The sequence below is a fragment of the Corvus cornix genome, chromosome 12 (assembly GCF_000738735.6).
Source record: "Corvus cornix cornix isolate S_Up_H32 chromosome 12, ASM73873v5, whole genome shotgun sequence".
NCBI lineage: Eukaryota > Metazoa > Chordata > Aves > Passeriformes > Corvidae > Corvus > Corvus cornix.
In genome coordinates this window covers 8,858,855-8,996,446 of record NC_046342.1, presented here as the reverse complement: position 1 = coordinate 8,996,446, position 137,592 = coordinate 8,858,855, and the positions used below count along the sequence as shown (strand labels likewise).

The 137,592-nt window shown below is 54.2% G+C and overlaps 7 protein-coding genes and 1 long non-coding RNA gene across 9 annotated transcripts; 3 read left to right on the top strand and 5 right to left on the bottom strand.

The window, feature by feature from the left end:
* Positions 1-23,140: 23,140 nt before the first annotated feature.
* Positions 23,141-30,893, bottom strand: RPN1 (ribophorin I). Its single transcript, XM_039559138.1, has 10 exons — positions 30,621-30,893; positions 29,677-29,741; positions 28,168-28,474; positions 27,701-27,910; positions 26,541-26,733; positions 26,115-26,214; positions 25,707-25,845; positions 25,416-25,535; positions 24,771-25,016; positions 23,141-23,741 (listed from the first exon to the last, which is right to left on the bottom strand). Exons 1-10 carry the CDS (start codon positions 30,846-30,848, stop codon positions 23,559-23,561), a joined length of 1,791 nt encoding a protein of 596 aa, XP_039415072.1. The 5' UTR covers positions 30,849-30,893; the 3' UTR covers positions 23,141-23,558.
* Positions 30,894-31,313: 420 nt separating this feature from the next.
* LOC109143359 lies at positions 31,314-41,473 on the top strand. 2 transcript variants are annotated; one of them, XR_002043478.2, is made up of 4 exons: positions 31,314-31,587; positions 34,576-34,704; positions 35,397-35,496; positions 40,305-41,473. It is a non-coding gene; the product is annotated as an uncharacterized LOC109143359 (long non-coding RNA). The 2 variants fall into 2 exon arrangements; XR_002043477.3 differs by having other exon boundaries at positions 37,713-41,473.
* Positions 41,474-42,764: 1,291 nt separating this feature from the next.
* RAB7A (RAB7A, member RAS oncogene family) lies at positions 42,765-61,855 on the top strand. The gene is made up of 6 exons (XM_039558769.1): positions 42,765-42,876; positions 57,429-57,489; positions 58,578-58,704; positions 59,502-59,720; positions 60,228-60,356; positions 60,504-61,855. The coding sequence occupies exons 2-6, from the start codon at positions 57,437-57,439 to the stop codon at positions 60,597-60,599; spliced, it is 624 nt and encodes a 207-aa protein (XP_039414703.1). The 5' UTR covers positions 42,765-42,876; positions 57,429-57,436; the 3' UTR covers positions 60,600-61,855.
* An 8,524-nt stretch (positions 61,856-70,379) lies between these two features.
* Positions 70,380-71,986, top strand: LOC120410648 (histone H1.10). Its single transcript, XM_039558768.1, has one exon. It carries the CDS (start codon positions 70,587-70,589, stop codon positions 71,241-71,243), a length of 657 nt encoding a protein of 218 aa, XP_039414702.1. The 5' UTR covers positions 70,380-70,586; the 3' UTR covers positions 71,244-71,986.
* A 2,783-nt stretch (positions 71,987-74,769) lies between these two features.
* Positions 74,770-77,182, bottom strand: LOC120410649 (histone H2A type 2-B-like). Its single transcript, XM_039558770.1, is given in 3 exon segments — positions 74,770-76,948; positions 76,950-77,066; positions 77,139-77,182. Coding segments are annotated over 2 exon segments (381 nt in total). The 5' UTR covers positions 77,001-77,066; positions 77,139-77,182; the 3' UTR covers positions 74,770-76,618.
* A 1,541-nt stretch (positions 77,183-78,723) lies between these two features.
* On the bottom strand, positions 78,724-84,270 carry HMCES (5-hydroxymethylcytosine binding, ES cell specific). Its single transcript, XM_039559003.1, is given in 7 exon segments — positions 78,724-79,875; positions 80,280-80,472; positions 80,922-81,082; positions 81,655-81,774; positions 82,118-82,261; positions 84,029-84,073; positions 84,075-84,270. Coding segments are annotated over 7 exon segments (1,008 nt in total). The 5' UTR covers positions 84,213-84,270; the 3' UTR covers positions 78,724-79,668.
* A 73-nt stretch (positions 84,271-84,343) lies between these two features.
* COPG1 (COPI coat complex subunit gamma 1) lies at positions 84,344-103,506 on the bottom strand. The gene is made up of 24 exons (XM_010390077.2): positions 103,310-103,506; positions 100,742-100,794; positions 99,876-99,956; positions 99,707-99,778; positions 98,830-98,909; positions 97,881-97,956; positions 97,632-97,724; positions 97,221-97,307; positions 96,920-97,077; positions 96,187-96,320; positions 95,547-95,614; positions 94,636-94,824; positions 94,086-94,181; positions 92,486-92,729; positions 92,039-92,114; positions 91,636-91,739; positions 91,398-91,523; positions 90,952-91,020; positions 90,452-90,594; positions 88,836-89,007; positions 87,785-87,882; positions 86,335-86,473; positions 85,309-85,407; positions 84,344-84,726 (listed from the first exon to the last, which is right to left on the bottom strand). Exons 1-24 carry the CDS (start codon positions 103,344-103,346, stop codon positions 84,596-84,598), a joined length of 2,625 nt encoding a protein of 874 aa, XP_010388379.1. The 5' UTR covers positions 103,347-103,506; the 3' UTR covers positions 84,344-84,595.
* Positions 103,507-108,023: 4,517 nt separating this feature from the next.
* COL7A1 (collagen type VII alpha 1 chain) lies at positions 108,024-137,329 on the bottom strand. Its single transcript, XM_039558993.1, is given in 123 exon segments — positions 108,024-109,082; positions 109,223-109,402; positions 109,604-109,723; positions 109,816-109,899; positions 110,251-110,340; positions 110,774-110,809; positions 110,888-110,936; positions 111,138-111,191; positions 111,271-111,348; positions 111,701-111,817; positions 112,105-112,167; positions 112,270-112,332; positions 112,408-112,461; positions 112,680-112,733; positions 112,823-112,903; positions 112,986-113,021; positions 113,109-113,180; positions 113,441-113,512; positions 113,746-113,802; positions 113,895-113,930; positions 114,044-114,079; positions 114,153-114,197; positions 114,364-114,423; positions 114,675-114,710; positions 114,917-114,988; positions 115,124-115,249; positions 115,389-115,448; positions 115,573-115,608; positions 115,731-115,775; positions 115,908-115,952; positions 116,110-116,151; positions 116,247-116,282; positions 116,383-116,451; positions 116,551-116,631; positions 116,738-116,773; positions 116,862-116,924; positions 117,065-117,097; positions 117,333-117,377; positions 117,562-117,597; positions 117,878-117,913; positions 118,197-118,241; positions 118,329-118,391; positions 118,543-118,587; positions 118,722-118,793; positions 118,943-118,987; positions 119,167-119,202; positions 119,296-119,505; positions 119,670-119,711; positions 119,714-119,800; positions 119,976-120,011; positions 120,140-120,187; positions 120,348-120,383; positions 120,555-120,590; positions 120,745-120,786; positions 120,789-120,848; positions 120,956-120,991; positions 121,148-121,183; positions 121,366-121,410; positions 121,596-121,667; positions 121,899-121,934; positions 122,114-122,164; positions 122,166-122,195; positions 122,280-122,315; positions 122,417-122,452; positions 122,606-122,686; positions 123,311-123,352; positions 123,435-123,461; positions 123,568-123,612; positions 123,784-123,855; positions 123,954-123,998; positions 124,098-124,133; positions 124,260-124,340; positions 124,492-124,527; positions 124,636-124,695; positions 124,800-124,871; positions 125,052-125,084; positions 125,185-125,211; positions 125,290-125,325; positions 125,426-125,470; positions 125,592-125,627; positions 125,841-125,885; positions 126,013-126,048; positions 126,198-126,257; positions 126,380-126,442; positions 126,555-126,608; positions 126,753-126,779; positions 127,101-127,214; positions 127,305-127,373; positions 127,560-127,613; positions 127,687-127,722; positions 128,015-128,086; positions 128,416-128,508; positions 128,718-128,762; positions 128,878-128,904; positions 129,052-129,093; positions 129,197-129,354; positions 129,426-129,569; positions 129,648-129,774; positions 129,853-129,989; positions 130,067-130,213; positions 130,298-130,417; positions 130,582-130,728; positions 130,807-130,935; positions 131,016-131,162; positions 131,237-131,362; positions 131,444-131,587; positions 131,659-131,784; positions 131,949-132,095; positions 132,183-132,311; positions 132,515-132,664; positions 132,739-132,855; positions 132,995-133,141; positions 133,264-133,383; positions 134,077-134,226; positions 134,773-134,895; positions 134,994-135,123; positions 135,222-135,385; positions 135,590-135,748; positions 135,831-135,924; positions 136,018-136,177; positions 136,254-136,434; positions 136,543-136,633; positions 137,269-137,329. Coding segments are annotated over 122 exon segments (9,081 nt in total). The 5' UTR covers positions 136,625-136,633; positions 137,269-137,329; the 3' UTR covers positions 108,024-109,032.
* Positions 137,330-137,592: the final 263 nt, after the last annotated feature.

Sequence of the window (137,592 nt, the reverse complement as noted above, 5' to 3'; positions counted from 1 at the left end):
GCTTGGCTGGTGGGAGGAGAGCAAAGCCCTGTCTCACCTCTGGTCTATCCCTCTCCCTCCCCCCAACGCCAGGAAGCCACGTTTGGGACCACCCCAGCAACAAGTCATGCGGAGGCACCAGAGACTAAAATTAAAAAAATTATTAAAAAAAAAAAAATTCCACATGTTTCTAAAGAAAACTCCAAAGTGAGCTTTCCCAGCTGGAGGGTAGGGGACGGTTGCTTTGTAATCACTCCCAGCTTACTGTTGAAAACATCTTGGTCAGATTTTTATCAGTGCCTGAACAGGAACAGCCTTGGAGGACTGTCTCTGGGGAGATTAGGTGGTTGCCTAGTGCATAGTGAGACGCTCCTGCCCAGCTGAGGCACATTTTAGATGACACTGATTTGATGTGTGGCTGGGGTCCAGCATCCCTGGTGTCCCATGGCAGAGCCAGGTGCCTGCTGTCTGGCCTGGGAAAGGCCTTTAGCTGTCAGGTGATGCCCACAGTGGGGTGTAAGCATGTAGTTAACCTCTGTTCATGGTGTGAAGGAAGGGCTGGGAATACCCAGAGTTTATCCATCCTCAGAGTGTTGTGAAAGGACAAAAGGGCAAGAAGGCTCAGGGCTGCCTTGTAGGAAGAAAAGTGATACTGGGGATGCGACCTGAGCTGTACAGAGAGAACCCTGCAAAACACCTGACAGGGAGATGTTTGTGCTGCAGAAACAAGGTCAAGGTGAGACCAAATGGTGTGAGGAGGGCTGGGCTGGAAGTGGTGAGATTTGATCTGTGGTGTTGCTAAGTAGCTTTGGGGCTAAGGTGGGTCTCAAGAAGGTTGTAGCATGTGACAGCAACCAGGGCTGGGAGAGGAATCTGCACAAGAGGAGATGGATTTGAAGAGCAAGAAAGCCTGCTGGTGCAGGCTGGGATAGATGCATGATGGGCAGAGAGGAGGTGAAGCCAGCTCCCTGGAGGGCAGGCTGGGTGTGGGTCTTGGGTGATGAGAGGGAGTGTGGGTGGGAAGGCAAGGAATGAAGAGCCGTGTTCCCATCAGGCAGCACAGCTCTGTGAGCCCAAACCCTGCAGCCATGAACCCTCTGCCTGGGTGATGCTCCTGCAGACTGGGAGAGCCTGCTAGAGGCTCTCCATGGAGAGTGACTGCCCCATGAGCCCAGGCACCAAGTGGGGACAGATTAGCTGACACTCCCCGTGGCCCCAGTGCCAGTGTCATCTCCCACAGCCAGGGTTTGTGCCATTCCTCCCCTCTGCTTTCACTGTCCCATCCTCTTCCATATCCCCATGGAAAGAGCACAAGCACTTTGCTCCAGCAGCAGCACAGAGTAGAGGGGAAGGGTGAGAGCAAGGCCATGGCTCGCACCAGCCCATGGCCACCTGGGCAGCGCCGGTGACAGGGCTGGGAACACTGAGCAGCACTCAGGGTTTCCAGTAAGGCTGAGGCTGTGGCGGGGGGCAGGGGCAGGGGCAGGAAACATGCAGCAGGAAGCTGGCTGCTCCTGCCCGGCATTCCTTCGCGCTGGAAACCCGAGTCATGCTTCCTGTGGCGTGCCGGGACAGCCTCCACCCCAAGCAGCGCCTGCCACCGGGCTGGATGCCACAGGAGACAGCACATGTGTGTTTTAGACCCCTTTGGTGTGGAAACGGGCAGTGCCCCATGGCAATGAGCTCCAGACAGAGCCCTGTGACCCCGGGGCAGTGCCCTGTTGCTCCTGTCCTATCTCAGACTCTCACAGCATGTCTGCTCCATGCCAGGCATATCCACGCTGCCCACAGAGATCCCCTTTTCATGTGCACCTCTGCTCTGCACCTCCTGGGCTTTGGCCCTGGAGAAACCCAAGCTGTTGTGTTTTACAGCAGTTGGCAACAGACCCAGCCCTAAGGGATGGTGTTGTTTCCTTTCCTCCACTCATGTGTGGCCTGGAGCTAGGCCATGGCCAAGAGTGGGGCTTGTTACCATGTTCCCTCCAGCTTTCCCCATTTCCTCCTGTCTGTCCTGCTGCCTGCAATCCAGGCAGGAGGATGAGGCTTTGGGCTTTTCTCCCAAAACTTCTTCCACACTTATGCTTTGGGTTATTTCCAGTGTTAAGGTGCATGTGTTTTAGCCAGAAAGACCTCAACTGATCAATAATTATCTTGATTCCTTTTGCTTTCCTCCTGGACCCCTGTGATTCCCCCTTACTTTTGTTCACAGATGCTTCCATTGATCCATCTGCCGATTAAGCAAGCTTGGGCTCTGTGCTGGCACATCAGCATGTCTCCAAGAGGGCTACCAGCTTTGTTCTCCTCTGCCAGCCCACTGGGTGAATTCAGTCCTCAACAAGGGGCTAATATCTGAGTTTACTCGTGCTCCAGAAAGTCCATGCAGTGGCCATGTCCTGGCTCATTTCTTCTGGCATCCTGCAGTCATGCAAAGCCACTGCTGCACCTACTTGCAGCGTTGCTGCTCTGTTGCCCTGTCCTTTCTTTCAGCGTGCAGGTGAGAGTTGTGTCTCGGTGTTGGTCTCCGTTCTGGATGGACTGTCTGTGGAAGTGTGAGCAGTGGGATGGCTGCAGGAGCCTCTGCTTCAGAGTTGGACTGGCGCAGCTGGCAAAGTGGGAAAGCAGATGGGCACAGGTGATAAGGAAAGTCTCATCGGGCAACTTTTTGGATAGAGAGTTGTGGTGTATGTATTTGAAGCTGACACATACCAACATGGGTTAAGGGTGCAAACTGGAGCTATCGAAACCCCACAGTTCACAGCAGGGGAAAATACAGTATTCCCAGCCACTGCAGCTGAGACCAGTGCCATGATTCTCTAGGCCCACAAAGCCAATTTTTCTGGTTTTTTCCCATTACAATATAACTCTACCTAGTCTGGAGTATAGGACAAGTGTCTTCACTGCAGAGTTTTTCCAGCACAGCTCTGCCTTGGAGAGGGTCAGTGCTTTAGCCTGCAAACCCCCAGAATGTTTTCCTTGGCAGTCCTCGTTCTGGCAGCATAAGCCTGGCCCACCAGTGACCTCTGCTACCTTGGCTGCCTTTCACAGCACACCTGGAAGCAGACTGATCCCTGTTGGAAGGCCAAGCTCCACCTGTGACCTTCACCAAGCCCCCCCCGAGTGCGACCCAGCCTGCGGGCTTTGATGGCTCCGAAGAGACTCGCAGCAATCCACAGTGAGCGTGGTCCCCGTGGCCCTGCCACCTCCATCCAGCAGCAAGCCCCACTGGATAAGAAAACTCCCCAAACTACCTCCCCCATCCCCCCCCCCAGCTTTCCCTTGGCCAGTTTCCCCCTGCAGAGGGATCAGCCCTCTGCCAACCTGCCGCTGTAGGAAGCGGGAGCGCGGCTGGTGGCTGCGGTTTCCCACGCGGCTGCTTTCCCAGCCGAGATTGCAGGGCTGGAGTAATGAGTTACCCAGCCCTCCGAGGAGAGCAGAGCAGAGAGCACCGTGGAGCCAGCGGGGTTTCCAGGGGAGGAAATCCCAGCGCTTCGTGAGCTCCACATAATCACAGGCAGCAAGGAGCAGGAAGCACTTGTTAGGAAGGAGCAAGGAAACAGAGCTGCTGCCTCGACCCAAGCACACTTTTTAGGACCGGAAAGTGGGAGTAGGAAGGCATAAAAGTGCTTTGAGCTTTCGCAGAGGATTGCAAAGGGCAAAGGGTGAGGGGAGAGGGAACAAACACCGGCAGGGCTCTCGAGGAGGGGGCAGCCAGTGTGTGCGTGCTGTGAAGGGGACTTCACGGTGGAGCTGCTAATTAAATAAGAAAGGCTCGTCTCCATGCTTGTTAGGTTAACTCAGCAGGGATATTGCAAAAGCAAATTCTTCCCAGCAAGTGTAATTAGGGGGCCGGAATTCCTCTGGTTCCTTGTCCTCCCTTCGAATCCTGCTAAAGCCATCAGGTGAGGACACCGGGTGAGGGGGGAACATGCAAGTCCTGTGCAATAACAACCCCCCTCCCAGCATGGCAAGGATTTCAAATCAAGGCTTGACTTTTTACTCTCTCATTATTCCAGGGTGGAAAATACACATTCAACAAAACAGGCCCTGTCTCCGGGCTGGGTCGTAGGGCTGCTTCCCCCAGGACTGCATGCTCATGTTGAAGATGGAAAGAGGACTGTGAGGGGTCTGGGCAGGGCACCGGCAGCTCCCAGCCCACAGGATTTGGGAGGTGTCTGCTCACAGCACGGTTGTCCTGGATGGTGCTGCTGACCCGCTTCATCTCCCTTGCCCACAGCTCCACCCCAGCACAGCGGGACATCTCAGGGTTTGCCTGGCACTTTGTGGCATGTGTTGCTGTGCTTGTGCCAGTGCTGCCTGTGCAGGCAAAGGAGGATGCTCGTGGGAGACAACACATGAAGATGTGCCCTGCCTGGCACTAGGGGACACCAGGTATGTCTGGGAACACAGGGGCAGTGGGTGTTATGTGGCGTGGATGGAAGGGGAGAGCTGGCTGGAGGGGATGGAGGGCATGGATGGAGGGTGAGGGGTTGGGAGAGGAAATGTGGGGGGAGGAGAAAGGGTGAGCCTGGGACCTTAAAGAGCAATTAGTCAAAGCTGAATTGTTTTCCTAAACTCTTAATGAAAACAAAGAGTAGGGCATGGCCCAGATGGTGCCAGGGGATCAAATAAATGTCGCACTCAGGAAGCAGCTGCTACTGGGAATGTTTCCTGCCAGCCCTGCTGCTGCTCACAGCCACTTTTATTATTTGTTATTTTTCAGGACTGCAGCTGGGGTTTCCCTCCAGCTGTGTGGAAATATGCTTGAGGCTGGTCCATGTAAAGGGCCTGCTAGGGCTGGTCCCTAGCCCTTGGCAGCCCTGGGCATGCCACCTCCCTGCCTGGCATCTGCCACCACCCTTTCTCCATGGCAAAGCCTCTGATGGAGGAATTTCATCCTCCATCTCCTACCCAGCCTGATCCAGCACCATCCTTGTCTCATACCTTGTGTGCCTTTATCTTGTGTAGGGTTTTACCTTTTTTGTCCCGTTTCCCTGCTGAACCCAAGCATCTGCCAGTGGGAGTTCAACATCTCTCTGTTCCATGTCGGTGTGAATGACCAGAATCAAGAAATTTGACCAAAATGAACATTTTGGATGTTGTTTTTATCTGTCTGCTGGGTTTTGGAGAGAGAGAGAGAGGGTTTTTGTTCCCCGTTGTAATTCCAAGTGCTAAAATTGCCCGTGTTTTTAGGTCAAAAATATGGATCACAACCGAACCAATGTTCTCCTGACTCTAGCAGCTGAGATTTAAGAAAAACACCAAAACCAGGCAAATGAGCTCTCTGGCCATGAGCTGGCAGCCATGTGAGCTGGCAAAAGGTAGCTGAGAGAGGACTTGTGCCCCAAGCGAATTGTGGAGGCTGGTGTCCCTTTGATGGAGAGGAGGGTGGCTGACTGGAGGGGGACTGTGTTCTGTCTCCCATGATGGCTGGTCTCATCCAGTCCACCAGCAGACCCTCTGCTCCCTTTTTTTGGAGCACAAAAGCCAGTACTATCCCACATGCTCTGTTTTGTGCACATCAGTTATGTAAGCTCAGTGTGCCTTTCTCACTGTTTTTCTGGGTTTTTCAAGGCCCCTGAAAGTGTGAGTGCAAAGAGCTGAACTGGTAGAGAAAAGGGCTTGTTAGTGCTACCACAGACGTGAAAGAGCATGACGTGCACTCAACCCTTTATTAGCCAGCAGAGATTCTACATGGGCTGCGCTTTTGTGGCACCAAATGGTTGGACATTGCTTTGTAGGGAAGCTGCTCCCAGACCAACACACTTCTAAGACATATGGAACATGGTGGTTTGTGTATATCCAAGTATTTTATTGGGAGATGAGGTGTAGGGACCAACTCAGGTCCCTCCTGAGGAACTGTGTGCTCAGCTCCTGTCCCTTGCTTATTATATGTGGAAAAAATATGTCAAACACGTAAAGTTGTGGTAAGCCTGATCTTTGAGAATCTAATTTTCCACCCAAGCCCTTCTTTGTGTGCCCAGGATGATGAGCATGGACACTTAACTGAGGCTGCCTTTCATCCAGGTTGGGGTCAGATACCACCGAGCTGGCTCTGCTGCTCAGGGATGGGGATTGCCCCATACAGCAGGTATGAGGGCTGTTTGAGTTCCCAAAGACGGGGAAGGAGCTGGGCAAAAGGAAGCAGCCGTGGAGCAGTCAGTACTGACTGGGATGGTGAGAAAACCCTCCGTGTGCCTGGGGCTCGGCAGCGCAGCGCCAGCGCTGTGGCCCAGCGTGCTGGCAGGGCAGGAGTGTTTCCCTGCTGAGCCTTGTCCCAGGAGCTTTGCTCCAGCCAGACCGTCGGCTGTGGCCATTGTGGCAACCTGGAGATGCCCACTGGGGGTTTTGGGCTGGGTCAGGGTGGGGGGCTGTTTCCTGGCTGTGATGGCCAAGGCTTTGCCAGCTCATGCTGGAGACACCGCTTCCCTGCCCGTCATAGCATGTCCTGGGATTTGTGGTTACGTCCTCAGAGCTGTTTGATCCACTCAAATCACAGCTGATCAAAGGGGCAGTTTACGAGAACAAAACACTGGGTGACTTCCTCTGGTGGTGCCAGAGGCAGCCCTTTGGAGGCGAGATATAAGAAAATAAGAAATCTTTTAACTACTGAGTGTCTTGGCTCCTCAGAATAGCAGCTTCTGTGGGACAGCCCTGCCGCATGGCCCAGGCAAGACCCCAGTGAGGGAGGTCAAAAAAATATAAATGAGATATGTATATTCTGACGGATGAGCTTGGATTTCTCTTCTACACATACACATTTAAAAAACTCTGAATTCCTGTATTTCCAGGTTTGTGAGCCAGCTTGGCTGCTGTAGTAACTTAAAAGTGAAAGCCCTCAATTGCTCATCTACTGGACGGGTGCAGAGCAAAAGTCCAGTGGGCCCATTAGATTTGGGGTTTGCACATCAGCTGGGAAAGGAAAATGACAGAAAAAGCAGGGGCACCTGCCAGCCAACCGTGATCACCCCATTCCCTCTATTTTGATGAATGCTTTGCTTGTTAATATAGGACAGTGGTCTCAGGCACATGGTGGGATTCTTGGGGTTGTCCTGTGCAGAGCCAGGAGCTGGACTTGATGATCCTTGTGGATGACTTCCAACTCAGGATATTCTCTGACTTTATGATTTAATTATTTTTTTGGTCAGCAGAAGAAAGAGGTAGGTAGTGATGGCTTTCTTGCAGCAAATAAGCATGCAGTGGTGACCACACATTGCCATCCTGCCTGAGACTTTGGGAGTGTCACCAGGTGGGAAGAAGCCTGTCCCAGGTAGGTGCTGCCAGGCTGGATCTCAGCTGTAGACTCCCCTCTGGTCCCTGTGCTGGGTGACCCTCCGAAGCTTCGTGACTCTCTTTTTGACCTGTCCAGTGAATTGGGAGGTTTGCTGATGAACAGAGATCGTGTTGATCATCATTTCTGGAAGCTGGAACATCCTCTGGGATGGTCGCACTGACCCTGATGGTCAGGAGTAAATGGAATAAATGGACTTTTCAGTGGAATTTTGTAGGAGTGACCACCGCTCCAAAGGGAGCTCAGGTAGAGCTTAGGAACCTTTCTATGCTGGTCCAAGTGTTACCAGAACATCAAAGGCTGAAAACTGAATTTCTTGTTGCATGGGAGTGGGAGGAGATGGGCAGAGAGTGGAAAGTCACCCGGTGGTGGGAAGCATTAAAGAGGGCTGGGCAGAGGGGTGCTCCCCACCCACCCCCCATGCTCTGGAAAAAGCCTGCTCCCCAGGTGGAGGAGGAAACTGGTGGTGATGATGTGCTCCGGATGTCACTGTGCAATCAGGGAGGCTATTTATAGGTCACTAATTGATTAGGGCAGCCACAGCAGGAGGAAATGACTTTCAGGAGAGACAGAAAACCACACTGCCCAGCCAGCTTTGGAGAGGTCTCAGGGAGAGTAGAAAGTCCTGAAACAATCAAAATGCTTTGGAAAGAGTCATTTCTCTTTGTGCCATGGTGTCTGACTCAGGATATGGCCTGGAGAGAAGGTGCACACCTCCCTGTGCTGTTTTTGGGGACCCTGGGGTACAGCAGAGCTGTTGGTCTGGGAAGCCCCATGGAGATGCTGGTGGCTGTACTTGGTGGTGCTGGGGCATGAGATGGAGCTTTTGACTCTCCCTGTAGCCATCCCTCAAGGGACTTTTTATCTCTTCTGAGCTCAGTCTAAGAGACTTTGTCCCCAGGAGGGGCTGTCAGGATTAATTAATTAAAAGCTGATAAGTAGAATGGACACCAGAGAATGCCTTAAATGCCAGTTGATGTCCTCCAAGGCAGGATGCTTTTTTTTGCTTGATTCCTTGAGACACACATATTCCCCTCCAGTCAGAGGCTGACCTCAGAGTTGGCCGTTGGGCACTCAAGCCAGAGCATCTCAGAGCAAGTAGAAGATGCCAAGCTGATCTCAAAAATAAACTTGGGCACTGTCCTGTGCTGTGACAAGGGAAGAGTAGGTTTCCTGGAGGTCCTGAAGGGAGATCCCAGCCTGCAGGGATGAGTAGTGGGGAACTGGTCCCTACATGCTGGAGCTGCCCGAATCGAGTGTGCTGAGCTGGTGAGAGTTGCAGGAATGCACTGTCTCCGAGTCTGCTTGTTTGGAAATGGTGCTCTTTTCAACGGTTCTGTTATCAGATGGAGCATTTCCTTCATCAGTGTTAATATCCATGTAGTGAAACAATGAAAGGGCTTCCTATCAGTTCCAAATAGGACGTGAAAAGCTCTCAGCGTTAAGAGTAGAGGATGCTGGAATAGGGCAATGGGAAACGCCTGAGTCACTGAAATGCCTCTTTGATTCCATGAAGCTGATATGTTCAAAAGGGAAGAAGAAAAAAATAAAAAGAGAGAGAGCAGAGCTAGTTAATGATCTGCGGGACAGAGAACAGGAAGGGCCAGCAATTGCAGCGTGGGCTCTGCAGAGGAGGGGAGTCACAGGGGGATGTCTGGCAAAGGCTTTGGAAAGTGGAGAGTGCAGCAGGGAACTGAGCACAGTGAGCTGCCTAGTTTGTTTTTGGAAAGGGGGAAGGCATGATAGAGAAATCCTCTCCCTGTGCCCCATGTGCTGCTGCCTCTTGGCCAGTGTGAGCCAGCTCAATGTGGGAATCAATGAACTGCAAAACAAACTTTCAAATCACTGTGATTTAATGGTGCCCAAAGCACTGCAGATTTGGAGTAGGGGAAGGGAAATACTGCTTTGCAGAGCACCCAAGGCCACCAGCCCACTGCTCAGAGGAACTGATCCTTTCCATCATCTGTTGTCCCAACTGGGGGACATGCACGGCTGCTTGTGCCAGAGCTGTACCTGCAGGCAGGAGAGAGGGATTTGCTGAGGTTGGGCAGCACCTGCTATCCTGGGGCAGAAGGAGCAGGATATCCTGAGCCCACAGAAATCCCTGGCCTGGAGTGCAGCAGGCAGCCAGGCCAACACAGACACTTTCTGCTCTTTGCTGGGACTGAAGGTCTCCCTGCCTGTCCCCACTGGCCAGGTGTGAATCTCAAGGCCACCAAACAAACACAGGGGCTGTGATCTGTGCCAGGTCAGAGGCTGCGGGCAGATTCTTTGCTGTTACAGGAAGAGCTGCAAATATTTCAAACATAACCTGTTTTCTCTCTCTGTTTTGCAAACCAACCCCAGTTGCCTGCAGGCAAACAGCCCGCTGGTCTTAATGGCAACTGCCTCACTGCTCTCCCTGGGGAAATTCCTCAGTGGAATGAGTTGGAAACTGTGAAGAGGAGGAGGTCAGACTTGCTCCTTCATGGTGGTAGGAACCCTTGGCACTACAAAGCTCAGTAAAGAGCAAACCACACAGAAGCAGTTTTCTCCCCTCCCGGAGAGACACCACGGTGGGCTGTATCCAAGGCTGCTCCCTGTGCAGGGTGATGGAGCAGTGCACACCCAAAATCACTCCTCTCCTGGCTTCATGGCCACAGGTGGGACGTGTAGAGGTGTGCAGGAGTCAATGTGAGCCTACTTTTCAGGGCTGTGTCCCGTGCCCCATCCTGGCTTGCCCAGGAGATTCACCTGCCTCCCTGTTTCCCTCCCTCCGTGGGGAGCCCAGCCCCAGGGACACCCATCTCGGGGCAATGTGCAGCACACGCCATCCCACCACAGCTCCCATTCCCACACAGGACAGGGCTGCCCTTTGTGACAGGAGAGAGGGGAGGAGAGAGGAGATGAAAAGCCGGGGGGAGACATGCCAGGCTGGAGGGAGCCCAGCGCCAGGGGCGGGGGCAGCTGGGGAAGGCTCGCACACAAAGGGCCGTCCTGTCTTCACACCTGCGGGGCGGCCGGGCGCTGACAGGGGGAACGACACCACTGACAGGGGCTCGTCGCTGGCACGCAGTGGCGAGGCGCTTCAAATAAAGGCAAGCGGCGCGGTGACAGGAGACAGGGGCTTGGCTGCAGAGGGGAAGGCAGCTGCTGTGGGCATGGGCTGGGGACAGGGACGGGTGGAGGTTGGGCACTTGTCTCTCCTCCTCTGTCTCTGCATGTTCAAGCCTGGAGAGTAATTTGGTGTGAATCCACAGCCACGCTGTGCCCTTGGCTTTCTGCGTCATATCCAGGGCACGTTTACACCCAGGACTGCAGGTGGGGCTGGGGTCCTGTGGGAATGAGTGTGCAGAGTTCAGGTGGGTGCTCAGCAATGTTTTGTCCCTACCACACTCGGGTGAGTTTCAGCATGGGGCTGTGCTGAGCACCCATCACCAGAGGGGGATAAACCCGGGCTACCCAGCCCTTTCCTTACAGCGTGCCCCAAACCTCACCACTTCTAACCCCGAAGTACCAGTGTGGCCCAGCACTGTGAGACTTCTCTCACTCCACAGGAGCTGGGGGTCTGGTGCTGTGGGATTGCTGCCTCTCACTAGGGGCAACATCTCTTGGGTCCTGCTCCCTTCTGCCCCTTGTCTCCAGTGCGGGGATGCCTGTGACCGCTTATCACGCATTCCCCCGTGCCTGGGGTTGGGCAGAGATTAGGGGTGCTGGAGAAGGAGGGTCCGTGCATTAGAGAGCAGGTTGTAGATGTGAACAGCTTTCGTGTACCTTTGAACAGCTTGGCGTCCCGGCTGCTCTGGGGACAGCCGGGCCGGGGCTGGTCCTCGGGAGCTCCAGGCAGCCGGGGAAAGCGGGCGGATGGTGCCCTCCGGTGGCCCCGGGGCCGGGCTCGCCGCCAGCCCGGAGCGCAGCCGCTGCTGGCGACCCCCAGGCTCTAGGCCAGCGAACTGGGATGCCACTTCTGTTCTTTTAGTCTGTAGGTATGCTTTCCCTCCTCTGGGCTCTGCTTTTCCCTGGCTTCCCTTCGCTGGACTCCCCTCCCTGTCCCTCAGCCCGGGGAGATGCTGTGCGGGCATCAAGCTGCTCCTGTGCTGTGGGGCCAGACGCCTCCCTGGAGAGGAGCCGTGGGGTCCCTGCAGCCCCAGCCTCTGGATCGCCCCCAGGATCCCGAGCCTGGCCGGCTCCCACTGGAGGGGTGGTAACAGAGCCTTGTCCTTAGGTTCAGGAAATCTGGGAATTATCTGGTCCTGGGTGGGCACTGAAGGGGTTGTAAAGGTGTGGGGATAATCTGAGAATAATCTGGTGGGATGGGCACCCCGGGGTGGGCTCTGTTTAGTGTTTGGGTGTCCCCATTGTGGCTGCCAGCGCACCCGACTTGGGCCCTGAGTGGGACCCAGAGTGTCTCTTTCCTGTCCCAGCTGGAAAGGGCTGGGTCCCTGAGAGTTTTCCTGTTTGTGTTACACCCCACTGTTCCCCAGCAGCCTGTCCCTCACAGGGTGGGTGGGGAGGGCAGCTCCCCTCCTGCTAGCACCGGTGGCATTCCCCAGACCTACAGCAGGAGGAATGGAGGAATATTTGGGCTGGGCAGATTTAGTCCCTTCTGAGGTCTGAGCAACCTCAGAGCCCCTTGCAAGGCTTCCTGAGCCACTGCCCCTTGGGTCTCTGGGGAAGGCACATCCCAAAGGTGCCTTGGAAGAGCCTTTCCCCTCCAGCTGGATTTGCTGTGGCAGGGGAAAGGGGGGGTGAGGTGCCCAGAGCCCCCTCCAACAGGCTGTGCTGGCTCAGCCACGCGCTCACACCAGGCCAGCGGTGACAGATGTCTCCTGGAGCTGTCACAGGATGACAACAGAGGACGCAGGCTCCCAGCCTTGCCCCACAGATGGGCTGAGGCAGGGCTGCCTTCAAAGCAAAGTGTACATGTTCTCCGGCCTGCTGGGATTACAAAGTTAAGGGCTGGCATTGTTTTCCCAGTCTCAGAGGGGGTGGATACCAGGCAGGATTAGTCTGGCAAAGCTTCCCAATGTGCTCCAAGGGGCACAATAGGACCTTGAAGAGAAGAAGCTGCACCGATGACAGGCAGAGGAGCGTCTCTCAGCAGCCTCTGCCTCCTGACGCAGGCAGGATGCGCTCGGAGCAGGTGCTGCTGCTTTGTGGCTCTGTCCCTTCCAGGACACCCTTCCTGTGTGCCCCGGGACCCCCCAGCACCACTGGTCCTGTGGGCAGGCAAACAGGGCACAGGGCTCTCTGCAGGGCAGAGAGGAGAGGTGAGGGAGCGGTGGTCTGGGCTTCTCTCTGCTGCTGGCAGTCCAGGTCAGCCCTGCGAGCCCCTGGGGTCTGTGCTGCCCACCACTCACTGCACACAGGGGTGAGCCCTTTGCCCCAGCAATGTCTGTTCACTGAAGCTGCCTGTATTGTGGGCCAGATGTTTGTTTTTCCATTTCTTGGTTTTATAAATGATATTTGGCTCAAGAGGAACTAAATTCATTCTTGGACTGGGGGACTCTGACAGTACCTTGGAGCAGGGGGAGCCCACAGTGGCAACCAGCTTTTTCCCAGAGCATCTGTGCTGCACAAGGCCATCACTGCCATCTAGGACCTCTGGAGACCCCTGGGATGATGGGATATGTGTGGAGGTACTAGGAGAGCCTGGGAAAAGGGGGGACATGCAGGTAAACAGCTAACATGTGCATGGGGGTTATTTTCTTTTATTTTTAATCATCTGCGATCAGGAGCAATCAGAAATAAAACCTGGAGAGCCACAAAACCCCTGTCTTCCTGAGCTGCTGCTCCCCAGGGCTTTCCTGCCCAGAGACCCACATCAGCACTGCAAGGGCTGCTCTGTGCTTGGTGCAGCTGTGGAAAGTGTGGTCACTAGGGCACTGGCAGCCTGTGCAGGCAGCCAGCACTGAGGCAGCACCTTCTGCCTGAAAATGGGTCCTCTGTGGGCATGGGTAGGTGGCTAGGCCTCCTCAGGGGGCAGGGGTCAGGCAGACTGGATGCAGCTCCAGGAGCAGGGCTGTAGGGAGGGTGTTACCTGCAGGGTGTTGTCTCCCTGGGGTGACAGGTGACTTCCTGAGCAGGCACTGGGCAGAGAGGAACCTGTGTCCATACAAAGAGTTTCCCCTGGCTGCTCTCCTGCTCCATGCAGGCCCTTTTGTGCCTGCTCAGTCATGTTCCTTCTTATGAGATTTTTGCTGAAGTCTCAGTCCCCAGAAGCCAAATCTAACTGAGTAAAACATGTACCTGAACAGGGGTGCAAAGGTCAGCAAAGCAGTGCCAGGGGCATTTACTGCAGCACAAGGAGCTGCTCCCTCAGTCAGCTGCAGTGATTGCCTGGGCTTCTTGCTGAAACCACAGCCTGCCAGCACCAGCACCAGCTTTTGTTTGTCTGTGATAACCTACTAGCCTTGATAATGCTTTAAGTGGCAGGGAACTTGAGCGTGTGCCATTACCTGCCTGGCCCAGCTCTGCCTGCACAGGTCACACGTGGGCTTGGCACCATCCTGCTCTGCAACAGCCTGTGCCTGCTGGAGGCAGGTGCCGTGGGTGCACCCAAGCTGCCACCGCAGAGCCTCTGCTGTGCTCATAGCCTGCCACGTGCTGAGACACTGCAAACCAGCCTGAGAACCAAAGAAGCTCAACACACCTCAGGCTTCCTATCTACCTCACCTCAGGATGACTAGCCTGGACCAGAGACACCAGACGCAGGCTGGGCTCTCTTTGGGGTGGCTGCAGGGGCTCTTGCTGTCAGCATGGTCTCATGGAGCAGCCGGAGCATCCGTTAGGCTGCATGGGGCTGGCATGCCGTGTTTGTGAAACCCGCCGCACTTGCGGTTGACCAGAGCACTGAAATAAGCCCGTCCGGAATCGGTTGTTTCTGCTCTGTATCCTGATGTGGTGAGCAGCTCCGACTGGTGAGGGTGGGGGCAGCCCCACTGGGGTGACTGGTGGCAGCGGGACTGCGGGAGCTTGGCAGCACCGGCACGAGGACCACACACTGGGCCCCGCCGGCGCCCGGAAAGCTCAGCCTGGCACTAACGGAACTGTGATAAAAATGAACGTGACCAGGACAGCAGCACTGGGGAGATTAATGTCAGATTGTCAGAGGGGAGGAAACTAAGGCAGACAGCACTCAAACAGATACTGGAGCACACTGGGGGGGCAAAGGGGGTAGATGCTGCTTTCCTCAGCATTGCTGCATCTGCAGATCTGCATCCCTCCTACAGCCTTTGAGGAGAGAGGAAGGGACAAAGGGTTTACCTGAAGTGTGTGCATCACCCTTGTCAACCCTGTCCTGCAAATCCTCCCACCTCTGTAAGTGGGGGACCTGCCCCTCTGTACCAGCCTGAACAGGAACCTCAGCAGTGCTCGCTGCCTGAGACATTGCTGCACATCTCTTGTGGATTCCTGCCCAGGCCAGGTCTGCTCTTCTGCCCACCAGCAAAGCTTTGACTCTGATGGGAGCACTCTTGGCTGCAAGAAGGTGCTTCTCCATGGCTTTGTGAGGAACAAAGCTCCCCTTGTCATTGGTATCAGCTGCTCTCGCCTTGCCCATGTTGCCAGAGAAGACTGATTGTTCAGTATCTCCCCCACTGCTTGGTCCCTGGTATCACCACAGCTTCTTCAGGACCCCACAGCTTCCAGCCATGCAGGTACAAGAGCCTCCCAGAGGCCTCTTTTCTCCATCACCTTTGGTGAGGTGGTTTTCTCTCTGCCCTCCTTCCTGCTCTGTCAGGGAACATTCATGTCTGATGGGTCACATGCTCTTTCCCACCCGAATGAGGCACTCCATGTCCTTACCCAGCCTCCAGTGCCTCACCTTCCCTCCCTATTCCTATCTGTGCCCTGGGCACTTTTTGTGTGTCTCCCAAAACGGTATCCAAGCCCCTTAGCACCTGTCCATGGCATCATGCCAAACAAAAGTCTCTCTGAGATAAATCAGAGAAAAAACAGCCCCAAAGCAAGGCTTAAATAAGTAGTTACAGGAGCTGGGGTCCAGTGGGGCCATGTCCACCTCGTTCACATCTTTGCCCTGTGTCCCTCCCTCATCCTTCCTATTTCTGCCCTGCATCCCTTTGCGTGCCTAGTCTGGCGTTCAGCTCCGTGCTGGCCCGGCTGAGCCAGCAAAACCCCTCGGATCGCCAGCCCAGGGTGGGCCGAGGCAGGGGAACCAGGTTGTCCCCGTGGCCCCGTGGCGGGCGAAGCGCGGGCCTGCAGGGACCCCTGGTGGCGGCCGGGAGCCGGGGGACCCTCGGGGGCGGCCCTGCGTCCCGCGGAGCGGGAGAGTGCCGGCATCCTGGGAGCTGCCGCGCTGGAATCTCAGAGCAAGGAGGGGGCTCCTACCCACAGCATCCCCCGAGCAGCCGCAGCTCCTGCTTTTCTGCCGTAAGAAGGGGAACCAGGGACTTCTCTCCCCTGGGCTGGATGAAGAGTCAGGGAGGGACATTTTCCATCTCAGTCCCCTTCTGGTCCAGTTTACTTCTTCCCTCCTCGCAGATCAGCAGGGGAGTGGGCGAAGGGGCCAGCTGCAAGCACATGCTCCTGTGCCGGCCGAGCTATTGCAAAGGTGATGCTTGCTCCTGGCTATGAGGCTGGAGGTGGGCAGTGCCAGAGTGGGAGCTGACAGTCCTGGCCATAGAAAGCAGGGGTGGGTGACAAAATCTTCCGTGAGCAGTCAAGGTAAATCCTGCAGGAGCAAGGGGTGCAGCGCCTGTCTGGGCTGCCTTGTTCTCTCGCTACATGTGTTGGGTATCCAGCGATGCTGAATACACGTGATGAAAATTGAAGTCCACTTTCAAGTCATCAGTAAAGTGTAAGAGTAACAAATTCCGGCACTGCCGTCTGATAGAATTGTTGCCAGTTCATAAAGCTGCCATGCGAAGGCGCCCTGTGGCGCAGCAACTGCTGTCCCAAAGGTAGCAAAAGCTGCTGCCTGTTCTAATTCTCTGGCATTGGAATATCCCAAGGTGGAGGTTACACCAAATCTTGTGGGTAGAGCTGACCTAGGACCCCGCATGGGCCGTGCAAGCGAAGGCAGGGGGCACTGCGGGCGCAGGAATCAGCAGGGACGGAGTGAGGAGGGAGCGCAGGCAGGGTGCGATCCCAGCTCGCTGCCCCTGGGACGAGCATCCTCCTGTGCTCCCGGCTCCTGCGGCTGCTGCCCATGCTCTGCACCCACAGGGTTCTCTCGGACTGTTGGCTGGGATAAAGCCAAGAGGTTTTTGTATCCACCCACCTTCTGGAGAGCTGCAGCCTCGTTCGGAAGCGAGTGTCATTCATTTATCTGGATGATGAGGAATCCTTCAATTCCTGTAGTTTTGTCCCACGAGCTCCTTTTCAAACGAGCCAGGTCTTATATATCCCAAACAGTACCCCCTGATATGAAGGACCAATCGATCAAGGACACTCAGCTAGCATGCTTGCTCTGATGCTCTGGTTGTATTACTCCTTTTTAGCCTTAGCACCTCAGTAATTCACCTGTCCAGAGCTAGTTCTCACTTGATCCTCCATTCCTGAGCTCACACCTTGTCCCTGCTAACGCACATCACGTGGATGTGCTCTTCCATCACCAGCTTCTCTAAATCCTCCTCATCAACCCTCTCTGAATGCCTTGAGCTTGTATAATCTCCCTGGGTGCCAAAGGTTATGCTAGAAGTGTGTTGGCATGTACATTGAGCAGCAGGGAAATGTTGTTTTGGCTGCCTGGGACCCTGAGCAGCTGGATCTGGCTGAGGACACCATCCTGCCTTTTAGTGGCAGCAGCCCTGGGGGCTGGCCCTGAGCTCCTCACTGTCATTTCCTACACCAGTCCCTTTTTCTCTGCACAGCATGTTTACCAGAGAGGTGCCAAGAACTGCCATCACCTTCCCCATCCCTGTTCCGAACCATTGCCACTGTGATGCTGCTCTGTAGGCGATGAGCATGAAAATTTCACCATGGGAGGATATTTGGTTAGCCAGCATCTCTGGTCCTGGACCACTCTAGTCTGGACCAGTTCAAGAGTCAGAGGACAAGACATACCCACGGTCTTTTTGCTTGTGTACCTGGCTGAGAGCAAAATACTGTCCTAATGACAAGGTTGTGCAGAGCCTTGCACAACCACCCACTCGCCTTGTACAGCCAGGAATTGTGAAGGATGGGGAGTGAGCACCAGGCTGTGTCCCCTGCAGCTGGATGTGGCAGAGCGTGATGTTCAGAGGCACAAAGACACGGAGGCAGCCAGCAGAGCCTGCATGCCTGAGCCAACATCTCCCCTCGGTGGGGAGGGACCCAACACAATGTGCAGTGTGGCTCCTGCTTTAGCTGTGAGCTCACAGCTTCTCTGCTTTCTGTCGCTGTGCTCTCCTCTCTTTTGACTGTCCCACGCCGTGCTGAACTCAGAGGTCTCTCGGGTCGCTCTTTGCTGGGGTCGGCTTTCTCCAGCCTGCGCTGTCGGGCTGAGGCAGCTGCATCCCTGCTGGCCAAGCGATGCTCTGCACCTCGCGGCTGTGCCTCGTGAGCCACTGCCATGCTCAGCCCTCGTGTCCCCATGGGAGGAGGATGCTCCCCACTGCCTTTGGAGCTCCTGGCACAGCAGAGGCTTCAGGCTGGGCACTATGGAGAGCCACGCAAGTGACACCAATGGAGGACATCCCCTGACACCAGAGCCATTAAAGTTGGGTCTGCCGTGGCAGGCAAGGCCCACACCAACCCTGTGGTGCTCCTCCAGCTTCAGCGTGCATGTCTGCTGTCCTTGGGAGGAGGAGGCAGCTCAATAGTGCAACTTGGAGCCCTGAACAAGATGGCAGTGGGCCTGGGCAGGGAGGACGAGGGTCCCAGCAAGCCCACCATGGCCCCAGTGGGGTGGGCTGCCTTGGCTGTGCCTCAAGACCCTGGAGCAGCCCCAGAGGAGCTCCCTGTGCCCTGAGGACGTTTCCTGTTTGCTGCCCGTGCTGAAGCATCGGCCCTTCAACCGCCACCAGTCCTCTGCTTCCGGCAGGGGCTCCCGCCCGGAGCCCCCCTGCACTATCAGCTCACCAGATGCCTTTTTCAGGATACTGTGGTAAAACTGTGCCGGGCAGGCGCTGTCATTTGGGGTTTTCTCTCATGTCAGCTTTGAAGACAAATTGGACAAGGAGGAGCAAGAGGGGGGGAAAAAAAAAATAAATTTAAGCAAAAAAAAAAGAAAGAAAGAATGATGCTCGCCGCCATCCTAGGCCAGGGCTGGCCCATGTGCCAGCGTGGCAATGGGTCCCCCAAGCGGTGTGGCCAGCAGTGGCCGGGGACAGAGCAGGTGGGGGTGTCCAGCTTGGCAGTGCCACTCCCCTGGCACTGTCGGCCTCTAGTGGCAGTGGAGGCAGTGAGGTGCCATGGCAGCACCCTGGGCCTCATGGGCCCCACCAGCACCTTGGGGATATTCTCCCATCCCTCTGGGCACTGCCACCCACTGGGACATGGTCCTCATCCCAGTGCTGCTGCCTGGTAGGACATGGTCCCCCTCTGGGACACGGCCCACCCTGTGCTGGTGAGGGAGCGGGTGCTGGCAAAGAGGGTATGGGATACCCTTTACCTTTTGGCCAGAAATAGCTCAAACTGGCCAAACCAGTCTCTGGGTCACTGGTCCACAGCCACCAGATGGTGCTGAGCAGCTGACAGACTGGGTAGACTGGGAGCCAGGCAGCACTACTGAGGATGGAGGGAGGGAAATGGTGAAACAGCATGTGGGAAGTCTGTCTTTCCATCTGTGGAGCCCTGCAGGGAATGTTCACCAGGTCTGCCATGGTGATGGGGTACCCAAGGTTGTGTGCCCCACTGCAGGAATGGTCCATGGACTGATGAAGGGGACAGACCATGGATGCTGTTGAACAGGAGAGCTTGCCAAAACTCCCTGTGCTGGTGCAGGGTGTGCACAGGTGCAGTGAGGGTGTGATCCCTGAGGCTGTAACACAGCAGGCAGCATTAAAGCATGGCTGCTTGCATGGCGCTTGGCATGTGCTCCAGCTCTGCTTCTTGCTGAAGTGGCAGGGTCAGGTCAGCTGGAAGAGACACTGCTAAACCAGGTGTGCTTTGTATGTGCTCCCCAAGGTGTACAGAGACGTGGCACCTTCAGACCCAACCACAGACCCGCAGGATTTGCTCTGAGTTAAGCCCGGTGATTTTCTTCTGTTGGGTGAAAAATAAATAAAGAGGTGGTTGGTCCCTGCAGAGCAGAGGGGAGGTGTCAGCATGGGGAGGGGAGAAAGGGTCAGTGGTATGGAAATAGTACTGGGCTATCCCCACCCACAGAGATGAGAGGCTGGCTAGGGCCAGAGGCTGTGGGTGGGAGTTACCATGCACCTAATATAAAACCTGATTTTCTTTCCAGCCCTTGAGTTTCAGCACCCACTGCAGGATGGGTTGGAGCTCCTGGGCTGGTCTTCAGTTCTACAGTTTCCCTTGGAAGACTGTAAACAAGAAGCCAAAGAGGGAGAAGTTGTTCTCTGGCTGCCCAGGACTCCCAGGAGAAGCTGTGGGTGTGGGTATCACCCTGGTGAGCAGGGGAGGTGTGGGGAGGTGGTGGGAGCAGTGAGATGCCCGTGCAAGGCAGGTGGCTGTGCTGTGCTGGGATCTGAAATCATGGCTGCTCGCTTTTGCCAGCAAATCTTGCATTTGTGTGGTTTCCTTTTCCTTCTGCTATGTACACTTTTTTTTCTTCTCTCTTCACTTTGTTCCTTTTGCTGCAGAGGCAAATTTCAGCCCTTCCAACCTTTTGGTTCCAAACTCTGCACAGGAATAAAACTAAACACGAACTCCCAGCAGGGCTCAGCTTTAATCACACATGAGATGTTAATCTGCTGGAGGGTCTCAAGTGCTCCTAATATTTGAGCCTTTCTTTTCCTTCTGCTGCTCTGCAATTCCCCTAGCAGATGCCTCCCAACTCATAAGAGCCTCCCCAGGCTATTTTTTTTGAGCAAGATCACAAGTGAACTTTCTAGCTCAGAAAAACTTCTGTGAAGAGCAGCAGAGACAGTCCTTCGGCGGCTCCCAGCTCTCTCTTGAAGGCCTGGCTATTTTTGGAGGCAGCAGGAAAATGGAGATGGTCCTCTCCATCAACTTGGGATTCCCCCTGCTCACCGGTCTCAGGTTAGATGGCCACGAGCATGGCTAAAAGGAAGAGGAGCCCTCATGACTGGATTCCCTGGTGGCAGTGCCTACATCCCTGCTTAACATTGGCTGTGATGCATTGGGAAACCTGCTGGCTCCAGCTCCTCACACTTGATGAGCTGCCAAGCCTGGAAGACATAAGGGATATCCTTACAAAGCAGCAGCCTGCTGGAGTTCAGGGAGATCCCAGAGCCAGCCAAAAATGGTGCCTGCAAGGCCACCCCTGGCCAGGGACCTGCTGGAGTAGCCCTGGTGGCAGAAGCCTGCATGGTGACAGTGGCTGGAGGAATAAAGCAAGCCCCACCTGAGCCACATAGATGAGAGACTGAGCTCCCTGACAGCTCCATTTGGGCTGCCCTGCAGCAGCTCCTCCAGTCTTCAGTGGGCACCTCGGGTCACCCATCTGGCAAGGGAGAGTACCTGGGCATATCATGGAGTCTGAGCAGGGAGACCATTTGGAAACCTCCTTGGATGTATTTATAGTTTGTAAAACCCAACCATGGGAGAGAGATTTTGAAGCCAGGCTCCCTTGAGCCCTCAGAGCTGATGGGGAAGACAGCAGATGAGCAGCTAACCACCTTCCTGACCCAGTGACCCTTTTCCCCCACCCCAGGGATTGGGAGCTGCTCCCTTTAAATTTGGCAGACACAAACAGCTACAGCCCTAATTGGTCCATTTGCTGCCATCAGGTGTTGCTGCTCTGTCTCTCCCCTGGCTCCTGGAGATTCTAAGCTCCTGGTAGGTGCTGTGGTTTTTCTTTTTTTCTCATTTATTCTCAGTAGTAAATGTGCAGGAATCCAGAAATGGCTCAGGTTTCTAGGTCACTCTGCTGCTGTGTGTTTGTTAAAAGGTTCCCTGATGTATGTACTGCTGCAGGAGCAGCACTGGGGCAGAAGGAGCTCAGGGAGCGCAGTGTGGGAGGCCGTGTACCCCCAGGGAGGGTGGCAGAAAGGAGCTGTGTGGAGAGGAGTGAGGCATCACTTCAGCACCGGCTGTTTTATTCTCAGCCTCAGGAACTGGGGCAGCTCTCCTTGGGGACAGGAGGCCTTTTTAGCTGGGGCTGCCTGTGTTCATCCTATTTAGAGCTGCTGTCTTTGCAGATGTGGTTTCCATTAACAAGCAGGATCTGAAGCTGTCCAGTAGCTGTGTGGGTTGAGGTGTGTGCTGACTGACCAGATCCCATTGGGATAGAAAAGGAAAGACACAGACACCATCAACCCCTGTTACAGGGCTTTGTAACAGGTGCCACAAGCTCCACTGTACCCTCGGGGGTCTGAGCTGCCTGTCCAGCCAGGCAGAAGTGGTATGTGGGAAGGAAGGGTGGCACTGCTTTTCCTCTGCTGGGGATGTGGAAAGTTAAGGGTGACTTTGGGATCACCCAAGTCTAGTTTGATCCCTTTTTTCATCCTCTGGACCTGCCTGCTTTGGCTGGGTGCAACAGGCAGCCCTTGTTTGGCTTTGGATGCACCTGGTACTCCCTGAGTATGGTGTGTGTTCTGGCTCGATAGATTAATGACCATTTGTTTGATTTTAGCTGGTTGCAGCTGGTCAGGTAGGACTCACTGTCTCAGGGCTCCCCATAGCATCTGCACAGGGAGCAGTGAGGCAAGGATTTAAGCTTGCTCACTCTGCTGCAGGGTGAGGTTAGTGGGCATGGGACAGAGCTGGCACCTGGTGACACTGTGTTGGGTGCCTGGGCTCAGGCCTACTGCAAAAAGCTCCTAACAAACCACTTTGGAAGCTGTGTGGCCAGGGCAGAGGGCTTTCCAACTAAGTGCATCCTCTGTACAAGGATAAAATCATCACAGGAGAGGATAAAGACAACTTTTATCTCAGGTAAGAGGGGCTAGTAAGGAGCAGAGACAAGTGTGTCTGTGACAGATTTGGGCTATGTGGGTCCAGGACAGAGGGACAGCAGTGCGGGTGGCCTGGCAAAGGGCTGGCAAGTGTCCTGCTGCTTGTGCACATCCAAGCACAGAGCTTGCAGGCAGCACTGAGCCACATGGGCTGTGTTTGCCCCAAGCCTGACAGGGGGCCAGTGCAGGTACTGTGGCAAACCTTCACTCCCCAGCACAGCCACGTTTGGCACTGGTTCCTCGTGAGCCACTGCTCTGTGGGGCAGCCCTGTGCTTTGCCGAGTCTGCAGGCAGCCTCCAGACTCTCTGCAGAGTCTGCTTCTGACAGGAAGCTGCAGGTGCCCAGTGGAGAGGCTGCACACACACCCACCCTTGGGTAGCTGCCAACACCTGCAGCTCAGGGCAGACAGAGGGACACACAGCCCCTTCTGGTTTTTGCTGTATGAGGATCTCTAACCACTTTGGCCCAAACAACTGTGCCAGGCAAAGGCAGTTGGGGAGAACCATAGTGCTGTCCCTGCAGCTATGTCTGGGGTATTCAACAGTGAATTGAGGCAGCACCCCCCAAGGTATCCAAGTGTGAGTGAGGACCTACATGGGCAGCACAAGGGATGCAGGGACTTTTGGCACATGCAGCACACAGTAAGAGGCCGGCAGGGGTTCTGTTGTTTCTCTCCCCGTAAGGGTGTAAGTGCATGCACATCCCTGAGGAACAAGGGCTTGGCTTTCGCCCCTGTCTGGGTCAGGGCTTTGCGGGGTGGCAGAGCTCTGACCTCAGGGCACACAGCTGACAGGAGGCAGGAGTGGTCAGGGCTGAACTCTGCTCCACAGGGAACTGCACTGCCTGGCCATGGGCAGGATGGGGCTACCCAGCCCCTCCACCTCCCCCCAGCCCAGCACAACACGTAGAGGCGAGGCAGTGACGGTTTTATTTCAAAGTAGAACAAAGGTATTTTTTATTCTTTCCAGAGCTGCAACATTCAGCTTTGCCATGAGCATGTCTGTGCTCAGACCGGCTCCTTGTGTGCGTTTACTCAGGGCACATCTATACAGGGCAAACCAAAAGCAGGAGACTCTTTCATAACTTGGCTGAGTCTCACCTCTGGTAAAGAAACCCCATTACCCAGCCAAACATGATGGCGTGGTCCCTTGCACAGCACGTGCTGCTGAGCAGACAGGCTCTATAGAAAAATCTAAAAACAAAATGTACTTTCAGACATTCCACATCAACTTTTCCCCTAATTTTGCTGGGAAGGAGTTTTGACTCAAAGTGTATCACTCTCATCTCTCTTCATACCTCTCCCCTCGGCATGGCTGCTAAAGCAGAGTTACAGGGCATCGAGGATGTTGTCGATTTTGGAGACCAGGTCCTGGCGCTTGTTGGAATGCATCTTCTCGTTCTCGATGTACGTGTCCTTCTTGAGCTTGCCTGCCACCAGCCGCTCCGCCTCCACCGACGACTTCAGGACCAGCTCCTTCACTTGGCCATCCAGCTTCTGAATCTCACTTACCTGGCAGGGTGACAAAGCAAGGGAGTATTAGAGGAGACAAAACAAAACAAAAAAATCCCTACAGTGAAGCTGGAATAGAAGAGATGGTAGATGAAGTCAGTGCTAAGTAGAAACATCTCCGATCCCTGAATGTTGCCTCCTGAGCCATCACCTCTCCCTGGCATCACATTATGAAGAATATTCCATGAACGGGTAACTAAGCAGTGCAGATAAGAGGGGCTCCAAGGACCCAGGAGCCATACTGGCAAGAGACTGTTAAAAGAGTATTTAATGACAGATTTTAAAGGCTTCAAGCTAAATCACAGCTCTAACAGCTGGAAGCTGTGTCCCTACACTTAACACTCATGGTGTGTGAGTAGCAGGTCTGCAATGACAGAGCTACTCTTAAGAGTTAATAACAGATTAACCAAGCTGGCTGTTGACTAAATGGACCTTAGAGACTAAAGTGTCCCTCACTTGGGGTTAAGTGGCTGTTTTGGGTAAGTGTTAAAATGTATTTGAAGGGCAGGACAGTGGGTGTACGTTCATTGTGCCATGGCTTTCAACATGGCACAGCAAAACACCCCCCGAGGAGCATCATGTTACCAAAATTCTGTCACCACCAAATGCAAACGTGCAAGAAAATAAGAGATGAGAGAGAAGATTTTGGGTTTACTGGTGTGAGTAGTAAAGTCAGAACTATTAATGTGTGGATAGTTGCCATTTTTGCCTAAATGTCACTGCCATGAGCTCAATGAGAAGCATCAGGATTGTGTTACAAACTCAATAATGTGTACAAATGCAGCTGGTTCAAGGGCTACTTAAGAAACAGCACAAGCAGCTGTTTACCAGCAACACTTACACGGCTGCATAACTGAGATTACTGCAAAAATAACACTTTTCACACCCCCTTGCAGAGATCAAGCCATTTTCAGATAAAAAAAACAACCTAGACTGGCTGCAGAAACTAAACCCCCAGTTAAAACTCATGCAGAATACTTGACAGAGCCAAGAACAGGAGAGCTTATAAAATAAATTTTAATTTCTCACTTTATCACATAAGTCAGAGCCTTCTGTCTTCAGTTTAGACTGCAGAGAGGCTATTTCATTCGTCAGTGCCTTGTGCTCCATCTCCAAAGACTTTTTGCCACTGTTCAGGGTGGAGATGTCCCGCGACTGCTTGTATTTATTCACTGCTTCATCAAAGTGACGGTACAGCCCAAGCCTCTTGTTCACCAGAGTAAGCACCTGCTCTGTGATGCAGGCAACCTTCATCCTGGCTTCAGCAGCTGGATCCTGCAACAGGACAGAAGGGAAGATCAAAGCAGTTGTATCTTTGACCTGCATCAAGCCATGCCTGCAATCTGCCACAGGACTGTTATAGAAACTGTTCCTTTTGCAATTAAGTCAACTGACAGTAATTAGGTGAATGGTGCAAGTGCTGATTAGGGCAAGCACCTTTCAGCACTTAGCCCAGCCCAACAAATAGTTTTAACAGTGAAAACACTGCAGAGGGAGACACCAGATCAGCCCTACATTGGAGTACCAATGCTCAGGCTGAACAAAAACAGGACTTCAAACAAGTAAAACATCTGAACAGCAGGAACATTCAGTGAGAATTACTGGTATGAAAAATCTCCATTCATCAGCTGAGAAATCTGCTTATACTCCCACAGGGCTCTTCATCATACAGACCTTGGTGATGGAGAAATCCAGCCTGACATAGACAATCACAGTGAAGAACAAGATGTAAAAGGCTCCAACCACCAAGAGAGGCTCTTGCAGCATCAGGATTTTGTTGAAGGTGTAATGAACCTACAAGGTAAGTTCCAAACACTGAGCAGAGTCCCATGTTACTGCAGGGGTTAACCCCTCTCCTCAGGCAGCAGCAGAACCACCCATGCAGTCCAGCAAGTGTTCATTTCTTAGGTGTTTTGACCATGCTGCTGAATTCAGAGGAGGCACAACTGCTGAGGCCACACTCACCACAATGTCCTGGATGTGCTGCTCCACCAGGTTGCTCTTGTGTGCCACAATAACAGGACGTCCAAAAGTGTCCAGATATGTGTAGTGAAGCTCGTCTGAGGCACGATTGATTTCATAGGGGCTGTCCACATGGATATTCCTGCAGATAAAACCAGACAGTTCCACATGACCCTATGGTGTTTGAGATGATGTAACCCAGGACTTGTCTGGCCAATTGTGGCCTCTAGCACAAGGTAAATTATGCACTTTAAACAAGGCTCTACAAGGAAGCAAAGCTGTGTTCCAAGATCTCCTCCATATGCACAGTCATGGTTTTGATTCACTGTCCCCAGGCCATTAGAGCAGACTGGAGAACTGCCACCAACACAGCACTGTCTGCAATAACAAGCCAGGAGGAATGACACTTACTTGGCACCTTCTGGCAGGACAATCTTGACAGTCAGAGAGTCTGTAACTTGCTCATCAAACACGTGGTCAACAAACCTCATCTTCAGGGCATACTGATCACCTAAGAGTGCAGAGCAGAGGGTGGTTACAGTTCCTCAGAGAACAAGAGACAACCTTGAAGCTCAGCTCCCACCCAAGGCAGGAGCACAATTTGCATGGATAATTGTGCAGCAGGGGGCACTAGCTCACTCAGATATAGTTTAACCAGATGTCTACAAAGACCTGAGGGAAGCACAAAAAAAGTGGATTTGCATATTCTAGAAAAAATAGCTGGCAACTGTTGTTGTTAAGGTGCAGTGTATCACAGCTTTCAATTCTTTACTGTACAGCAACCACCTTTCAACACACAAGAGGGCAGTTTTTATTCCCTTCCCCTCAGCCACCCACCAAGATTGTAGAGGTATTCGTAGCTTGGCAGGTTATAGCCAATGATGTAATGGGTTTTCCAGCCCCCAAAAAGCGGGAATCGGGGACGGATCTCCATCTCCACAGAGTCATCCAGGACAAGGAGGTGGCTGGTGGAGATGTTCCCAATTTCATCTCTGTAATAGACGTCCTGAGCAGCAGCTGGGAGAATGGTCTGTATGGAGAGAAGCAACAGTGAGTGCACAAGATGGGTGTTACTTTCAGTGAAACTGGCAAAACCAATAAAGGCTGGTAAGCATTGAGAAACTGTGCTCCCACGTGAGACATGACAAAATGGCCATTCAGTTGCACTGAGTGGTAAAATTGTGCTATTACAAGCAATCCCACAAGTGGCTGCCAGCACTAAAATCACTTGGCCTCCAAATGAATGTGCTTTCTCCAGCCCAGTTTCAAACTCCCTAGACAGCAAGGATCTCATCATGCCCACCAGGACAGCAATCCCCTCTTCACTCCAGCCTGCTGCCCTAGCTCATTGGGCTTGCTGGCTTTGCACTCAGCAAAATGAGATTTCTGTTTGGCTGCACCACCCTAGAGAATTACAACAATCAATCTTCGAGGCTTCAAGCAGCAAGAAAGATTTTGGTTCAGATGAGAACACATAATATTTTTTACATCTGGCTAGCAGAGCCACAGCTTTAATTCTTGTTGAGTGCTTTGTGAGCAAGGAATGAATGGGTGAGTTTCCAATTAATACTGTTCAGCAGGAGGAGGATATAACAGAGAGGCAACTCTGAAAACAAGGAGGTGGGGACAGAATAAATGGCCCATGCACAGTGGAAGACCCAAAGCAGACATCTCAATACAGGGGGGTAAGGGGTTTAGAGGGTCCCTGAGATTGGAGGGGTGGGAGCGTGGAGAACACTACATGCCCACTACATGTATGTGCAGTCTGTTGGACCAGCAGATGCAATAAAGTGTATAACCTCCTAATGCTGCTTCTAAAGGCTATTCCTAAGCAGCACAAGCTTTCTCTGAAAATAGACCAGAGTTTTAATATTCCCTTATTATTGGGGTATGGTTACCAAACAAAAGGCAAAGGACAACTGTATCTTTTTTCCTCTGGGGATCTAAAAAAGGGGGAAGCCACAGTTACAAAAAAAATACATGTGCAAAATGTCAACCTTAAAAGACTTGACAGAAGAGATCCCACTGTCTGGCTGTCTCTGGTAGTCGTATCTGGAGAAAGGCCCTTTCAGCACTGCTCCTGTGTGCTTTAAATCAACCGTCTCTTCAACTGCAATGTTACCCCAGTGAGACACCTCAATGACTCGTGTCATGCTGGTGATGGTCAGGAATGGACTGTTATTTTCATAGTGCACCTTCAGAGTGTCCTAATGAGGGGAAAAAAGATAAACTGTCAGACCCAAAGTAAGGAGCAAGCTCCCCTCAAAATGATCCACTCCATGTGCCACAGAGAACCCTCCTTGGCACATACACACGTTCCTGGCCTGCACACAGTCTAACTCGTGTTTGACCTGCAATTTCTACGTGAAAGCCTCTGCTTCCCACTCTCCAGCCTCTGAGACACATCTTCCATGTCTGGAAGATGCTCTCTGCAGAGCCACAACCCCTTTGCACAGACGTTTACCTGGCTGTATGGAGGTATGTCCTTGAAGGGGCCATATTCAATCATGTCCTCAGTGCGGGAAGGGTTGCCCAGCTTGGTGTAACTCTCCACATTCCTGGAGGCCAGTTTGACACGGGTTGTTTGGGTCTTGGTGACGTACGGTGAGTAAAAATAGTGATTTCCTTCAAAGACCACAAACTGCTTCTCACTTTGGGTGATGTGGGTGGGATAGGGCTGCAAGACGTGCGTGAAAACCATTTCAACAGAGACACGGACCTTGGCTCCTGGGGCCAAAGGAGATGGCAGCTTCACGGAGAAGAATTTCCCACTGGAAGGGAGAAGAACAGGTAAGTTATGTGGGATCTCCCTTGAGAGAGCATTCAGATCCACCCACTGCAACATCCCCTGTGGAGGGGTGACCATGTATCACATGTATAATGTGTGATTTGGGCAAGTATTTTACTTGCTCCTCCAAGACATAGAGATGTCTTCTCCCAGGAGGTGTGATTACTCTAGACTGGGGAAGCAGCCCAGGGTGAACTGTGTCCAGGCACAGTTACAGTCTTTGCTTCACAAAAAAACCACTGCGTTCCCTTTTTGGAAGAGGAATGGTGAAACACCACTCCTTAATCCTGCATTTATAAAGCTTCAGCAAGAGTTTTTTCCATTCTTCTCCAGATGACAGGAGTGATCTGCATCAAAGGAAGCATGGGCACAAGTCCAGAAGACTAATCACAAACATCTTAAGCACCTGTTCCCAAAAAGTCTGTTCATTCTCAGATTTTTGCCCACAGGATCTGAAATTAAGGATGGCCAGAATAGGAGCAACGTTTTGGATGGAGGTTCTACAGAATCTTTTACAAATCTGTAAGGATGCACTGGACAGACTGAGGTGATGCCAGAAGTGAACATACTTCATGTCATGCCTGGTGGCCCAAGGGCAGGATCATATGAGACATCCGGGCACGTCAGAAGCCAAGGTCTACCCTGGCAACTTAACTCCACAGCCACTGTACTCTTGAAATGCAGCTGCACCGTGCTTTTGAGCCACTTTACAGGCACCGCTCAGCTCTCATGGCTCAGAAAACACCTGCGCGCCCAGCCTGCAGCACCCACATAATATTCCAAGCTTGGCAGTACAGAGCCTGATGCAAACTGCAGCATCCTCTCTCCCTGCAGCAGGAAGAGCCTGTGCTGGGACATGGTACCCAGCACTCTGTGGTGCCCTCCACACAGGCACAGGGCACTAAGCTCTCTGGAGTCACCCCTGCCAACTATCTGAGAGCTCAAAAGGGAGTGATGGGTAAGAGCATGACCAAATGCTTGTCTCACCTGGTGTCCCTTAATAAGGGGCCAGGGCATTACTCAAAGCCAAAGCACTGAGTACAAGAGACTGAGCACAGCTGAGGAAGAAAACACTCGTGATCTCTAGGTACGTCGAACTGGGGTAGTATCTCTACTTCACTGTGAAGACAATTATGAATCCCCCATGCACAACTCTAGGTGTTGACCTTAGAGGGTGATACTCACGTTTTGCCCTTAACTTTAGTCTCTTTCACTTCCAAGGTGTTCTCCTCCTCTTCCTCACCTTTCACCTGTTCCCAAACAACAGATGGATCAGTGAGCTGCTATTTAATAGACTTAACACATCCAGGGCAAAGTGTACAGTCCCCGTAAGGAGTTTTTAGGAGGGATGTCCCCCGGAAAGTACAAGCTTATATATAATTAATTTATTAAGAAAATTCTTTTTAAAAGGCCCTTTCATAATGTTGTTCACGAATACAAACTGCAGTGTGGTCAGTGTGCAGAAACAGGTACTGGAGGTTTCTGGTAACTCTCATGTTCCCATGTTCTCTCAGCCTGGTTCCCAACCAGGCACAGTCACCATAATTTGCAGAAATGAGAATATTGATCAAATGCTTTTGTGATTTCCCTTGTGACTGGGGAGTGAGCAGGCCGCGGGAATATGGCTTGACCAGTTGAGGTATACTACAGAACCCTGTATATAGATATACTATAGAGCGCTGTTACGTACGTCTCTATGCTGTATGTAAAATTTATATAAAGTGACAATACTTCTGGGGTTAGGACAGAAGTATTGTCCTACTGCTCCTTCGTTCCTCCTGTGGGTAAGGGCCAGGTCCCCCGTCCCGGCGCTGCCTGGGGCTGCCAGCCCTGCTCCGGCCGTGCTAGCGGCGACTCCCGCCCAGCCGTGACGGCGTGAATCGCCCCCCTCATCGCCTGCCAGGCCTCCCACCTCCGCCCTCACACCGCGACAGACAGCCCCATTCCCGGCCGGCTGCGGGATCCGGGAGCGGCGCTGCGGGATCCGGGAGCGGCGCTGAGGGATCCGGGAGCGGCGCTGAGGGCCCGGCAGTGCCGACGTGTCCCTCCGGGCGAGGGGCCGGGCAGCGCCCGCGGCCCCTCCGCGGCCCCCGCGGGAGCGGCGCTCGGTGCCTGCTCCCCACGCTCACCTGCACGCCCAGGTGGGCCAGGCGCGGCTCCAGCCCGGGCTCCAGCGCCAGCAGGAAGGCGGAGGCGGCCGCGCCACCCGGCGCGTTGGCGAGGTTGAGCTCGGCCGAGACCTTGGCCAGGTGCGTGCTGAGGTCCAGCGAGCGCCGCACCTCCTCCAGCACCAGATCGGCGCTGGCTGCAGCGGCCGCCAGGCAGAGGAGCAGGAGGTGGCACAGTAGCCCCGCCATGACCGGCACCCGCGTGGGGAGGGCACAAGATGGCGGCGCCCGCGCTGTACGGGGAGGGCACAAGATGGCGGCGTCCAGTGGGGGAGGAGGCTCGCGATGGCGGCTCCCAGCGGTGCTGGAGGCCCGCCCCCCTCCTCCCCGCCTTCCGCGGTGCCTGAGGGGAGAAGCTGGGCGGGCGGCTCCGGAGTCCCGCGGATGGCTTCGGCTTCGCGCAGCCCCGGCCCTTCCTCGGCGCCCAGGTTCTGTCGGCGAGCTTGGGTGTTTCCGCGGGGAGCTGGGCCCGTGCTCTTGCTGAGCTCTCAGGCCTGGGCAGGCCTTGGGACCGGCCGAGGGCTGCTTGTTGGGCCCTCCTGGGGTCTCCCACTTCTTTTTCTTCCCGAAAAAGAGCGAAAAAACCAACTTTAACAAATATTCCGGGATGCTCAGGGCTTTTACGTGCTCCTCAGCCTCCTCTCCAGCCACGGCACAAAGCAGCTCTGTTTCTCCGTGTTTTTAGCAGTGGCCGGTTCCTGCCAGGGCTTCCAGGGGCCAGAGGTGTCAATCCTTGTGGAAGTGCTGGGCATAGGATGGCCTGGAGGAGCTATTGGTGTGGATGACACTGAGATCACCAAGCACAGCACTGGGAGCACTGCAGAGGGATGGACTTTGGTGCTTTTGATTATGCTGTTGAATTAATGAGCCTCAAATTGGGACAGTTCATCTCACTGGCCTGGCACACAGATCATTGTTGCTCAGGAAGGTGAGGTTTAACACAAATAGAGTTTAAGCTGAACCCAAGTTTTCTGCTAAAAAGCACAGATAATTGACAGCTAGGTGATGCCAGAGTAGAAGTGCTACAGGTAGCCAAGGCATGGTAACCAGCCCTGAACTGACTTAAGGCAGCTGGGGAAAGGAAAATGTTAGTGGTTTAACACATGACTGGGGAAGAGGTGATTGACACTTTATTCCCAAACATCTAAGGCAGATAAAAGCAAGGAACGGATGTTATCTGCTGTGATTGCCGGAGCAGGGCTTTTGCCTGTGAGCCCTGTGGGACAGCAGACCTTTCATGTTTGCATAATGGGATCCAGGACTCAATCTTTCTTTAAGTTCCTAATATGAGTCACAGAGATAATTCTTTGATTTGGCCTGAGATTGCCAAGTATCGGAAGAGGATTTCCTAAATTATGTGTTTGGATATGGAGTCAAATAGCCCCTTGGCAAAGGCTAAATAGAATGGGATGTCTCCTGGTGTGCTATGTTCAAAACAGCATCATTTCTCAACTAGCTTTCTTTTTCTCCCCTTACCATTCCCCCACCCCCCCAAATTCCGATCATGGAAATTTTCTTGGCACATTACTTCACTTTCCCTTTGATTTATGTAGGCACCAGCCCTGTGAATTTGGCAGTTTGCCCTGTAGCATATCCTAGCACAAGCAGGTAGTTTGTCACCGTGTTTCGGGTGACAGTGGTGCTCTCTTCCAGCAGCACAGCAGGAGATGGCTGCAGGGGCGGGTTCCACCTCCTCAGCCTGATGCTTCCAGCCAGGGAGATGTTCCAGGTCCCTCTGCTCTCCAGGAAAAAGCCTGTTTATCTTGGCCTTCTCCAAAGAGCTGGGCTTTGGGGCCTGGAACTGTGTAGGCACGTTCAGAGGGAAGCAACCATGAAACATGAGAGGCTGAGCAGAACAGACGCTTCTAATTTAAGGCTGGCCAGCAGTGCTACATCTGGGAACGCCTTCCAGTTGTCCAGGTTGGGTTTGCAAGTTCCTCTGCTAGGAACGGCTGTCACTGTCCTTCCATGTGTCACAGGGAATAAATGAACTCCAGTCGGCCTCTTTAATAAGACACGCAGCTACAGCTCTTATTTCCCTCTCTCCCTTAGGGCAATTTCTCCTGGTAAATGGAGGGAAAGAAATAAATGCATATGTCCCTTGTGTCTGGAAATGATTTGGCTTCAGTTGTTACATCCTGGGCCAAAGGTTGCTCTCCAAGGAGTTCATCCCATAGGCTGGATTTGAACTCGCTGGCAAATGCCAGTTTCAATATGTGACCCATCCAGACCCTGGTGAGCTCTGAACCATACTGTTGTACACTAACCCTGTGTTTGAATCCATTTCTAATTGTGATAATTGAGTCATGCTAAGCCTGTGCATCATCTCTTTCAAGACTTCAGCCCTACCACATAGACTAAATTTGTCCTTGGGTTGAAAAGCTGCTGCCTTTGGGCTTGTTCAAGGCTACGTTTGGCTCTGCAGGCCCCTCTTGCCACTGCCCTGTGAGCAGTGCCAAGCTGTTCTTCATGCATGGGGTCAGTCACAGCTCCTCGTAGCCCCTGGCTGGGTGTGCTGGTGATGGTGGCTGGGACAGCTCCAGGGACAGCTCAGGGACAGCTTGCAGGCTGTGTTCAAGCAGGGACAGGCTGCGGTGCCCGTGTGCAGATCTGGCCACCCAGGCCTGGTGCCAAGTAACAGAGAGAGCCAGGAGTTCAGAGCTGCTTTTTCTCTCTTTATGTGTTGTTTTTTTAGTTCCCTCATTGCAAGGAATGTCTCCCTCCAGCAGTAACGTCCCAGAGAGCTGCAGGTCAGGAAGCAGCATGAGAGAGGTTACCAGACCCTGCTGCCATCTGGCAGAGTGCCCCAGCTCCCCATGTGCTGTGGAGAGAGCGTGTCACCCTCAGGGCCAAGGAGCAGTGGGAGGGGGACAGCCGCGATGGAGCCGGTGCCAGCCCAGCCGTCTGCCAGAGCTGAGGGACCAGAGTGGTCTAATAAATGCCTCTGGCAGGATAAACCATGGACAGAACCGCACCCCAGGAAAAGCCCTGCGTTCCTCTGTTTTTACAGGGCTGATGCCAAACTCAGAGCTGTGTCATCTGTCAGAGCAATTTGTTCTCAAGGAGGGAAGGAGAAGTTGTTTTCTGGAAGGAGGGGGTTGGCTGTGACCACAGAAGCACACTGAAGCCTGTAGCAGCAGGGAACAGGATTTATTCTGGTGTGATCCTCATACCAGTGGGGAGCTTGCACCAGGAATGTGCAGGGACCATGAAACAGTATGTTGCTCTCTGAGGAGCCCAGGTCAGGGGCAGGAGAGAATAAACAGGGCTATGCATATGTAGCGGAAGTCATCCTGGCAATACCTTGAAGATTTTAATACAAATCTATCGGTGATCCTGAAAAAAACCTCCCTGCTTCAGACTTTATTGGTGTTTCACCATTTAACCTTAATCCAACAGCCTTTTGGCTGCCAGTGGGAGGCACAGGGCACTTCTCTCTCTGTTTTCAATCCTGAGCAAGGTGTTACACTTGCCAGTCATGAGAGCACAGGTGTAAGTTTGCTTAGCCTTGCTAAGGCCCTCAAAAAGCAGCTGGAGAAAAAGAAAAAAAAACACTCTTCCAGTTTCATTATTTTTACAACCTCATTTTTTAGCTCGTCAGCACAACTCACACTGAGCCTCTGCCAAGCAAAGCACACCGTTACTCTTATTTGGGGTTTCCATAGAATGGTGGACTTGGAGGGGGCTGTTTGGAGCTTGGCTCTTTGTTCAGCTACTCTGGAAACACATCCTGCCTTAGCAGAGAGACAGTGGTGATGGGGTACTGTCTGCCTAGGGGCTGCTCCTCTGGGTTTTTTCAAGTTAATTTAGTGATCTGCAGTAGCCCATCCCTCCTCCCTCCTTATAGTGTTCACCTTTCTTTAAAATAATTTCTTCCTGGTTTAAAAAAAAAAATCTGGTTTTGTCTCCTTGTCAGACCACAAGACTCAGAAAAAAAACAATGAAAAAACCTGTCTGTGCACAGCAATTGTCTGAAGCATTGGGAAACACACAGGGAAAACCTCCTGGAAGAATATGGGAGAGCATCTGTGAGTCCTGCAAGGAGGTGAGACCACTGTGTGATGAGTGTTGTTGAAATAAGGAGAAAAAAAAATGTGGAAAAGAGGACACTTCATAACTTTAAAAAGTACTTTTAACTCTTCTTAAAGCTTACTAAAAATGTAACTGAAATAGCCATAGGCAGGCACTGGCAGGCTGTGAATGAAAAAAATCTGCCACACATGTACAGTTGAAATGCAAAACCTGAGCAAGGTATGTGGTCCACACAAGGAGAGCTGCTTTGGGCTGGGAGTGTCTGGATTTTGTCACAGGATCACAGCATGTTTTGGATAGAGGAAACAGTGCTGTTTTAACTATATAAAAAATTGAGGGTGTGATTAGGGCTGCAACTCAAGCACTTCACAGTTCACGTAGGACCTGGGTACCCCACAGCTTGAAAATGCCTTCGGTGGACTGGCATCTGCAAAGCCAGAGGAGGAAGAGAGGAGGACAAAAGTGCGTGTTTTGGAAAAGACAGACGCTGCCTATCACTGAGAACCAAGGAGGCAGGGAAGCTGCTGTGCTTCCCGGCTCCAGAGGAGAAGGCTGGGGGTCCTAGCTGTGGGCAGAGAGGAGACCTGCTGGCTCCTGGGGCAGCAGCTGAATCTCACCCTTGTGCTGCAGATGAGGGCTGTGATCACCAAATCCTTGCAAGGCCTCACACAGAATCACATCTCTCCATCTGCTTGTTTGCCCCAGGGTTACAACCTCCCAAGGCCAGTGGTGGAGGCAAGAGCACCCGCGTTTGGCTGAAATCACGGAGATAAATACAGTGAAAGAGCCCCGCAGTGGAATCAAGGTAGGAACACCTGAGAGGCTGGTGCTGAGATCCCTGACCTGCGCTGGGCGTGCTGCGGTCCTGGCCGGCAGCTGCAGGAAGCGGTGCCACTTCTGCCCCGTCCAGACTGGGCGATGGAGCCGGTTCCCAGCTCTGAGGGGGGACAAAAAGCCTCACCGGCCCCCCGGCCATGTCCCTTCGGCCATGTCCCCCAGCCCGCCATGGCCGCGCGGCGCCGCCAGGGGGCGCGCGGGGCGCGGCGGGGTGGGGAGGGGCGGGGTCACTCCTTAGCCCCGCCCCCGGGCCCGCCCGGCCGCGGCGGCGCCGCCCCGATGGCTGCGGCCTCACCTCGGCAACAGCGATCCCTCCCGCAGCATCCCGGCTGCAGCCCCCGGCGAGGCGGCACCTCCGGGCTGTTTGTGATGGGCAAGAGCCGCTCGGACCTGCGGGGATAGCGGGCACCTGGCGCTGCAGGGATCTGCAGGTTTCACTGTGCCCTCCCGCTGCCTGCCGGGCTCTGGGGCGGGCAGTCCGTCTGCTGGGGTCACTTCAGGAGGTGGTTTGTCCCCGGGGTGAAGGACGGAAGGTGAGGGAAAGGCTGTGCGGTGATGCAGTGCCCCAGTGCCACGGGACTGACGTGGGATTTAGTGCCCATCTCTCTGATAAGTGCTGTTGCATTTTAACTCCTGACCCTTTAAGGTCTGCCAAATGTGATGCCAGGACCCACCTGAGACCAGTACAGTTCTGTGGTCCACGATCCTGTCCTCGGTGAAGTCTGGCGAGGAATTGTCACTGGCCACTCAGCACAATAAGGAAGTTTCCATCTTCACATAGAGCAACTCCTCTTTCTCAGCTTGTTTTTGGAAAGGGAAGCACTTGCTGGTGTATCTATGTAGGAGCCTGTTGCTCATGTAGTGTTTAACCTGGATTTTAAAGCTTCAGTTTTGCAGGATCTGCCACACACAGCAGGAAGCTGAGGATCCCACTGACAGCAACAAGAGGGGGTCATTTACAGATTGGCAGCTCTTTTGCTCTCTCCAGGAGGCCTGAGTTCAAGCAGTGAGATAATGCAGATTTCTCACCAGGTTACTAAATTTTTGAATCCGTCAGCAGGGACTTCCCTGAATCATGCTCTGTGAAGTGCCAGCTGGGATTTACATTTCTCCAGCAAAGGCACCCCTGAGCCCCTGCCTGGCTGAATCAAAATCTCTGACCCAAGCCCAGCTGTTCATGGACCTCAGCATGTGTGGACCTGGCAGTCAGCAGTGGCCCCTTCCCCATAGACAACCTCATCATACCCTGCCAGATGGCTGGTGGTGATTCCTTGCTATCGAAGGTCTCCCAAAGAGAGGGAGCATTAACCCCTTGTGAACAGCATTGGTCTGCAGCAGTGTATGCAGTCACTTTCCTGATAAGAAAAACATCAATGATCAAGGAAAAAAGAAATGTGAGGATCTTGTGATCCTTTGTTCTTATTTCTTTCTCTGAAGGCTTGGGCTCCTCACACGTAGCTCTCCTGCCTGCCTGCTAAGAAATATTTGATAAGATATTTGTGTTGTTTTTCCCTGAGTCAGAGAGCTGATCCACTCCAACAGAAAGGATGGCAGCCAGTGGCTCACTAAACCCCACACAGGTCACCCAGAAAGCAGCTAAAAGACAGCCTTAGCCCCCAGAAGGCCAGCCCCAGCTCTGATGTTGGTGTCTGAAGCAATTGGGCAGAACAGATGTTCCTCAGGCTGGTGTTGTCCTGGGGTAGATGGGATAATGCATCTTCTGTAGCCTCATTGCTCACAGGTTGGTTGAGAACTTCACTGAAGGAGACAAGCCCAGAGAGATCCTGTTTTTCTAAAAAAAGTAAGAGATGCTGATTTCTATTTGCCAGAAATTCCGGCAGCGATATGGAGCCAGTCCTGAATGCTGGAACAGAAAAACTGGGGCTGTAACACCCACTTAGAAGCATTTCAGTTTAGGATCATGCTTTGCGAGGCATACCTTCAATTTGGTGGCTCAGAGATTTGCAAACAGTGAGTCATAACTCCCTGGGGTCAGAAATGCAGCTGCTGAGGCACAAGGCATTGAAAAGTGTTGTCCAAGATAAAAGCAAAGCAAACCTCACTGCCCACACACCCTTATCCTTCAAGGCTGAGTATCTTTGTCACAGTCTTTGAAAATATGCACTCAAAATTATACCAGCTTCTTGTGGTTACCATTGATACGGGATTTGCTTCTCCTTTTAGAGCAGACAAGAGGGGATTGTGAAAATCTGTCACTTGAAAAGAGTTGAAGAGATCTGAAGCTAATATGCAGAACCCCGTGCTTGCAGAGAGGTGCCTGGGGTTTGAGGTGGGAATCCTGCTGTGGGACATGTCTGAGTCCTTCCCATGGAGAGTCCCAGAGGAACTCCCTAGGCCTCTGCATACAACCCCTGTCTCTTAGGATTCAGGATGGACCTGCAGACACCAGAGAGCATGCTGCATTGCAGCCAGTTTGGTTCCTACCCACGGAGAGCTGTCTTTGGGACATCTTTTGGCAATGACTCACTGTTAAGGAAGAGGCAGCATGCAAGTCACCTGTTCCACAAAGTGTCCCACTCACAGAGGTCACGTGGCACCGGGCTCCTGTCCCATGACACATTCTGGGTGCAACAACAGCATGACATGGCCACCTTTGCCACAAAACGCCTGGATGCAGAGCTCATGTGGCTGGTCCACCCCATCGCACAACACCCTGTGCAGAGAGGAGCAGTGGCACCAACTCTGGGTCCTGCTGAGTGTCCCAAGCATTGCCAGCCATCGGCCTGTCCTGCCTGTCCTCATGGCTTCAAAGGCACTAATGGCATGAGCTGACAGCTCTCAGGCTCTCTAGATATTCACTGTGAAGGCTTCAGTGCTTGGTAACAGCTCACAGAACTTGCTGCTTTGGTAACACACTCCTCATGCAAAACCTCGATCCCTGAACAAAGGCCTGTGCAGTTCTGTGCTGGCTGTTCACCTCTCTCTGTACCTATTTTTATGCCACTCCTACGGTTTAAAAAGCCTTTCAGAAATGTCTGTGTTTAGAAGGACACGGATCTGACAAAGTAACTGACTCACTCTGGCCTCAGGGAAGTTACTTCACTCTCTGGATCATCTTCTCCACTTGAGTATGAGAACAATCATATGAAATTACCTGGCATACCTTCAACACAGCTGTAAAAAAGTAATTAGCTGGTATTTAGGACTGGCTGTAAAAGTGGGAAGGTGCTGGTGGTGGTGGTGTTGGAGAACCTCTGTAGCTGGGGACGCAGGACAGCTGTGAGACCTGCAAGAGGCTCAGGTGATTGTCACTATTTGTGTGACAGCTCGTGGGTTTATGGTTATAAATAGTTTGTGGATGCCTCTCTGGCCCTGAGCACAGTCTGGCACATGAAAACACCCCTTCCTCTGTGACACTTGACTCTTCCATGGGCTTTGGTTTCCACCAGTCTAGGCCCAGATAAATACAGTAAGCTCAAGGCCGTGTGGTGCCCAGCTTACACCATGACCAGCAGCATGGGGTTGTTTCTTCCTGCCTGTCTTGCCAAGGCCAGCATAGATACTTGTCCAAGGGTGTCCCCTGTGCTCAGCATGTTGTCCACAGCCTCTGCAGGAGGTTAACTCAAAGGCAGAGCAGGTGTTTGGACCTTCTCATCTCAGGGAGTGAGCTGGCATCTAAGGGAAGATGCCAGCATTGCCACCTCCCAGTATCAAAGAGATGACAACTCTGCAGTAGTCTTGTGGCTGTTGCTATTGAACAGAGGGAAGCTGTCAAAATAGTCCAAAGCCATTTTTTCATGTGTCTCTTGTGTCTGGTGTGAGGGGACTTGGCACAATCAGGCTTTGCAGCGCTGCAGGTCGGCCCCACCCTCCCTGTGGGGCTCAGGCTTCCATGGCTTTAGACCCTGTACTGGTGCTTTGTCTTTAAGATGTTCATCCTCCAGCAGATGCATTTTCTCAGTGAGCACAGACGTAATCCCTGCACTGTGTTCAATGTCCTCTGCACCACAGATTGGAGATCTGCCATGAGATAACGTGATTGCAGTTGCTTCCTACAGTTGGTATCTGGTGATCGAGTCTTGTCCAGAGCTACCTTTTCATTTTCATGTGATGCTGCTCTATGACTTGGAACCTATCAGAGGATTGCAAAGGTGAAAGCATTAGTAGATTACCAGAGCAGTATTTGTACTGCAGGGAGGTATTAGGGGACAGGCCTGTGCTCTTTCAAGTGGAAATGCATAGGTGACCATGCAATAGCAGATTTCTAATGAACAAAATGCCAGCAGAAGCAAGGGGAATCTGCTTTAGACAAGATAAATCAAAGAATGACAAAGCTTGGAGTACCAAAGCAACATTTTGTGTGTTTGCTGCGTTTAAGTTCCCTTTTTTAATTTTCATATGTTGGATCATTATAATGACAGTTTGAGGAAGCTGGTCTGGAAGGCCAAAGGTGACAAGGGAAAGCATTGCACAGCCAGCTGAGAGAAGACAGCTACACACAGGGAGCTCTGGACAGTCAGTTTTCACTGAGGCACAGCCACTGTAGGCTGGTGCTACACCTTTCTGGGCACAGAGGCAAAGAAGGGTCCCAGGGACTGCAGGACTCTGAAGAGCAGAAATGTGCTGGACAAGTACCACGGGAATAAGGGGACCTCTCTTTTAATGTCACAGATGGCCAGGGGTGGGGGTAGCTGTGTGTCCACAGGAGAGGGGGAATACATTAAGCACTGTGGGGAATGTCAGATGCTCTCAGCTCACGTCAAGGATCTGTAGGTGCCACAGCTGAGGTGATGTCCTCCCTGGGCCTCTCTGCAGGTGTTTTTGTACTGCTGTTCACTCCGTCATCTCACGGATGAGAAGGGAAAGGGAGAGGCCCTTTTGGTCCAAGGACAAAAGCAAAGAGGTGGGTGAGACATATAATGTTTTATTGTCTCTAATTGGATCAGGAAGATTAGTAAATAGAGATTAGGTGACACAAAAGGAAGAAAATCAAAGCAGGAGACATTCTCACTTCCTGGTTTAGAGGAATGAGTGCATGAAATAGGTTGAGGTTTCTGCACCAGTAAATGTCTAAAGACCTGTTATTATAACCTCAGAGATCCACTTAGCTGTGTGAAGGCCACTCAAGGATAGAGAATGGATTTCTTCAGAGCAGTGTTACTGATTGGGAACGATTGGCATTGGGTTTCAAACTGATCGGTTTTTATGGGTTTTCATTGGGTTTTGACATTCTACAGTTTCCTTCAGAGGCTGCTAAAACTCAGTGTGCTGGGCTGCTCACTGCAGCACGCTCCGGTGTCCCGCAGGACACGTGTTTATTTTGATTTGGGGGGTGGGGCATGTCAAGAGCCGCAACTCAATACTTCCATTTGCCAGCTCGTTACCACCATTCTTCTACTTTCACTCTGCCTCTGTGAATGTAGCTCCCATCGTGGATAGCAGGGACCTGTCTGCTGCCACTGGTCCTCTGGAGTGCCAGGATCTGTCTGTTCTTACAGGCAAGCAGGATGTCGCCTCATCAGCTTAAGAAAATGCTGTGTTCCCACAGAGAGTTGGAAAACAGCTGTTGGTCACGTCAAGAGCAAGCGGCACAGGAACTTGATGTGAAGTTCTGCATAACAAAAGTCTGTAATAGGTGGTGCCAGGATTGCTTTGCAGTACAGGAGGAAATTTCACTCGCAGATTTTGTTTGCTTTTCATATTGTGTAAAAAGCAAATAAAAAAAGGGAAGCTTTTAAGAGAAGAGAGCTGAGGAACACGCAGTAATTTGCCATTAATGTCTGCCCATAGCAGCCCAGCATGTGGGTCTCCTGTTAAAGGCAATTGGCTGGGACACGCCAGTGCTCTGCTCCACCAGCTGCTGATGTGCTGAGGGCTTTTCCTCTTTTGTCCAGTTTGCATTTTAACTGGTACCAGGTTTTTCTGCAGCTCTTTGCATGCAATGGGGCACCCTAAACGCACTAATAAACTGCTGCTACAAGTTCCTTCTCTGGAGTCTGGAGCATCTCTCTTACGAGGAGAGACAGTGGGAGCTGGGCCTGTTTAGTCTGGAGAAGACTGAGAGGGGATCTCTAATCCGTACAAATATCTCAAAGATAGGTGCCAAAAGGATGGTGCCAGACTCTTCAGTGGTGCCCAGCGACAAGATGAGGAGCGAAGGCCATAAACTAAACCACAAGAAGTTCCTCCTCAACATGAGGGAGAATTTCTTCACGTTGAGGGTGGCAGAGCACTGGAACAGCTGCCCAGGGAGGATATGGAGTCTCAGCAGACACTCAAATCCCACCTGGACGTGTTCCTGTGTCACCTGCTCTGGGTGACCCTGCCTGGGGCTGGGCTGCATGATCTCCAGAGATCCCTTTCAACCCCAGCAGGTCTGTGATTGTGTGATTTTCTTTTTAATGTTGCTGGAAGTAGCCTCGGTCCTTTATTGTTTTTCATTAGCTTTAAAAATACTTTTTTTTCTCCATGGTTGCTTTCCTGACTTCATGAGCTAACTAACCCACAGCAGTCACATGACTTGGATGACCACAGAAGAATATTCAAGAATGCCGAGTAACAAAATGAACTTGCTGTCAACAGAGAGTAGAAAATACAGATTTCTCTTGTATCACTAGGATAATTGTTACCCCATGGAATATGGTCCAGAGACTTCAAAGGGTCCCGTTTTACTTGCCTGCACTATTGATCTTGGTGCTGGCAACTGCCAGGTTAATCAATCTGAATATATATTCAACTGGCATCTTGTATCTTCTTTCCTGACAAGTGCTGTTGCTACTACCCCACTTTCGATTACAGCTGCGAGTAAAAATTCATAAATATTAAATATATGTAATCTAAAATATAGCCTCTTTATTTCTAATAGCAATAACTAAGGTATTTTTTTCCACCTAATTTAACTGTAGACAACTCCCTGCTAGTTCTTCAACACATTTTAGAAGAGACCAAAGAACAGACTTGTGCCTGCGTGTCCCCAGCCTTTATTTCTGAAAACATGAAGGTTTCTCTGGTCCTTTCCTCCTCCCCTCAGCCCAGGGCGCGGTGTTCGCTGCCCTGCTGCGATGGAAGCCCGCGGGGGAGGCAGGTCCCTTCCCACCCCTCCCCTCTGTGCGGGTTCCGGTGGTACCTCAAACATTTCTTTTCCCACAAACACAGAAACGGGGCCCGCACTGGGCCCGCGTCCCGCACACGGCCCGGCCTCGGCGGCCCAACATGGCGGCCGGGCCCTCGCGGTCACGTGAGGCCGGCGCGCGGTGACGTCAGGGCCCCGTGAGCGGAAGTTGTCGGGGAGGCGGGAAGCGGGCGCGGGAGGCGGCGGGGCCCATTAAAGCCGACGAGGCGGGCGGGGGGCGCAGCGATCGGGGTCGGGCCGCGGCGGCAGCACCAGGTGAGCCCGGCGGCACCGCGGGGCCCGCGTGCTGCCGAGGGGGATGGGGGCGGCGGCCTCGCCCCGGGTGAGGGGAGCCGCTTGCGGCCCCTCCCCGGCCACCGGGGGGCCCGCGGTGGGGAGGTGGCGGGGGCGGCGCTGTCTCGGTGCTCCCGGCCGGCTCCGCACCGGGGCCCGGCTCGTTTGCCCGCCCCGAGGCGGGCCCAGGCGGTCGCGCTGCCGGCGCCGAGCTCCCTGGAGCCGGGCCCGGCACTGCCCTCGGGACAATACAGGGGGGGGTCTCCCCAGGAAGGGGCTCCTCCCCGAGGGCCTTTCCCGGGATGCGCGTTTCGCCAGGCCTTTGTGGAGCCTCCTCTGCTGAAAGGCTCGCAGAGGCCCGAGCAATGCCTCCCGGGGAGGGAGCGCATTGTCTGTGGCGTGTGGAGCTGCTGTGTAGCTCCTCACGAAGCCTGAAGAGGCTCCGGGGCAGCCGGTGGCCGAAGGAGGGCCGGGGCCGTGGCGGGGCGCTGGGTCGGGACGGTGAAGCGCTGCTCTGGGGGTCGGTGGGGATTGCTTTTAACATGAACCGGCAGCCTCGGGAGCAATTAATCGGACCAAAGAGGCGGCCGAGGAGACTGGCAGTTATTGCGAAAGTAGCTGTTGGTGTGTGTAAAGCCTGAGTCAGTCCTAAGAAGTATTAGAGTGGATGTTAGAAGTGCTTTTGTCTGTAAGTGTATAATAAGGTAAATTAACTGATAGATGCATTATTAGTTTCCGTATATATATATGTAGATTAACAAATATGGAAATGCTTGATGGTTGTATTTAAGACAATTGCACTCCCTGTAAATAGAGGGGTTATTTTAGTAGTAAAAAGGCGGTTTTAATCTGAAGTAGGATAGGTAACTTCAGCATCAAAATGAGTATGTCTCACCTAGTAACTCCAAGCCTTTTGTTCTCAAAGCTGGAGATTTCAGCATTATCGCCTGGAAAAGTAGACGTGTTTGCTGATAAGCAGAGCTGTTGTGACCTGTGTATGAGGTTTTTATATGTAAACTGAGAACACATGACAGAACGAAGTCTTCCCAGCTATAAGCAAGCTGCTCTTTCTTTGATACTTGCCAGCATGGAACCTTTAAAGTTTCCAGTACTTGTCACCGGCTGGCCTGTGCCTAACACTCTGTGTCCATGTAGAAATTGGGGCTGTGGGAAGTGGTGAATTCTCTTTTTAGGGGAATGGTACTTAAGTACCTATGCTACGGTGTTTGGCTGGCTGTGACTTGAAGGCTGTGGTGGTACCAGTGGTGTGTGAATAGAAGCTGCAGCCTGGCTGTGCTTCCAGTAGAACCAGGCTGCTGGAGTCGGTGTACCCTGCTCTCTCAGGAGCTGAATCTGAGGTTAAAGTGGGTGGAGTCATTTGAATATTCCTTGTTAAATAATCAAGGCTCCGTTGCTGTACTTACTCAGGAAGAACAAGTATACTTGTCTCTCCCCCTCCCCCTTGTGACTCCCGACAGCTGACTGAACACATGACTTGCCCTCCATGCACTAATGAGTGGACCCACCATGCCTGGCCTGAGTCCTCAGAATTAAAGCAGCTCTAATACTGTTAACTTTCAAGCACTGCCTTTTTTAGTTTTGTTTTATTTGTTTTGGGTTTTTTTTCCTTTTTTCTTTGTGCTGTTATATTAATGCTCTACATCTGGTGTAGAAAAGCTGTTAAGATGGGTTAATCTGACCCCTCTAAAAGGAAAACTTCTGAAATCTGATAGCAGTTTCTTGTTCTCCCAATGTGCAGTGCAAAATATAACTGATAAGATGGAAAGGAGTAACTGTGTTAAACGTTCTTCCCTGTGGTGTCATGCGGTGGTCCCTGTCCTCAAACTCAAATACCCTGATAATAGTTCAGCACAGAATCACAGAATATTCCAAGTTGGAAGGGACACACAAGGATCATTGCAGTTCAATTCCTGGCTGTGTACAGGACACCTCCAACAATCCCACCATGTGCCTGAGAGTGTTGCTCAAGTGCTCTTGAGCTCTGTCAGGTGTGGGGCCATGACCACTTCCCTGGGGAGCCTGTTCCAGTGCCCAGCCACCCTTTGGGTAAAGAACTTTTTCCCTATATCCAGCCTAAACCTGCTTCAACAAAGCTTCATGCTGTTCTCTTAGTCCTGTCACTGGTCACCAGAGTGAAGAGGTGGGGAGCAGGACACCCTGAGTTGTACCTTCAAGGTGCCAAGTTAAGAATTTAAATAACTGTGTTGCAGAGTCTGCACTACAGGTATCTTGGCCCTCCTGCTAAAGCCAGGGAATCAGACTCTTTGAGTAGCACAGACATGTCACAACATTGATAAATCCTCAACTGAAGTGGAGAATGTTCAAGCTCTGCTCTGAAGTGACCTGGGGAAGATACAACTTTGCTTGGTTTGCTACTCAGAATGAAAGCTTGTAAGCAGGAGGGTTACCAGATTTATTTTCTGCAGCACCTTCTTAAAGCTCGTGTTTTAAGACAATTGTGTTGGAAGGTTGTGAGAATTACCTGTTGGAGTAAATCTCTGGCAAAGCTTGTCCTTGAGGAAACATGACAATTACAATCAAACCATCTGTGCAAAACTATAAATAGCTCTGTCTCTAACATGTATGGGATTTTGGTCTGACTTCTGTGTGAAAATGAGACTAGTTTATGCAGAACTTAACATTTGGCTGTAAACAAAATTGTCTGTGCTTGATTAGGGTGTGTTTTTAAATGCTGCATCATGAGAGAGGGTTTGCAGGTACCTGGCTTGAGAATAAGGGCTATAAATAGGGCACTTGGATGTTTGCATTCTCTGAAACTGGTAGATGATGTGGGTTCACAGGTACTCACAGGCATGTCCCTGCCTCTAGAATACAGCAATTTTGTTAGTAACTGAAGTAAATTGAGCCTTTGTGAAACAAGTACAGAACCCTCACCTTGTATGTTACCAGTGTTTCCTTATGTCTTCTGGTCTTCTCCTTAGCTATGACCTGACCTACTCTGAAGTCCCTGTTACCAAGGCCTGATGGAGCTAAGATTCTCTTGCAGAGCAGTAGAGTAGTTTAAAGCTTGTTGCTTCCTTAGAAGGGAGTCCAGCTAAGACCTTAGCTAAATGCTGAACTTGGTTGGGCACTAGCATGTGCTACTTGTCTGACAGCAGTCTAGCATCCTTCAGATGCTGAAGTACTTCATTCTTGCACAGCATTATCTTGATAATTGCAGTTTAATTGCCTGATGAGTTAGAGTTGAGTTGGCTTCCTTCTGCAGCTTCCTAAAACTATCTTTTGTAGTTGCTGTGTAACAGTCTGCCTTCAGATATAGCTGTGATCGGAGATTGTGGGGATAAAAGGGTCGCTCTCTGCAGCATCAATCCAAACACATGCTGTGCATCTCAAAATGGAATTAGGTATGGATAATTAATGGAATGACAATAGTTAATATACCGTGCTTAGCTCTGCAGTGAGGGGCTCGATCGAAGGTCCCATTTCTCTTTAAATGCACCTTGAATAAAGCTTGCAAATGAGCGCTCAAGGTCAGGAACTGCACATGTGCTGCTCAGAAATAGCAGGCGGTGAAGGGATACCCCTGTGTCACATGGTTCCCCTCTGGCTCCCGGCTTGTTGCTTTTGCTCTCTGTTGGTGGGGATGCAGCTCTCGAGCCCAGCGTGCTGCTGCATTTTGTGCTGGCGGAGATCTGCTTTGGTGATGTCATCGCTGCTGTGAGCGCTGCTCCTGCGAGGCTGCTCCTCCACTCCGGTGCCAGCAACCAGCGCTCTGTCTGTGGGAGAGCTTTGTCAACACTGCTGTTGCTACCTCATGGTCAATGACCCTGGGGAGGGAAGCAAGCTCATCAAGGCCACTGGAGTGTGTTGATTTGCAGCTGATCTCAAATAGCCTTGACTTCCCTTACCAGGAAACCTGTTATTGGGGCCACGGCTGTCTGCACAGGGCAGTGAAGCTTCAGGAGGGGGTGCACTGCCTTTGAGATGGGATTGAAGTGTAAACCTATGGCACAGATTTCTATCTGTATGATTTAAAGGCACTTGATATAGTGAGTGATTTGCTCTTTCTTCTGTATAACCACTTAAAATGCCAATTTAAGGTGACTAATTGTGTCTCACTATACTTGCATGAGTTTCAAGCAGAAATTGTTAAATGAAATTGAGTAGATCCTCTTAATTTTTCTTGAGTCTGTCCTATATACTCTAACGTCTGTCATTTGACAGACAAGGTGGACTAGTGAAGTGGTGAACAAAAGTGGAGGCCAGCAGCTGGAGCTGCCTTTGGAGCCAACCTGCCTGGAGTACCTGGACCTTGGTTACTGGGGCTACCAGTTTATCTAACAAGTCTGTGCTGAGCCCTTGAACTCTTTCCAGCTGGAAGCAGAATCCTCTTCAAAGTAACCTGCCTGGTGCTTGTCTCCCTCAAGTGGGCTGAGTCACTCGGCTCCCAGACATGGGTAATGATATCTGGAGTCCAAACTGGCACGGTGGTGACAGTGTCTCAAGCATGAGCAGTGAGATGGTTTTAGCTGAAACATGCCTAAGCCTGAACCTTTCCCCCTGCCTAACAAGATGGCATTTGCCCACAGAGTCCTCTTAATCTCACCATGCAAGTGAGGTTTTTATCAGACCTTTGTGGCACTTCATCAAGAGAATAGGTGACATGGCAAAGTATTGATGCAGGATCTATGCAAGAGGTATGAGGGTATGAAGTATGAGTGTGAAACTGAGTATCCGCAGTAGGAATTCCTTGTTAGTCACTGACCCAGCTGTCATGGCAAGCTACATGTTACACTCCCATCCTGGTACTGAAATACTTGTCCTTCCTGCTCTGCAAACCACATTAGCATAGTAAGAGGTATTGAGTGTGTGTAGGATCAAGGGTTCTGCTCACAGATCAAGGTGTAGTTCTTAGATTACAACCTGTCCCTAGAGAAAGCTTCCTCTCTAGAAGACTCTTTACTGAGAACAGGACCTCCTGGAAGGAGGAGTGAGGTTTTTGCCATTAGTGTTGGTCTGGTACTTCACTACATCTGCTAGTCTGCTAGTAGGAGCTCCCATCAGTATTTGTCCTGTCTCCTCTATCAAGCTTCTCATACTGCAGGACACACAATATTCACTCTCAGACCTGAATATCAGGTGTAAGTTACAGGATCTGGCAGACCTCCTAAGGGCTGTCATTTGACTTGGTCAAAGTCTCCTTTCAGTCTCTTGTTTCCTGCCCAGCCTCTAGGAACTGTGGCAGCCAGGAGTGGATAAACAAGGCTTGTTTACCACTGACAAGGTCGAAGATCTGTGGTTTGCTTACTACTGCAAAAGTTATCTATCTGTGTTTCTGAAACCGAAAGCATGACAGGAATGTGTGGAAACTTAGAAAGCTGTAGTCAAAACTAGAAATTAATCTGAGCACTTAAAAATACTGTCAGATATGGTAAAAATCTAACAACTCAACTGTTTGTCAGTGGCCTGGCTAACTTAGAACATTTTGAATTGGGCAGCCTTATCTTCTGGACACACAGATTAAAACTCAGCTGCCTCTGGCACTGTGCTTGTTTTATAGAAAGCAGTTAAGGGAATTGTCACTCAGGGTATAGCCTGATGTGAGAACTGTGCTGGGTTCTTGGTATTCATGTCAGGGTTACTAAAACTGTTGGGTGGCTCCACTAGCTGGGTGGCTACGTGCCAAAAGGCTGACAGACACCGCTGTATAAACTGGACTGTATGAGCACTATAGCTGTGTTCCAGTTAGTTTAAGATTTATTTTACTGATTGGAAAGCTGTCCACCAAGGAGGCCGTTGTGGCAGAGGCATCATGGAAGCTGTGCTGGTGTAGCTGCAGCACTTTGCGTAGGCAAGGCCCTTAGTCAAGACACATGGCTTGTTGCCTAGTGTCTCCCAGCAGCCAGCTATGTGCTCAACTCTCCTCCCACATCCTGAGATTGTCTCCCCCAGGGCAGAATAGGGGAAGTTGAGCTTGCTCTGATAAAGGGGGAGGGGTGTTAAAGCAAGCTTGTCTGTTCCTGTAGCAGCTTCATCCTTGGGGGAAATCTGCTGGGAACTACCTGAAGTCCTGTAGGATTCAACAGGGGAGCTGCTCCTTCCTGGAAGGTCAGGGCACAGCAATACTGATTCTTGAATGACGACATGATTTGAGCCTCCAAGAGAAGGGTAGCAGAAGATGCTTGCTATCAGTCTGTTAGGGTATGTCTGTCCAGTCCTGGGAGAAGGATATTTTGTGGTGTAAGGGCCATTTAGCTGCTGGAGGAAAAGGTGGACTAAAACTTCAGGACTGGAAACATCCAGCTTTCAGTGAAGCTTCTGGGTATGGCTTTCTTGCACAGCTCTCTTCCTATAGCTGAAGCCTTCTACTTCAGCAGCCCTGGCTTTCTTCCTGGGAATCCTGGTCTTGTTAGTGTGTGGCATTAGCTCCAAAAGGATCTTCCTGGACTCCTCTCCTGCCACAGCTACAGTCTCCCATACCTGCTACCTGCTGTGAAGATGATGGAAATCATCCTCAGGTTATCGAGGAGCAAAGTGATCCACCCAAGGTGGCTGCCCAGCATAGCTGGCTGCATCCCTGGGGACATTTCCTTCACTCCCTTCCCTCCACCCCTTTGGCTCAGGGTGCTTATCACCTGGAAGATCCTATGCGTGCTCCTGTGATCTTAGGCTAAGCAGCAGCCTGGGCAAAGCAGTGTTCCTGTAGACAGCAAGAAATGTCTTCCAGACCTTTCCCACTGCTCCTAAGCACACTGTTGGTCTGATTGAACATGGAGAAACATCTGCCATGGTACTGTAAGCAAAGGCATTTTCATGCTTGTTTTGCTCCCACTTGCAAACCATGTAGTCAGATCAACATGATGCCTCCTCGTGAGAAGGTGGCTGTTGTGATGTCTAAACCAGTAGAGATTAGAGATCAGTTTTTGGCACTAGAGGTGAGGTCTAGTCCTATGTAGTTTGGACTTTTCTAGCGTAGAGTCACAATTCATTATGGCAGCTTTACAGCCAAAAATCTTGTTCAGTTCCACAATTGGTATTTAAACTTTGTGCAGCATAGGACAACTCTGATCTGGAGAAATGCCAGGAGGTGTAACAGGGCTGTGAATCAGTGAGGCTTGGACTGAAGAGCTTGGCTTTGAGAACTTGGGCTTTGAGCGTGACTGATCATATGCATCAGTGCCTCTCAGAAATGCAGTGCTCTCCGAATCTCAGCCCTAGGGGAGCTACAGCTGAGCTGAGATCTCAGGCAGGGCAGACCCCTTCTCATGTGCAAGTCCTGTGATTTCATTGCAGACATGGCTCCTACCAGTGGCATTGCTTCTGCCTTCCCTGTGTTGTCTGGACTCTGGCAAGCTGGATGTTGGCATGTCCTCTTCCAGTGAGTTCTGAGTCCTTGCCCACATCAGGGATGTGTGGTAGAGCCTTCAGCTGAGGATTGAGGGGATGTCCTGAGGCATGCTAAAACCTTACTACCACTGATAGGAGTGTCTTACCCAGCACTGTCTCTGGAGCTTCCTTGATCACACCAAGAACCTATTATGTTCAAAACTGTTCTAAAGCTTCTGTTTCCCAGCTGGGTTTTCTGCCTTTTCTCCAAGCTGCATGTTGCCCCATCATTCTCTTCCTTTAGCACAGAACTGTCTTAAGAGCATGTTACCCATGAACAGGATGCAGCAGAATATTTGTGTAGGCCTGGTGTCAGCTCCATCGGGGAGCTACTTCAGACCATGTCAGCTGGCTTTTAGCACTCACGCTGGTTTGGTGCCCATGTTGAAGCAGACAGTGAACAGAGCTTGCAGCCATGTTGCTGAGCTGGTGCTGGTTCCTGAGCTTTGCTCGGTTCTAGAGCAACCGCTCCAGCGCTGGAGGCTGCAACTCCACCCTCAAAAGGAGGTGCAAACTTACTGCAGACAGCTGTAGTCTAAAAAGCCAATTCCTCTGGGATACTGAAACATGTTCTGAGGTTCTATTTTGATCTGAGCCATGTCAGTGTGCTAGCAGGCATCTAAAGCTCTAGGCTGTTCTTCAAGAAGGTGAAGCTTTTGGCATAGAGCTCTCAGATGGGGGTGGGATATACTGGACAGCATATTTACACCTGACAGCTTGCTATATAATGTTTTACACAAGGTATCAAAAATTAATTTGTAGCTGAGGCTTCCAGCTCTGTGAACAGAGGTAATTTCTGCCTCACAGGGCTGTCTGGGAAGGGTACCAACTGGACAGCAGCCTGCTCTTGGTGGAGCTGCAGTAAGTAGCAGGCAGCCGAGCTGCTCCTCTTGAGGAGGGAGTGAGGAGCTGTGCTTGAGCTTTTGGCTGGGTACCCGGAGGAGGGACTATATTGGTTAGAACAGCAACATAAATGTGTTGGGAAGAAGGAGGTGGAAATCAGTTTTGAGATGGTATTGATAGAACAGCAGCTAGAGTGTACCCTTCAGTGAAGCTGTCAGAGGAATATCTTGCCAGCTGATTTTGGTGTGGGCTCTACTTGAACTGACTGCTGCTCTGTGGTGCATCTGTGAGGCCTGAAGGCACCTCTTATTGTATGGACTGTAGGAGCCCATTGCCCTCACAAACAGCCTTTTTACAGACAGCAGTTCTTGCAAGTACTCAGCCTGAATGACAAGATGTTCCTGTTTTCTGTTTTAGACGCAAGTGTCCCCACTAAATGTGAGGCTTTCCTTGATGGTATCTTCCAGTGAGCTGGAGAAGCTGAGCTCCTAGTAGTCCTGTTGTGGGAGTGGAAGGGAGTACTGTCCTGCTTGTGCAGCCTTTGTCAGTGCAAGATTCAACCTACTGTTTAACTTCCTATACTTGTGTTGTAGTCATCAGTGTGAGGATGCTGGATACATGCTCTACCTGTAGAGCACCCAAGTTTGGTAAGGAAAATAGGCAGGCTCTGTAGCAGTCAAAAACATCAAAGGCAGACTTATTTCTAGTTTCTTCCTTGAAGGTAGCTTGGCATCTCTTAAGCCATGTTGATATGAAATTAATAGCCCCTGCTGATTGTCCTCTGGCTACTGCTGTGCTTTTGCCCAGCTGAAAAGATAGGACTTCTGTCCTCCTTGTGGGCTGTTGTGTCACTCTCAGGAGAATGCAAGTGAGACGTTAAAGGTTGGTATCTGTTGGTCTCAGATTTGTGTTGAACTGCTCAGGCAGTTACTTGTAGCTTTGTATTGGCTGGCATCGTGTTAGCAATGTCTGTGTGACTGGCCAGTGGGAACCAAGATGTTGTTGAATTGTAACTGGTAAAGCATGTTCAGCCCAGTCTGGGGCTCTACTGCAGTTGGAGTTTGAGGCTTCAGTACTAAGGGTGTCTGTACCACTTGGACATTTTGCAACCAGGAACTGTGATTCTGGTCAACTAATTGCCATAACAGGCTATGCATTTTCTCAGGATGAGGCCTTGCTTTTTCAGAGTAGCTGAAAAATTGGAGCAAATTCGTGTATCTACTCAAAGCTTTAGCTAAACCATGGCAAGGTACAGTGTGACCAGGGGGCAAGTGGTATGTGCCAGGCTGTTTGGTGTGCTTTGCCCTCTAAAAACAGGATAAACATTTGGTGACCATCTCATTTCAGCAGCTGAAGATCTAAGACGACATAAGCCCTTGAGGGGCCAAATATGCTAGGGAACTTGCTACTTTTGAGAGGGAACTGGTTCAGTCTGACTGAGCTGGTCCTGAATCATATTTCCAGCTTCAGTTTCCTTGAAAAAATGCAGAACCCAGTAAAGGGGGAGGGAGGGAATAAAAATAGCTCTCTGTAGTACAGAGACATAATGGTCTGCAGCCTCCCCCATGCAAGAGAACATTTAGTAGAGGTGCTGTTTCTGTGTCAAAAGTGCACTTAGCTGCATTTTGGGACACTTTTCCTGCATTTCAGGGCAGAAGGTTCTTCCAGTACACAAGGGCAGCTCTTGTCTGGTCACTGTGCTGAGTGTGTGGCAGTGTGTGGTAGCCCATAATGGAGACCTGATCTGTCCACATCAGCTTGTTCATGGTGGGTGTTTCTGCTAAAGGTCCTGTGGTATAGCGGGCTTATCAGCTCTGCTTAGCAGCCACAGCACCCAGAACAGAGCTGCAGTGCTTCTGGTTCAAATACACCTTTTTGTGGGACACCTGCTTACTCTTGTGCTGTATGCTGGGACAGGGGAGCAGAACTAGGCATCCATAAGTGCCACTCTGAGTTTAACTCTGCTCGATGCCTGCTGCCCTACCACTCTGTGCCTTGTTGGAGTGGTGTTAAATATTCCTGGCAGAGAGAGGACACAAGGCAAGAGGTGCTGTTCAACATCCTTATTTCAGTGCTGAGCTGGTTTCTGGTGGAAGGTGCAGGTGGCAGGCTGATAGCTGTAGGAACAGGGAACTCCTGGTCAAACATTCCAGCCTCTATAGACATGTTAGGATTGTGACTCAAACTGTTCAATAGCAAAGCTGAAACAGTAAACACTGCTCAGCAACTTCAAAATTGGTATGGGTATGTTGCTGCTTAGGGAGCTGTGTCTTCCATGGAGGTGAGATTCCCCTGAGGGCTGGATGCTTTCACACTAAAACTGTCCATGAGCAACTTAGAATGTTCCTTTTGCAAGGCCTGCTTCTGTAAAGCATAGCTAATCTGAGGTCTGGTGAGCCATCAATGCAAGCTACTACTGTTCTTTGCTTGTACCAACCCAATTAATATTAAAATGCCTGCATTGTGACTTGACACATGTGAACGTCTCTAAGGAATTCTTAACCATCCACTTCTGCTTTGAGTTAAAGCAGCTGTCTTAATATAGCAAGGGAAAGGATAGTTGTACTCTGAAGCAACAATTAGAGAAACCTAATTAGACTTGGCATAGGCTTTATTTGCTCTTGCATTTGAGCTGTAGTGCTATGAAGCTTCATAGGATGGGTTTTGACTCCTTCAGATCAGCTAAGCCAGTAACACTTGCAGGTCAGGTGTTAGGGATTTTCCCTTGCTGCTCCCACAGGTGAGCCTTAAAGGTAATAACAGTATTGTGGGAGAGAGCGTGCTATACCAGCTTAATTTTCTGAGGGTCAGCATATTTGTAATGGCTTGTTTGCTTAGAGGATAGGCATTAAAAATGGAGTGGAAGGACTCCTCTCCTGTTTTAGAGACAGCTGTGTCATTCCTTTGGCACTAGTTAAGCCAGGAGGAGGAATGATGCTGACTGGTCTCCTGGCTGATGTGGAGTGTCTGGTGGCTCCTGAGCAGGGCTGGCTGGGTGTGCTGCTGTAGGCTGTGTTCTGAGCAGTCATGCAGATGACCTCACTCCAAAAGATTTCATGCAGTGTGAAACAGAGCTGATGTCTTGAATCAAATCTTAACGAACAGGTTTTTCTTCATGATATCTCTGAAAAAGGAGGTGTTGTTCAGAAGTGCTCCCAGAAGTGGACACAAGCCCCATGTGAGCTCTCACACTCACATCTGAAGGATGTGTGCCTCAAGAGGGTGCTGCTCTGGAGTAATTGTGTCAAATACCAGAGAGCAAGACAAGCTGCATTATATAGTGCAAAATAGTGCTGAGTCAGTGGGACCGCAGCCTATCTCAAGTCAACCAGTTTCTACATGACTTGAAGATGTGTTTCCTTGTTGTACTAAGCAGATGTACTGAAGCGTTCATCTCTTTATACCTGCAGTGAGAAGATTATTAAGAGGGCTTTGCCCATCAACTGGCTGGGCTTCAAGGCAGCATCAGTCAGGGCTGGTAGAACATGGGTGTGAGTCTGGTCAGTGTCCACTGCTGGTCCCTGGCAGGGCTGCAGTTCCTCACTGTCTCATGGCCCATACCAAATACGAAGCTGCAGCAGCTCCTCCTGTGCTGTGGCTCACATCCATTGCCTCACCTGGGATGGAAGCCGAGGTTCTCACCTGACTGGTGCTGATGGGGCAGTGACAGCCCTTCACACTGCTGGGTAGCCTGTCAGCTATGACAAGAAGGCAGCGTCAGCTCTGACTCAGCCTGGCTTCCTATGTCTGCAGGTGGCTGCACAGCTGAGTTACTTCCAAGGCAATGAATCTTGACAGAGCAGTTTTCCCTCCCCTCATAGTGGGACTTCAGGCTATGTTGAACTTGGGAGATAAGCATCCAGTGTGATTTAGTGTTGCAATTTAGGGCTCTGCAAATCCCTCCCTAAGCATGAGAACTAATGCCAGCTTGTCCAAAGCTGCTTCAAATACCAGGAGTCAGTGAGCTGCAGCAGCAAGTGATACTGGAAACACTCTGAGGAAAATAGAAGCAGTTCCCAGAAGCATGCTGAGTTCTGGCACAGCCACTTCTGGGTGAGTTGTTTTCCTCTGTCCTGAGGAAATCAGGTGACTTGCACTGGACCTGAACCTATGCAGATGTTTTTCATGACAGTTCAGTGTACACAGCTGTCTTTAAGCAGTTTTAAAGCTCTGTGCACTTGCTTCTTGCTCCATCTGGGCTGCTTGTGCTGCAAAAGTCTCTGGCTTGGTTGGCAAAAGTGTCACTTGTTACATGCTTTGCAAATGCAGGAGATGCAGACTGCTTGAAGGAGCTTCTGTGGCCTGTTCTGCCCATGCCTATAGGAGAGACAAGCTATGGTGTGTAGATCTGGGCAAGAGCAGCAGAACTAAATGTTGGTGTTGTTGACAGCTTTCAGCTGGTTCTATCTCGGTGAGCATAGCTGGGCTGCCAGTTGGATCAGTGAACTGTGCAGTCCACTGGAAGAAGACAGGTGTTTGCAGGAGAAATTGTCCTGCACATGCTCTCTGGCATCTGCTAACACCCATCTAAGGGTAGCATGAGCCCTGTTGGTGACCTGTCACTGCTGCTCACACCACAGCCCCTGGCTGTTATCTCCTTAGCACTGAGCCCTGTTTAGATGCATCTCAAGAATCTCATGAGTTTATGGAGGAAAAAACCCAGAAGGGCCAAAGACCAGCTAGCACTTATCTGGCTTCTGCTGTAAAAGGCAATAAAAAGTGTTTTTATACATTAGCGACAAAAGGAGAGCTAAGGGGAATGAATCCACATCCTTTATTGGATGTGGAGGGAAACATAGTGACAAAGGATGAGGAAAAGGTCTGCTACATGACTTAGACAGAAACTCAAGACTCTCTGGGTGGATGCTGAGGGAACTGGTAGAAGTGCTCCCTGGGCCCCTTTCAATCCAGGTGGTCTAGGTCAATGGTGGAATCACCATTCCTGGAGGTGTTTAAGAGTCATGTAGTTGTGGCACTGAGGGACATGGGTTAGTGGTGGCTTGGCAGTGCTGGGTTAATGGTTGAACCCATTGGATGATTCTAGAGGCCTTTTCCAACCCTGTGACTGTGAGCTGGGTGCAGTCCAGCAAGGTGTAGCTGTAGGTGCATCACTACTACAGTGGCTGCAGGGGTGCTCCTTCAGCTTCTGCAGCATTCACTGGCAGCAAAGGCTAAAGCACTTCATGTCTTCTAACCCTCAAAGCTTGAGATTATTAAGATCTTTTGGAACTGGACTGCATCTAGTAAGAGGGCTTTTACAGCTTGGAGCCTCCTGTAGTAGTGGGGTGAAGTGGGTGCAGTTATCTAGCACCTTAGGCTGTTGTGTATGCCAGGAAGCACATAGGATCAAGCTGCTTGGAAGACATAAATCCCTGCTGTAGAAGCAAAGGCCTCCTTAGCTGTGAAAATCAGGAATAGCTCCTGAAGAGTAGGAGTTGTGTGCTGCAATGAATGTGGTGTAGCAAGATGGGAATTTTAGGGTAAGCAAGTCCATAAATAAGGGTTTAATACCAAAGCCTGTTTTCAAGGATCTTCGAAGTCAAGTAGCACAGCTATAACTCATCAGCTATCGGAGTAGATGACCATCAGTAGGTTGAATGTTGACGTTTGTCACTATAACCTTATTACACCAAAGCTGAGGTGGCAGTAGTCAGCCTCCTGTGCCCTCAGAGAAGCCACAGAGTCTGGTAGCAGTTTGCTTTGTAAGCCAGCTGCCCTGTGTGGCTGTTGCAGCTGCTTCAACCACAGCACATCCTTGGGATTCAGTACTTTCACAAAGCACAGCTGCTAGAGAAAGCTACCACTTATCCAAGCTCGTGATGGAGGAAATGTTTCTCTTTTTTTGTTCCATATATTTTGCTGGGAAACTACTGAACAGCACAAAAAAGCTTGCGTGGTATTAAACACTTGCCTGCTTACCTCTCACTTTGTGGCATGTGTAAGAATTACTAGCCTATGGTGGGAGCTGGTATGATTTACTGCACTGCCTCAAGTCAAGGGAGATGGCCTGTGCCAGTATATCTACCAAAAGGCCTGGAAATAGGATTCAGAAGGGTCTTGATAAAGGACAGGCACTCAGCTCATCTCCCTCTTGGTATTAAATTGCCACTACTGGTCTGACATGGGCCAGCCTGTACAGTGGGCAGACACTTGGTTAGTGCTGAGTGTAGCCTTGAATTGGAGTCTGGTTTCAGGAGTGCTGGGCCCTGCCTGTTGCTGGCTCCTTGCTGGGAGTCAGGTTTCTCAGACTCTAAACTTGCTGCTTGCTTTCTTGAGGAATGACATAACTAATGCTTTGTGATGGGATTGTTCTTCCTTTCTAGTGTGAAAGATGACGTCTAGGAAGAAAGTGTTACTGAAAGTCATCATCCTTGGAGACTCTGGGTAAGTGGAAGAGCCTTTAAGATGCTAATCTGTATCTGGCTAGAGCAGTGCTCTTGACTAGGGGGAGCCTGGGTGCACTGTAAGAAATCAGCAGTGCTGGGAGGAGAGATTTTACAGCCCCTGATAGCTGTGTTACCTCACAGGTCTAAGAACTCTTCACTGCCCTCTGTCCTGAATGTGTCCCTGTAGTCTAGTGTCTTGAAGTCCTGCCACAATATTAAATGGGGAAAGTATGGTGGGCAGACCACTGGAGTAGCAGAATTTAATAGCTTTCTGCAAGGAGGACATGTGCTGTTGGAATATGTGTTTCACTTAAAAAATCTTCTAAAAAATAAAAACCACAAAAAACCACTAGTAAGTGTTCTTAGGTAACTTCTTAAAACTGTCAGAGACATAGTCTGTACCAAGCCATCTGCTTTGCTTCTCTGGGCTGGCTGGAGCCTGCCCCTTGCAGTGAAAGGCTTTGCTCTGTGCTCTCAGCAAGGAGTCTCCTCTGCTGTCACAGGTTACTTGCTGTGCAGGCTGTAACCTGATTCCCATGACATAAGGCTTATTTATACCACTGTCCCCAGCAAGCTGTTGTTCAGGGAGTGTTTCTCAGCCACACAGAGGGCATGTGAGCCTCTAAGCTTGCTCTCTGGGGAGGATCTCCACCTCTGGGTGCCTAGCAGATGTGTCTGTGAGCTGTTGCCATCTGAGATTGTCTGTTCTTCCTCCTCCTCCTCCTGCAGAGGCTGAAGATTACTGTTTGTGATAGGTTTCTCTGAAGCATTTCATTTTCCAAAATTGCCTTTATGATCATAATGTCTGCTCCTTACCAAGGATCAGACTAGTGATGGGGGAGCAAGGTTTCTCAGGATGTAATCCTTTGTATCCTTGGGTAGCTAATGCTCCTACTCAGCTGGTGCCTCAACATCTCTTGGTGTGCAGGCCCCTTCTTGCAGAAGTGGGTGCTTCTTCCCTGGTTGAAAGGGCAGGAGGTTATGGAAAGAAAGTGAAGGGCACTGGAATGTTCTCTTCAGGGTGGTTAACTCAAACATTGTTGTAGAAACAGCCTACCAAGTCTTTCTTTTTGTGTTCCTGTGCAGGGTGGGAAAGACATCACTCATGAACCAGTATGTGAACAAGAAATTCAGTAACCAGTACAAGGCTACGATAGGTGCAGACTTCCTGACAAAAGAGGTGATGGTGGATGACAGGCTAGTGACAATGCAGGTAAGGAGGGACTCTGCTCCCTGCTGCAAGGGGTGCCTTCACCCCACTTGTGTGGAAGCATCTGCCCTGCTGCAGCCCACAGTGGTGTAGGGGTCAGAGTACTGGGTGTGAATCTTGTTGACACTGAAATTGTTAGACATAAGTGCTTCTGGCCTTCTCTACAAATTTTTGCCTGGGCTGAACAAGGGAAGGCAAAGATTAATCTGGGTTCAGCCAAGAGCAGCTTTGCTAGGCCCTGTTTAAAAAGCTGCATTTGGTACTGTCAGTAAACTAGATCTTTTAGAAATATTCACTTTCCTAGGGTTCAAGAACTGGAAAGGGCTGGGAAAGGACTCCCTAGGTCAACCACTTGTGTTGCCCCAAGACCTATGGGTGTGGTGTTAACCTGCCAGCCTGCTTATGTCTCTGGTATCTGAAGCTTTCATCTCTCCATGGTGAAACTGACTGCAAGGCAGCAAAAGCTGCAGCCATCAGAGAGTTGTTTGGACTCTGCTGGTACCCAGTGTGTCCAAGCACTTCAGGCAGGTCACCTGCTGACTCTAATACCCATGTCCTGCTTGCCCAGAACAAGGATATGTCTTCGGCTGAGGCTGAACACAAAAAGGGTCAACTATCTTTAGAAGGTGTTTCTGGCTCTTGATGCTTAGTGCCTACAGAAATTCCCAAGCCTTCAGGTGCTGCTATCTGCCTAGCTGGGGACTACATATGCCTGGTGGGGAGTTTTGGAATTAATGCCCTAATTGCAGACTGACTGTGTCAGAGCAGAGCTGGCTTATCTGCCCTGTCTTTTGCTCCAGATATGGGATACAGCAGGCCAAGAACGGTTTCAGTCTCTGGGAGTTGCCTTCTACAGGGGAGCAGACTGCTGTGTGCTGGTGTTTGATGTCACGGCCCCCAACACATTCAAAACCCTAGACAGCTGGAGGGACGAATTCCTCATTCAGGCCAGTCCAAGGGATCCTGAGAACTTTCCTTTTGTTGTGCTGGGAAACAAGATTGACCTAGAAAACAGACAAGTGAGTACTGGGCCTTGGTAACCTCCTCTTGAGAAATTGCTGGAGCGGGAAACCTTGTAGGAACCACGGGAGGGTTATCTGAGAAATGGGAGTGGGAGGTGCCTGAGAGTGGCTCAGATGTTGTCTGCCACCAGAGAAGGGTTTCTTGTGCCTGGAGAGGTCAGACCCCTGTGCACAGCATGCTCCTGCCCACTGGTGGAAGGATTGCAGCAGCTTCCTGGGGAGGTGCGGGCAGAGGAGTTGTTTCTCCTCCCCCAGATGTGCTGATGCTCCTATAGGAGCAAGCCAGTGCTCTGTGCTTTCATGTCCCTAGGGCATGGTGCTCCTTGCCCTGGGACTGGGTCTGTCTGGTGGTGGGCAGTGGTCTCCTATGTTCTGTATCAAGGCTGCAGCTTTGATGAGGTCAGAGCTGCTCAGGTTGGATATGAGGTGTCTTTGGCCTTGCTCTGAAAATAAAACCCCTCCCTGCATAGCAGAAGGTCGTGATGCTGCTCTCTGTCCACCCAGGTCACCACAAAACGGGCACAAGCCTGGTGCTACAGTAAAAACAACATCCCCTACTTTGAAACCAGTGCCAAGGAGGCCATTAACGTGGAACAAGCTTTCCAGACGATTGCACGAAATGCACTTAAACAGGTAGGGAGGGGGCCAATGTGCAGCCCTGTGCTGGTGCTGTGGGCAGCCTGGGGTTCACCCCCAGCCTGCCCTAGCCAAGAGCAGCTCCTTGCATGCTGGGAACTGTCTGCAGAGCTGAGGCATTAACTCCTCCTTCTCTCCCACTAGGAAACCGAAGTGGAGCTTTACAATGAATTCCCTGAACCCATCAAACTAGACAAGACTGACCGAGCGAAGGCTTCTGCGGAGAGCTGCAGCTGCTGAGGGGAGAGGGAGGGGTTGAGCACAGTCCTTCACAAATGAATATCACACTTAGGCCTTCAAACACATAGCCCCTCTTCTGTGTTTAAAATGAAATTAAAAAAAAAAAAATTGCATCTCCAGCTGCCAAAATCCACCCATCTCCCATGAGCATCTGAGTCCTGCACTTCAGAGCTCATGTCCCTACACCATCCACATCACACTTCATGGTAACAGACCTTTCTCTTAGTTTAAAATGGAAACTCTTATGTATGTTTGGAACTGAATCTAATTCCGGGTGTCCAATGGAGAGAAACTGTTTACAGGTAATCTGTGTAACAAGTTACATACATTTTTAACTGTCTCGTGTTTTCCCCTGTGAAGGCTGCAACTGGAAAGGCTGATTACCCATAGTTCATTGCAAGCTCAGCACTCAGTCTGACTAGGTTGAGTTTTGTATGTATCTCTGTTAATGCTTGTTACTTTTAACTAATCAGATCTTTTTACAGTATCCATGTATTATGTAATGCTTCTTTAGGAAAAATCTTATAGTACATGTTAATATATGCAACCAATTAAAAATGTATAAATTAGTGTAAAATTCCTGAATTACATGTTCAAGTACTGAAACACAGGTTGTGTAGAAAGTGAGGAGGACACTTGTGACCTGCAGTGTGCTAGCAACGCAGAGTCCAGATAGAGGAGGTATTCTGTACAGTAGAGATGAACCTATGTAAGCCTTCTTGTTTTGAGGCCAAAAAGGCTTCATCTTCTGGAAAAATCTGTCTGGCTTCCTTGTATCTAAATTCTCAGATTTGCATAACAGCATTGATATGCACACTGGATTATTGGATTTAAAATTAAATACGGCTATGAAATGACCTCATTTGTTCACCTCCCCTACTGCTTAACTCCTAACATCCTGGAGCGAGCGTGAGGAGCCGGAGCTGAGGTGTCCCTGTGGCTCTTTGTGCTGTGGAAGGAGCTCTTCTCCCACCTGGGGTGTGGTAGCTGTTTCTTGATGAATGACCTGGACTACAAATCTTCCCTTTCTTCTTACTGACTGCTAATCTGGATTTTTGGTATGGAAAAACTTGGCAATCTAGTCCCTTTCCTCTCTTCCTTTCTTCCTGGTATTTGTTCTTGCGTTTGTAGCTTGCTTAAATGGAGCCCTTCTACCTGTTTTCCAGAGGTCTACATTCTAGTACGTAGGGTGAGCTCTTATGTAAAGAGACAAACATGATGCCAATAAACTTAACAAGAACAAACCTTCTTGTTTATTCCTGTTTCTGACTCTCTTTTTTTTCCTCCACTAACATGCTTTCTTTCCTCTGTTCAGTCACCATTCCAGCAAGCCAATGCCTGCTATAACTGGAGGACATTTGTGCTTCTTCCTCACTATAAAGTTTGTGTCTTCCAGATTGCTTTTTGAGAGTGAGGTGAGCTGTCCCTGCTTGCTTGGCTGGGGCACTGCTAGAGAGTTACCCCTCTGCTTCTCTGGAAGCTGCTTGCAGGGACAGGAATGGTGCTGGATCAGATCCCTCAGTGAGCACAGTCCTTCGGCCATGCTCTGGGCATGTCCTGGACAGCCTTTGTTTTTTGGGACAGGCTCTTAAAGCTCTTGCTGCCCTCCCCTGGGAGGGGTTGTGTGAGAAGAACAGGCTCAGCCCTTCCTGCTTACCAGCAAGGCTGGCCTGGGGTTCGTTGGAGTGAGCCTTGGTCCAGCCTAGTCAAAGTTAAGCCTGGAATTTCTAGATGATGGGCATGACCCTCTGCTTGCACTCACCAAGGCTGAGCTGACAACTGTACCCAGAGGAAGGTGGAAAACAGAGTTTATAGAAATGAGGGCAGTTATTTCAAGAGCTTTCTAACAGGTCTTTGTGCTCCATATCCTATTTTATGGTGCTGTCCTATCACGCTTTTCTCACTTGACTGCGCTTTTGCTGTCCACATCAGTCTCAAATAGCTGCACTCACAATGTGTCCTGGTGGGACCACTTTTCTATCTACATTCTTTTTGAAAGACTTGGACCTTCTGCTCATATCCATTTAAAGCATTGCTCTGCACTTGTTTTCTGTGGACACAGCTGCGGTGTGGGGAAAGCCAAGCTGGGGGAGGGGGGAACAATAACCCTGAAGTTTTGGGAAAAGGGGATGGTCTGAACTTTGCAGCCTTCTGCCTGCTTTGGCCCTGGGTGGTGGAGCTGAGGCTGTAAGGGCTGTGGCTGAGCCCTCAAGAGACCCTGTGTTTAATGTTTTTCCAGTCAGATAAACTGGCAATAACCCAAGGCAGAGGGAGAGTGCTCCAGATGGAGTAGGACAGCTGTGGGGCTCCTTGCTACAGGATGTGATGGATGCTAAAGGGGAGGGGAGGTTTCCATTTGCCACCTACAGCTCAGTGTTTTTACAGGTGGGAATACACACAAGTGTACAAAAACCAGTGCAGAAGGCAAGCAGCGTGGGAATTGGTGCCTTGCTGTTACACTCAGGGGTGGTGGTGTCACAGATGGGGACTGGTGTTCTGCAGGAATCACTGTGGTCTGGAGAAGCCGGCTGGACTGACTGTTGCTGCAGGGAACACACATGCTTAAAACCACTCCCTGCACCGCTGGAGCCTCATGGCTTTTACTTCTCTGATGCCCTCTGTTGCTGGTGCAATAAGGAGGGTGCAAGGGGATCTTGCTGCTGAGCGAATCCCAGAGGAAACCCAGCCCTGGAAGAGGCTGGGGCGTTCAGCTGGTTCATGGAGGCAGCTGAGCTCAGGCCTGGTTTTGCTCTTTGCCGAGGTCCTGGCAGGACAAGAGGGAAAGACCTGAAGAAGGAGCCTAGCTGGGCGAGGGGAGGGGGTCGGTTCCCGAGTCCACCGTACGGGCGTGTAACAGGAAAAGCTCCAGCCAGCTCAGGCTTGGTGAAGGGGGTGAACCCGAGCGAGGTTGCGGCAGGGCAGGCGGGTGTGGGGCCTGGCGGCGGCGGCTGCTCCCAGCAGGGCTGGAGCTGCTCGAAGGCAGCTGTGTTGTGCGAGGTGCAAATATGAAAGCTGGGGAATCACACAACCCCATCTGTGCTGCAGGGGCTGCGTGGGGGGAGCAGCGTCAAAGGAATTCCAGGCCGAGCACCAGCGCTGGCACGTGGAGAGCGGCACGGAGACGCCAAGCTGCGAAGCCCGGGGCAGGAAAACTGCACGCCTTGGCAGTGGCGCCTGGCTGGGCTTTGGGGCCGGACGTGTCCTGCACTGCAGCCTGCCCTGACCCCGCAGCAGGAGCCCCCCTGCCAGCCCAGGGCCCGCTGCCGCAGCCACCGCGGCGGGCTCGGTGCCAGCCCCAGCCCCGCACACCTGGAGCCCCAAACGGCTGCTCCGCCGCAGCCCCAGGCCAGGTGTGCAGGGACCCCCGCCCGCACAGAGCCAGGGGAAACGTGCCATACAAACACAAAAACATGCTCGGGTTTCTGTAGGTACACCAAATGTTTTTAGGCAAACAAGGGTGTGTTTGCTGTTTACATTCTCAAGCACATTTACACCAGCAGGAGTGTGTGTGTGTGTGTGTGTGTGAGTGTGTGTGTGTGTGTGTATTTATTCACCAGGACACATCTTCTGGAGAGCAAATCAGCAGGGAAGCAGGAGAGCACAAAGAAGCACAGGCACGGAGTTGTGCGTGTGTGAATTGCTGTATTACACAGGCAAATCTCCCAAGGCTCAGAGACAGAGCACGAGTCAGTTACAGGTTTCTATTTATGAGACACACGTGGTTGCAGCCTTACCCATGTACACACATGAAGCATGAAGTATTTCTTTCTTCTTATACATATATACACTCAGAGGAGGAGAAAAAATTATCTCACACATAGATCTGACTACACCCATATATACTTTATTTATATAAGAAAATCTAAATGTGAATTACATGGATATACACCTATACAAAGGTGTGTATGCCCATGTATTAGTTACTGCCCCCATACATGGAGAGACAGAGATGATCACACACATTCAGACACATTTTAAATTATCTTATACATATATGCTTGTATTTTTGTGGGTGTGGGTTTTTTCTCTTTGTCTACACACAGAGATTTTTCTTACTATTTATACACTTCTCTGAGTGTATTTCATACATATTTAAATATTTTATATAGTTGTATATTATTTTTTTATTTCTATCTGTTTTTTATATAAAAGGGTCATTTACATGCAGCTCTATGTGTGTAGTTTAGCTATTTTTATATTTCTTTGAGAAAGAGAGGAGGGGGAGGGAGAGAAAAAAAGTGAAAGAAAATACAGACACATAAATATCTAAATAAATTGGATGTAGAGATGGATATGGGTATATTTGTGTTCGAGTTGGGAGGGGGAATGACTGGCTCCCTTGTAATTGCTCTTCATAAACACACATGCATGCAGACAGAGAATATATGTCTAGATCAATACATGCACACACACACACTGTATATGCATCCCAGATACCATACATGGGGGCAGAAGAGAGGGTGGGAAAGGCCAAAGCCTCACACACACAGATACCCCACATGCACTTTTACAGGGCGAGGGATGTGATGGGGATATTTTTTACCATGCTCTGTGTAGGTCTTTCTCTCCCTCTTGGGGGGAAAAGGAAAAGACGGGAAGAACGGCAGAAAATAGACACATGCACAATTAGTTACACGTGTAATTAAATGTTTAAATAAAGTGTGTGTGGCTGGAGATCTGAGGAATGCTCTGTCTGTGTGTGAATAGTGCATGTATGCTTCATATATGTATATATGCACGTGTGTGTGTGTAGCAAGAGAAAGACTGAGCAGCTCACAATCTCACTGTATGTATATATGTATATATGTGCATGCGGGGAGAGAAAGGGCATTGTGTGCCTTTAGGGATACAGTGTGTGCGTGTGAATATCTCTAATTGTATATGTAATAATAGATAGAATATATTCATATGGATGTGGACATACAGCAAAAGATATTGTGTGCTGGTGTGAACACTTGGCGAGTGTATATTTATATTTATAGTTATAGTTATAGTTATATTCACACACATACATGCAGAGAGAGGTGAATGAAGAGGTCACTCTTTCTCCCCTCCATACACAGTATATATGCATATATGTGTGTATATTTATAGAAAGAGAGAAGTGTGTGTGTGAGAACAACTCTCTCTATGTAGATGCATATGTACCTATGTGTGGGTATATGTATATAAGTATATATATTTCAGGTGAACTTGTATGCAAAGAGCTCTCATCCCTTTCTAAGCACGTATCTATGTATATACATGTGGTGAGAGAATTATGCACATTTCTGAACAGCTCACATGTTCTTGCTCTGTATATATATATATATGAGTGCAAACAGTGCTTTCTCCAGTTATGTATGTATACATGCTTATATAAAGAGAATTCTCTGTGTGAACAGTTTATATATATACACAAATATATGTATGTATATAGGTTTATCTATTACCAAAAAAAGCATTTTGTGTGTGAGAACATACGTATACACATACAGAGAGTATATACGTCAGAGAGTACTGTATGTGAGAACAGTTCTCTGAACAGCTGTTTCAGTGTGTGTATATATGCACTTCTATAAATATACAAATAGTCTATATAATATATAAATATAATACTTTGTATATTATATATACCATACCTGCTACCTCATCCCCCCAGTATCCATGTATATATGTATATACATGTATGGAGCATGTGCACGTGTCTGTAGCAAGAGAGAGTTGTGTAATTGCATGAATGAACAACTGTCTCTCTGCATATATGCATGTATATAAATATGTATATCTGTGTGCATCTATAGGAAGAGAACTGTGAGGGTTAACAGCTCTTTAAGTATATCCATATATCTGTAGGGAGAGAAGTGCATGTGAGAGGAAAGCAGGCTCTCTGTATGTACAGCATATATGAGTGTGTTTATATGCATACATATGTATTCATGTAGAAAGAGAGAGGAGTATCATGTGTGAAAACAGCTCACTAACTGTACATATGTATGTGTACAATGCAGAGAAAATAGTGTTTCTGTGTAAACAGGATGTGCTTTAATTATGTAGGGATATATGGACATATAGAGTGAGAACTGTGCATGAACAATCTGTATATACATGTATATATGCATCTATATATTCATATGTAAGGCAAGAGAGAGTACTGTGTGTGAGAATGGCTCTTACTATCTCTACCCATGCGTGTGCATACAGAGAGAGATTGTATCAACATACACACATAGATATGCATGTATTTATGCATCCCAGAGAATATAGATGGGGGGGGGGAGGAGGGCGAAGAGAGTCATGGAAGCTGTGTTTGTGTGTATGAATTGTTCTCATGCATTTTGTTATTTATATATGTCTAAATATATGGCAAGAGGGAGAATGTGTGTGAACAGACCACTGTTAGTGTGAACTATTCACAGACTGTTGCAGTGTGAGCAGCTGTGTGTGTGTAAGAATGTATGCATTTATTTATATATAACGAGAGAATTGTGTGTGAACAGCTCTCTCCTTAATTATACATGTATGTATAAATACGTAGAGAGAGAAATATGTGAGAGAACAGCTCTATCTACACATAGAAGTGTATATATATACGTGTCACAACAGAATCTGTGTTTCAACAGCTCTCTTTCCAAATAAATGTTTGTATACCCATGTACTGAGCAAATTACGTGTGTGAACAGCTCTCTACCCTCTCTGTATACACATGTATATATGTGTGTATAGCAAGAGAACTGTGTGTGTGGACAACTCTCCCCTAACTTTATATATTCTGTGAAAATTACGTGTGAACAGAAAATTAAGTGTGAACAACTGAGTATATAAGAGTACAAATGTATATATGCATATATATGTATCTATGCAGGAAGAGAAAGGACTGTCGTGTGAAAACAGCTCAGTATATAGGTGTATATATATGCGTATCTATGAACAGAGAACAAGGTGTGTAAGCAATGCTCTCTCTAATTGTATTTGTATAAATTCATATGTGTGTGAACACTCTCTGTACACGTGTCTTTACAAAGCCAGTCCTCTGTGTGTGAGAAAAACTCTTGCTCTCTACGATGTATCTCACACAGAGAAAGAATTATACAGAGATTACACAATTATATAGGGCAGGGAGAGAGAGAGTGATAGAAAATGTGTGTGTGAGAGACAATAGCTCTTGCTCTTTTCCTCAAGTATATATGCACATGTACCTATAGACAGCAAGAGAGAATAATGTGTGTGAACAGCTCTCACTCACTGTGTCTGTGTCTCCAGGCATATAGGGATGTACATAGTGAGAGAGAGTAGTGTGCATGTATTTGTGTGTGCACACAGAGAGGTCAGGAGAGAAGAGCATGAGAGCTTATCCCCATATCAATATATATTGCATACATTATGCATATATGTCTCTGTGTGTGTGCATAGTGAGGATGTTTGAACAGCACGCTCACTCGCTCATCCCCCGTTTCTATAAATGCCAATATGTGTGTATATATAGCAAGAGAGAACTGCCTCTGAACCTGTCACACTCTCGCTGTAGATATGTATGTATGTGTGTATGTATGTATGTGTGTGTGTATGTATGTGTGTGAACAAGGCTCCTGTCTGTGTCCATGTAAGTGTGGATGTTCATGTGGGGACAGAATGTTTGTGTGTTGGGGCTCTTTTTTCCCATTCTCTGTGTTTCTCTCTCTCTCACACACAAGCAGCCTCCCCCATACACTCTATTCACATACCTCCATACATTTCCACGTGTGTGTTCCATTCCCTGCCCTGTCTTTGGATGGGAGGGAGAGGAGCCCTCACTGACAGCTCTGGCTCTCTGTGGTGGGGGATTGGTGCCAGATCCCTCTGCTGCTCCCAGCCACACAGCCGGAGTGAGATCAGTGCACTCACTGCCCAGCCCTGCTCACACATCCACCCACCCACCCACCCACACATATTGTTCTTAAATTTTCATATTTGTAAATATTTGTAAAATATATAGCTAGGTCTTTATGTGTATGCATGCACTTACATTTATTGTAAATTTACATGTAGTTATTACATTAAATAACAACTATTAGATATCACACATCTGTAACAGACACGTAACATACATACCAACCCCAATCTACAGACGGCTTAGCTGCAAGCTTCCATCGGGCTACAGCCTTACATTTACACGGGAACAGGTGTGTGTTTGCATGTTACACACACGTACACACCATACCCCCCCCCGCCCGGTGACAGCCGTGCAGGCGGTGGGTGCCGTGTCCCAGGGGTGGGTATTAGATGCTCCCGAAGCTCCGAGAGGCTCCCGATGGGGGATCCCGCGGCCGCTCCCCTGCTGCTGGGACTGCGTCCCCTCTTCGTGCCCGAGCGCGTCGCAGCCCCCAGAGGCTGGGCACAACTCATCACAGGGGTGCCTGAGCACGGCTGGGGGGGCAGAACCCCGCTGTTCTGGGGGGGCTGTCTCCTCGGGGTGGGGGAGCAGAGGGCAGGACAGGCGACCGCGCTGCGAGGTGGGGACACACACGGGGCTGGGCAGGATCCTGCTGCCCAGGGACCCCGAACACGGCGGGCAGTCGGGGCTCGTCCCCTCCGGCGGCGGGGGCTGGGGCGAGGGAAATGGCGGAGAGAGTCGGGGGATGGGGAGAGGGGGAGGAGGAGGAGGAAGGGGAGGCGGCGGGGCTGTGCGGGCTCGGCGTGCGTGGGCAGGGGGCGGGGTGCGACAGTGTGTGTGGGTGTGACCGTGTGTGTGTTCATGTATGTGCGTGTGTATGTAGGCGTGTGTGCAGTGGTGTGTGTGTGTGCATGTGCAGGGGGGTGCGCACACCCGGGCACACCCCCTGCCTGTGCCCCGCGTCCCAGCACACGCGTGTGCCGGCTGCGGGGGCGCCCCGCGCACTCACACCCCCGGCCCACCCTCGGCGGGGGCACACGGATCCCACTCCCAGGGGGAGAGGGGCCCCTCCTGGCCCGGCCCCAGGGCTCGGCCAGGGAGGCGTCGTGCACTCACTTCCCCCCTCCCCCGAAGCCGCGTTCCCCCGGTGGGATTTAGGGGGATGGGGTGAAGTGGGGGCGTTCAGAGCACCGCTGCTGCCCCCCCCCCAGCCCACACAGAGCTGCGCCCGCAGCGGGGCTCGATCCCCCCGCCCCGCTACCACGGCACGCAGAGGCTGCGGGGGTAACCACGCTTCACACATTCCCCCCACACCCACGGCACTGAGCCAGGTCGGGAGGCTTCCCGGCCCCTCCCCAGCCCTACCCCGGCCCCGCCGCGCTTTCCGCAACCTCCGCTGCGGGGCGATGGCCGCCGGGGGGGGGGGGGGGGTCACACCGGACACACAGGGCTCCCCCGGGGGCCTCCTCCCGTTGGCCACGGAGGTGAGAGTCGATGGGGGGACGGCCCCAGTCGCCGGGGCGGGGACCCCTGGCCTCGGCGCGGCGTCTCCGCGCTGCTGCCGGCGGCCGCGGGAGGGCGTCGCCTGTGTTAGTTGCCTCCGGAGAACCCAGGGCCAGCGCCGCCGCCCCCGCCGCCCGCCCCCGCCGCCTCCCCCTGCCCGCGGCGGCCCCTCTTGGGCGGCGGGCGACGGCGACGGCGACGGGCGGGGGGCCGCGGTGAGGCCCCAGTCGTCGCCGCGCCGGGCGCCCCCCTCCTCGCTGCCGCCGCTGCGCCGGCCGCGCCCCCAAAATCTGGGCGGGGGTCGTCGGGCGGCGCGCGGCGGGGGGCGCGGGGGCGGCGGCGGGCCCGGGCCGGGGGGCGCGGAGCGGGCGCGGCGGCGCGGGGGGGCCCGGCGGCGGCGCGGGAGCCTCGCGAAGGAGCCCCAAGAAGCACAAGTTGGGGCTGGCGGAGGACCAGGCTGTTGTTGTTCTCAACGTGGTCCGCCCCGCGCCCATATAAAGGGCGGCGGCGGCGCCCGCCCCGGCAGAACGCGGACTGAGGGGAGCAGACGCAGCGCGCTCGCCGGGCCCCGCCACGCCGCCGCTGCCCCCGCCCGCCCCCGCTTCGGCCTGCGGCCCGCGACTGCCCGCACCATGTCGGTTGAGCTAGAAGAAGCCGATCTGCCCCTGACCGAGGCAGAGGAGGCGCCGCTCTCCCCGGAGAAGAAAGCAGCTGCTAAGAAGGTGAAAGGAGGCGGCGGCGCCTCGCTGTCGCCATCGAAGAAAAGGAAGAACAACAAGAAGAAGAACCAGCCGGGCAAATACAGTCAGTTAGTGGTGGAGACGATCCGCAAGCTGGGCGAGCGCAATGGCTCGTCGCTGGCCAAGATATACAACGAGGCTAAGAAGGTGGCCTGGTTCGACCAGCAGAACGGCAGGACTTACCTGAAGTACTCCATCAAGGCACTGGTACAGAACGACACGCTGCTCCAGGTCAAGGGCACCGGCGCCAACGGCTCCTTCAAGCTCAACAGGAAGAAGCTGGAAGGCGGCGGCGAGGGGGGCACGGGCAGCAGCGCCCACAAGTCCCACAAGAAGGCGACGGCCTCCTCGACCCGGCGGGCGGAGAAGCCGGCGGCCAAGAGCAAGAAACCCGAGAAGAAATCGCACAAGAAGGGAGCCAGCGGTGCGCCGGCGAAGAAGGACAAGGGCAAAGCCAAGAAGGCCACCAAGAAGGGAGCCGCGTCCCCCGGGGGCAAGAAAGTGAAGAAGTCGGCAAAGCCCAAGGCGCTCAAGAGCCGGAAGGCATGAGATCGGGGCGCTGGGAGCCTCCCGCCGCCCCCCGCACTGTGAGCCCCGCGGCACAGACTGCTCTGAGGACGGACCCCAGGGGACCCGCTTTGTCTTTGTGTTGCTGACTCGCCTCCGCAGCCGCCGCCGTGCGCGGTGAGCGGGGCTGCGGCTGCCCCAGCCCCCCTTCCCCTGCTCTGTCGCCTTATTTTTTTCCACCCTCTTTCCCCCCCCCCCATCCCACTCCGCGGCTTTTCCCCGATCGCGCCCTTTTGTTTTCGGCCGTGCCCCTCCCCGCCTGTAGACGGTTCCCGGCCCCCACCCCCTCCCGCGTCCCCCCGGTTCTTCGCAGGGATTTTTCCCGCCCGGTTTCCATAGCAGCCATTTTGCGGCGGGGCCCCCCCCCCGCGCCACGTGGGCCGGCCCCGCTCCCGCCGCCCGCGCGCGCCCCGCCCCTCCCGCCGCGCGCGCCCCGCCCGGCCCCGCCCCTCCCACCGCGCGCGCCCCGTGCCTGCCCGCGGCCGCACCGAAGGGCCACGGCGCCCCCTGGCGGCCCGCGGCCCCGCCGCCATGGCAACGGCCCGGCGCGCGGGAATGGCCGCCCCCTGGCGGCCGCCGGCCGCACCTGCAATGGCCTTTAATGTTTTTTTATGGGTCTGGGGGTGGGTGGGTTGGGGAGGGTTTGGGTTAGTGGGGTCTTTTTTGGGTTCATTTTTTTTTTTCCTTTTCATTTATCGTCGTTTCAAATAAATTGGTATAAAATGCCGCTCCCGTGTGCTCCCTGCAGCTGTCGGGGAACGGGCGGGGATGGGGCTGGTCCCAGCAGGGCAGTGGGGCTTCCGCGCTGGCCGGGATCGTCGGGGTGATGATGCCCAGAGCCCACATCCTCCTCCGAGTGGAGAACAGGAGCAGAGGAAGGAGGGTCCCTCGCCATGGAGGCAAGGGAGGAGCGCGATCCTTGCGCAGCTGCGCTCGGCTGAGCTCCTTGAGCAGTGGGGGGGGGCCCCGGCGGACACGGCAGCACAGACCCCTGCCCCAGTCGGCATCGACTCCACCACAGGGGCAGCTCCCAGGGCGCACCCCCGCCGCCCCTCCGGCCCGGAGCGTCCCTCATCACCCGAGCCGAGTTCCTGCAGGCAGGAGCGGCAGCGGGGGGAGCCGCGGAGCCCCCCCGGCTCTGTCTATTTATAGCGCACCCGGCGAGGTTGCGTAAATCCCGACGGAGATCTGGGCCATCTTGTTCTGCCTGCTGCGGGAGGGAGCACGGGACGAGGGATGAGCTCTGGCTCATCGCCCTCCGTGCCCCGGGGACCCGGGGCTGCAGGAGAAAGAGGGGACAAGATCCGGCCCCCGGCTCCCTGCAGCGGGGACGGGAAGCGGGGCACGGAGGGCAGGAGGAGGTGGAGGTGCGCGGTACCTCCCAGGCCGGCTCCAGGTAAGGCCGTGGCAGCGCTGCCATCACCCCAACTCTCAGCCCCACACCAGGGCCCTGCCCCACTGCTTCTGCAAGCCAGAGAGAGTTTCAGGCAGGAGCATCGCCTGAGAGCTGCTCCAGCCCTGGCGAGCTGCTGTGCTGGAGCATCAACATGCTCTCCCGTGCCTTGGGAACACAGCATGGATCAGGCCCATATGCAACATCCCCAGGAGGAGGTGACAGGGACAGCAACCAGTGATGCCTAGGGACTGCCACACCAGGCCATGGCAGGGACTTTCAGCACTCCTGGGAAAGGATCAGCCCCTTCAGGCTCAGGCCCAGGCCTCGGGCAGCTGCTTGATTCCCTTTGTCCCTTGGAGAACAAGCAGGGAGAAGGGAAGCAAGTTTTACTCCCTGAAGAAAGGTCCTTCTGCTACACCTGTAACCTCTCCAGGTAGATCAGCAGGCATATTCTCTGTGGGCAGGTAAGAGCAGAGGGAAGGCAGTGACCCCCCAGCTGCCCAGCACAGGGAAGGCAGCAGGGTGACACACTGTGCCAATCCAGCTGGAGCTGTCTTACCTCACAGGCTTAGCCTGCCAGGAGCCATGATGCTGGAGCACCCCTGAGTGAGCTCCCATGGGTGCTGCCAACCGTGAGGGCCAGGCTCTGGAGAGAAACCCAAGCCCTGGGGACTTCCAAGAGCCAGTGACTCATCTCATCAAACTGCCAGCGCTGAGGGACACAGCTGGCAGAGGCTCTGCTGCACGTGGTGAGATGCACAGCAGCCTCCTGCAGCAGGCACCTTTCAGCTCTCAGTCTGTGCTCATCTCACCCTCAGGTACCCAAGAGGAGGCAAGGGAAGAATCCTGCAGCCTCCCAGCCCTCTCCCCTTAAGGGAAGCACAGACCAAGACACACCTTTCCAGGCTCACTTGACCTCTGGGGAAGGCTCTACTCAGCCAAGTCCTTCACATTTTATGAGCTCAGCTGCTCTGGTGCTATGAAGCATTCCGAAGAGCCAGGACCAGTAACACCCCTCCAGAAAGCGACACGACCCATCCCTGGAGCTGCAGGCTTGACAGTGACCACATTTATTCCAGCTTTATAATAAAGACCAAGACTTTCAAATCTCCTGGTCACAACAATGTTCAGCTGTGAAGTTCATGAGGTGATAAAGGCCAAGCACTTCAGCAATGCTTGCTGTGACAGACAGGATTTCCTTCGGTCTGGCTTGCAACATCCCAGCTTTCCCAGCTGGTCCGTCACATGCCAGCAGAGGAAGTTCAGAACCCAGCTGGAGCTCAGTGTTGAGGGCACTACATGTGCCACCAGCACCCAGTCATAGCACCCTCAGCACTCCACCAGCCTCAGCAGAGCCACACAACATCCAGGGTGACTGCAGAGCCCCTGGGCAGTGCCCCCCCCCCACCAGTGCTTGTTGCTGCCCTGTGCTGGCAGCACAGTTGGCAGGGCAGCAGGTGACACTGCCCTACAGGGACCAGCCCAGCACCCCCAGCCCGGACCCACACTACAGCCCTGCACAGACCAACCACACCCAACCCTAACACCACTGGGAGTCATCCAAGCTTCCCACAACCCTTCCTCCCTAAAAACCAAGCAGAGTGCAATGCTGGTTTGTAGAGTAGCCTCCAGGACAGCCATCTGGGAATGTCCAACAAAGGAGAGGGTTTGAGAGTAACAAACAGCCTTGCATCTCCAAGTTCCTTCCTTCTCTTCAAGATCACCTTTTCTCATCTCTGCCTACCTGCCTGCAAGGGCACTCAAAGGGTCCTGGAGCAGCCCACGGGGCATCTCCAGCACTGGGGGAGGGTCCTGGGTCCAGCCTCACTCCTCCTCCACTGCACCTAGCCAGGAGCAGCTGAAGCTTCCTGGCACTCAGGACAGAGCAAGCAGGCAATGTGGCATTCCCATAGCAGGGAAAAGAGCCAGACAACAGTATTATCTGCTCCCAGGGTAGGAAAAGACTCTCTGTCTGAGCGAAGGGTAAACACACAGTCTAGCAGTGGTCCTGTCTGGTGTTTTACTAGTCCTTCCCCTTGGAGAACACAGAGCCCAGACACCAGAGAGCCTGCCAGATTCCGTGGGTTTGATGAGGTGACAACACACAGCACATTTAAGAGCATTCAACAGGGAACCAGTTTAATCAGATATCAGGTTTGCACCATTCTTTTCAGTATCACAAGTACTGCATTTTTCTAAGAAATACAAGCACTCTCAGGTTTACAGAATGCTGGTCCTGGAGAAAACAAGAGGAAGAGAACAAGACACTAGGATACAGACACATTGACCACCACACTGGGCAGCAGAAAGGAAACTGCTCATCCCCCCCTCGCTGATGGTAACAGTCCCTTTGCAGGAGGCAGAGAGATCCCAGGGGATCTGTGCTGCTGCAGTGGGGCTGTGCCCTGCTGCCCCCACCCACCGAGGTCAGGATACCCCAGCAGAACCGTGGGACACCTCCACGCCCCCATCAGCACGACACCAATGAACACACCGCTCCCACATGCCAGAGTGAAAAACCCCTGCATAAAGCCAGCTGACAAGCATCCAGATTCATCTACTCTAGATAACATTAAACTCAGAGCCAGGGTAAGTTACTTCATCCACAAGATTAACAGCTGATTCAATAGGTTGAACACATGCTACTTACAGCACATAAATAGAAGATGCTCTTTTTTACTTAAAAAACATGTGATGAAGGTCTAGGTCCAATTGCCTTGACACTGCCGCATGCACACGACTATTGGCCTCACAGAAGCGGCTGCGCTGGGCAGCAGGAAAGCTGTCTCTGCATCAGCTATTCCAGGGGTCACGGGACAGCTATCCTGCCCCCATGCTCGACACTAGCCACACAGCCAGGAAATAAACACGGCACTAGCCAGGAGTGCGCTTCAATACAAACTCTAGTGGTTTTCAAAAGAAATATTAATCCATAAAGGGTTACAGTTAACAGATATCATCATCACTTTATTTCTCAGAGCCAGAAATAGTGCTGAACAAACAAACAACAACAAAAAGGAGACACAGTATGTCATTTCCAGAAGTGAAACCAGGGTACAGGGTAGCTCTCAGCGAGACGAAGGGCTTCTGCAGCTGGGAGAGGAGGGGAGCCATGGCAGAAGATGGCAGCTCCCGCTCCCGGCGGGCGCCTGACCTTGCGACGCTCTCCGAGGGGATTTGTCACCGCAGCCTCCACCCCACCCCGCTACCAGGGCCCACAGCATGTGGGAACACAGAGTACCCCAGCACCCACCGAGCCAGGGAGCTGCGAGGAGGTGACTTTACAGGGAAGTACCCAAAAATAGAGACCTTAAAATAAATAGGACCAAAGCTTCTTTACAGTAGGCAATGCACTAGTTTTACCATGAACAAAACTAAGACTAACAGCCACTTCTTGCCAATGGAGAAACTTTTCCTCCTCTTCACATATTCCAGCCCCCTGCCCTCGCAGCTGCAGTGCGGCCGGGATGGCATTGCTGAGGATGGAGGCGGGGGCACGGCAGCAGCGAGTACACGCCAGGGTGAGCAGGGCCAGCTGGGGGGGCCCTGCACAGTCCCAGGGCTGGCGGAGGGGAGAGGCAGCTGGGGGTGCCTGTGTCCATTCCTGTGCCAACTACAACAATCCTCAGCAGCTACCAGCAGCTCTGCACTGTGACCTAACCACACGGCTCCAGATGTCACCACCGCAAACAGCTGTGATCCAGCTGCCTCCTCCAAAACCACTTCTTCCAGAGGGAAGAGAGGCAGAGTAGGGGCACAAGCAGGGCCTGACCTCACCCATGCTCGCCCAGCACCCTGCCGCAGCCCAGGCCAGGGGGGCTAGTGAAGAGCTGGTGGGGTGCTGCCAGGGCTCACCAGCCAGCCCGGGCTGAGAGGCAGGACGGGGAACCCCAGCCACGTTGAGAGGAGAGGTGAGGCAGTGGTGAGAAGGGAGCTGGGGGCAGGGGATGGGGGGCAGCGCTCACTTCTTGGAGCTCTGCGTCTTCTTGGGCAGCAGCACGGCCTGGATGTTGGGCAGGACGCCGCCCTGGGCGATGGTCACGCCGCCCAGCAGCTTGTTGAGCTCCTCGTCGTTGCGGATGGCGAGCTGCAGGTGCCGCGGGATGATGCGCGTCTTCTTGTTGTCGCGAGCCGCGTTGCCCGCCAGCTCCAGGATCTCAGCCGACAGGTACTCCAGCACGGCCGCCAGGTACACCGGCGCCCCGGCGCCCACCCGCTCCGCGTAGTTACCCTTCCGCAGCAGCCGATGCACCCGCCCCACGGGGAACTGCAGCCCGGCCCGCGACGAGCGCGGACTTGGCCTTGGCCCGCGCCTTTCCGCCGGACTTCCCCCGGCCCGACATGGCCGGCAGGCAGCGGCCCCTCGCCCCCGCCTCTCAAGTAGCGCCGCGCACAGAGGGTCCCGGCGCCTGCGGGGAGACAAACGCCGTTACACCGCGCGGGGGCCGCGCCGTCCCCGCCCGCGCCGCGGCCGCCCTTACCCGCAGGAGCCGCCGCCGCCGCTCCGCCCTGCGCGCCTCCCGCCGCCGCACTGCCCGCGCTGCCGCCGCCGCGCCGCGGATATCGCTGCCCGCCCGCCGCACGCCTCGTCCCATTGGCTGCCGCCGCTGCCGCCGCGGCGCTGATTGGTCACCGTGCCGATCCCTGATTTGCATAGGGCTCGCAGCGCCCCGGCTGCGCCGCGGGCCGGCGCCCAGGGCGGGCGTGACGCGGCCCTGCCCGCGCTCCGGCCGGTCCCGGCTCCCGCCGGCGCTCCCCGCGCCCCGGGAGCTGCTTCGTGGCTGCCGTCGGGCCGAGGAATGTACGGAGAGGGGGGGTTGGCCGAAGGCCCCGTGGGTGTCCCGGCAGCACTGTGCCCGTTTGTGCCTTGCCCGAATGGCCCCGTCCTCGGCCAGCGGGATGTCTCTCCTGAGAGGATACCAAAGTCTGCGGGCCAGGGCGACGCTACGGGGGAAAGATCCCCCGACAGGGAGGGCAACCCGCAGCAAGTACTACCGTCCCTTGTCCCCTCACGTATCAAAGGGGAAAGTTTCTCCCAAATCAGTTTCTGTGGACAGGCCAGGTTGATTGGGGTCATCTCCACACCAGGTTAGAGCAAGGGCCTCAAACAACCTTGGGCAAGCAGCCAGACACCAGTTTAAAGGTGATGTAGCTCAGCAATAACACCTCCTCAGTAAACACTCAGTCTAGGGTTTTTGGGGTTTTTTTGGCGATGCTGCTGCTGGTGCTCACAGTCTGGAGGGAGATAACCTGTACCCTGTGCCTTTGCATTGCCCCTGCATCCCCAGGGGAAGGATTATGTTCTCCAGAGCAGGGAAAGTTGAGCATCCCCCCACTCGTGCTCAGCATCTTCACGCCCTCCACAGCAACTGGAGACCTGAAATGAATTTGAGATGAGCTGGTGACCTTTAGAAAAGCCTGGTCTGCAGTCAGCACTGACTAGGCTGGGGCAGCTGAGCAGCACATCCTGGAACAGTGATGGGCAGGCAGGGAGAGAAACCGCCTCCTGTGGCTCCTGCAAGGACCATCAAGGTGACAGTGCCAGCAGCCAAAAATCTATTCTGCCAGGAGCTGCTACCACAGTGATTCTCTTGCCTCAAGTCATGGTGACAGCAATGAGGAGCCAGCTAGCAACAGGCTTTCTGGATAGAAATCCTAATCCCACCCGTTTCCCATAAGCCAGGAAACCTGGGCTCAGCTGCCTCTGTAGCACGAGAGGGATTCAGAGGCAGATTTCACTCCAAGAGCACTTGGGTCTCCCCAGGTGTCCATCCTGTGGCTCCTGCCCTGGCTCTGCTGTCCCTCCCCAGGGACAAGCCTCAGCTACAGCCACCCCTGCAGCTCCCCAGGGACAGACAATTCTAGAGGAGCCCCAGAATCAATCCCCAGGGAGTATTTACCACTGGCAAATGGAAATGCTCCAGCAACACGGCCTTGCCCATACCCTCAGACCTCAGCAGTGGGTAGGTGGTCTCCTCCTCAGCAGATGACAGGAGGTACAAGCTCTGTCTGCAAAGCAGGACTGGGGCGGCAGTGGGGGAACACAGACGCGCACATGGACAAGGGCATGGCGCAGCCAGCCAGTGAAGCCCATTTTATTGCTTCCAACACAAAGAAAGTACTGATTTCTAGCAAAGATTTCACCGTGTAAGGCTTTTGGTCTGTAACATCTGGCTTTGTTTACAAAATCCCTGACCTCAAAAACAACAGCCCTATGTTGCTCTGGAATGGCACTTCGGTTATCTGGGCTTTAATGACTGACCTTTTCGAATAAGGCAGAGTGCATCCCTCCCCCGATCAAGGAAATCCTCTCTAAGTCTTCAGATCCCATTAACAAAATGATTGTACAAACAACGTGACAGACATACTGTTCCACCCTGCTGCCTGCAGGGAAACCCAAGCAAAGTCCAGCTCCTCCCAGGAGCCATTTGAACATCTCCCTGTTTAAGAGCTATGAATGCATGTAGCAATGCTGGTGCAGAGCACAGTGGATCTGGCAGATCTTCCCAGCCTGGGGTTTCCTCATAATACTTACTGCTTGTTCCTCTGTACTGCAGCCATCTTTTGAGGGCAAGAGTATTGGAAAGGAATTTGCACAGAATCAGTGTGGAATTAAGGGGAAAAGAGGTATCAGTTTAACACAAAAAAAAACAGAAGAGAAAACCAAACAGAAGGAGACATGAACATTGTCAGGAGGCAGAAGCTGTTCCTCCCTGGCAGGCTGAGATTCTTCTCAGGGCTTTATCTTCATTTGGCATGACTGGCAGAGAGGGGGGCCAATAGGTTATATTCACTCCTGTCTGCACAACACAAAGCCAAAATCTTTACAGACAAACATCAACCTTTAACAAAACACAAAGAAGAGAGACAACAACCTAGAGCAGCAGATCAACACCTGAGAGGCTTGGATGATCTCAACAACAGTCTGCAAAGCCTTCCTAAAAATACCATTTCTCACTCTGCTGAGGAAAATCAGGGGTAAAAGGGATGGCCAGCCATCCCAGCTGGTGCCTAAGCCTTGCGCTTCTTCGCAGCTGGCTGTCCCTGCTTCCCCAGCCACTGCTGCAGGACATCTGCGCTGGTTTTCTTGGGCGAAGGGCTGTGGATGAACTGACTTGTCCACTTGGGCAAATCGTTTTCTTTCTTCTGGGGAGAGCCCTCTTGGGAGCTTTTTAACCAGCCCAGCATCACTTTGTTGCTTGGGGTGGCTTTAACCTCCTGGAGAGACAAAAGACAGTGTGTGAGAAGTCAGAAGCACAGTGAGAGCAGGGCAGCCAGCCGGCTCCGAGAGCTGGTCCAGAGCGGGATGTGGAGGCTGGAGCAATGTGCAATCAGGCACATCTGTGGGAGGTTCCCCAGACTGCTGGGAACAGGCTTGTTCCAAGACCCATTTCACATGGAATTTGCCTCATTTGGCAACAAAATCCTGGCATGGGCTGACGGTTTATTTCTGGAAGCAGAGGGAAGGGAATCTGTCCAGGGCTCAGCACTCCAGCATCAAGCATGGGCATGCCCTGCAGACATTGCCTATTGCCACCCCCCCGAAACCTGGCAGCTCTGACCCACCTCAGGGACATCATCGTGGCTGAGCTCCCCCTCACCAAGCCCCTACCAGCACCCACCTTCTTGGCTCCCAGCTCGATGGGTGCAACACACTCGGGTGCGTTGTTGCGGATGTTGTTGACAAAGGTGGACACTGGGTGAAAAACAATGTTCTCCGTGGGCTGGATGAGTTTAACAGCTTCTTGGGTTGGCACTTCAGCAAAGTCCAGCCATTTCCTGATGGCTTCATCCCCATCCAGGATGGCTGGCATCCTAAGGGTTAAGACAGACAGGAGCCAAAGCTCAGCACCAATATGGCAGAGTGTGGTGGCAAAAGCCAGACTTGTAAGCTAGCAAGGAGCTGGCAGCTTGGGGAAAACAGGGAAAACTGAAGCAGCAGGATGCTCTTCCACAAGGCAGTGTGCATTCACTTCACCCAGGTAGCTGATTTGCTGGAAGAGGCAGACGGGTCAGGCAGGGAGACCAATTCCAGAAAGTGATCCAATTCCAACTGCCACCCGTGGGGCACAAAGATGGTGATTTATGGAAAGGGCATGAGCTGGTGACCAGAAATGAGTCAGTAATGTTGTAGCACTTTTCTCTGACAGCAGGAGGAGGAGGCTGCACTCTGTGCCTGTGAGCTGCCAGGCTGGTATCTAATGGTGCAGTTCTCCTCCCTCATCCCCCTCCACCCTGCAACCCCCTTGCCTGCTCTCACTTGCCTGTGATGGATGAAGCTCACATCCTTGGAGGCATCCACGGTGATGATGGTGTAAGTGTACAGCATTTCTCCTCCTGATGGTGGCTCCCAGCAGTCAAAAATCCCAGCCATAGTGAGCAACCTCCATCCTTTCCATTCCTCATCTCCCTCTGTCTCCTTGTCCTGCAGGAGAGAGGCCCCATTGTCCTGGTCAGTGCTGGCCCATGCACAGCCAAAGCAGCACACATTTGCCAGTGCTGAGGCAGGTCAGTGACTCAGATCTAAGTCACAAACAGAACTACTCTTGAAGCTTTCCAGGAGTCTTTCTACTGATTTGAGGTAACTCCAGGAGAGGTACCAGACCCTCACCTTCTCACAGGCAAGCCAGTGCTCTCCCCCCCTTCTGAACATCCCAGCCGCTGGTTCAGCCAAAGGAAAGAGGTAGTGAAACTCCCAGCCCAGTCCCCTGTGAGCCACATTGCCCACCCATGCAAATATCCGGCACGTGGGGAGCAGTGACCGTGACAGCGGGGACGCTATGTCACCTTTTACAGCCTGAAGACCGCTGCGGTGGGGACCGCCAGCCGCAGAGGGATGACAGAGTGCCGAGCCCAGTGCAGAACACAGCCCTACTGGGAAACAGACTCCTAGAGATGGGCACAGCGGGAGGGAAGTGGCCTGCTCCCCAGGCAGCTGGATGGAGCAGAGGCCCAGAGCTGGGTGCAAGTGCTCAGACACAGTGAGGGACTCCCTACCATGGCGTCCTTGGTCTGGGGGAAGTAAATGAAATAGGGTTGCTTCCCCCCACTCTGCTGCTGCCACTCGTAGAAGCCATCTGCCAGGACCACGCAGCGCTTGCCCTTGAGGAGAGCACCCTGAGGAGAGACAGCACAAGTGAGCAGTGAACAGCAGCCTCAGGCAGCCTGCAATGGAGAACAGGGCTCCTACGACCACCCGGCCCTCTCACTCCCTCCCAGGGCTTTCCTAAATTATCCCTGGGACGCACAAATGCCACCACTAGTGCTATGATGAGCTTTGCCAGTAACTGCCTTTTCAGTTCTTCTGTTTTAGTGAAACCCCCAGCTTTGCAGTACAGGGACTTGCTCCCCTGTGCAACAGCGAGTGGTGACCAGCACTCACACTCGGCAGATGTTTCAGCCCTGGTTTTGCCAACTATAACATTTCTTCAAGCAGGACACAAAGGTGGCAGCAGCTCACCTTGTAGGAGGACTTGCTCAGCATGGTATCGCTGCGGCAGTTGGAGGTGTTGAACTGCAGTTTGGAGGGGTTGTCCTGTTTAAACCAGGACGGCACCAGGCCCCAGCGCATGTCCATGAGAACCCGCTCAGAGGAGTCAGCATCCTTTCAAATGAGACACAGAAACACCTCAGGTCAGAGCCACGTCACAGAGACCACAAGCATCCCCACAGCTTGAGAGAGGGGCTTTGGGAAGTCCTGTGGATGTGGCCTTTCCTCCTAAAAGAGCAAATCTGGCCAGCATCTCTGCCGAGAGACAAGCTGGGGCTCACTGCCCCTCCCTCACAAGCCATGCAGAAATAGCCACTAATTATAACCCTTTCAATATTCTTAACAGCCTTCCTGTAGAATTAATCTTCAGTAGAAGGCACATGAATATTTTGCAGGAATAAAGAACTGTCTCTGTGAGGCTCACCCAACAACTTTCTGGAAGAAATAACACAGGTTGTTTTTAGTGGAAATGGCTGGACACATGAACTCCTGAGCTCTTGAGTAAACAGCCATGTCAGGCTGGTGTCAAAGTCCTCAAAACCTCCCCTGGTGACACCAAACATCCCAAAGGGGTAAAAGCCTCACTTTCATTTTAATAATGTGATTTCTGATGACCTGGTGCACTTTCACTCCTTGTGCTTTGCATATTACCTGCCTTTGGACAAAGGAAGCAGTTTGTGGCTTTCAATTCTCCCCCAGCTTGCTCTCACTTTCTGCCCACAGCCCTGGCAGCACCTCCTGGGCTGTTTGCTCCCAAAGGACTGCAGTAGATAGACACACACATACACCTACTATTGTGTGTATGCAGGGATGTGTATGTGCCCAGTTCTGCGCAGTCTTTTAGAGCCTCCCTCAGGGCAGGAGTGGCAAAAAGGGACACCCAACACCGCACCAGCATCCCAACAACTTGAACAGTGATGGACAACTAAGCAAGTGTCTGCCTGTGACCTGTACCACATTCCCTGCCCCATCAGCTCTATTGCCTACTCTCAGGGGCATGTGGGACTCCCAAAGCAGGAAAGGAGCGCACGAGGGATGCCTGATGGCATCGGCCACGGCCCTCCTGAGTGGTCCCACCTGATCACCTGTGCCAGTAACGGCTGCAAAGTGCAGGTGCCCCACCAGCTGGGGAGGGAGAGCAGAGCGGGTCCAGATCGGGGTGTTCCGATTGAGCACACCCCGTTTCACCCCGCTGAACGCCAAAGAGCAGCAGTTGGCCGGGCAGCCTTTCTGTGTGAAACCAAACGAGCAGCACCAACAGCCGTAGAGGTTGCCCAGGTTGTCCGGGGGAGGTCGGGTGAGGCTTAAATTAGCCGGGACAACGGTCAGCACAGGTGTACAGCTACTGTACCGCTCCGGAGTTGAGATTTTTAATTTTTTTCTCTCTCTACTCTCCCCTACTACCAACGTGACCTGGACACACGCCGCAGAATTATGAAATTTAAAAAAAAAAAAAAAAAAAAAAAAAAAAAGCGCCTCAGGAAAGCCGATTAAAACCAGCAGAGCAATTACAGGCCTTTGGGAAAAAACTCTACCAAGGTTAAGCACTTATATACGCATTTTTGCAGAAAACATAAACACTGTGCTGGAAGCACGGTACCGATTCCTCTCCTCCTTCTGAACATGTAAATGTTAACAAGAAGCGACATTTTTGCAATTAGAAAATTCAATACCTGCCACGTACAGCAAAGCGAAACCAAACAAATCGCGGCCGCTCAGAGCGAGTCCCCCACCCCTCGGGAGGCACGGCCTCCTTCCCTCCGCTCCGATTTGAGCCGCAGGATGCCCAGCACCCGCCCCCCGCCGCAAATAGCCCCCGCCGGAGCCGGGATGCGGCCCTGCCGCCCGTGTGGCCGGTCCGCGAAGCCTGGGAGGAGGTACCTGGTGGAGGTGGCGGCGGGAGAGCAGCACGGGGCCGCTGGACTGGCGGGCCCTTGTTGTAGGAGGGCTGGTACCGCTCCCCCCGCACCCACTCGGGCTGTCGGTGCCGGCCCCGGCGGTCGCGGTAGGCGCAGGCCCGGCGGAGGTTGTCGGCGCCCAGGGAGCAGGCAGTGCGCCCGCACATCCCGCCGGCTCTGCGGGGCACCGGGCGCCGCGCTCCGCTGCCGCCCGCCGCGGGGAGGGGCTGCGGCCGGGGGCAGGGCCGGACCGCGCCGCGGAAACGCCGGTCCCGCCCCCGACACAGCCAGGAAGAGCCACAACACTGCTTTATTGGAACGACAGCAGGAGGAGGACAGGGAGCGGCGGCCGCGACGCTCCGGTACGGGGGACAAAGCGCGGCGTAGCCAGAGCTTAAAAACATGGTGATTTTATAGACAGAGCCCCAAGTACAGCTGTACTGCAGAGAACACAAAAGCTGCTGTAGTGACCGTGATCCCTATTCTGCTGCCCGAGAAAGAAGCATTGCCCGCGGGGGCTCGGAGTCAGGACAGTCCTGGAAAGGGGGGTTTATCCGACGGAGGCCATGATCACATCCACAGGGAGTTCCTCTGCGCTGCGGGCCGTGACCTGCATCGTCACCGTGTCAGTGAGAACAAGACGAGACCGCACCAGGAGGTCATGGCCACCCCGGAACACACCTGGAGAGGAGAGGGCGAGGAAGGGGTGAGCACGTTGCAGGCTGCTCTCCTCTGCCAGTCTGAAGATGAACACTACTGCTTGGCACAGGTAGGTTTCCCACAGGTAGTCTGGCAGATCCTAGTACTGGGCCAGGGGAGACCCTAAAGTAGCTCAGTTCCCATTCATTGTAACATACCTGGGACTCCTGCTACTGTAAAACTCATGAAAGCAAAGCGTACAATAAACTCCAGGTGAGAAGAGATCCAGACATGTCTAAGAGCTCTGGTACTCATCTGCTGTGTAAGGCTGCTGTCTTTCCCACACCAAGCTTGCTCCAAAGCAGGTGCCACAAATCCCAAAGACAGCAAATTCCACCCAGCTGAGCCTGGGGCTGATCCCAACATCCCCACCACAGCACCCTCCCTGATCCCAAGACCAGTTGCTCTGCACTGCAGAGACAGAAATCATGGCAGGAACAAGCCTCAAAATCCAACCCAGAGCACAGTGGGCTCCATCAGAAACTCCTGCCCTGATTTTCAACAGGCAGCTCTGTGCAACCTCCCAGAGTTGGTCCTCACGCAGATCCTCACCCCACAGCTCACCTGCGAGGTACAGTGTGTGAGAGTTCTTGTTATCTGGCACTTTATCTGACCGCTCACAGGGCTGCATCCCCAGGAACTTCACAATATTGCTCACTGCCTCTGTTTGAAAAAATAAATAAAATGGGCTCTGTGTCACAGATATCTTAACTGGGGCACATAAAGAGCACCTAAAGGTGACTCAAGCCCTTCCTACAAGTTAGAGTTTATGTTCCTTGTCCAGAATCATGGTTTTGGAGGCCACAAGGATGCAAAGACAACACACAAAAACCCCCACCACCGTGGGAGAGTTCTGTTATCTGATGTAGCAAATGTGCAACAGAAAGAAGAGGGGGAACGAGTCAGGCAAGGGCAGAAGGAGAGTGCAGCTGGCTGCACTTACTGCACAGCCCTGACAGCCTGCTCGCTTCTCTGGGGACATGCAAAGGAAGGACATGTCTTGCAGGAGACACAGGTCTTCAGGAGAAATATGGAAAGGCCTCAAGGAGAGTATTTCAAACCCCAAGGGGCTGTTCAAGGGAACAGAGAGATGGCTACAGGACAAGGACACCCTGTTAAGGCATCAAAAGAACTGAGTTTTGAGGCTTCTGAGTAAAAATAGAAGGACACTTTAATACATGATGAAAGAGAAGAGAGCTTACCCCAACCAGCCTGCCCACCAACCTCATGTCTTCTGCTGTTTTCATTTTTTCTTACAGGCCTCAAGAAGAATGGTGGGAGTTCATAACTGAACTATGGTCTGTCTGCTTGGAAGGGTAAAGTGCAAGAGCAAACCAAGATACTCTCTTGCCTCCACAATCCCGCCTGGTCTCCACTGGTCCCAAAATACTCATTTGCTTTTTTGAAACCTGAACTAACTTATCACAGTTACTGTAGCTCCCTATTTAACAGCTGTGGTGTAAAGCTTGTGAAGGGTTTTGCCCCATTAGCCTTTCTGTGACACATCTAAAGTGACCCAGACTGGGCCTCTGGACTCTGTCTGCTGGAGGGAAAATAAGAGCTCTGCTGTGCTCACACACCCTTCCTTACCTTCAAGGGTTTTAATAGCAGATAAAGTAAAGGTCTCTTCCTTTTCAAACTCATCACCCACTTCATCCCAGGCTGCTCCAAAGTTTGGCTTCAGAACTCGCTGGATGTGATCAGCCACTGTTACCTCCAGGTCTTCAAGCTGGTGGTAGAAGAGGTTAAAGTGAAATGTGGTTGTTCTTAACCCTGTTATCCCCAGAGTGAACTTTAGACTGGATTCCCTGAGATCAGGTGGATGCAGGAAATTGCCTCCACTTCCACTTCTGGTTTGTTACTGAGCAACTGCTAGGCCTGAGAAAGGCACTGTGATGCCATTTCCAGGGCTTACAAACCAGGTTCCTGCTTTGAGCACAGCCCTTGGCCTGACAGAGATCAAAGCACTGGACAAATGGCCAAAACAGAGGGAAAAACAAAAGCTTAGAAATAGCTGCTTGAGCATTTGCTTCCCTGGAATGCATGTATTGTCTTTCTGGCTTATCATTTTGTAGGCTGGTAAAATGAGACACTGTCACATGTGTGCGATCACCTAACACTGGCACCAGGGTAGCTGAGCTGCTGCTGTGACTGCACCTGTGCAAGGCAGAAGCAGGCTTGTCCCTCCAGAGTGTGTAATGAAGAGCAGGCAGTGCCCTGCAGGACACCAGCCTGCATTCATTCCAACAACTGCTGCAGGAAAGAATCTCCTCCTGATTCTAGCTGAAACACATTGAAGAGTTTGTTTAAGTATCACTCAATTGCCTTGGTGACTGGTAGGAAGCTGAGAGAAGGGTTAACCTTGCATGTTCCATTGAGAAAAACCCTCCCCACTCCTTCTGGGAAGACAGTGACTCACTGCACAGCAGCGCCTCTAATCAGATTCACAGCAGTGACAGGCAATGCATAGAAAACAGTCTCTGGAGCTAACAGGCCAAGCTGAGGCTGTGAACAACATCCCTTCCTCTCCAAGGAAGAGAGGTGCTTCTGCAGCACTGCTGCTTTCAGCAGTGTCAGTGCTGGGGAGGGAAGAGCTCCACCTCCCCCAGAGTAAGAACAAGGATGGCAACTTTCCTGGGCCAGGCAAGCTTCTAGGCAATTAACCACACCACCACAGGAGCAACTCACAGAACAAAAGATGCCCAACAGCCCTCTGTCTCCACAACCCTGAGTGTGCCATTGCTGGAGCCCATAGGGCACAGTCAGCCAAACCTGGAGGTTGCACCATGGCCTCCCAAAACATACATATCCTGCACAGTCAGGTGTCCAGCTACAGTGCAACAGGATAATACTCCAAATGAGACAAAGCAAGCTCAGCAAACTCCCATCTGCACCAGAGACAGCAAGAGCTCCCTCTACGTGATGCTGCCCACTTTAGTGTCAGTGGTCACATCACTGCTTGCAGGGATCCGAGTTCAGATCACAAAACCCCACAAAATGACAGCAGTTTCCATGATCAGGCACACGCCCAGCTCCTTACCACATACTCATCTTCGTAACCCTCGTCATCTGTCTCACCCGTGTTGGGATCACAGTCTTTGACAGTGAACTTCATCATGCAGCTGAATGTGCAGGCCACTGGAGACAAGAAAGCAAAGGCAAAGCTCACATTATCACCATATCCACACTTCCCTGAGGTAGAACGGGGCTGGGAGGTTTGGGGAAGCCAGGCTCTCCCAGTCACTGTCAGCAGCACAGGCTTAGCCACTGACCTAGAGAGAGCTCTCCAACAGTTTCTGTCTCTCAAGGACAAGCTATTTATTTATAATATTAAGCAAACAGTGATAAAGACAGGCTCATGATGGTTGTCCAAGACCATAATCCTCAGATCAAGTGCTATTACTAATGAACTTCACATTGTGTTGGGAATACTAACTAAACATGTCCCACCAGCACCTTGTGAAGAGGCAATGCCCGTATCTAGGGATCCGTTCAAGCACCTCTGAAATGAAAGCCCCTTGCACTGAAATCCTGCAGCTCTTTAATACCACTCGGCTGGGAGAGGAAGCGATGACTCATCCCTCGAAGATGGGTACTGTTGAGTGAAAGCAGCAACACAGCAGGAGAGCAGTTCCAGAGCACAAACCAGGGAGACCAAAGCACAGGTAAAGCCTGGTTCATGTTCTGGATAGTGGCAAACAGGGAGGGGGATGTTCAGTTCAAACAGACATCACTGAAATTCTAGCGGTTTGTCTGAAACACCCCTTTGCTACTCAGAGCATCTGGGCACTCTCAGCACTTTACAAGCACCAACCTCCCCATGTCTAACACAAAGAAAGGCTGAAGGACATGCCAGGATGCATGAAAGACAACTAATCTGCCAGCTCTCACAGCCCGACTTGGCAGTACTACAGCACAAGGGAACCAGCAGAGGAGAAGGAAGGCTTGACAGCCCCCAAAACAGCAAAGACAAGTCATGCTCAGCATCACTCAGGGCTGCACCCACACACAGGCTATAAATATCTGGCTGGGATGCAAGGTAGAATGTGTGGGGATAAGCAATACAGTAAGAAAGAGTGCAGACTGTTTACCTGCTGTTGGATCCTCTTCAGACAGTGCCACCAGTGTGTAGCAGGTACCTGGCTGGTTGTACACCAGGGTTTTGGCAGGTACGTAGCCAATGACCTCATATCCCTCTGTTGGCTCCATCTGCACTGTAACATTCTCCAGGATCTGATCATTCAGGGTGTTCGTGCAGTCAAACTAAACAGGAAAGGGGAAAGCAGCAACAGCTTGAAGCTGCTCACTACTCACCGAAGATCAGACTTAGCTTAGGCACAGTGGGAGTCTGGTGTCAGCCCATGAACCCCCAGCTCTCTATGTTTTCATGGTGCACCTCGCTATCAGCTGGCTCATTACAGAGCAACTTGACTAAAAAGTGCTCATTTAAATGCTTTAAGGGAGAAACTAAAACCCTGCTGGTGAGTTCAGTGCTCCAGCAAACTTTTTTTTTAAGGAAACAAGACTTAAACACCAATCCAAGGCCTGCCCTCTGCAATCCAAGCAGGACCACAAATTCAGTGAGGGCAGGGATGTGTCAGCTTCTGCCTGTTTCAGTTCACCAGTTAGTATGGAACTTTTTGCTCCAATGTCCTGGACAGTCATTCCTGGGTTAATTCTTTGCTCTATGGAAATGCAAGTACTGTGTTGCCTACATCATCCCACTTGAAGCTACAGGGACACAGTGCCTTCACAGAAGATAAAAGATGATCCTTTGCATGGCTAAAACTAGGGGCAGCTTGAGCAAGTTTCAGCAAGCTTGATGTTTTCAACAAGTCTAAACTTGCTGATTAGACTTCGTTCCAGCTGCAATGCCAAGTCTCTTAAGCTCATACAATTGCATCTGGTGGATGGACAAGAGAAGCAAAGGTCAATCCCTGTGAGGGCTGTGTAAGCAGTTCTGAGCTTTGAGGAAGGAGCTGGCTAAAGACAAAACACAAAGCTAGCAAAGGACTCGCTGTGCCTCGACTCCCTGAGGTACAGGCAAGGGGGACTGGCACATCAGTCCTAACATCTCACACACAGCAGCAGGGTGGTACAGCCAAGGCCAGGATGTACAGAAGAAAGCACCTGTGCTACAGGCTAGAACAAAACATAGCGGGTGAAGAGCCCTCCCCCACTGGATCCCTTTCCTGGGTACCCTTTTCAGCTTCTCAGATGCAGTCACTTCACTCTTTCATGCCCAAACCACGTGCTTGGGGACTCTGAGGAAACAACACAGATCCCCTTGCCAACTGCTCCGTGAGAACAGCCCCATCTAGTGCTTGTTGGATTTGACTGTACCTGTAAGCATTGCTCAGACATAACCCCTCCCACCCTTATTAATTTTCTTTGGGGTTCTACTGCCATGGATAAGAAACTAAGGACTACTCATTGCAGTGTCGTGCTTTGAACACAGGCTGTGGGTGCTGCATCTCTGGAAGTGTTCAAGGGCAGGTTGGATGGAGTTCTGAGAAACCCGGTCTAGTGAAAGGTGTCCCTGTCCATGGCAGGGGGGTTGGAACTATATTATCTTTAAAGTTACTTCTAACTCAGGCCATTCTAGGATTCTATGATATCCCTGAGATATGTCTTCACAATGAAGCTTTCAGCCAGTCAGGAGCTTATTTTTTAAGAGTCTTCAGCACCATACCCCATAGCTACCCACCTGGAACACCATGTGGTTGACAAAGGTGTGCTTGGTGCAACGAACCACATACTCTGTCTCCAGCTCTGTTAGGGCCACAGGCTCTGGGGAAGACTTGAAGAGTGGGCCCAGCTCCCGAAACTCTGGGATGGCCCCCAGTTGCTCTGAAATAGAGGACACAAATTACTGCCTTCCTCAAGACACAAGGAGGTGTTAGCAGTTTCAAACCCCTTGTTTCAGCTGCCAGAAGCTGCTACAGCAAGGAACTATCCATCAAATACCCATCAACATTCCCTAGAGTCTTTTAAAATTAAAAAGAGTCATCCTTTGCTCACATCTATTGCAAGACAGAAAAAAGATGAGTGCAGGCACCCCCACCCTCCAGGAGTGAACAGTTGACCTTAAGTTGGGAGCCCCTGCAAGAAGGTGAGAAGAAGCCAGAGGGGCTAAGGCAGGCTCAGCAGGAGACTGGCTACAGAGTTCTCACACATGGACAGAGGAGTGGCCTTGCATCAGTTTACCTTGGAATATTTCTTGCCGTGTTGCTGCCACCTTCTCTGGCTGTTTCACTACAGCAATGGGGGCATTTTCTGCAAACAAAAACAAAATCCCAAAGATTTGAAGGAGAAGAGTAAGAAATTACTAAATCAGAAGACAGATCAGTGTCTGGAGAGGGATTTGATTAAGGAAAGGAAGGGAGCTCATTTTTCATTCGATATTGACTAGACACCCGTATTTGGCTTCCTAAGCAGCTTTAGAACTGCAGCAGCTCCAGTGAGGATTGCCAACTATTACTATTATTAGTAGTTGCACTAAACTGAAATATTAATGTGGGAGCAACCAGATTTGCAGGCCTTAGTCTTTCCAGAAGAAGCAATCTCACAAAATTCAAATAGGATGGAGCTCAGCAATTCCCAGCAAGCCCAAAGCAGGGAATCACTAGCATTCAGGGGACCCGGTTCCTCACCTGCTCTTTGCTCAATGATAGGAGCTGTTGCCAAAGGAACAGATTTCAAGTCAAAGGGTTTCTCAGAAGGCTCCAGGGTGTACTGATGCAGAGCCCTCTCCAGGCCAGGGATGGACACCGTCAACCCTGGGGACAGAAGGGACAGGTCACCAAAACCACAACAATGCCAGGTCTTTAGTTTAACTCTTGTTCAAGCAGGAAAGAGGCACAGACTTGTTTTAAGGCCTTCCTACAGTACCATTCAGGATGTAGCCAGCATTGAGGGCCTTCTGCTTCTGCTCCAGAACATTTAGGTAGAAGGTGGCTCTGTCTCTCACTTCATTGTCATCATCCATCACACACCTGAGAGGAAAGTGGAAAACTTTGTTCAGAATCCACGTGACTAAGACACATCACAGCGCCAGAAAAAACATGCCATTGGGGAAATCCAGCAATCTCCTAGTAATTGTAATAGAAAAGCAGTACTCTGCCACACATGGCTTCTGTCCACTTTGTGGTGCTGAATGCAGTGGTGATCCTATCACAGGACCACGGGTACCCCCTGCACCTTCTCAGACCCACAGCTAGAAGAGACTAGACAAGCTCTCAAACAAACAGGTTTTTTCACTTAGGATGTTGGAAAACTCTGAGGCACAACTGACCTTTTAAGTAACACCAAGATACTGGGTAACATCTCCTCATTCTGAGCTCCAAACTTGGCCAGAGCACTTACAGCACCTGTAGCAGAAGAATTAGAAAGCAAAGAAATAAGCTGAAGTTTCCTCCATTTCTTGGCCTTGATCAAATGCCATGTCAGAGATGCTACATCAGTAAACTGTGTACATTAGTAAAACTGACTAGAAAGAAGCAGGGGTATTACAGTGAAGTGCCTGCAAACCTCTGTCTAGTTTCAGAGCCAGTGCATATCCCTTCCCATTTCTCAGCCACAGGCCACCTCTTCCATCAATACTACTGCAGGATCTTTGCTGTGTAAAATGATCTGCTCAGGCCTAGAGGGAATCACAGCCCTCAAAAGCAGAGGCATTCATACACTATGGCTCCCTGAAGATTTGTCCAAGAGCAGAGAGCTTCCCAGGTCTGTCACTTACCTGCCCGGACTTCTTCATGCTCCAGAACGACCCTGTTGTAGATGAAGCGAATGTATTTGGAGGGGTTGTTGGTTTTGGGCCCTTCCTGCCCCAAGAGGTGGAGGATCCGGGTGGCCAGCACAGTGAACTCGCAGTCCTCGATGAATTCGCAGAGGTGAGACAGGCCTGTCTCTTTGCTCTCTGAGTTCTCCTCAATAATGCTGATGATGCAGTCCACAATGGCTCTCTTGTATTCAAAGCCGCCCTGAGGAGCAAAAGGGAACTGCTCAGCTGGAAATCTCAAAGTATTTTAGAGACTCTGAGCTAGCCAGACAGGAAAAACATTCCTTTGAAAAGGTCATTCACACTCAGTGCTTTTTAATGTGTGTTTGAAAGGAGGAGGGCAGTAATTCTGCCCTCACTTTTGACCCTCTTTACACCCAGAGGGCCAGCTAATATTCAAGCTCTCTTGCCAGCTCCCTTCAGAATGGCTGCACTGAAGAAAAAAACCCAAGTCCTAACCCAAGAGTAAAAGAATTCATCTGTCTGAAGGGCTTTTATCTCCATCAGAATCCTCTGCTGCTAGAATTAGTGCTTAAAAACAGCCATATGGGAGGAGAAAAAGCCCAGCCCTCTCCCCTTTAGCACTAGACATCTGAGGATGAATCACAAGAGAAAAATATGAAGGATCATATCTGTCACAGCAGGACGCAGCAAATAGCTCCATTAGGGTGGGATGATAGGCAATCAATACCTCCCCAGGTACAGACACAACCTGATATGCCAGTAATGCTTGGTTATCTTCAGACATTATTTACTAACGTCCTCAATACACACCAGGGGATTAAACTGCACGCTACCCTCTGCCAATTACATGCAGAGTGTTGGGCATTTGGCTCTTTCTGGAGCTACTTCAGATTTAAAAAGCTTTAAAACAGAATGGTTTGAAGTACAAAACCACATTCAAAATGATACCATCCACCCACAGAAAATCTGGGAAACGAGAATGGTCCATTTTTCACAGGAGGAAAATGAGATGCTCTGGTTTGTTCCCAGCTGAGAGGCTGTAATTGGCAGAAAGTGATGTCAGCAAGCAGTGGTGCCAGCTGTGCTGCAGGCATGTTTGCTCTTTTAGAAACAGCCTCGGCAAACCTCTGTAAAGCTGTCTTTCTGCAATTTATGTCTGACTGAATGCAGAGAATGGTTGTAGGTACTCGTGATCCCTTCACTGCCACAGCACAGACACCAGAACAAAAGTGGTCCCCTGTCATCAATAAAGAGGTTGTTATCGAAACTTCTTGGAATTTGCTGTCAAAGGATAAAAGAAAGCTGGTTCAAATGTGAAACACACACAGACTGCCAACAGATCTGCTGTTGCCTGCATTTGCTTGGAGAGTTAATAAACCCCCAGAAAAAAAATCACAGAATGAAAACCACACTAAAAATAAGCCTAGCAGTGTGCTTATAACTATTGTGCACAGCTGGGCATTTCTGCAGTTAGACTGCAAACCTTTTCGAGAGAGGCTTTCACTGCACAGCCTTATCAGGAAAAGCTTGACACTCACAGGGAGTACTGTTCATGCACACAAGCAAGGCACACATAGCTGTGGTGCAAACTTACCTCCTCCCGAAGCATAGTGAAGAGGAAGTTCATGAGGACAGCATGTTTGCGAGGGTACTTCTGACACAGAGCATTGATTGCCTGGACCACGACCACCTGCAGGAAAAGGGGGCAAGTAAAAAACAATTCTGTTCCACCAGGCAGGAAAAAATAGCCAAATTGTATCAATTTTATTCTGGTCTCCCTAGTCCAGAAATCATGTTTTTGTCATTACTTACTCAACAAATGCAGTTCCAGGAGGTACAAGCCTAGGAACTGGGGGAGACTGATCTTTCTGCACTGGCCAGCCCCTAAAGAAAGCCCACACCCACTGGAAAGAAGGAGATTTGATTCTCAGAAGGCATCTCCCCAGAAGAGAGCATGTGACTTTGGAGCTGTAGGACTGAGGCATGGCTTAGGCAGAAAACCTCAGATTCTTTCTCCTCCCTGCAAATATTCTGCTGCTTCTGGAAGCAGCTCCATGCAGGTTTAGAGCACACACACAAACATGGACATAGACTATGAGGTTTCTTCAGGAATCTGGGTGTTCCTTCTCCTCCCACTTCCTTACTTTGAACTCATCTGAGATTTCTGACATGAAAGAGGAGATCTGCTTCATGAGCCGGTCAATGCTGCTCTCACTGCCAGTTTTCAGCAGTGTGGTGATGGCCAGAGTGGCTATGCTGCGGTTGGAGTCTGTCACAAGGTTCTCCAGGTCCAGGTTACAGGCAGTCACAGCAGATGGGTGCTTCATGGCCACCTGCAGCAGTGAAGGAAGAATGAAAATCCAACAGATGCAAAAGGCCCAGCAGGCAAAACCCAGCAAAACTCACTCCTTCCCATAGAAGTAAGTGGTATAGACTGTAGATGAGGAACATCTCAGACAAACAGCTAATCTGGAGTTAAGGTAACAAGCTCTTGTTCCCTGCAGAATTGCACCCCTTGCTGGAAGAAAAGCAGTAGTAATAAACAATCTTCTACTATTTTTAACTCTATATAGTAAGAAAAGCAAGCTATGAACTCCCAACAAAAATTCAGCCAGACTAGCTGTGCAAAACAGCTCCATGGGTGGAAGCACAACAGTTACCAGACACTGCCATTCTCTCTTTTCCTTTTGTAGAGTTTATAAGCGGAAGGGAAAAGCTGGAACGAAGACTGCCATGGAGTGGCAAGAAGCATCATCAAGGTTTGATCCCTGTTTTACAAGGAGCTTCCTCACCATGGGAAGCTCAGAAGGGAACGCAGTAACACTAAGACCAGTGACATTCTAAGAGACCAGTGAAAATTATCAGGGTTTTTTTTTCCTTCTATAGAGTGTTCTTTGAGGTTTTATTCCAGGCAGCAAGCAATGAAATGTAAGGTTGTAGCACAAGGCAGAGGTTATTCACACAAAATCATCACATAATCTGACCCCCTGCTTCTGAAGTCTGCACCTCCCTGCATATGAGACACTATTGGAGCTCCCAAGAGACTGGCTCCTACCTTGTTGAGGGTACGGACGGCTGCATATCTTAGTGCTGCTTTCGGGGAGCTGCAGAACAACTGCAGAACTGCAAGGTGGGAAAACCAACAAAGACATGTTTAGGCACTCTGTTATTGAGAAGCATTTCATATCTAAAGCAAGAGCCTCAGTGAAGAGACAGCTGCAAGCATAAGGTAACTAGAAACATGCTTAAGAAGCAGCTGTACCTTTAACAGATTCCTCCCTTCTTCTTGTCCCCTTTGCCTTTGTCACATCCCTGCTGACAACTAACTCTTACCCACCTCCCTCTTCTTCCACAGTGCTGCTATACTTTGCTGCCTGTGAAAGCCAAATTCATCACCTTGTCATCTTTCCTATTAAGTCAATTTGAACTGCTGTTCTCCATTTCATGCAAACACTGCTCCTTTTCCAGAACTGACCCATGAAGTAACCCACACTTGAACACACCAGGAAATACCTTTACAAGAACAAAGCTATTCACACACACCACAGGCTCTCAGCAGCAGCATAAAGCAAAAAAGGATACAGCAGCACAACAAGCCTGAAACTATACAAGGTCATTGTTTCTTGGGACAATCAGCAGGTGTCACCACTGGAGGCTCATCATTCCCTCACCATGGCCATGAGCACCCCACTTACCCGAGACAGCCGGAGCCAACTCCTTGGCAGTGCAGTTGGGCAGGTTAACGATGGCAGATGCAGCTTCATACACCACCATCTCGTGCTTGTTTCTTAGGCAGCTCTCAATGAAATCAAACAGGGGGCTATCGCGGCTAAGGGACAGAAGACCCCACAAGATTGAATTAAAGCAAAGGTACTAACAGAAATTAAGAATTCAGCAGCAGAAATGGGCAGGTCCCATAGCCCATGGAAAGGTAAAAGCAGCCATAAACCCACTCTGTCCCCAGATTTTGCACTGGTCATTATACTGTACTTCCAGCATGCTTGAAAGTCAGGCTGCCTTCTGAGAAGACACCCTCTGCCTTACAGGCTAAAGGGAATCTCCCTCAACTCTCACACAGTGAGAAATGACTGTACACACCACAATCCTTATCTACCAGGAAGCCACACTGCATACCAGGTGGATAAGCAATTACAGAAGACAGAGAAAATGAAGTAGAACAAAGAACAGCTATGCAGAACAGTCCAGAGAAACAAGATAGTATTTGATGTGCAAGCAGGACTCACAGAAGCCATCTCAAAACAACCACGAAGACATTCTGTATTTTCTCTGCTTTTACCCAACAGTAAGAGGGTAGAAGGTGCATGCTGCTCTTCAAAGACAGAAATAATGAGATGACAAGTGAGCCTGCAAGAGGAGATGGAAGCAGGACCAGGAAATTCTTTCAGCAGGGCAAAGGAGCCTGCTCACCTGCCAGCCTCCTCCTCCAGCAGCTTGCTGGCTATTCGGATCATCAAGCAGTAGGCAAATGGGGACTTGAGACCGTGGCGTGTGAACTTGCTGAGCATCTTGTTGACTGCCAGGCGGTCGTTCTTCCGCACATGGTACAGCAAGCCCAGAGCATGATACTGTGCAGGGAAAGAAAACGTCACAAACTCATGGTGGGTTCTTCCCCCTTTTGTCCTGTCACCCAGAGGTGCCTGGTGCTCCAGCAATTTGCTCCATGCCCAGCTGCTGCTGGCTATTCCCCTGGTGGCAGTGGGTGTCCTACCTGCACCATGATATTGTCACTGGAAGCTGCCTCCTGAGCCTCGTTCACCCAGCGCTTTACCACATCATAACTGGTCTTCAGCAAGTGCTGAAAGGAGATGAAGCCACAACAACCCATGAGATAAGGATGGAGGAAGCTTTGGGAATTTCAGCTTATGTTAAGAAGCAATCAGCCTTCCCCATGAGTGTGCTGGCAGCAGCAACTTATAGAAGAACAAGGGATCAGCATGCAGAGACCTGGCCATTACAGCTGCAGCCTCAGGAGGCTGATGATCTCTTGCAAAGTGAGCACCAGTTAACAAAGACAGGAATAGTAACAAAACCCTGAAACTCCCAAGATGTCCAGTCCCACCACAGATGACTGCTTCCCTGCTTGACTGTCCCTCAGGCCCGTGCTTCAGGGAGTACATACCAAGGAAGACACAAGAGCAGAGCTGGACACACTTGGCACTTTGTCAACAATCGCCTGCTTCATATAGCGCTCAATGGCCTGCAACATGGTACTCTGCAGGGAGAGGGAAACAACAGCTGATATGGGAAAGCTGTTAGGAGTGTGAAAGGGGAGATGCAAAGGCATGAAATGCAGAGTAGAATGTGGGATGGGGTAAAGTAGGAAAAAGTGAAGGGCAGAGAGCTATCCCACAGGAAAAGCAGCACTTACATCAGTGATCTGACAGAGTGCTCTCACAGCAGGGCCTCGGTAATTGTCATCCTTCCCAGTCATGTCTTTGGTTAAGCTGGGAAAACAGGAAACTCTCAATACTGCACTCCTGAGCCAGCAGCTCTCAAGCGCACACACAGTGCACACAGAGCAGCAGGCAGCCAGCATCACAGCTGAATGCCAAGCAGGCAGCTGCAGGTCTCAGGGAAATCCCACTGGGGTGGGAAGGCCGGAGGAAAAGATCAGTACTCAGGTCCCAAGCCCATCAACAAGTTGCATCAGCTCCTGTTCACCAAGTGAGTCTGGAGCATACACACACCCCTGAGGCATTTGTCTTTCTTACTGAACGCTCATTCCTGCCCTTTTCCCAGGGTCCTGCTCAGTGTGAGACCATCTGCGAAGGGCCGGGAGTTCATCATATCACAGCACTTGAGACTGGCTTCTGCCTCAGCCCTTCACAGACCCTGTGCCCTCAGGCTCCTGACTGCCCAGCAGGGCATTTCACTGGGATGATCAGCAATTCAGGAATGACGCACAGAGGGAATTTTGTTCCCTGGTGAGGTCGTATTCTGTGCTGCTACAGGAGCAGTAAATCCTTGTCTACCTGTTGAAAGCCTTGAGATTTGTGCCAGAATTCTTCAAAAAGTTTCAAGGCATTCAGTCAGGAGTTAATGAAAAAGCCTGTGCAAAAGGGGAAAGAACAGCAGTGCTACCAAGAGACATTCCAAACACCCATGGGCACGGCATATGGGGACACAGCTCATTTTACATACATCACTATGAGTTCAGTGTCTGTATTTTAATGGTCTTTTATAAAGGAAAACTTTTTCCTCACCAAGGGCATTCCCTATCATCACCCTGCTTAGGGACTACAGTTACCTTCAAGAAGCTGGACAGACATTACTGGAGGGCATGTCAGTATTACAGCAATAAAAGTGAAGTGACTGACCTGCTAGTAACAATGATCACATCTTCTGCAATAGAAGACATCTCTTTGATAGTCAGGTAACACATCCTGCGAAGAGTTGGCTGGCAAGAAAAAAAGCAAGAACTGCATCAGCTGAGATGATCCCAGATAGGAAAGGATCTCAGTTTTCCCTGCCTACATAATTTTATTGTGAAGATCACAAGAGCCTGATACCTTCAGAGAGCCCCACTCCCCAAGTGTAAAAGATGTACAAAATCCATATTAACAAAACACCTCTTCCTCTTCTAAATCCCTCAGTCTTAGGGTGAAGCCATAGAAATACCAGATTTAGCTGGATCTACAGTTTCATCTTCCTCTTGTCATTCACATGAACAAGGAAAAAACCTTGAAACCATTTGCTGGTTTCCTGGCTGAAAGCCTTGTGTTGCTTCAAAAGCAAGAAAGCCAACAATTTATATTCCTGAGTCTGGGGATTTCTACACTGGTCTCATGATTTTAATGCCTTGCAGTTTGGGGGACAACTAATGACAGTGCTACTGCTGTGGGTAGGCACTAACTCCCAGCCTCCTCCAGGACACACAATTGTTGACTCTCAGCAGGCTCTTTTAATGCTGGGGACAAAGCACAGTAAATTCCACCAGTGTACCACAATCTCAAGAGTTAAACAACAATTCAGAGGGAGGAATCTTGCCTCAAGAGCACAGCACACTTCAGTTAAGCTGCTACAAGATCTGGGAAGGGCTAGGAAGCTGATCACCATTTCTAAACTTTCACCCTACTCTTCCTACTCAGATCAGGTAGCTTCAGACAGGACAGAAAAGTTGATTGTATAAAAATGCATATCTCAAGGGACAACCCGTCCTACCAGGTAAATAAAGAAAACAAAAGGCAGACTTACATCATTGGACTGAAAAAGCTTGGTCATAGCAAAGAAGGACTCGGTAGCTTCCATGACACCAAGGTGCTCCCCCTGGTTGTTTGGAAAGAAGAAAGGAAATCCCAATTACCACAACCAGCTTTGGGCCTGATGCACATGTCTGTATAGATGTACATTTTCTCTCTCTTACCTGGTTTATGAGGTACAGGATCTTGGTGAGGATATGAGCACATTTTCGTGGGTTTATGGGAGTCTCATTAAACACTCGAGCCTGGAAACAAAGCACAGACAAGGACTGACACCAACACCCCCTTGCAAACACTGTCCTGCCTGGTCTTGGCCAATGATAGAAACAACACTTTTTGAGTGAGGTATGGCAAGATCTTCAATGACTTTGGATCAGATTTTCCCTTAATTCCTGTTAAACATGGGCCCCTTTAAACAGCTGGTTTTGTAGTCTGGGGTTACAAATCCAAGAGCAATAAAGGTTAAAGGCCAAATTCTCATCACACTTTCACTCACACAGGTCTGGATTGTGTGCTAGCTAAAGCACCACTCTTCCAACAGACGAACTTGAGCTTGCCAAGGCTACAGGAGCCAACACCATTCCCAACCTCACAAGCAAACAGAGAATGCTGAAACAACAGGGGCTGGGGATTGAGATGTTCACCTGCTCTTGAACAGAATGGCATTTCTTCAGAGAAAATTCAGAGACTATTTAATAACCACTCGCACCCCTCTCATTAATTTTGTCATCCACAAGACATTTGGGGTGTCCAAGGCCAATTTCCCAATCTTCCTGGTTCAAGGTGATTCCCAGATATTTTTATTCCTTTTATTTATAGTTCACAGTCTTTAATTTGTTACAGAGACCATTTCAACCTTCTCCCTTCATATGTCCAAAAATAAAATAAGAACTGCTGTCCATTTCTTTCAGAACAAGCAGGACTGTAACAAACCCTCATTTCCTTGCTGAAGTTCTCCAGTGACCTGCTCAAGAGAGGGAAAGACTCCATCCAGAGTGGGGTACACAGAGGACATGGTTGGAAGATTTACCTCTTGCAAAACTGCACTCTTCTCCAGGTGCTGGAATGGGTTGGAATTCCCACCTGCAAAACAAAGAGAGTAAAAATCTCTCCAGGGATAGTGCCATGGGAAAGCAACTTTTTAACCATGCCCATACTTTAAAAACAGTCTGAGCATTTTGGGGCGATTTTTTTTTCATGAACACCAAGCAATCAGAGCACCCTCTTTGAAGTTATTAAGTGGATGTCCTCAGGGCAGTCAGGGAAGGCAGAACAGACAGTACATTCTTCAATTTGTCATCCCCTCCAGAAGTAACTGACTGTGAGCTGAGGTAGACTGATTATCTGTAAAATAACTGTGCTCCACTGTATCCCCAAAGACCTATTTCCACCCCTGGGCTGGGAGCTTGCTGGCAGTTAGAGCATCAATAGGACAGGCTTAGACAGAAAGAGGTATTGCTTGCCAGACTGGTGAATCAGGAGTGTTTTATCCCTCGCATATAAACCAATCAAGAATCCACCAGTAAAGTATTTTTGGCTCTATCACTAATTAAGAGTACAAGACAGCAGACTAGATAGGCTGGACACAATTGTGTTGTTGACTGTTGACACAATTGGCTCTCTTTGTTCCACTTAACAAAGTAAATTACACTAAATAATTAAACCCCTGGCAATTAAGGATGAAATAATCAGAGGGAAAAGCACTATCATTCTGCATGGTCTCTATTAGATTGCCTCTCAAGCATTTGTGAGCTGCAGCTTTTCAAAAGCTCCTAGTTATTGATAAGCAGGTTTTAATTAGTACCTATGTTCAGCCTGGCCCTGGGACAAAATGCAGCCTTTTCCAGGGTTGTTCCAGCGTTTGTTCCAAAGCCTGATCCACTAGAGAGAACATCTCCTGGGCCCAAATCTGACCTGACCCAAGCTTGAAGCACCCTAGGCTGATGCCAGGAGCCCTTTCTAGAGTAAGCCTTACATACACAAGCAAACACATCTGCACTCTGGCTCCTTCCTGGTTCATAAACTGCCCTCCTCTGGCTCAGGAGAAGTTTACAAAGGCAGCAGGTGGCTGAACAAAGCACAGACACTTATGTGAGGTTGAAGAGGTAAAGAAAACAAGGAGAAAGAGCAAAAATATTTTTAGTATGAGTCTGAACCAGTTCTAGTATAAGTATGTGAATGTGCCCCAAAAAACCATCCCAATATTCCCGTGGTCCAGCATGTCTACAATCCTTAAATCAGCCATGAACAACACAGCATCACCTCTTTATGTTTCACAGCACACAGGATCTTGCAATACATTGTACATGGGGTCTCAGTCCTCACAGCACCCTGCGTCAAAGTTTCCTTCCACAGAGAGGGAAGATGTAGGGAGAGCAGAGGTTGTGTGTTCATAAAGCTCCTAATACTGGATACCTAACAACAATTTATTCTGATTTGTAGAGAAACATCATTTTGTGCTCAAAATAATATGTCAAAGGGAGTGGGGAGCAGCTCATCCAGGGCTAGCTAAACCATCTGTGGAAAGCAAAGACACAGAAGCCAATTAACTGGATACTTGCATCTCCTAGCCATAGGTAACATCAATACCTCGATGGGTGTGGCAGGTGCAAATGAAGAACAGCCCCCAAAATTAAAGCCAAGAGCAATTCCCTTCCAACAGCTGCCTCACTAAATTCTCTGCTTATCAAGACGTCACTGGAAGCTTTGGACAAGGGAAACAAGGGCAAAGCATTTAATGCACATTAAGATAAAAAGCAAGCACAGTCACACAGAACAATCACCAAGATTTAAGCTGAATCAATTTGCTTCAGGACACACTGATTTGTTATGCAGAGCAAGATGTGTAGAAAGTTTCATAGGAAGATGAAAAAGATACCACAAGGCTCAACCATGAAAGGAAACACTGTCTTATGAAGCATCACTTCCATCTGAATTACACACCACATAAAATATCAACCTCTTCCTTACTAACCAGCCTAAAGTTTTGAAAAGTTGGGCAATCACTTTGTGTTTACTTGGTGCTCTCAGATTTTCTGATCCACTGAAAGTAGCAGTGATCGTGTTGGAAGAGCAGACCACATGTGTCAGAAAAAGGGCCAGAAACGATGAATTGGATTCCACCTGGCTTTAGCACCTGGTTTGAGAGCTGGACAACAGTGAACAGGGCTAATATGGTCAATATTTAGTCTCAGGCTCTGCACCTGGTGATGTGGCAGGCAACCTCGGTGTGGTGTGCCGATGCCAGCAGTTTAGCCTCTGGCTGCAGCTGTGAGAAGGCGGCAGCACACCGCTCTAATGCTCCCACAGCGCTTCCACAGTGCTCCCACAGTGCTTCCCACTGCGCTCTGTGCTCACTAGCCAGCCCCCGCTGCCAAGCTGGCACCGAGCCTCCCCTCACAGCTCCCTCGGGGGTCCCCCCCCTCACATCTGCCCTCATACCCACAGGAGGGGTTCCCCCTTCACAGCTCCCCTCATTTCCAAAGGGGAGTCCCCCCTCACCGCTCCCCCCGTAGCCACGAAGGAGTCCCCCCTCACCAATCCGCTCCGAACCCACAGAGGGGTCTCTTCCCTCACAGCGCCCCCGGCCTCCCCTCACCCGACTCCTCGTCCTTCTTGTCGAACTTCTTCAGCATGGTGCTGCCGAGCGGCCTGTCGCTGCGGCCCTCCCGTCCCGTGGCAGTGGCAGTCCGAGTCTAGATCCCGGTCCCAATCCTGATCCTGGTCCTGGTCCCGATCCCGATCCCGGCACCGCCCCCGCCCCTTCCTGCCCCCGCCCTTTCCTGCCAGCCTGTCACTGTCACCGCGGCCGCCGCACTGCGCAGGCGCGGGGCCGCCCCCCGGACGTGGCGCAGGGCGTGGCGCGGAGCCGTGACTGACAGGCAGAGGGCGGGGCCAACCGGCAATGGCGCGGCCTGATTGGCGGAGGGGCGGGGCTGGGATCAGACCGGAGGGGTCTGGGACGGGGCCTGCTCTGGGGACACTGGGGCTGGAGGGGACACTGGGACACTACTGGAGACACTGGGGTGGGGAGGGCACTGGGCCTGGGGCAGGAGGCACTGGTACCAGGGGAAACACTGGTGATGGGGGGTGGCACTGGGATCCCTGAGCTGGGCAGGGGAAGGGCACTGGGGAGGTGAGGGGACGCTAGGGGTAGAGGACGCTGAAGTATGGGGGCACACTGGGCCTCGGGGACGACAGATGGGACACTGGGGCAGGACATGGAAAGGAGGAGATCCTCAGCGTCCCAGGGACAAGTGGGGGTGGCAGGGGAGAACCCCCTTCTTGTGGTGGACAGTTGTCACCCAGGCTGCCTGCTCTGGAGTGTCCCACTTGGATGCACCATCTCTGGCAGGTCCTCTTGTGACCCCTGTTCCCACTGCTACTGGTACCCTGTCTGTACCCTGGACCACAAACTCCAGGCTCAGCCCCACAGCACACACCCAGTGGGTGCAGGGGGTTGTCTGAAGGGGCCAGCGCTGCCTGGGTGTCACCTGAGCCTCAGGTCAGGCAGAGATGGCAAAGGACCTGTTACCCACCTTACCACCTCACCCCAGCCCACCATCTGCTGGCACATCCCTTCCTGAAATCTGTCCCTCCCATGGAATGTGGGGTCACCCCAGTTGCTTCTGCCGCTTTCCCAAAGCCAGTGCCCACTCCAAGCCAAAAGGGCTCACTCACCCTGCATCAAGTACTCTTCAAAGAGCATGGCTGTGTCCCCCACCAGCTCCAGTGGCCCCTTTGCAGGCGTCCCCCGGCCTCTGCCTCGCTCGCACCACCCTGTACTTTGCACGGGGCGGCCACACTCTGCTCTGCACTGCTCTTATCTCCCAGCTGTGCTGAAAGCAGCAGCTCCGGTGGCACAACACCGTGTCCCTGTTGGCCCAGAGCTGCTGTGGGCTCCCTGGGCCAGGGGCTGGCTCCGCTGTCGGTGCAAGTTCTGACATCCCTCGTTTGGAATTTAATGACCTCCTATGCTGACCCCCGCCCAGAACATGCCCTCACAGCATCTCTGGGGAAAGGGAACATAAAATGGGAGTATAAAGGGGTGCAGAACCCATATAAAGCACAACAAGTTGTGTTTGATGCTGCATTTTATTGTGCACGCTCATGCAAAACTCCAGCTTTGAGGCTCGGCCAAGCTTTGTGGAGGATTTTGGGTACTCCGGTCACCCAGAGAGAAGCAGCACACAGGAAAAGCTGCCTGGCTGGAGGCAGCCCCTTTGGAGACATCTCAGTGGTGGATGAGCAGGGAGCAAAGCCAAGCATAAAAATCCCTGTAGTGCCTGGGGCTGGGAACAGCTGTGCTCCAGCAGCACTGGCCAAGGTAAACCCAGCTCTATCTTCTCCAGTGGTGCTGAGGTGATGGTTATTAAACCAAATCCTCCCGTGGCTGCTGCTTGTGCCATGAGCTCCGAGACCGGGGGAATGAGCTGCCATGTCCACAGCCCCCTGTGGACACACCGATGCCGCTCCACGCTTCCCTCTGCCTGTGCCCCGGGCAGCCCCCTGCCCTCTCTAGCCCAGCTGTGTCCCAGCCAGGACAGTTTATCTCCTGCGCCCAAGGCGGGCCATCAGCTCGGCATTGGCAGCTGCCTTGGCCTGCAGCTCCTTCTCTCTGGCCAGGTCGAGCAGGATTTTCCGTAAGTGAGTGTGGACATCGAGGGACAGGGACACCTTCCTCCCCTTTTTCCTGGGAGCAGCTCTCTTGGTGGCTGGGCTCATTGGCCAGGGCAGTGCTTGTCTTTCTGATCCCTCTAGCAGTGGCAGGCTGGCTTTGTCCGGATGAGACCCTTCCCCAGAGCCATCGTTGCCCCTCCTCATTTTAGGGAGACCTGGCAGTATCTTGTTATCGCTGGTGGTTTCCTGCCTCATCAGCTTCCCTCCATCCATGGCTTGGGGTCCTGGCGGGAGCTGCTCATGGCTCGTTCCCTTCCAGGCTCTCGTTGGTGCCCCGAGGACCACCAGGAAGATGAGCAGCATCCTGCCTCGCAGCGTGGCTGGGAGTGCCTGTGGGGAGCACGTGGCTTGGCGCTGAGCATCACCCCCCTCACCCTGCCATGGCCCCACAGCCCCCCAGGCAGGACATGTCCCCACCAGCGTGTCACCCACAGAACCCCTCCACTCCCTGCACCAGCTGGTGGGGCTTCACCTTCTTTTCAGGAACCCTTCATTATTCCACCTTCATTTTAATCCTCTTGAACAGGATGGGGAGTTTTGTGGAGGCTGAAGGGGACGTGGGAAGCAAATCACCTGGGTGTCCTTGTCCTTTCATACAGCCCCATGCCAGATGCTGGCTGTGCCCTCAATTTCACCCCCTTCCTCTGTCACCCAGAGGAGGAGCCAATCCTGATCCAGAGGGTGTCTGCTTGGGCACTGTGGCTGCTCCCCAACCCATTCCTGCCCTTTGGCCAGGGAAATGTAACGTGCCTGGGGTTTCAGGGCTGGGCGGGATGTGGGGCTTTCTTCCTCCCACACCTTCCCTGGCAGATGTCATTCATCGCAGTGTTGCTGGGCTCTCTGGGGCAAAAGTCACCCACCAAGGAGGGACACGAGCCACTTGGCCTAAAATATGCAGCATATTGATTGCAATGAGGTGACAAGGGCAGGAGTCTGGCCACACGTGCTGAGTTGTGTCAAGCCTCAGCCACTTTCTCCACCCCATCCCTCACCCTGATGCAGGGAGGGCCCCAGGGATTGCAGGGTGCTGTGCTACAGGGGGGGGTCAGGGTGCTGGGATGTGGGTCAGGGTCAGAGCAGGTGCAGGGGCACTGCTGCACAAATCCTGCTGTATGGCTGCCTCTCCCCAAAATCAGTCACCCAGCAGGGTTTGTCCAGCTGGAAGCAGAGCAGTGAAACCAACCTCCTGCAACATATCTCTGGGGTGGAACCCTTTGGAAAGTACCAGAGTAGGCAGCCAGAGGCAGTTAACTTGCTGGGAAGTGGGGAATGAAAAGCATCCAACCCCCCGCAACCCATTTCCCAGCTAAAAGCCCCTAAAAAGCACTGCCGAGGGCACAGCCTCACCATTTGCAGCAGGTCCTCGTCTCCTCGATGTTCAGGCAGTGCTCCTGGGGTGCAGGGACCACAAACTGGGGATTTGCTCTGCTCTCTGACAAGCCCTGGCTCTTATCCTGTCCCAGCTCCACCTCTGACCCGCAGAGGGGGTGACGGTGACGGAGGGGTGGAAATGCTTTTAATATATTTTGCCTAATAGCAGATGAAGTCATCCTGGGATGTGGGTTGGCGTGTGCCCCCTTGCAGCTCTACCAGCTGCATTTGGAGGGGATTGCGGGAACCTGGGACAGCTCAGATGCAATTGTTTCATGTCTGACTTGCAAGATGTTTTTTCTCCGTCTAATTAGGCCTCCCTGCTCCTTGGTAATTACTCAAGGAAGGGAGAGAACAAGCATATTGCTGCTGGCCAGTAACCATGGGCAGCTCTCTGGGCATTGTGCCTCACACGGCCCCCAAACATCTCCTGGTACCAGTTTGGCAGAGTGTCCTGACAGACTCCCTGGTCACATGGAGGACATATCTAGAGACATGTCACCTCCCTGCTGTGCCAAATCCAAGCATTGCTTTGGCTGCTGGTTTGCAGGACACCAGTGGCTTGCAGCTCACCTTAAGGCAGTCCAACTGGAACACCACTGGTTTGCAGGCACCTGCACCAGTCCAGCCTGGCCCAGCCCCTCTGCCAGCTGCCCAAGGTGGGTAGCAGCCTGTAGGCCATGCTGTGGGGTGAGCCCCATATACAAGGGTTTTGACCAAAAGTTCCCCCCTTAGGGACTGTGGGAGCATCCCAAGGCTCTCAGGCTGGGTGAGCACCTGCATGAGATGAGTTGTGGGCGGGCACTCAGCCCCGTGGGGTGGCCAAGGCCAGGAGTCAGGGTGCCCAGGGTTCAGACCGCTGGGGGTCTGCCCACCCCTGTGGCCACAGGGTGACCTATCCTATGCCACCCTCCCCGGGATGGCAGGGAACGGAAATAATGCCAGCTCTGTTCCTTCTCCCAGGGACAGCCAGGAACTCACACCCAGTAGCCAAAATTAACTGGCAGCACTGATTCACACATTACATCATGCAGCACCACAGACCCACGTGCTGACACGTCAGGGCCTGGACAGGGGCTCATGGCCTGGCTTGTGTCAGCTGGGCACGTGCTGGGCATGGGGATGGGGCACTGGATTCCCTGGAAGGGGTGAGGAACAGTGGGCAGCTGGAAAGGGCAGCCCAGCTGGGGTGAGCAGGAGGCATGCCTGACTCAAGAGCTGTCCCCAAACTCCACAGGCAACTCCAGCAACGTGCCAAGAAGTGTGACATGTCCCTGTGAGCGCAGCTTTAATACACATCCCCCCCGCAGTGGTACACATATACATTCGCTGTATACAGATATACACAGAGAGCAGCGTACATGTGGGGGCCACAAAACCCACCCGGCAGCCCCTGCGGCTCTGGGGCAGTGAGGGGCATCTCCCTACTCAGCCCTGGGGCTGGGGGGGAACCAGGGGCTGTGACCCCGGCAGCCAACATCACTTTCACAAAGCCTTTGAGAGTAAGCGTGGGCGAGCAGGAACCTCTTCTAACATAGCACCATCCTCAGGGTTTCCCTGACAGGCCTGGGGGTGCAGGTGAGACTCCCCCGGATTAAAGACAGATGGGCTGCTGGCAGGCATGTGAGCTGGAGGATAGCACATGGAAAGAACCTCCAGTCTCCCCACAGGTCATTGCCAAACCATCGCAGCCACAAAAGGGGAACTGGGCCCCAGTTGAGGTTAAGGTGAAATTTATTCAGATGGAGTTGACTGCAGGATGGAGGTGAGTGGTGCTGTGCAGGGAGGCACTGCCCGGCACAAGGATGTGGGCAGCTCTCCTGGCAGAGAGAGGGGAGCAGAGAGGGAGTTTGGGCGTTTGTGGGGGGCAGGAAAGAGTACAAGGGTATTATGTGAGGGGAGGGAGCCCAGCTATGCCAAGTCCCATCTCTGCTTCCAGAGAGAGGGAACAGGGCTAAGAAGTGTGCTGTTGGCAACAAATAATTTAAAAATCAAACTGAGAACAGCCCAGGAAACCTCCATATGGGAAAGGGGTTCAAAGCCTTGGTGGGAGGCAGTTTCCCATTTGATATAAATTTCACCTTAATGACAATAAACTGATATGAAATGAAAAACCCATGAGCAGCATAAAGACAGGTTAGAAATAGCACCAGGTTCCTGCTGGGGCTGGTGGGTGCGTGGCCCCCGCCACCACGAGCAGCCCAGCCCCGGCCAGGGCGGCAGCTGGGCTCCACTTCCAGGCAGCCCTGCCTGCCGAGACACTGCCTGCACCTACACCTTTGGCTGCCCTCCCACCTTGCTGCCGGCACTGCCACGGGAATCTGTGGAGAGAAGCAAGGCGCCGTCAGAGCTGAGGTGGGGAACCAGCACTGTCCCCCCAGCTCTGCATTGCTGAGCCCACGGCACGGGGTGGGGATGCTGCTGGACTTGCCGGTGCCAAGCCGTGCCCAGCTCTGCCTACCTGCCCCTGGGCGCTGCCCGCAGTGCAGCTCACACTCCTCCTTGCTGCCGAAGCGGTTGAGGTTGCCCCGGCAGCCGCTGTACACGAAGGGCCGGCACTCGGTGACTCTTTGGTTGTAGTACCACCGCAGGGTGTAGCGCTGGCAGTCCCCCTCGTCCAGCGGCAGCCTGCAGGGCTCAGCTGCGGGAAAACGCTGCTGGTGAGGGCAGGCAGGGGCTGGCAGCACACTGGCGGCTGCCAGACTCACTTGGCAGAGGAGGGGAAACCCCAGAAGGGGAAGGCGGGGGATGGCTCCCAGCTGAGCATGGGAAGGGTTTGGCAGCTCCATGGTTTCCTCCAGTGGCTTCACCCTCAGTGCCAGGTGAGTGCAGGGAAGCTCACCATCCAGTGTGGGCTGCTCCAAGCTGTCCACCTCCGGGACCTCATCATAGTCCTCCTCCTCTCCATCCATGCTGTCGTACTCAAGGTCGTCATTGTCAAGCATGATCTGCCTGTCCTGCCCTGGGAGACAGCACCATGCATGAGCAGTGCACACCACACACACGGAGCACAGAAAAAGGGGGACAAGGACTAAAAGCACAGGGATGACACACCCTCCTCCTCCTCAGTGTGTGACAGCTTCAGCACAGGGACTGTGTGAGCGCTGCCAGCAGGGAACGGCTGGGTGGAGAAGGACCCTGTGAAAGGGACACAGGCATCAGGGAAGAGGCAAGGGAGTCTGGGGTGCTTTCCCCTTATTTCCCAAAGGAAAACCACCCCTTTCAGGTGTGGAGCAGTCCAGCACTGCCCCAACCCTGTTGGAGCCTGACAGGGTACACGGACAGGGATGATGGACCTGGAAATACCCGCTCCTCTCTCTGTACCACAAACCAGGGCTGCCATGGGGGCTTCTAGAGGAGGGACAGGCAGGGGAGGCCCAGAGAGACGGCACCCACTTGGAGCCCATCAGGATAGGGACAGGGGAGGGCACAGGGAGGCACACATGCCCATGGGGCCAGATCTTACAGGCCCTCCAGACTCTCCATCACCTGTTTGGTCATTCTCTCTCTCCTGGCGGACAATTCTTCCTCCTCCCTGGGCAGAGTGGAAGCTGCTCCTGGGCTGAGCCCCCCAGCCTCCTTGGAGAGAAAGCACCCACCTCATCCCAGCCCACCCCTTGCCTCCAATCCCACTCCTCCAGCCTACCCTCCCCTCCAGCACTGCTGACCCCTGCAAGACCCCTGCCCCAGTTCTGATACCCAAGCATAGATAGGGTGCAGTTCCTGTGACCTCTTCAGTTGGGCAGACCCTGGCAGCACCCAGACCCCACTGGCACCATCCCAAGCCAGCTGCCCCTGGGGATCCCTGTTGCACCATCACTTTTGCCACACACCATCCCTTCTCCCTGTGCAGGGTCCTACGCTGACGCTGACCCTGACTGTAGGGTCATGGAGAGTGCCAGCCACCTCCAGCTCCCCAAAACCAGTGGCACACCTGGGTGCCGGGGCCCCTTCAGTGCCACACGCGTGGGGCAGGGGGGTAGGAAGGAAGAGCCGCAACCTGAGTGCTCACGTGAATCCTGGTGCCGTGGGAAGTGGCCACCGCAGGCTGTGGGAGAGACAGGGTGGGGGTCAGGGGCAGCAGGTGCAGACCCCCAGCCCCAGGGCAGCAGCGGGAGATGCTCACCACAGTGCTGGCTCATCTCCTGCCTGACGAAGGCACGGATCTCCTCCTCCTGCCAGGCACACGAAGGGGCAAAGGTCGCACAGAGTAACAGGGGATGGTGCAATTAAAGAGGAGAAAAAACCCTTTCCCAAGGTCCAGAAGAGCCCAGAGGTGAGGGCAGCCCCTCCATCAGTGGCAGTGGGATGGATCCAGCATCCCTTCCCACCCCACTGACCTGAGTGCCAGAAGCCTATGGGTCCTGGCTCCTTACCGTCATGCCTGGCTCCCCCTTCTCCCCACGGAGCCCGTGGCTGCCGGGACTGCCCTGGAGACAGCAGAAAGGAGGTGGGAAGCTGGCCCTGGCTGGAGCTCGTGCAGGCAGGGGCAGGCACCCCTGCACTCACCTGCTCTCCTCTCTCGCCGGGGATGCCGGGCACACCACGTGCACCCGGCACTGACTGTCCAGGGGGGCCTCTCTCCCCCTGCAAAGGACATGTGCTCAGGATCTGGCTGGTGGGTGCTGGAGCCTCTCTGCTCTCCCCAGAACCAGGGATGTGCTGATTTTCCCACCCCTGCACCCCAGGGGTGCCATTGCAGGTGGGAATGGGGACAGGTCCAGCTCAACTCAAGGACAGGCAGGGTCCCAGACCCCTCAGACTCCCATCCCCTGGGCAGAGGGACACAAGCGAGGAACCCAAAGCCAGCAAGCTGGCAGGGCAGGACAGAGCTGGGACATGACTCCAGATGCTACCCACCCCTCACCCACTAAGGGGACTGGGTCCTCCCATCCTCACAGCCCCAGAGGGGGACCAGTCACCTGTGGTGAGGACTCACCTTCTGGCCCTGCATGCCCTCGGGACCTCGTGGGCCAACGCTGCCTGGGGGCCCGGGGGGGCCAGGAGCACCGTCACTGCCCCGGGGACCAGGGCCACCAATAACACCCGGGGCTCCCTGGAGGAGAGGCAGAGGGTGAGGCCAGGGGTGTCAGAGTTCCCAACTCCAGAGCAGATGCCATGGACATCCTCTGACCCCACAGCTGGGCATCCCCAAAGAACTAGCACTGGTGCCTTCTTGTGAAGTGCAGGGAGTTGTTGTCATTCATTGTTTAGTGACATAATTTAGAGCAGTGCCAAATGACTCCTCTGGGAGCATCAGGCTCTGATATGCTTCCAACCAAGGCTGTATCCTGGTACAAGCAATGTGGTGCAATGCATCCCATCCCTTTCCAGCCTGCTCACCCGGTCTCCTTTCTCCCCCTGGTCTCCTTTGGCTCCCTGCTGCCCGTCAAATCCCCGGTCACCCTGCAAAGAGGAAGGGACAGGCAGCAGGGGACAGACAGTGGGGGGCAGGCAGTGAGGGAATGAAGTGCCAGCACAGCTTTTCCCAGCACTGCTCTAACCTACCTTGGGTCCCATGAGCCCTTCCTTCCCAGGAATGCCTGGTGGTCCTGATAGACCCAGCTCTCCCTGGGGGACAGAGCAGATGTCCATCAGCCACCAGCCATGGTTCCTGTCCCACCCCAGTGTCAGTGCAGTGCTTACCGGCTCGCCTTTCCGCCCTGACAGTCCTGAGCGCCCCGGGATCCCTGGCTCTCCCTACAGCGGGCAGGAGAGAGGCAGGGCAGTCAGTCCTTCACCCCTCAATGCTCACCCCAGAGCCCAAGGCAGAAGAGGGGACCCCATGACCCTGTCGCGGGGTCAAGGTCTGGCCTCAGCCATCTCCCTGCTCCCGCTGGCTGACGGAGGGGATCCAAAGGGCCACAGCCTCCAGGCAACATCCAGGCTCCTGCAGCACCCTACAGGCACCCACTCACCTTCTCACCCTTGTCCCCATTGAGGCCACAGGCACCTTTCATGCCCCGGTCACCCTGCAAGCATGAGGAGGGAAGTCAGAGTCATGCCAAGCCAGCACTTGTCCTGGCCAGGAGAGCACTGGCAGCCAGAGAGGCCAACCCACCTTGAGGCCACGCATGCCCAGGGGTCCCATGTCCCCCTTCTCTCCCCGGGCCCCAGGGATCCCATTGCGGCCAGGCTGACCCTGTGGGAGAGCACACAGCATGACGAGGGTCTGCTCCTGCCCTGCAGTGACGTGGCAGAGGCACCAAGACACAACTTCTCACCGGCTCGCCAGGCTCTCCTGGCACTCCAACCTCTCCCTGGGGAAGGCAAAGGCATCAGTCAGGGCAGGCAAGGGGGATGGTGCCACCAGCATCCCCCAGCAGTGGGGCTGCCCAGCTCCGTACCTTCTGCCCGCTAGGGCCACGTGCCCCAGGGAAGCCCATGGAGCCCTTCTCTCCTTGTTCACCCCTCATCCCCTGCAAGCAGAAACTCAGATCAGCACAGGGCAGGAGGGAGAGCTCCAGCCACTGCATGGCCACTGCACAGCCATGGTCATCTCCGTGGCCAGGTCTGGCAGCTCCCCTTGCACCATGTCCCTGGTGCCTACTAGCACCAGCACATAGGGCACAGGGATGCCATCATGCCCTGCTTCCTCTGTCCATCACGCTATCAACAGCCCTCCATGATCCCTAACCCAGCAGCTCCCAGCCTGGCACAAGTTCCCCCAGCCCTGTACCTTCTCTCCGAGCATGCCTTGCTCCCCCTTGTCCCCCTTGTCCCCTTCTGTGCCCTTCAGGCCACGCTCTCCCTGCAAAGGAGGAAACACAGGGAGGGGCCAGGGAATGAGGAGAAGCTCAGACACACATCAGGGTGGGGAGGACAGACCTCGCTGGGGGCAGGAACATGGGGGTCTGTAGGGTGGCTGAAGGAGAGGGGACAATATGTTTTGCAAGGGAGGGTCCCTGAGCAGGAAGAAGCTCCCCCAGCTCCTCCCAGAGGGACAGGGAGGATGGGGAGAGGGAGGACAGGGACAGCTCTTACCGGTTCCCCCTTGCTGCCCCGTGCTCCAGGCGGCCCCTCCACCACCACAGTATCGCCCTGTACACCCAAAGCAGAGAGAGAGGTGGGGGTGAGCAGGGGGGCCAGGGATGCTGCCTGCCTTCCCACTGCCCCCCACCCCAAGGACTCACCTTGTCTCCTTTGGGTCCTGGGGCCCCAAGGTCCCCCTGTGAGGAAGGTGAGATGCTGCAAGGATGCACTGCAGGGAGCAGGCAGCACCTCCCAGTACCTGGAGGTGCATCATTCTCCCCCCAGCTCCTCGGCCCACAGAGTCCCTTACCTTGTCCCCACGCTCCCCCCGGTTCCCAGGCAAGCCCTGTGGAGGAGAAGAGAGGAGTGGTCAGGAAGGGGCCTGGATCAGGGTGCAGCTGGGGAAGGGGGGTACTTACTGCTGGCCCACGATCCCCTTCTGGCCCTGGGCGCCCATCTTCACCCTGCAAGAAGGAAGGGATGTGAGAAAGGGGTTTAGGTTGGGGGCTCCCCAGCATCACCCCATCCCAGGGACAGCTGCAGCTCTGGCGCAGAGTCCTGTCAGGGCTGGTACCATGAGCCTTCCTGTCCCTGGCTGTGGGGACCTGGGGGGACTGTGGCAGTACCTACCCGTGGTCCCGGGTCACCACGTTCACCTCTGGCTCCTGGCAGCCCGGCCCCCGCAGCCCCCTGCCAGGGGAACGCAAGAACTCATCCCCATCCTCACTGCCCACAGCTCCTCCCAGCTCTGCCAGGTACCCCCCATGCCAGGGAACACCCCACAGTCCCCACCACCTCTCTGGGTGCCTGGTGCACAGGAAGCTCCCATGTGCCACCGTCCAGAGCGGGCTCAGCACCCTCAGGGGGAGGTGGCTGCAGGGACACTCCTCAAGAGAAGCAGCCTCCCACCTCTCATGCTATAGGGCTGCCCTTAGTCCTACCTTGTCTCCCTTCAGGCCAGGGGCCCCTTGTATGCCCTAAAAGAAAGGAGGGGGGTGAGCAAGCCGCAGGAGGAAGGCAATGCCAGACACCCTTCAGACTCCCACCGCGGTGCCGGACACTGCAGCAATGCCCCGCCCCAGGGGCCAGGGAGCTGCGGCTGGGTCCCTGTCAGCCTGTCTGACACAGCGGGGAGGCGGGGGCAGAGCCTGCACCCCCGGGAATGCTGGGGCACCATACTCACGGCCGGCCCTGGGGGCCCCACAGGTCCTGGTGGTCCAACGGTGCCATCCCTGCCTGGAAAGCCGATCAAACCCTGGCAGAGAAAAAGCAGGGAGTGGGCAGAGGCTGTGGCTGGGAGGCAGTGGGGCTTGCAGGGGCCTCACGGACACTGCACAAGGGTCCGGGGTCACCAGGACCAATGATGCCACGTTCTGGTTGTAGTCTTTACCCTCTCTCCTGGGGAACCCGGAGGGCCAGGCTGTCCATTTTCCCCTCTCAGGCCTGGCTGTCCTGGCGTCCCAGCAATGCCTGCTAAGCCTGGGGGTCCTGGTAATCCTGGCAAGCCAGTGTCACCCTGAAGCAGGGAAGTAAAAGATAAAGCCCACAAAAGCAGCTCCTCAGGAGTGTGGTTTTCACTCAGCCAGCCAAGCTAGAGCATCACTGGGGCATTAGGGACGTGATCAGAGCCAGGGTGACACGAGGACCGAGGTTACCTTCAAACCTGGAGGCCCATCCTGTCCTGGTGGTCCCCGTGCACCGACACCCGGTGATCCCTGTGAGGTGGCAGTGAGTGTGTGGCACATCACCTGGCTGGTGGGCATGGGGGTGCCAGGGCCACCAGGCCAGCCACAGCATCCCCCAGGGTGGGGGATCCCCCGGGGGGCAGGGGACACGTACCTTCTCCCCTTTGGCTCCAGAGGATCCCTTGGCTCCCTGTGAAGACACCAAGCCCCCAGAAGACCTGGGCAGTAGGTGGCAAGGGCACAGATCCCAGCCTCTGCCAGCATCCACTGTCCCCAATATACACCCACCACCCCCATATGCCTCCTACTCACATCTTCCCCAGGATCTCCTGGCTCCCCAAACCTTCCTGGCTCCCCCTGGCAGGGGAAAACAAGGAAAAAGCAGATGTGTGGGATTATGAGCTGGGGGAGCAGCTGCAGCTGGATCCCCACACTGTGGCCAAGCAGCCAGGGTGTCAGGGACCCCACAACCCAGAGGGCAGCGCTCACCTTCTCGCCCTTGGGGCCTGGCAAGCCTCGGTCACCCTTGGAGCCCTGTTGGGGACAGCAGTGTTAGGGGAGGGGGCAGCCACAGGGCTGGCTTGCTCCCCAGAAGGCAAGGGTGGTGGGAGGGGATGAGGTTAATGGTAGGGAAAGGTTAATGAGGGGAGATGGGGGTAATGGGGGTGTCGGGGTTTACGGGGTGACTCACGGGCTCTCCCAGCAGCACACCCTCCAGCAGCGCCGGCTCGCCCTGCAGGGACACGTGGGTGCTCAGATGTGCCTACAGAGGATGCCAGTGCCCAGCAGATCCCTGCCCATCCCAGCCCTCACACCCTGGCTCCTCACCTTCTCTCCCTTGGCTCCGGGGGGACCAGCGATGGCCTGGGGCACAGATGAGAGAGTGGGCAGGTGAGGAGGGCTGCACAGGGATGCTCCCCCTCATCCTGGCCAGGAACACTGGACAAGGCAGCTCTGCACTCACCTGCCCTGGGGCTCCAGCATCCCCTGGCTCTCCCTTGGGACCAGCAGGCCCCAAAGGTCCCGGTAAGCCCTGGTACAAGCGGCACAGCCCTCAGCCTTAGCTGCAGACAACCCAGGCTGAGCTGCATGGGGGTTCCCCTGGGATGGGGCAGGGTGAGCATCAACATACCATCTTCCCAGGCATTCCTGCCTCACCGTCCTTCCCTGGCACACCATCCCTGCCTGGCACACCTGGCTTCCCACTCTCCCCCTGCAGGCAGTAAGAGTGGGGCTGGGGCGTGGGGGTCCTACAGCCCCCCAGGCAGCCCCAAGCAGCCACACCGATGGCAGCCAGATGTGGGGGGCAGCACACTCACCACTTGTCCTGGCAGCCCAGGGACACCCGGTGGGCCCTGCAATGGAGACATGAGCAGGAATCAAGAAGTATCCCAGGCACCAGGAACAGCCAAGGGGTGGGTTTGGGGTGTTGCAAATACTCACCCCTGGACCGGGGGGGCCAAGGGGTCCTGGCAGGCCCATGTTGCCCTGGGGGCCAGGCAAGCCCTGCAATGGAAACAGCCACATCAGAGAGGGGATGGCACAGCCAGGACCTTGGCTGCCCCTGTGGGAAGGTGTATTGGAGTGTGACTGGCTGATTTTGGGGGGGTCAGGTGGGTGCTGGCAGGGAAGGTATGAGTACTCACACGGATGCCAGAGCCAGGGTCCCCCGGATCACCCTGTGAAGAACATGCTGCATCAGCCCCACCACCCCAACCCACCAGCTACTGTGGTCACAGCCATATCTGCATACCTGGATCCAGGAGAGGGCCCAGCCCAAATATCCCTCCCTCCAGCCCAAAACTTCCCAAAATGTGGCCCTCCCTCCAGTCCCCAAATCTGGGAAGGCACCATTTTCCCTCTGCCAGGCTGGACATGGCAATGCTGATGCAGATGCCAATGCCTCTGCCTTACCTTGGCACCAGCTGGGCCCGGGGTCCCTGGTGGGCCAGTGCTGCCCTGCAGGGGACAAGGGGACATTATTGGGGTGGTGCTTGCTGGTGGCACAGGACAGGGAGGGGGCAGCAGGGCCACTCAGTCCCAGCACTGCCACCCCAGCTCCACTCCCTGGGGGAATGCCCACCCTGACTGACATTGCCCTGGCATGACAGTCCCCTGCACCTGGTGCAAGGTGGCTCCTTACCGGAGGTCCTGGGGGTCCTGGGTCTCCCTGATTGCCCTGAAGGGAGGAAGAAATGGGATCACTGCAGAAATGGGTTTTCCCCAGTGGGAGCATGGGGTGTCCCCAGGGAGAGCAGACCCTGACAGTGCCAGCGGCTCTTGTAAGCACCAAGTAAGACAAGCCTGACAGGTCCTGCTAAGCTGTGGGGGGCCAAGGACCCAGTCCAGCAACAGGGTGACCCCCATGGATTCAAACACCAAGCACTCACGGCCACGAGCCCCCAGCTGTGTGCTGAGGTGGTGGGGCACAGGGACATGGGGGACACACAGACACCTACCGGGCGTCCCAGCACGCCAGGGAAGCCTGGCAAGCCCTGCAAAGAACCACATCAGGGTCAGTGGACAAGCAGAAACCCACCACATCCACACAGCCCTGCCTGCCCCCCAGGGATGCTCCCCATTCCTAGTGTGTGGTAATCAGCCAGGAGAGGCCCCCTAAAGCTCTGCAGGCCCTGCATGGGGTGAGGGAGGTGAGAGGGGGCAGGGAAGGAGGTGAATGAGGCACAAAAGCTCCTGCCGGTGCTGGTGATGGCTCGTGTGACACCACAGGACCTCCCCCAATCCCAGCCTGCATCCCCCCACCATGTCCCCACTCACCGGCTTCCCCTCAGGGCCTGCCAGCCCTCTCTCACCCGGGAGACCCTGGAGCAAAAGACGGAGACGGGGAAGGGGTCAGTGCCAGGCAGGGGCTGGGGTCAGTGCCAGGCAGGGGAACAGTGCAGTACCCACCGGGGCGCCGTCCCTGCCCTTCTCGCCAGGCTCCCCTCGGTCACCCCGTGAGCCACCTTCACCCTGCAGTGGGGACAGGCACAGGGTCACAGGACAGACAGGGATCTTCCCATGACCTCCCAGAGCCTGCTGACACCCAAAGAGGGGTGTGCCCAGCAGTGCCCCCACGCAGGGCTTTGCTCCCTTTTGACATTGGAGACTTATAACCTCAGACCTTATCTCCTTTGGGTCCCCGCTCGCCCTCGGCTCCTGGCTCACCCTGTGTTGGGAAGAAGACAGATGCCATCAGCCCTTGCTGCCCCTCTGTACCATCACCATCCTCAGTCCCAGCTCATGATGTTGCCCCAGCTCGGCTGCCTTGGCTGCCCTTCTCCTTTCAGACCAGCCACACACCTTCACTCCCTTGGGTCCGATGGGGCCGCGTTCGCCTGGGAGGCCCATCAGGCTGCCCTCCACCACGTCTACCTGTGGGCAGGGCTCAGTCAGGGCCAGCACCCAGGGGACTTCAGGAAGGTCCCCTCAGGGGCAAAGCCCTCCCCAAGCCCCTGTGCCAAGGGACTGGATGTGGCAGGCTAGCACCTTGATGATGGTCCCCAGCAGCAGCCATCACCTACCTTGGGCCCTGGGGGCCCTGGGGGTCCAGGCAAGCCATCCCTTCCCTGGGAAGGGTAGAGAAATAGGTTGAGTGTCAAAGGGCGTGGGAGAGCAGAGCCACCCTGGTATGGGCACTCCTGGCCTCTGCAGGGCATGCGCCTGCCCCACGGAGAGCCCTGCATCCCCGCAAGAGGGGCACAACACAAGAGGGGGTGGAGGGCACCATGTCCCCATCCCAGCTCACCTGCTCACCTCGGTCACCCTTCTCGCCCCGGTCGCCCTGTGAAAACACCACGGTGGCTGTCACAGGGCTGTCCCCAAGCCTCTAGACCAGGTCCCCCAGACTTCACCTCGCACCTCCACACACACTCACCTTCTCACCAGACCGCCCAGACTCCCCCAGCTCCCCGGCCCGGCCTGGCACTCCGGGAATGCCTGGCTTGCCAGGCTCCCCTGGCTGCCCAGGCGGGCCCTCGGGACCCCGCTCACCCACGGCCCGGCCCATGGGGCCCTGCGGGCCGGGGGTACCAGGGTCCCCCTTGTCACCTTTGGGTCCTCGCTCGCCAGGGAAGCCTAAGGAGCCCTGCAAAACATAAGCTGCACTGCCAGAGCCAGCCCTGAGGCGGGGCTGCAAGCCTCCCCCAAACACCCCAGGGCTGAGCTGGCTGCATGACCCCCGCCAGCCAGCCCAGAAAGCGGGAGTGGGGCAGAGTGTTTGGGCTTGGCATCGAGCCTGGCTCTGCTCACCTCTCGGCCTGGGGGCCCCCTTTCTCCTGGATCCCCCGACTGCCCTTCTGGCCCCGCAGCCGCTCAGACACTGGCAGAAACGAGTCTGAGCTCCCGTCATAGGCACCCGTGAGCTCCTTCAAGGATGAAACCTGGGAGGGAGGAGAGAGCCACTGGTCAGGGCATAAGTGGAACCCTGCTGTGGCAGCACCCCACAGTCCTGCTAACCCGCCCTAAATTGCTTGGATCTCCCACCACTGCCCATGCCCTCTTCCTGCTGCCATGTGGCAGGAAAAAGCTCCAGCCTGACAGTCAGGAAATACATACCTTGATGCCAAGCGCTTCCAGGCTACGTTCAATGTTCTGCAATAGAAAGACATGAAATACAAAGCAGGTGTTCGTCTGTTCCCACCCTGGGGACTGTGGACAGTTCTCCATCCCCCAGGGCTGATGCTGCTGTCCCAGCACAGTAGGTCAGGGTAGGGACTCACCACTGTAGTCCCAGGGTCTCCACGTGCTCCAGGGTTGCCAGGTCGCCCCTAGGTTTACAGGAAAAGAGGGAATGAGAAGATGTACAGAGGTGCAGCCAGAGGGGTGAGCAGTGAGGTTTCAGGGTTATCCCTTTGGTGCTGCCTGGGCAGGGGCTGTAGTTGTGATTAGGGTGCTCGCAGCTTGCCAGGCTCAGTGCTGGGTACTCACCGGCTCCCCTCGCAGTCCAGGCTCCCCTGGGTCCCCCTGAAACACAGCAAAGGGGTCAAGGGGAGCAGTCAGGCTTCCCAGAACCAACTGCAGCACCAGGGTCCAGCCCCATCATCATGGAGGTGGGGACTCCTGCCAGGGATTTATTCCCTCTGGCATGTGGTCCCCCCCAGACCTTGGGGGGCTGGGGGGCAGGAGCACACTTACCTTTGGTCCGGCTACCCCACGGAGGCCTGGGGAGCCCTGGAAGACATGGAGGTGACACAGTAGCACCCAGCAGCCATGGACACAGGGCAGTGCCCTGAGGGAGCCATGGATGCGGGTCCTGCCTGCCTCAGAGCAGTCCGGACGCCAGGGTCTGGTGCTGAGTGGCACCGTGGGGTTGAGAACTACACACCTGCCCTGGGGGCCCGACCAGCCCTGGGACACCGGGAAGGCCAGGGGGCCGAGGGGGCCTGGCACTCCTCTGTCCCCCTGCTCGCCCTTGGCACCGCTGCGGCCCTGCCGAGAGAGCAGTATCACCCCCAGAACCTGGACCCAGGTTTGTCCCTGATGGGGGCAAGTACCAGCACCCCCCATCACCACACTGCTCTTTGGGGAGTACTCACCTCTCTGCCAGGGACTCCTGTATCCCCTTTGTCTCCCTAACCAGGAGAGAAAGGAGTTTGAGGGATGCTGCCCCATCCCATGGCCCAAAATGGTGCTCCTGGTCCGAGCAGGGAGCAGCCACCAGGCTTGTGGGGATCACATAGGGACCATGCAGGAACCACACAGGAACCACCCATGGATCATCTCCTTACCTTTCTCCCATCCTCTCCTGGCGTCCCATCTTCTCCCTGGGGACAAAGGCTGCCTGTCAGCACCCCACTCAACCATCTCAGCATGGGTACAAACCAGGGGATGGCTCAGAGCATGAGGATTCTTTGCCACTCCTCCCCTTGCCTTATGTTGTACTGGGATCACTATCCCTCAGCATCCTGGGAGAGCCCCAAAGTCAAGCCCTGCTTCCCCTACTCACATTCTTGCCATTCAGGCCAGGTTTGCCATCCTCACCGGGTTTGCCCTGGGAGGAAAAAAAGGCAGTGAGGCAGCCCCCAGGTTCTCCACCAGCCAGGGACACCAGCAGCCAGGGGTGCCTGGGCCCCACTGGAGCCCCAAGGTGCAGGGAAGGGGGAGCTGCCTGATGGATCCAGCTGGGATCCAAGAGGGCATGGGGCAGGATGTGTCCCCAGGCTGGCTGGTACTTACAGGGACGCCGGGTGGTCCCAGGGGACCCACAGGGCCAGGTGGTCCCTGCTCCCCACGCAGCCCGGGCAGCCCCTGTGGGGAAAGGAGATGGTGGGAGCACAAGGCAGCAGGGCACCCATCTGCCACAGCCAGCCCTGGGAGCAGGGAGTGTGTCTGGCAGTGGCACCCTGCTGGGGACAGGGAGGGTCGGGTCCTGTTGCACTGCCCTGGGCCAAGTAGCATGGGACAGGACATTGGTCCCTTGCAAGTCTGATGGCCCCAGCAGGAACACAACCTAAAGCTGCTCTCTCCAGAGGTACTTACATCCCGGCCAGGATCTCCCTGCTTTCCTGGGTCCCCCTGCAAACAAGGAGGAGGTGAGGACAGGGACATTCCCATCCTGCCAAAGGCCCCCCCTCGAGAGCATCCCCAGCCTGGAGCAGAGGGTGTGCAGGGGGACAGCTCCTCCCACCCCATCATCCCTCCATCCCACGTGGCACCCAGGGACAGACATTTCCCCCACCTTGGACCACACTCACCCGCAGCCCAGCAGGCCCTGGGGGCCCAGGTTTGCCTTCCAGACCGTTGCGGGCCATCCAGCCCTGGTGGGCCACGGTCCCCCTGTAAGAGAGCAGGGCAGGACAGTTGGAGTTTTGGGTGGGATGGGGGTGCTGTGAGGCAGCCCTTAGCCCCCAATCCCCTCACCTTCTCTCCTGGCAGGCCTCGGTCCCCAGGGTCACCCTACGGGGTGGGAAGAGAAAGTGAGCATCATTTCCCATTAACAGAAGCTGCACAGGGCACGGGTCCCCTGTTCAGACCCCCACAGGAAAGGGGACACTTACCCGTGTGCCAGGGGCGCCACGGGGGCCCTCCACACCCTGCAAGAGAGAGACATGCTCAGCAGTGGGGCATGGGGGGAAAGGAGGGGATCCTGGGTGCTCTGCAGGCAGTCCCTGTACACCAGGACCCCCTGCAGAACATCCCCCATTGTGCTGTCCCAGTGCCTCCCACACCAGGGACCCAGCACCTACCCTCTCTCCAGGCACTCCAGGGGAGCCAGCATCACCCCGGGCGCCCTTGGCACCATCCTCGCCAGGGTCGCCAGGGTCCCCCTGCCAGGGAAAGGGCACAGCGGTCAGAGGGCACTGTGCTGTGCCAAGCCTGTGCCAGAGTGCACAGTGCTGGTGCTGGTGTAGTTTAGGGGTGAGGTGATAGAAAAGGTCTCAAAAGAAGAGGCACAGGCTGAAAAAGAGGTGACTGGGCTCGATGCAGCTCCCATTGGGGGAGTGGAGGCCAGAGTGTGGTTGCAGAAGGAAGGCACCAAGCAGCACTGCTGAGCCAGGAGCCAGCTCAGCCACAGCTGGGGACCACAATGCCACCCAGCACAGAGCACTGCCTGTGGCCAAAACTGTCCTGAGCCTAAGCTGGTTTGTAAAAGCAGAATGCCCAGAGTGTAGGGTGCTGCCGTGGGACCCCTGTGGGGCTGGGGAGCCAGGAGCACACCAATTCTTTTGGAGACCTCAGCCCTACAGGGCCTCCTCCCAGCACCAGCAGGAGTGTCAGCCCATGTGTCCCTGGATCCCATGTGCCTCTCAGTCGTGGTGCACATCAGCTGCACATGGCAGAGGCTGTTTTGGGCAGGGAGGGCTTGATGGACAATGATCCCAGTGCCCAGGCAGAGCCCAGAGGACAGCAGAGGGTAGCCCACCACAGCATGCCAGGGACTCACTCATTACCTTCTCCCCCTTTTCCCCAGCTCCTCCGAGCCCAACATCGACCTGTGGGGCAGAGAGGAGCTGTTGGAACACATGGGGCTGGACACCAGCCCATGGGCAGGGAGAAGAGGGAGACAGAACGTACAGTTCTTCCTGGGGGTCCAGGAGGCCCCTGAAAGAAGGGCAAGGAAAGCAGGTTAAGGGGAGCTGGTGCAGCCCAGGGGAGGGCGCAGCTGGCTCCGGGGTTGGGGGGCCACACGTGGCCCAGTGTCACTCACCGGGTCCCCACGGTCACCCTTGCTCCCTGGTGCTCCAGGGCTGCCCTGCAGGAAAGAGGGGTGGAGTCAGAGGGGGAGGGAATGGGGGACCCACGGGGTGTGGGTCCTGTGGGGTGGTGGGTACCCCCTGGCCGGTAAGGGTGGGTGCGGGGCAATGGAGTGTGAGGGGTGGTGGGTGTCCATGGAGCAGTGGGTACATACAAGGGGGGTACTCACATTCCTGCCTTCAGGTCCTGGGTCCCCCAAGTCACCCTTCTCCCCAGGGGGGCCACGGTAGCCAGGCAGGCCCTGGGTGGAGGGCAAAGGGAAGATGAGCATTAGCAGGAGCCACCCGGAGGCCATGGGTCTCTCTCCTGCCCCAGGGTGCCCGGCAGCCCTGCACTTACCCGGGGACCCCTGTCTCCAGGCTTGCCAGGCAGACCCGCTTCACCCTGTGGGGAAAAAGGGGGCGAGTGGGGGCAGTGGGAAGAGGGGCAGTGGGAAGAGGGGCAGTGGGAAGAGGGGCAGTGGTCCTGGGGACCCTCACTTACCGGGGTGCCTTCGTCACCTTTCTCTCCTCGCTCTCCCTGTGGCACAAGTCAGTGGGCACCAGCCAGGGGAGAAAAGCACAAGTCACCAGCATCCCCCTGCTCCTTGCCAGCCCCACCTCTCCTCGGGGCCACAGTGCCCCATGGCCCCTTGTCCCACACTACCTCCTTGCCTCGCATCCCGATCTGCCCTGGGGCGCCTGCTCGGCCTGGCTCCCCCTTCTCCCCTGGCTCTCCTGGGTCACCCTGGGCAAAGGAAGGGGCAACAGTCAGGGCAGCGTGGGGGCACCACAGGGGCTGCTGGGGGAGAAGGGGCACAGCCTGCAGGGACAGCCTCTCCAGAGCCGGACAGACAGACAGATGGACGTACAGATGGATGGAAGGGCAGTGACATTACCTTTGGGCCACTCCTGCCTGTGAGGCCAATGATACCCTGATTGTTGGAGAGGAAGAGCATGTGTCACTGAGAACCTCGGTGACTCCTTGACAGGGGAGGGACCAGGCCCATGAGCTGGTGCCCCCAGGGTGCCCCCAGACTCACCCGATCGCCCTGCTCGCCTTTGGGGCCGGCTGGCCCTGGGATGCTCAGGCCAGGGGGACCCTAGACATGAAAGGATGTAGCATGGAGCAATGGCACAGGCACCGTGAGTCTGGGGAGGGCTGTGCCATGTGCTCTGTGCTTCCTATCCTCAAGGCAGTACTCACGCGAGCACCTTTATCTCCTGTGTCACCCTTGGGGCCAGGAGGTCCTTCTGGTCCTGGGAAACCTCTGTCACCCTGGAGCAGACAAAATCAGCACCCCAAACCACCCATTTTTTTTCCCCACTGAATCTGTGGACAACCAGGCCTGGGGCCAGGATGAGCCCAACTGTGCAGCTCATTGCCCAGTTGTGCAATCCCCCTCCCCAGCCCATGGCCATGCCCAGAGGGTGGAGGGCACAGCAGGGCCAGGGTTACCTTCTCTCCTCCAACACCGGCCACACTGGGAGCCTGGGGGAGAAGCAGAGGAGACCATGCTGGGCACTGCCCATGGCTCCCCGTTCTGGGGCTGGGGCAGGCAGAGGTGGACCCGCTGGGCAGCATCACTTACTGGCTTGCCGGGTGGTCCTGGATCGCCCTGCAGAGACAGGTGTCACTGCCAGTCCCTTCCCCAACAGACCCCTGCCACCCCACTGGAACCCCATTTTGCTCTCACCTTCTCCCCCCGAGGGCCAGCCGGTCCTGGAGCTCCCTGTGGCAAGATTAGAGACCTCAGGGAGCTGGCAGTGCTTGGGAACATGGGGCATGGCAGCTCCCAGCTCCACAGCACCACACCTGCTACCCTGACTCACCTCTCTGCCCGATGGCCCTGGGCGCCCTGGGGCTCCCGTCTCACCCTGCAGGACAGGAGGGAGAGGAAGGTGTCGTGGGCATCCTGCCAGGCCCTGCCAGGGTGGCTGCTCCAGGGCAGATTAGGCTTCACTCCACCGTGCCACAGCTGCCCCACAGCACACCTACCTTCTCACCCTCGGGGCCCGGCACACCACGGTCTCCCTGCAGAGCAAAGAAGAGGAGGGTTTCAGGGAGCCTTCCTGCCTCTACATCACACTGCCCCCACCCCACACACTGCCCCAGAACTCTTCGTGATTCAGCCCTGAATCCCATCCAAGCCCATTGGGTTGAGACAGCAAGCCCCAGGCACAGCCACCACCAGGTCTCAGGGACACCAGGACCTGCCAGTGCTGGTCTGCCCTGGCACCATCTCACCTTCTCGCCCGTCTCTCCCAGCTCGCCTGGTGCCCCACGGTCTCCCTGGTGTAGGAGAAACAGGGTCAGGGGCAGCAGGACCTTTGAGGGACATCCTGGGTCCTGGAGCAGAACCCTTTTCTCCCTGCCAAAGGCATGGCAAGAGTGTCCCTTCAGTCCCTGCACCACTCACCTTCCTGCCCTGCTCCCCTGGTGGTCCACGAGGACCCTGCAAAGAAGGATGGAGACGTTGTCACCTGTGGTGTGACAAGGCAAATGCCCAGGCTGTCCAAAGCAGGAGCCCTCCAATGTGCCCTCGGGGCTTGGCTCTTGGCATGGCCAGCTCCTGCCTGTCTTACCTCCTCTCAGGAAACTCACCCTGTCTCCTGGGTCTCCAGGGCGGCCAGGTGACCCTGGGAAACCTTCTGTGCCATCACCCTAGGGATTAGGAAAGGTGATAGCCATGCTCATGACATGGGGATGCCCATGCCATGGGAATCTCCACTGGAGAGTGGTGTGAGGTCCGGCCCCAGTGGGGAGCATCCCTGCCACCTTCTTACCTTCTCTCCCTTCAGGCCAGGGGGCCCAGCAGGTCCCCGAGGCCCGGGGTCCCCAGGCAGGCCCTGTAAGGGAGAACATCTCAGCCCCTGGGGATGCAACTCAGCCCTGGGCACACACAGCCATTGCAGCCCTGATCCCCTCTGCCAACCCTGTTGGCCTAGGGGCTGGACTCACTGGGGGTCCAGGCTCCCCTCGAGGTGCTGCCCCATCCACGAGTCCAGGGGGGCCCTGCAGAGACAAGTGTCAGCTCCTGTGTGGTTGCCCTGAGGGCTCAGTCCTCCCCAGCACTCTGAGGGGCTACAGCACCCTTGGACACTCAAGGGACCTCCGTCCAGGAGGGAAGAGGAGTCAGGGAAATGCAAAGCCGCTCACCCTTTCCCCTCGGTCACCCTTTTCTCCCTGCAAGGGCAAAAAAAGCAAATAAGGGCAGTTCTGGGCTGTCCCCGTGCCCTCCTTGAATAGAAGAGGAACAGATTGTGTAGAGCCCATCATCAGTGGCATTAGGGTGTGTGCATGCCATGTGCCTCGCCCCACACTGCCCAGTGCCAGCAACAGCTCAGGCATGTGCCTGTGTGTGCAGGCACAGCTGCTGGGGGGCACAGCCCACAAGCAGGGCCAGCAGGAGTCCACGGGGGAGCAGCTCCAAGCTGCTGGCTGCTCCCCCATCCGTCTGCCCACACATCCCCCCAGCCATCCCCATGCAGCAACGGGCAGATGTACCTTCACAAACTCTCCAGGAGGTCCTGGTAGCCCCATGGGTCCGAGTGGACCGGGGGGGCCTGGATCACCAAGGGGCCCTCGTGGGCCGGGGATCCCAGGCGAGCCGGGGCTGCCCTGGAGGATGGAGGTGCTCCATCAGCTGAGGCTGTGGCATGGGTTAGGGGAGCTGGAAGAGACCCTTCACACCCATATTCCCACACCTACCGGCACACCTGGCTCCCCTTTCCGGCCCGGCAGCCCCTGTTCTCCATCCGTGATCATCCTGGGCTCTCCCTGCATGAGGAGGGGGAGGAGAAATCAGTGACTCCATGTGCCCTGTTGTGGCCACTGTGCCACAAGGCCAGGAGTCTGGCAGGGAGATGGGGAGACCCTGGGGCCAGGATATGCCAGGTGCCAAGATGTGCCCACCAGGGTCCCCAGTGCTCCCCAGTGTGGGGCAGCCCCCTGCCCTTCACCTACCGGTTCACCTTTCTCCCCCTTTGGGCCAGTAAGTCCCATGGGCCCCCGTGTCCCCTGGAAAGGGAAGATGAGAATGAGAGGGGTGTTGGGTGTGAGAAGGGCCGGGGAGGGCTGGGGCCATACTCACAGGATCCCCTCGAGGACCAGGGATGCCCTGGATGCCCTGGAAAACAACAGCTCAGGAAGTTAACACGTCCCTGCCAGCCAGGGGAGTGAGGATGGGAAGAGATGGAGTGGAATGGGGTGGCATGGCATGGCATGGGAGCTCCAGCCAAAGCAAGGATAGACAGTACACTTTGCCCGGGATACACACACCAGAGACAGCAGTGACCCTGCCAGCTGCTGAGACTCCTCCAGCACAGGGAACAGGGAGGCAGAGGCTGGCTCAGGCAGCAGGCAGGGTGATGGGAAGAGCCCATTGTGAAGCAGCAAACCCAAAGGACACCCTTACTCACTGGCTGCCCAGGTGATCCAGGATTCCCAGGGCGTCCTGGGCTTCCTGGTGTCCCATCAGCTCCAGGGAATCCCTGCAGGACAGAGGAGCATCATGCCAGCATCTGGTGTACCCCAGGACTGCCAGACTCCTTCAGTGCCCCAAGCAGTGCTGGTCCCAGCACTGGGAGCCCAGGGCAGCCCCAAGGCAGAGCTTTGGGTTCCAGGATGCCTTTCCCTTGTGTGCTGAGCTGGGGTATGAGGGGACAGTATGGGGCTGGACTGGGATTCTTCAGCAGGATTCCCCCTCAAGCACAAGTGTGGAGGAGAATGAAGGGACAAGGGGCAGTGAGAGGGCCCAGGGAGGCAGGTGACTGTGTCCAGGGATCCTGGGGTGCCTGGGTGAGGGGCCAGAGGTACTCACCCTGTCCCCCTTCTTGCCCAGGTGCTCAGCACTCTCTCCTGGTGGACCCTGTGGCCCTGGGATACCTGGAGGCCCAGGAAGGCCATGGCGACCCTGGAGACACAGCAGAGAGGACAGGTTGGGTGGCAGGTGCTGGTCAAGAGGTGTTCCCTGTCCACCCCTGTAGCAAGGGCTGGACACGTCCTTGCCCCACACCCACCCACCAGCAGGACAAAGGGACAAGGGAACATGAGGACATGGGGAGCACGTCACTGCCCTCTCTGGGGAGCTGCCCCTCTTTTGCCCCCTCATCAGGATATTACCGGCTGACCAGGGGGACCCGGTGGTCCCATACGTCCTTGCAGTCCCTGCAGAGACAAAGCCAGTGGTGAGCATCCCCTGTGAGCTGGTGTTGGCATGGTTTGGGGGATGCAGACTGCCCAAAGCCACCAGCTGGTGGCAGGGAGTCACCAAAGCACTCACTGCCTCACCGCGGTCTCCCTTCTCGCCCTGCAAGGGGACAGAGGGAAGGGGTTAGGGGTTGGCACCCTTGTACTTGACTCCCCACTGGGCCTCTGCCATTGGCAACTGGGGGTCCCTGACCCATGCTGAGCACCTGTGGCACACCATGTCATGGCATAGCATGGGGAGGCTCACCTTGGGGCACTGCACAGGGCAGGGCTTCGGCTTTGGCTCTGGCTGGCAAGAAAAGACAAGCCTGTGTGAACCCAGGGATAAGAGAACCCCCTGGCTGATTGGGGCTGCTCCCCCTCCACACCCCCTGAGGTACTCTGGCCCTTACCCTGGTGGAGATGATGGTGCAGAGGTCATCGGTGAGCTCTCCCTCCAGCTCTGCCAGGCTGCTGCCATGGTAGATGTACTGCGGGTCCTCACTGGTGACCATGCGCCGGAGCTGCTCCCGGTCTGCCCCCTCCATGCCCACTGCCAGCACCTGGACCCCTGAGCCGAGAGCACCCTCAGCACCCCACAGAACTCCCTGCACACCCTGATGAGACCCCATTCATCCTCACCCCCAGCCTTGACATCCCTGGCCGCAGTGATGGCATCATCCCCGGAGGGGCCATCAGCCAGAACCACCAGCACTGCTGGCACCCCGGGGCGGCGCCCTGCTCCAGGACTCAGCAGGTAGGTCCTGGCAAAGGTGATGGCTGCCCCTAGAGAGGGAGAAGGAAGAAGGGACAGTCAGCAGGATCCCAGAAGCCGCTGCCCCAGCTCCTAGTGCTGCCCCTCACCAATGGCGTTGCCGCTGGGCTCCTCGTAGCGCATGGTGCGGATCTGTTCCAGCACGGCCAGCAGGTCACTGGAGCGGTTGAGGAGCAGCCAGGGCAGGCTGCGGTAGCTGTACGTGGCCAGGGCCACCTGCGAGGGTGCAGGGGAGCAGTGGGCACCACAGCCCACCCATGCCCCCCGTGCCCCAGTGCTGTGGCAGCAGCCTACCTGTGTGCCCTCGGGGCCCAGGCGCCCCAGGGCGGACACGGTGTTGGAGAGGAGGGTGCGGACAGCATCGGCACCAGAGGAGCTGTCGCGGGTGCCGTGTACCAGGAAGACAACGTCACCGAGGGCATCCCTGCAGACTGCAGGCAGGGAAGGAGTGAAGCCACCACCAGAGTGGAGACGAGCCCAGCCCAGCCCTGCAGTGACCCCACAGTACCTGTGCGCTCACTGACGGACGCCTCGGCACCCGGTGCGCTCCCCAGGAGCGGGCGGAGGGAGAAGGTGTAGCGCTGGCCCAGGCGCAGCCCAGAGACCTGCTGGGAGCTGGCAGTGCTGGGCAGCGTCCGCCCCTTCTCCCCACCAGCTGCCACCCAGGGGACAGTCAGAGGGATCAGCAAGGCCCTGCGGGGATGCTGCCCGCCGTCCCGGGGCCACCCACTCGTCTCACCTGCAGGAGGGCTCCAGGAGAGGGCGTAGCCGGAGGCACCAGGGACTGGGGTCCAGGTGAGCGTCACCGAATCTCTCTGCACCTCTGTCACCCGCAGGCTGGTGATGTGGCCTGAGTCACCTAGCAAGGAGGAGGAAAGGCTGTCCCAGCTACATGGGGCAGCCCCCAACCTGCTCCCAGCTCCCTCCCCAGCCCAATGCTGGGACAGTCCAGTCCCTGGGTGCCCCTCTGGGCTCAAGCCATGTGTTAGGGGGATGCTGCCTTGGCCCCAAGCAATCCCTCACCGGTGATGGCAGTGATGGTGGCTGGCTCGCTCTCCCGGCTGCCAGCCAGGCTAGTGATGCTGATGTGGTAGCGCCGGCCCGGCTCCAGTCCCGACAGGTCATAGGTGCTGGAGGTGGCTGGGAGCTGCTGGCTGCGCTGGGGCCCCCCTGGCAGGGGCAGAGAGGGGTGAGGGGGTGCGGGTGAGGGCTTGCAAGGATGCAGGAGCGCCGGCCAGCTCTGCTCACCTTCAGCCAGGCGCCAGAGCAGGCGGTACCCAGTGCTGCCAGCCACTGGCAGCCAGGTCAGGCGCAGGCGGTGCTCCGAGGCTTCCGTCACCTGGAAGCCACTGACGGGGCGTAGGGGGGCTGCCTCTGCTGCAGGGCAGAGGAGCAGGCATTAGGGGCCGGAGTGCCCAGTGCCATCCTGGGGTGATTCCCCCTGCCCCAGCACTCACGGGTGGTGACAACAATGGAGACGGGGTTGCCCTCCCGGTTGCCAATGAGTGCCGCCACCTTCACAGTGTAGGAGACGCCTCCCTCCAGGTTGGGGATGTCAAAGGAATTGGTGTGGCCAGGAACTCGCCGGCTATTCTCCAACCCCCCTGCCAAAGACTGTGGCATCAGGCCCCCCGCCCTGCTGCCCTCACAGCCTGCCCCCATCCCCGTCCCACAGTACCGTCCCTGCGGCTCCACATCACACGGTAGGCAGTGGCTCCCGGCACACCGACCCAGGTGACTCGGGCAAAGTTGCTCCTGGATGCCTGCACCTCCAGCTGGGTCACCTTCCCCACCTGCTCAGGCACTGTGACACCAAGAGGGCCATTGTCACCAAGGTTCCCAGCAAATGGCACCAGACAGCACTGTCAGGCAGGGGTCACCTCACCTATCCGTCCCGTGGCAGTGACAGGGCTGCCCTCACGGCCATCCACAATGGCTGACACACTGACAGTGTAGACAATGTTGGCGTGCAGCCCCTCGATGGTGAAGGTGGTGGGGTCGGCAGGGAGGAAGCGGGATTTCTTGAGTCCTAAGACAGATGGCTGGGATAGGAAGGGCTCCAGCACTGCCACCACAGCATCCCATGGTCCATACACTCACCGTCACTGCCTTGCCACGTCAGCAGGTAGCCCCCGGCGCCCGGCAGCCCTCGCCAGGTGACCCGCAGCTGGCTGGGACCGGCCTCCATCACCCGCAGCTCCGAAACGCTGCCCACCTCTGGATACTCTGCACCACCCCACAGCACCACAGCGTCACCTTGGGGAGTCCAAAGGGACCCCACAGCCACACTGCCCCCCCAAGGGCTTGCGGGGGGATAGACGACAGATGCATGCCAGAGTGGGAACATGCAGTACCAGGACTCCTGGCGCCAAACCCTGATGTGGACTTACTGAGGCGGACGGTGAGCGTGGCAGCATTGCCCTCCCGACTGCCTGCCAGCGCCGAGACACGCACCAGGTAGGTGATGCCCTCCCGGAGGTCACCAAGCTCCAGCCCCGTCTGGCTGCCTGGGATGCGCCTCGTCCTCTCCGTGCCATCTGCCAGGAGCAGGGCAGTGTGGTCACTCGGTGTCAGCTGGTCAGGGTCCCCCAGGTGCCACCCGTTGCCCCTACCCACAGACTCACCCTGGTTGTTGCGCACCACCACTTTGTACTCGGTGGCACCGGGGACACCGGTCCAGCTCAGCCGTACCCGCCTGCCCGATTCCTCCACGAGCCGCAGGTCTGACACAGCACCCACGGGTGCCTCCACGCCTGTGAGGGGACATGTGAGGCATGGCTGGAGCGGCACAGCCTGGACAGCATGGCCCCCATACTCATCCTGGGCTGTGACCAGACAGCTGGGGGGTCTCATGGCCAAGGCAGTCTCAGGCTGAGCAACGCCCTGCAAGACATCCCTCCATGCCAAAAGCTTGGGACAGTGGGGGACAACTCAGGGGACCCACAGCAGCACTCACCTGTCTGAAAGGTGGTGACGGGGGTGGCCACCTCCCCACCATCGTAGAGCGTGTAGAGGGTGATGCGGTACTCAGTGCCCGGCTTCAGCCCCGTCAGCTGGTAGGTATTGGTGCTGCTGGGGAGAGACACCATTCTGGGGGGCTCTGGTCCTGCAGGAAGGGAAGGGTCACAGCCAGCTGCTGGCATGGAGGGCCCAGAGGGGCAACAGGCACCCCGAGCCCACCTGTGGCTCTCTTCCACTCCAGACGGTAGCCACGAGCATCACGGGCACTGGTCCAGAGCACCTGGATGGATGTGGGGCCCAGGATGTTGGTCTGCAGCGTCTGGTCTGTACCTGCCTCTGCAAGAGGGACCCCATGGGCCCTGTGCCACTCTGCTGCCAGCCACCCAGCACATGGCAGAGTAGGGGCTATGAGGGCTGGTCCCTGCCTGCTCCCATGCACAGCAGCAGGATGGCATCACCTGTACCCAACACCTACCTGTCCTCTGCCGCACAGTGGCTGTGGGCCCCTCCAGCTGCCCGAAGAGTGGGGCCACCATCACCACGTAGTGGGTGTTGGGCTGCAGCCCCACCAGTGCATGTGACATCTGCCCAGCATCCAGGTCCACCCTGTGCCTGTCCTGCCCTGTGGGAGCCAGTGCAGCAGTCCCTTGGGGGGTTCAGGCAGCAGGTGCCACCAACTCCCTCCTGTCCTTCCTCACAGGGGCCACCAGCAGAAGGGGCACAAGCTCTGGGAGAGGCACCTACCTGTGAGGGTCGCCCAGGAGAGCCGGTAGCCGGTAGCACCACTGACAGACTGCCAGGCCAGCAGCATGCTTTGTGCTGAGACATTGTGGACAGTCAAGTGCTGCACGCCCACCAGGTGCCCTGTGGAAGTGAGGTGACTGTCCATCTCCCACAGGAGAATGGGGCAGGGGGCAGCACCTTCACCTGCAAACTGTCTTCTCCAGGAAGCCCCTTTGCCCCTGCTCACGGATGCTAACCACACTGAGGTCACTGAGTGCAGCCCAAGCTCAGGTGGCTCCTTCAAAGCATCAAACTCATGCAAACTGGAGCTCAAATGTCTTCCTCTTAATGCCTTAAATACTTTCTGTGGGTTAAGACTGCCTGGGGCAGCTCAAGGAATTGGTTTGCCAAAATCTGATGCTTGCAAAGGTGTTGCCCTGGGGTCTCACCCCCAGTCCTACCCAGAGATGCTTTCCAGCAGCCTCTGCCGTGGGGGAAACCACACTTTCCGCCTGCAGAGCGCTGTACTCACACCCTGCATTTTTTCAGTCAACATTTTTTACGTCATGGGAGGAAAGCTCTGGTGGAAACACTCCCAGAAGGCTGCAAAGGAAATTGGGAGCGCACAGTGCTGCACCCTGCCCTGGGAGCAACTTTTGGGGCCCAGAGCATCACCTTGTAGCCATGCTCACCCGCATCCCCATCCTGCTCCCACAGGCAGCAATGGGCCAGGCAGCCCCATCCCAATGGGGCACAGTGACTGGAGGGACGCATCCATGTGCTGGGAACCCGTTCCTAACCCCAGCTGGGCCCAGGGCTGGGCACAGTACTTACGTGTCCGGGCAGTGAGGGTGGCAGGGACAGCGGGCTGCTGTGCATAGCGGGGCTGGAGCATCACCACGTACTCAGTGTCAGGCCGCAGGTTGCTGAGTGTGGCTGACTGTGCACTGGCCGCCAGGCTCTTCTCCTCCCTTTGGGGTGCTCCTGGAGGGGTGTGGGTGTGCACAGGGACATGGCACACACCAGACCCGGCAGGGAAGGGGTGTCTGTGGGCCTGCACCCTGCCCTGAGGATGCCAGTCAGTGCCAGGGGTGGGGAGCACCAGGAGAGGCTGGGACATGAGCCAGGGTAGGGGCACCCCCTGGAGAGCCTGAGGCCAGGGTGGGGCTGCCAGGTGTGCGACTCCAGCCCTGTCCCTGGCTGGGATGGGGGTCTGCTGCCTGCCCTCTACGTGCAGCAGCCATGGGGGCACACGCCAGGCCCCCAGCCATTGTGCACACCCAAGCACACCCCCTGAGCCTTGCGCATGAAGCCTCCGGGTGTGGGAATACACAGGCTGCCTCCGCACCTCTGCACACACGCCCAGCGCACGCGTGCCGGCTGCCGTGGTGAAGGTGGGTGTGTACACACCCACAGCACTCTGGGCACGCATCCCTGCATTAACCCTCACCCATGCGCCCCTGTGCCCGTGGGGCTGCACAAAGGCACGGTGTCCGGGAGCACCGACCCCCGCAGGGACCGTCCCCTCACCTTGCACAGCGTAGCTGAGGCTGTAGCCTTGGGGGGGCTCAGGACCAGGCTGCCAGGCCAGCCGCAGGAACGTTGGTCCAGTCTCCACCACACGAAAATCCAGCGTGGAGCCAGCACGGCTTTCTGGAGGCACACAGAAGCAGGGATGAGTCCCCAGCTCCATGTGCTGTGGGCACCCAGTGCCTGCACTCACCCCTGTCCCTACGGACATGGACACTCACGGGTCCGTGCTCGGCCAGACACTGACTCGCCGATGCTGTTGGCATACTGTGCAGTGACGGTGACCAGGTACTCTGTCCCCATGCGCAGTCCCCGTAGCACAGTGCTTGTGTCCCGTGGCCCCACGCTCACCTGGACAGGAACAGTGTCACCCCCTCATCTTCCCCAGGTCACACCTGGGGCCACCAGGAACCCCCTGGAACTCTGAGCAGTCAGGTGGGGGCACTCACCTCCTGCCTCTCTGCCATGATCGGCTGCCCTAGCCCTGTCAGTGGCACGTACTGCACCCGGTAACCGGTGATGGGACCGCTGGCTGCTCTCCAGCGGATCTGTAGCTGGTCAAGGCCCTGCTCTGGGATCTCCAGGTTGGAGGGGCCAGTGTGGCTTGGCCCATCTGTGGGGTAGCAAAGGGGCTGTTGGCTCCACAGTGCATGAAGCAGAGGGGAGGACTTGCTGGGGCAGCACAGATGTGTGCCCGATGTGATGGGATAGCCAGGAGGTCATTTTGGGGAGAGCGGATGGATGCTAAGGGTGCACAGTCTGGCACCCAGCACTATCAGCACCTGTGGCCCTCAGGGAGGAGGATGGGGGCCCATACCCAGCAGGCGCAGGGTGCCCCCGACACTCGTGCACACCCTGCGTGTCATCAGCGGCACCAGCGTGTCCAGCAGCTTGAAATCACCAACATAGAAGAAGAAGGCGTCAGTAGGCATCGAGGCCACACGGATCAGCTCCTTGTGGTCAGCATTCTTAATACCTACACAGAGGGAGATGATGGGTGAGGGAGGAACCTGAACCAAGTAGAAGACTCCTTCACGTGGCGCAGAAGCTTTGCTCACCCACGGCAAAGACCTTGATGCCCTGGCTCTTCAGCTTTGATGCTGGCCCTTCAGCATCATCCTGGGACTTGCCATCCGTGATGAGGATACAGATCTGCGGGGCCAGGCAAGAACTGTGGGATCCAGCATGGGGCCCATGGACCTGACACTTCTCCCCATGTTGCCAGGGCCACTGCTCTGCACATACCTGGGGGACCCCAGGCCGGCGCTGCGTGGGACCGAAGAAGTTGTCAGCAATGTAGCGGAAGCCAGCACCAGTCCGTGTGTTGCCACCCTTGTAGCTCAGCTGCTGGATGGCCCTCCGGACACTTGTGCCATCATTGTGCTGGGAGAATGGGAACTCCACCCTGGGGAGTGCAGGGGACACTGTCATGTCCCAGCCCTGCCACCCTGCACCCCACATGCCCCCTCCCTTGGGCTCACCGTGGGTCATCACTGTACTGTGCCACAGCAAAGCGCACTGCCTTCTCGCCCACCACCTGCACAAAAGGCCCCACCAGCTCGTCCATGAAGGTGCGGACAGCACGGAAGTTGTTCCTGCCGATGCTGGATGAGCCATCCACCAGGAAGGCGATGTCAGCCTCCAGCACATCCTCGCACACTACTGGAGAGCAGTGACAGCACTCAGGGCACAGACTGGCAGTGCGGCGCATTGATGCTGGACCCCTCTTATTGTTCCACCCACAGTGCGCACCCAGTGCTCAGCACCCACCTTGGCTCCTCTTCTGTGCCATGGCAGCTGGAGGACCCAGGAGTGCCGGGAGCACAGCCAGGAGCAGGAGTTGGCTGCTCATCGTGGGAGCCTGCAGGAGAGGATGCTGCCACCATCGTCTCACACCAGCCCCACGCCCTGGGGACAGCAGTCCGGGAGATTCCCAGCACCACCCGTGTCAGAACGCCTGGCAGCGTTGAGAGGGCAGGGTGCCAGTACCGTCCCAGGCACCCCACGGGGCAGGGAGAGCCCCGCTTCGGGCCGGGGCAGGCGGACAGCAGCTGGTCCATGAACAGCCGGTGGGGCTGTCCGCGGTGCGGGGGGTACAGGGAGCTCCCGGCCCCCTCCAGCCCGGTCTCTACCTCCGCCACCCCTTCCCCTGCCCCACGCCACGGCAGCGGTAGCGGCGCACCCCGGCCGCTCCTGCACCCGGCCCCCCCGCCCGCAGGGGCTCCTCCCGCCCCAGGAAGGTGCTCTAGGGCAGCGGGGAGCCAGCGTGGGCAGCCCTGCCTGCCAGCCTCCTGCTCCGCCGCGGGCGAAGGGCACCGGGCCCGATCCCCCGCGATGGCTATGCCGGGTCCCAGCCCAAGCACAGCCCGGCCCAGGCGGTGCGAGCCCCGCCGCGGGAGGGTGGGCAAGTGCCCACGGGTGCCCGCGCAAAGGCTCGGTCCTGCCCCGCAGTGCCCCCCACCCGCGGCGGGACCCCCGCCACAGCCCCGCGCTCACCCGCCGCCCCGCGGGGCCGCTCCGTCCCGCAGCGCTCCGAGCCGCTCCGTGCCGAGCCGAGCCGGGCGCAGGCGGTGCCGGCGCGCACCGGCCCCCGGCGCTCCCGCCCCTTTATGGAGGGCGGCCCGGAGCACGGTCCGGGGGGGGAGCGGAGCGGCGCGGCCCCCGCCCAGCCCGGCCCCCCAAAGGGCTTTTCCTACCCGCTCCCAGAGAGGGAAGGAAGGAAAGAAAGCAGCTCCTCGGGCTCTTCCCCCTCAAGTGCCACCCCGGGCTGCCCCGCGGCTGCACGACGCGCAGCGGCTCCGGGATAGGGATGAAGCAGGA

Coding starts and splice junctions, on each gene's coding strand:
- RPN1 (XM_039559138.1), bottom strand. CDS start 30,848: ATGGCGGGGCTACTGTGCCACCTCCTGCTCCTCTGCCTGGCGGCCGCT. Junction 29,742..30,620: donor TGGCCCACCTGGGCGTGCAG/GTGAGCGTGGGG, acceptor GTTTGGGAACAG/GTGAAAGGTGAGGAAGAGGA. Junction 28,475..29,676: donor ACTAAAGTTAAGGGCAAAAC/GTGAGTATCACC, acceptor TCTCCCTTCCAG/TGGGAAATTCTTCTCCGTGA.
- RAB7A (XM_039558769.1), top strand. CDS start 57,437: ATGACGTCTAGGAAGAAAGTGTTACTGAAAGTCATCATCCTTGGAGAC. Junction 59,721..60,227: donor TTGACCTAGAAAACAGACAA/GTGAGTACTGGG, acceptor CTGTCCACCCAG/GTCACCACAAAACGGGCACA. Junction 60,357..60,503: donor CACGAAATGCACTTAAACAG/GTAGGGAGGGGG, acceptor CTCTCCCACTAG/GAAACCGAAGTGGAGCTTTA.
- LOC120410648 (XM_039558768.1), top strand. CDS start 70,587: ATGTCGGTTGAGCTAGAAGAAGCCGATCTGCCCCTGACCGAGGCAGAG.
- COPG1 (XM_010390077.2), bottom strand. CDS start 103,346: ATGCTGAAGAAGTTCGACAAGAAGGACGAGGAGTCGG. Junction 100,795..103,309: donor CAAGAAGGACGAGGAGTCGG/GTGAGGGGAGGC, acceptor TTTGTTTTGCAG/GTGGGAATTCCAACCCATTC. Junction 84,727..85,308: donor TCACACACTGTACCTCGCAG/GTGAGCTGTGGG, acceptor TCTCCTCTCCAG/GTGTGTTCCGGGGTGGCCAT.